This window comes from Ranitomeya variabilis, chromosome 2, assembly GCF_051348905.1.
Source record: "Ranitomeya variabilis isolate aRanVar5 chromosome 2, aRanVar5.hap1, whole genome shotgun sequence".
Taxonomy (NCBI): Eukaryota; Metazoa; Chordata; class Amphibia; order Anura; family Dendrobatidae; genus Ranitomeya; species Ranitomeya variabilis.
The window spans coordinates 375633562-375777740 of record NC_135233.1 but is presented as its reverse complement, the minus strand read 5'-3'; the positions used below and the strand labels follow the sequence as shown (position 1 = coordinate 375777740).

The 144179-nt window shown below is 46.1% G+C and overlaps 3 protein-coding genes across 4 annotated transcripts; 2 read left to right on the top strand and 1 right to left on the bottom strand.

Annotated features, from left to right (window-relative positions):
* The first annotated feature begins 52760 nt into the window (after nucleotides 1-52760).
* Nucleotides 52761-53696, top strand: LOC143803795 (olfactory receptor 6C74-like). Its single transcript, XM_077281562.1, has one exon. The coding sequence runs from the start codon at nucleotides 52761-52763 to the stop codon at nucleotides 53694-53696; it is 936 nt and encodes a 311-aa protein (XP_077137677.1).
* A 2045-nt stretch (nucleotides 53697-55741) lies between these two features.
* On the bottom strand, nucleotides 55742-134106 carry WDR62 (WD repeat domain 62). 2 transcript variants are annotated; one of them, XM_077286031.1, is made up of 31 exons: nucleotides 133910-134105; nucleotides 122517-122608; nucleotides 121155-121217; nucleotides 110142-110199; nucleotides 109472-109642; nucleotides 108929-109066; nucleotides 108672-108854; nucleotides 108426-108586; nucleotides 107819-108008; nucleotides 107507-107641; nucleotides 106917-107083; nucleotides 106742-106833; nucleotides 102894-103019; nucleotides 102640-102710; nucleotides 102275-102396; nucleotides 101938-102010; nucleotides 101329-101440; nucleotides 101090-101153; nucleotides 100355-100477; nucleotides 100140-100264; nucleotides 99514-99566; nucleotides 81660-81887; nucleotides 80735-80883; nucleotides 79313-79392; nucleotides 77248-77379; nucleotides 66095-66206; nucleotides 65917-66013; nucleotides 61377-61434; nucleotides 60077-60835; nucleotides 59277-59362; nucleotides 55742-56465 (listed from the first exon to the last, which is right to left on the bottom strand). In XM_077286031.1, the coding sequence occupies exons 1-31, from the start codon at nucleotides 134036-134038 to the stop codon at nucleotides 56232-56234; spliced, it is 4383 nt and encodes a 1460-aa protein (XP_077142146.1). In that variant the 5' UTR covers nucleotides 134039-134105; the 3' UTR covers nucleotides 55742-56231. The 2 variants fall into 2 exon arrangements, with proteins under 2 accessions (XP_077142146.1, XP_077142145.1); XM_077286030.1 differs by having other exon boundaries at nucleotides 55743-56465; nucleotides 77206-77379; nucleotides 133910-134106.
* A 329-nt stretch (nucleotides 134107-134435) lies between these two features.
* LOC143806090 (uncharacterized) lies at nucleotides 134436-143798 on the top strand. Its single transcript, XM_077286032.1, has 6 exons — nucleotides 134436-134480; nucleotides 138016-138138; nucleotides 138881-138940; nucleotides 140208-140382; nucleotides 140543-140677; nucleotides 141939-143798. Exons 2-6 carry the CDS (start codon nucleotides 138028-138030, stop codon nucleotides 142460-142462), a joined length of 1005 nt encoding a protein of 334 aa, XP_077142147.1. The 5' UTR covers nucleotides 134436-134480; nucleotides 138016-138027; the 3' UTR covers nucleotides 142463-143798.
* Nucleotides 143799-144179: the final 381 nt, after the last annotated feature.

Genomic DNA, 144179 nt, shown 5'->3' with positions numbered 1-144179 from the left:
CTGGTTCAGACCCAACGTTTTTATTTTATCTTTTACTTTTCTGAAAATTTTTTATTTTTAAATTAGCGGAGTGAAGGGGGCGACAGATCCTTTCAAGGTTCCAATCTCCCCCGAATCATTAACAGGCGAGAACGCAGAGAGTTCCTCCCCGTACCCTCTCCTGCGACGTGGGAAGCCATGCCTGAGCTCACTTCAGGGGCGACGGTTCCTTCGAGTCTCGATCTCCCCACACCAGCAGCAGGCGACCACATGGAGTGTCGCCTCCATGTATCCTCTCCTGGAGCCAGGCCTATAGCCGGACAACTGTCCCTGTCCACCCGAGTGCTTGAACTCCATGGATGTACAGAGGCCCCTCTCTATGGCGTCCGAGCAGCCCCCACTGTCCCACCACGGTTAAAGCGGATGGCACAAGGAGGCGGACGGTTCCTCTCCACCTCCCTAACAAAGGGATCGTGGATTGAGGTTTATCCCTCTATCCCTGCACCTGCAGCAGAACAGCAGAGTGCGCGCGTTTTCCTTGGCCCTGATACCCAGTCATCGCGGCAGCTCCATGCCGGGATGCGCACCGATGGTGAGTGGATCCAGTCAGCGATGGGCCTCTGCAGTGGGATATTCACATGCTGACAGGCAGCCTCAGCTTCCCTGTGGCCCACCTCCCTGAGGTAAAGCTCCGGCCGGCTGCAAAAATTTAGCCCACAGCTTCGGCCAATGTGTAGGCCGCATCCCGGAAGCTGCGCCCGCACTATGGCGCGCCAAGGTGGCTCCACCCACCTTTTCTGGTGCTTCTTCCCTGGCACGGGAGCGATCGCTTTCCTTGGCAACTCTGGCATTGCTCACGCCGGTTGCAGAAAATTTAGGCCCCGGCTTGGGCCTATTCATGGAAGTCACAACCGAGTAAGGAAGTACTGCATAAAGGTACAGTACAGACCAAAAGTTTGGACACACCTTCTCATTTAAAGATTTTTCTGTATTTTCATGACTATGAAAATTGTACATTCACAGTGAAGGCATCAAAACTATGAATTAACACATGTGGAATTATATACTTAACAAAAAAGTGTGAAACAACTGAAATTATGTCTTATATTCTAGGTTCTTCAAAGTAGCCACCTTTTGCTTTGATGACTGCTTTGCACACTCTTGGCATTCTCTTGATGAGCTTCAAGAGGTAGTCACCGGGAATGGTCTTCCAACAATCTTGAAGGAGTTCCCAGAGATGCTTAGCACTTGTTGGCCCTTTTGCCTTGTCCATCTCGATTGGGTTCAGGTCTGGTGACTGTGGAGGTCAGGTCATCTGGCGCAGCACTCCATCACTCACCTTCTTGGTCAAATAGCCCTTACAAAGCCTGGAGGTGTGTTTGGGGTCATTATCCTGTTGAAAAATAAATGATGGTCCAACTAAACGCAAACCGGATGGAATAGCATGCCACTGCAAGATGCTGTGGTAGCCATGCTGGTTTAGTATGCCTTCAATTTTGAATAAATCCCCAACAGTGTTACCAGCAAAGCACCCCCGCACCATCACACCTCCTCCTCCATGCTTCACAGTGGGAACCAGGCATGTAGAGTCCATCCGTTCACCTTTTCTGCATCGCACAAAGACGCGGTGGTTGGAACCAAATATCTTAAATTTGTACTCATCAGACCAAAGTGTTATGGTTCTCAATGGCAAGAGAACATAGCCCAGCAAACATATGAACTAGCTCTTGGAAGGATGGAAACTTAAACTGACCATGAACTAAACCTGCCGCACAACTAACAGTAGCCGGGTAGCGTGCCTACGTTTTATCCCTAGACGCTCAGCGCCAGCCGGAGGACTAACTAATCCTGGCAGAGGAAAATACAGTCCTGGCTCACCTCTAGAGAAATTTCCCCGAAAGGCAGACAGAGGCCCCCACATATATTGGCGGTGATCTTAGATGAAAATGACAAACGTAGTATGAAAATAGGTTTAGCAAAATCGAGGTCCGCTTACTAGATAGCAGGAAGACAGAAAGGGCACTTTCATGGTCAGCTGAAAACCCTATCAAAATACCATCCTGAAATTACTTTAAGACTCTAGTATTAACTCATAACATCAGAGTGGCAATTTCAGATCACAAGAGCTTTCCAGACACAGAAACGAAACTGCAGCTGTGAACTGGAACAAAATGCAAAAAACAAACAAGGACAAAAGTCCGACTTAGCTGGGAGTTGTCTAGAAGCAGGAACATGCACAGAAAGGCTTCTGATTACAATGTTGACCGGCATGGAAGTGACAGAGGAGCAAGGTTAAATAGCGACTCCCACATCCTGATGGGAACAGGTGAACAGAGGGGATGATGCACACAAGTTCAATTCCACCAGTGGCCACCGGGGGAGCCCAAAATCCAATTTCACAACAGTACCCCCCCTCAAGGAGGGGGCACCGAACCCTCACCAGAACCACCAGGGCGATCAGGATGAGCCCTATGAAAGGCACGGACCAGATCGGAGGCATGAACATCAGAGGCAGTCACCCAAGAATTATCCTCCTGACCGTATCCCTTCCATTTGACCAGATACTGGAGTTTCCGTCTGGAAACACGAGAGTCCAAGATTTTTTCCACAACGTACTCCAACTCGCCCTCAACCAACACCGGAGCAGGAGGCTCAACGGAAGGCACAACCGGTACCTCATACCTGCGCAATAATGACCGATGAAAAACATTATGAATAGAAAAAGATGCAGGGAGGTCCAAACGGAAGGACACAGGGTTAAGAATCTCCAATATCTTGTACGGGCCGATGAACCGAGGCTTAAACTTAGGAGAAGAAACCCTCATAGGGACAAAACGAGAAGACAACCACACCAAGTCCCCGACACAAAGCCGAGGACCAACCCGACGCCGGCGGTTGGCAAAAAGCTGAGTCTTCTCCTGGGACAACTTCAAATTGTCCACTACCTGCCCCCAAATCTGATGCAACCTCTCCACCACAGCATCCACTCCAGGACAATCCGAAGATTCCACCTGACCGGAGGAAAATCGAGGATGAAACCCCGAATTACAGAAAAAAGGAGACACCAAGGTGGCAGAGCTGGCCCGATTATTGAGGGCAAACTCCGCTAAAGGCAAAAAAGCAACCCAATCATCCTGATCTGCAGACACAAAACACCTCAAATATGTCTCCAAAGTCTGATTCGTCCGCTCGGTCTGGCCATTAGTCTGAGGATGGAAAGCAGACGAGAAAGACAAATCTATGCCCATCCTAGCACAGAATGCCCGCCAAAATCTAGACACGAATTGGGTTCCTCTGTCAGAAACGATATTCTCCGGAATACCATGCAAACGAACCACATTTTGAAAAAACAGAGGAACCAACTCGGAAGAAGAAGGCAACTTAGGCAGGGGAACCAAATGGACCATCTTAGAGAAACGGTCACACACCACCCAGATGACAGACATCTTCTGAGAAACAGGAAGATCCGAAATAAAATCCATCGAGATGTGCGTCCAAGGCCTCTTCGGGATAGGCAAGGGCAACAACAATCCACTAGCCCGAGAACAACAAGGCTTGGCCCGAGCACAAACGTCACAAGACTGCACAAAGCCTCGTACATCTCGTGACAGGGAAGGCCACCAGAAGGACCTTGCCACCAAATCCCTGGTACCAAAGATTCCAGGATGACCTGCCAACGCAGAAGAATGAACCTCAGAAATGACTTTACTGGTCCAATCATCAGGAACAAACAGTCTACCAGGTGGGCAACGATCAGGTCTATCCGCCTGAAACTCCTGCAAGGCCCGCCGCAGGTCTGGAGAAACGGCAGACAATATCACTCCATCCTTAAGGATACCTGTAGGTTCAGAATTACCAGGGGAGTCAGGCTCAAAACTCCTAGAAAGGGCATCCGCCTTAACATTCTTAGAACCCGGTAGGTATGACACCACAAAATTAAACCGAGAGAAAAACAACGACCAGCGCGCCTGTCTAGGATTCAGGCGTCTGGCGGACTCAAGATAAATTAAATTTTTGTGGTCGGTCAATACCACCACCTGATGTCTAGCCCCCTCAAGCCAATGACGCCACTCCTCAAAAGCCCACTTCATGGCCAAAAGCTCCCGATTCCCAATATCATAATTCCGCTCGGCGGGCGAAAATTTACGAGAAAAAAAAGCACAAGGTTTCATCACGGAGCAGTCGGAACTTCTCTGCGACAAAACCGCCCCAGCTCCGATTTCAGAAGCGTCGACCTCAACCTGAAAAGGAAGAGCAACATCAGGCTGACGCAACACAGGGGCGGAAGAAAAGCGGCGCTTAAGCTCCCGAAAGGCCTCCACAGCAGCAGGGGACCAATCAGCAACATCAGCACCCTTCTTAGTCAAATCAGTCAATGGTTTAACAACATCAGAAAAACCAGCAATAAATCGACGATAAAAGTTAGCAAAGCCCAAAAATTTCTGAAGACTCTTAAGAGAAGAGGGTTGCGTCCAATCACAAATAGCCTGAACCTTGACAGGATCCATCTCGATGGAAGAGGGGGAAAAAATGTATCCCAAGAAGGAAATCTTTTGAACCCCAAAAACGCACTTAGAACCCTTCACACACAAGGAATTAGACCGCAAAACCTGAAAAACCCTCCTGACCTGCTGGACATGAGAGTCCCAGTCATCCGAAAAAATCAGAATATCATCCAGATACACAATCATAAATTTATCCAAATAATCACGGAAAATGTCATGCATAAAGGACTGAAAGACTGAAGGGGCATTTGAAAGGCCAAAAGGCATCACCAAATACTCAAAGTGGCCCTCGGGCGTATTAAATGCGGTTTTCCACTCATCCCCCTGCTTAATTCGCACCAAATTATACGCCCCACGGAGATCTATCTTAGAGAACCACTTGGCCCCCTTTATGCGAGCAAACAAATCAGTCAGCAGTGGCAACGGATATTGATATTTAACCGTGATTTTATTCAAAAGCCGATAATCAATACACGGCCTCAAAGAGCCATCTTTCTTAGACACAAAGAAAAAACCGGCTCCTAAGGGAGATGACGAAGGACGAATATGTCCCTTTTCCAAGGACTCCTTTATATATTCTCGCATAGCAGCATGTTCAGGCACAGACAGATTAAATAAACGACCCTTAGGGTATTTACTACCCGGAATCAAATCTATGGCACAATCGCACTCCCGGTGCGGAGGTAATGAACCAAGCTTAGGTTCTTCAAAAACGTCACGATAGTCAGACAAGAATTCAGGAATCTCAGAGGGAATAGATGATGAAATGGAAACCAAAGGTACGTCCCCATGCATCCCCTTACATCCCCAGCTTAACACAGACATAGCTTTCCAGTCGAGGACTGGGTTATGAGATTGCAGCCATGGCAATCCAAGCACCAACACATCATGTAGATTATACAGCACAAGAAAGCGAATAATCTCCTGATGATCCGGATTAATTCGCATAGTTACTTGTGTCCAGTATTGTGGTTTATTACTAGCCAATGGGGTGGAGTCAATCCCCTTCAGAGGTATAGGAGTTTCAAGAGGCTCTAAATCATACCCACAGCGTTTGGCAAAGGACCAATCCATAAGACTCAAAGCGGCGCCAGAGTCGACATAGGCGTCCGCGGTAATAGATGATAAAGAACAAATCAGGGTCACAGATAGAATAAACTTAGACTGAAAAGTGCCAATTGAAACTGACTTATCAAGCTTCTTAGTGCGCTTAGAGCATGCTGATATAACATGAGTTGAATCACCACAATAAAAGCACAACCCATTTTTTCGTCTAAAATTCTGCCGTTCGCTTCTGGACAGAATTCTATCACATTGCATATTCTCTGGCGTCTTCTCAGTAGACACCGCCAAATGGTGCACAGGTTTGCGCTCCCGCAGACGTCTATCGATCTGGATAGCCATTGTCATGGACTCATTCAGACCCACAGGCACAGGGAACCCCACCATAACATCCTTAATGGCATCAGAGAGACCCTCTCTGAAATTCGCCGCCAGGGCGCACTCATTCCACTGAGTAAGCACAGACCATTTACGGAATTTTTGGCAGTATATTTCAACTTCATCTTGCCCCTGAGATAGGGACATCAAGGCTTTTTCCGCCTGAAGCTCTAAATGAGGTTCCTCATAAAGCAACCCCAAGGCCAGAAAAAACGCATCCACATTGAGCAACGCAGGATCCCCTGGAGCCAATGCAAAAGCCCAATCTTGAGGGTCGCCCCGGAGCAAGGAAATCACAATCCTGACCTGCTGTGCAGGATCTCCAGCAGAGCGAGATTTCAGGGACAAAAACAACTTGCAATTATTTTTGAAATTTTGAAAGCAAGATCTATTCCCCGAGAAAAATTCAGGCAAAGGAATTCTAGGTTCAGATATAGGAACATGAACAACAAAATCTTGTAAATTTTGAACTTTCGTGGTGAGATTATTCAAACCTGCAGCTAAACTCTGAATATCCATTTTAAACAGGTGAACACAGAGCCATTCCAGGATTAGAAGGAGAGAGAGAGAGGAAGGCTGCAATATAGGCAGACTTGCAAGTGATTCAATTGAAAGCACACTCAGAACTGTAGGAAAAAAAAAAAAAAACAATTTTCAGCAGACTTCTTTTTTCTCTCCTTTCTCTGCCAATTAATTTAACCCTTTGTAGGCCGGTCAAACTGTTATGGTTCTCAATGGCAAGAGAACATAGCCCAGCAAACATATGAACTAGCTCTTGGAAGGATGGAAACTTAAACTGACCATGAACTAAACCTGCCGCACAACTAACAGTAGCCGGGTAGCGTGCCTACGTTTTATCCCTAGACGCTCAGCGCCAGCCGGAGGACTAACTAATCCTGGCAGAGGAAAATACAGTCCTGGCTCACCTCTAGAGAAATTTCCCCGAAAGGCAGACAGAGGCCCCCACATATATTGGCGGTGATCTTAGATGAAAATGACAAACGTAGTATGAAAATAGGTTTAGCAAAATCGAGGTCCGCTTACTAGATAGCAGGAAGACAGAAAGGGCACTTTCATGGTCAGCTGAAAACCCTATCAAAATACCATCCTGAAATTACTTTAAGACTCTAGTATTAACTCATAACATCAGAGTGGCAATTTCAGATCACAAGAGCTTTCCAGACACAGAAACGAAACTGCAGCTGTGAACTGGAACAAAATGCAAAAAACAAACAAGGACAAAAGTCCGACTTAGCTGGGAGTTGTCTAGAAGCAGGAACATGCACAGAAAGGCTTCTGATTACAATGTTGACCGGCATGGAAGTGACAGAGGAGCAAGGTTAAATAGCGACTCCCACATCCTGATGGGAACAGGTGAACAGAGGGGATGATGCACACAAGTTCAATTCCACCAGTGGCCACCGGGGGAGCCCAAAATCCAATTTCACAACACCAAAGCACAGATTTCCACTGGTTTATTGTCCATTCCTTGTGTTCTTTAGCCCAAACAAGTCTCTTCTGCTTGTTGCATGTCCTTAGCAGTAGTTTCCTAGCAGCTATTTTACCATGAAGGCCTGCTGCACAAAGTCTCCTCTTATCAGTTGTTGTAGAGATGTGTCTGCTGCTAGAACTCTGTGTGGCATTCACCTGGTCTATAATTTGAGCTACTGTTAACCTGCGATTTCTGAGGCTGGTGACTCGGATAAATTTATCCTCAGAAGCAGAGGTGACTCTTGGTCTTCCTTTCCTGGGGCGGTCCTCATGTGAGCCAGTTTCTTTGTAGCACTTGATGGTTTTTCCACTGCACTCAGGGACACTTTCAAAGTTTTCCCAATTTTTCGGACTGACTGACCTTCATTTCTTAAAGTAATGATGGCCACTCGTTTTTCTTTACTTAGCTGCTTTTTTCTTGCCATAATACAAATTCTAACAGTCTATTCAGTAGGACTATCAGCTGTGCATCCACCAGACTTCTGCACAACACAACTGATGGTCCCAACCCCATTAATAATGCAATAAATCCCACTTATTAAACCTGACAGGGCACACCTGTGAAGTGAAAACCATTCCTGGTGACTATCTCTTGAAGCTCATCAAGAGAATGCCAAGAGTGTGCAAAGCAGTCATCAAAGCAAAAGGTGGCTACTTTGAAGAACCTAGAATATAAGACATATTTTCAGTTGCTTCACAATTTTTTGTTAAGTATATAATTCCACATGTGTTAATTCATAGTTTTGATGCCTTCAGTTTGAATGTACAATATTCATAGTCATGAAAACACAGAAAACTCTTTAAATGAGAAGGTGTGTCTAAACTTTTGGTCTGTACTGTACATGACCAGTATTCCCTGGTCTTAAAGGCAGATGACCCATATTCCCTGGTCTTAAAGGCACATGACCAGTATTCCCTGGTCTTAAAGGCACATGACCAGTATTACCTTTTCTTAGGGGCGCATGACCAATATTTCCTGGTCTTAAAGGCACATGACCAATATTTCCTGGTCTTAAAGGCGCATGACCAGTATTCCCTGGTCTTAAAGGCACATGACCAGTATTCCCTGGTCTTAACCCCTTCACCCCGAAGCCTGTTTTCAACTTCCTGACCAGGCCATTTTTTTCAATTCTGACCACTGTCACTTTATGAGGTCATAGCTCTAAAACGCTTCAACGGATCCTGGTGATTCTGAGACTGTTTTCTCATGACATATTGTACTTTATGATAGTGGTAAAATTTCTACGATTTGACTTGCGTTTATTTGTGAAAAAAACAGAAATTTGGCGAAAATTTTGAATATTTTGCAATTTTTAAACTTTTAGTTTTTATGTCCTTAAATTAGAGAGTCATATCATAAAACATAATTAATAAATAACATTACTCACATGTCTGCTTTACATCAGCACAATTTTGGAAACATAATTTTTTTTGTTAGGAAGTTATAAGGGTTAAAAGTTGACCAGCGATTTCTCATTTTTACAACAAAATTTAATTTGCAAAACCATTTTTTTAGGGACCACCTCACACTTGAAGTCACTTTGAGGGGTCTATATGACAGAAAATGCCCAAAAGTGACACCATTCTAAAAACTGCACCACTCAAGGTACTCAAAACCACATTCAAAAAGTTTATTCCTGCTTCACAGGAATTTTTGGAATGTTTCAAAAAAAATTTAACATTTAATTTTTTTTCACGGGGTCCAAGAAGCGTCGTTTCTCCTTGCAGAGAGTGACATGATAAGCATGTCGAGGTAAGAAGACTTAAAGTCGCAATGCTCCTCTGGGAAATATGCAAATTGTCTCTTCAGAGAGGAAGAGGACTAGAACTCTAGTGCCACCTATTAGAGGTAGCAATCCTAGCAGTCGGGTCGACATTGACTGCTAGGATTGCTCCCTCCAATAGGTGGCACTAGAGTTCTAGTCCTCTTCCTCTCTGAAGAGACAATTTGCATATTTCCCAGAGGAGCATTGCGGCTTTAAGTCTCCTCACCTCGACATGCTTATCATGTCACTCTCCGCAAGGAGAGACGATACTTCTTGGATACCGGTCAGACGCCTCTCAATCAGCCAAACCAGATCTCCACTTTGCACTGATGAGGGGCAGTACCCGGAAACACAGTGTCTGCAAATTGAGATTCTGGTTTGGCTATTATCCTAAGTCATGTGACAAGGCTCGTTAAAGGGTCGACATTGACTGTTAGGATTGCTACCTCCAATAGGTGGCACTAGAGTTCTAGTCCTCTTAATCTCTGAATAGACAATTTGCAACTTTTTTTCACAAAATTTTTACTTCAGATCCAATTTGTTTTATTTTACCAAGGGTAACAGAAGAAATTGGACCACAAAAGTTGTTCTACAATTTGTCCTGAGTACATCGATACCCCATATGTGGGGGTAAACCACTGTTTGGGCACATGGCAGAGCTCGGAAGGGAAGGAGCGCCATTTGACTTTTCAATGCAAAATTTGCTGGAATTGAGATCGGACTCCATGTCGCCTTTGGGGAGCCCCTGATGTGCCTAAACAGTGGAAACCCCCCACAAGTGACACCATTTTGGAAAGTAGACCCCCTAAGGAACTAGTCTAGATGTGTGGTGAGCACTTTGAACCCCCAAGTGCTTCACAGAAGTTTATAATGTAGAGCCGTAAAAAAAAATCATATTTTTTTCCACAAAAAATGATATTTTCGCCCCAAGTTTTTTATTTTCCCAAGGGTAACAGGACAAATTAGACCCTAAAAGTTGTTGTGCAATTTGTCCTGAGTATGCTGATACCCCGTGTGTGGGGGTAAACCACTGTTTGGGCTCATGGCAGAGCTCGGAATGGAAGGAGCGCCGTTTGACTTTTCAATGCAAAATTGACTGGAATTGAGATCGGACACCATGTCGTGTTTGGAGAGCCCCTGATGTGCCTAAACAGTGGAAACCCCCCACAAGTGACACCATTTTGGAAAGTAGACACCCTAAGGAACTAATCTAGGTGTGTGGTGAGCACTTTGAACCCCCAAGTGCTTCACAGAAGTTTATAATGTAGAGCTGTAAAAAAAAATCATATTTTTTTCACAAAAATGATTTTTTTTGCCCCAAATTTTTTATTTACCCAAGGGTAACAGGACAAATTGGACCACAACCTAACCCTAACTTTACCCCCAACCCTAACCCAAACTTTAGCCCCAACCCTAACCCTAACTTTAGCCCCAACCCTAACCCTAATGGGAAAATGGAAATAAATACATTTTTAAAAATTGTATTGTTTTCCCTAACTAAGGGGGTGATGAAGGGGGGTTTGATTTACTTTTATAGCTTTTTTTTGGCTGATTTTTATGATTAGCAGCCGTCACACACTAAAAGACGCTTTTTATTGCAAAAAATAGTTTTTGCATCACCTCATTATGAGAGTTATAATTTATCCATATTTTGGCCCACAAAGTCATGTGAGGCCTTGTTTTTTGCGGGACGAGTTGACGTTTTTATTGGTACCTTTTTCGGGCACATGACATTTTTTGATCGCTTTTTATTCTGATTTTTGGGAGGCAGAATGAACAAAAAACAGCAATTCCTGAATTTTTATTAGGGGGGGCGTTTATACCGTTCCGTGTGTGGTAAAATTGATAAAGCAGCTTTATTCTTCGAGTTAGTACAATTACAGCTATACCTTACCTTACCTTTACACAAAAAAAACTATTTTATATAAAAAATAATTTTTTTTTGCATCGCTTTATTCAGAGAGCTATAACTTTTTAATTTTTCTGCTGATGATGCTGTATGGCGGCTTTTTTTTTGTGGGACAAGATGACGTTTTCAGCGGTACCATGGTTATTTATATGTCTTTTTGATCGCATTTTATTGCACTTTTTGTTTGGCGGTATGATAATAAAGCGTTGTTTTTTGCTGTGTTCACTGAAGGGGTTAACTAGTGGGACAGTTTTATAGAGCGGGTCGTTACGGACGTGGCGATACCAAATATGTGTACTTTTATTGTTTTTGTTTTTTTATTTACATAAATAAATGGATTTATTAGAAAATATTTATTTATTTATTTTTTTCTTTATTTGGGGATTTTTTTTTTTATACATTCTAATTATTTTTTTTACACTTTATAACATTGTCCCAGGGTGGGACATCACTATATTTTATCAGATCGCTGATCTGACAGGCAGTGCAGGAGGCTTTCCGGAGCCTGCTCTGAGCAGGCGCCAGCAAGCCACCTCAGCGAAGGACCCAGAAGGAGCCCTGCGGCCATTTTGGATCCGGGGACTCCTTCCAGAACACTGCATTGCATCGCGTTGTTCCGGTGGGAGGGTGCAGGGACTGTGAGACCGCGCGATCGTTCCGCCGTACTAGTACTGCCGTTTGCGGGAACTCAGTTCCCGCAGAGCAGTATAGTATGGCGCATGTCGGGAAGGGGTTAAAGGCACATGACCAGTATTCCCTGGTCTTAAGGGCACATGACCAGTATTCCCTGGTCTTAAGGGCACATGACCAGTATTCCCTGGTCTTAAGGGCACATGACCAGTATTCCCTGGTCTTAAGGGCACATGACCAGTATTCCCTGGTCTTAAGGGCACATGACCAATATTCCCTTGTCTTAAGGGCACATGACCAGTCCAAAGCCAGTGACCCTAAATGAGCTCAGGAGCCCTTCGCCTCCGATCCCAGCTTATCCCAGAGTACCTAGTTCCCTGAGTGGGCTTTGTCACTGCCGCAACCCACGGACTCTCTGACAAGAGATTGAGTCCCTCCATGAACTCTCTGTGGCTCGGAGTGCTCGCAGGACCAATATAGATGTCCCTTTCCTTCATGCGAGCTGTCGGCTAGCAGGAGCCGCAAGTTTTCTAGAAATGTACAGGTGTCTAGAAACGTACACCTAGAAAACAGAAGTTTCATTTCCTGATCCCTCACCAATAATTTGCTGAGAACAAGTCTCTGAATATGGATCGGATATTGCCTTGGTTCTGGACTCACCAGAACTTCAGAAAAGGATGGATTCGTCTATTTATATCATCAACCAATCTCTAGATTGACGAGGACTTCGGTTCTACTCTAGATCACGCAGCGTCCCTCATGAGGAAACTAAACTCCCTGGCAGAGCATTTGCCATTCACCGGAGAGTTAGCATCCGGATAAGCGATCCACTGGACAGAACCCTCTGCAAGCACTGTATCCTTTTTTCAGCCAATATGCAAACACGCGGGGTGTCCACTCCACGTATACCCACCTAAGACATGAGATACCTTGCTTGGTCTGATTCTTAAGGGCCACTAGTCCTTTTAAAGGGCATCGATCTCCCCACACCATTGATAGACGAGCACATGGAGTGTAGCCTCCATGTATCCTCTTCTACAGCCAGGCCTAACGCCGGACAACCAGCACTGTCCACCCAGGGACCTTAACTCTGTGGATGTACAGAGGCTCTCTTTTTGGCATCCAAACACACCCTCTGCATCTCCACTATTTAGCAGATGATGCAAGAAGGCGGACGATCCCTCTCCACTTCCCTGTTAAGAGGATGGTGGATCGAGGGTTCACCATTTTATCTCCGCACCGTCAAAAGAGAGCAGCGATAGTAAGAGGCGGTTTTTCCTCCTTCTGCATGCAGCCGCGCATTCTGCCACTTGGCATATTAACCGAGTAGAATCTCCTGTGGTATACCTACCAGTATCCCTACCCGATGGGTCATCAATTAAAAATACAACGGACTGTCAGATAGCAAATCTAGTTCATTCCGTCTTGCGGCCTCCAGTTCAGTGCTCTACCCTTCCTTAGCCGCCGCATGTGTTGCTAGAGCAATGGTCTCTTGGTCAGAGACCTTAACTATTTTGATTTCCTATAGACTCAACCAGCAGTGGATCAGTTGTCCAGGACGGTCTGGATCTAAGGGATATTGGTTCCAAAATGGGGACCGAAAAGTAAGACCGACCCTAAACCTCAAACTTCTACCAAGCTTGACAAGGTCCCCCTTCTTCGGATGGAGTTTGTCTGCTCAGCCATTACTTCAACGGAAAAAGGTGGAGTTTCTGGCATCCACCGACATTCGGGATGCTTACCTTCACATTCCTATGTTTTCCCCTCTTCAAAAATTCCTTCGCTTTCCCTTTCCCGAACAGCATTTTCAAATCACGACCTTGTCCTTCGGCCTTGCTATCGCACCCAGAGTGTTCGCAGGGGTTATGGCGGCTGTAACGTTCCTCTTTCAGCTTAGAGGCATGGTCGTCCTGCCCTATCTGGTCGACTTTCTAGCCACTCTTCCAGCCCTGCTCTGAGTCGTCTATATCTCTTGCCATACCCTCTCTCTCCTGGGCTGGCAGGTAAACTTAGACAAGTTTTTTTTTTTTCCTCATTTCCAGTCCAGCAGATATCCTTTTTTGAGGATGATCCTGGAATCTTCCAGAAGGTTGGTGATTCTCCCTTGAGACAAGGCCGTGGCCCTTCAACAGGGAGCTTGCGCACTTGTTCACTCATCCCCTCATTCCATTCGATTTGCTAGTAGGGTTCTGAGGAAAATTGGTGACGACAATGGAAGCGTTTTCCTTCGCTCCTCTCATTTTCTGCAGGTCAATCAGGCTTTTAGAGGGTAGGCTCTGAGCTCCTTCCTCATCCAGGGGAGATCCTTTCTCCAGGTTCAATGGTTATTAGTGACTACCGATGCCTGTCCTCTTCTCCTGATCATTGTTCTGGGGATCCGAACTGTATGGCTAGTTCTACAGCAGGTCCACTGCCTTCTGGCGGGTCACCCCATCCATTTCAATCGGACAATCCCACATCTGTCCCATACGTCAGTCATCTAGCAGGTACCCACAGTCAGGTGTCATGGCCGAGGTACCTCACATTCTCTGCTGGGCCACGATCTATCATTTGGTGATCTCAGCACTACACATCTCAGGAGTAGAACTCTGGGCGGCGGACGCTGTCAGGGTCCCGCCTCATGTGAGTGGGAACTTCACCCGGAAGTCTTCCATCAGATCTGTCTTCTCTGGAGCACTCCAGATGTAGGTCGGATGGCGTCCAGACTGAACGTCAATGTACTCTAAGTTCATGGTTCAGCCTCCAAGTCCAAAAGCCATCGCAGTGCATGCTCTGGTCCTTCCATGGTACCAGTTTCCTTCACCCCTCTTCCACTACTTCCGAGATCTTTTCGGAAGCAGGAAGGGCCCCAGTGATCCTGGGAGATCCACACTGACCATGTCAGGTTTTTTCTCGTTTGCAGAACTAGTATTTTTCCTTCTTATTGCAACAAAACTGCAAATATGGACTTCCTTGCAGGGAGTTTTCACATGTGGTTCTTCCCTATCGCATACCGTTAGATCTTTGGGACCTTAATGATCCTGGGAGTCTTACAGTAGAATACTTTTGATCCGAACAGACTTTACTATGAGGGAAGGTCGCCCCTTTTTTCTCTGCGATCTCCTCATCCTGATGAGTCTTCGGAGCTAGCAGCTCTGTTCTTTCAGACCTTTTTCCCTTATTACCATCAAGGCAAGGTTGCCCTCAGGCCATCCCCGTCCCTTGTTACCAAGGTGGTATTGTATTCCCACAGTTCTGAGGGCATCGTTCTTCCCTCAGCTTTTTCCGCACCAGTCCACATAATGGAATGGGTTCCCCATATTCTGAACGTGGTGAATGCTCTGAGTAGGTACGTCTCGAGGACGGCGTCCTTCAGAAGGTTGGACACTTGATTTGGGCTACCTCACTGTAAGAGGATGGCTTCCTGATGGTTACAGGAAGGGTTTAGCCATTTCGTCGGCCATGTTAGCTTGGTGGATTTGTCACACCATCCAGGAGTCCTTCCGTGTTAGATGTCATCCTATCTCCCTGTCTTATCGAGGTTTCTTGGATTCTAGGCACCAGGCATCAGCACAGCACACCTGCAAGCTTGCGAGGCCGTCCAGTCCACATGCAGTCTTGAAGCACTATAATTCCCAGACTTCCACAGATGTGAGTCTGGACAGGCGGACTCTGCAGGCCGCGGTGTCGCACTTGTAAGTAGCGGTTACACAGGGCCTGATCTGATGTTGTCCCCAAAAAGGGACTGCTTTGGGGCATCCCACGGTCTGTGTCCCCCAATGAGGCGTCGGAGAAATAGGGATTTTTGTGTACTTACCGTAAAATCCTTTTCTCTGAGCCATTCATTGGGGGACACAGCTCCCACCCTATTATTAGCTTTGCTTGTTTCATACCATAATTTGACATGCTATACTCTCATATATAATGTGACATGTTATAAGCTCATATATTGTTTATTGATCTCCTACTGCTTTTGCACTGAACTGGTTAGCTGAGAGCAGGCAGGAGGGTGTATACTGCAGGGGAGGAGCTAACTTTCTTTGTATCACTTAGTGTCAGACTCCTAGTGGCAGCAGCATGCACCCACGGTAAAGAACACACACGTGAATGGCTCGGAGAAAAGGATTTTACGGTGAGTACACAAAAATCCCTATTTTGTAGTGAATCTGGAAAATGAGTGGACATCACAGCTGACCAATAGCAATAAGAGAAAACTGAAATACTGAATGAATATTACAAATAGCGTGTGTGACAGTCCAACAATGATAAACATTTACCCATATCCATACACTGTATGTTGAGGTCACTTAGACATTACTAAGGCTGTGTTTGAGTTAAAGAGCTTGAAAACTGTTCAATACAGTCCTAGGAGACCCCACAAGGTTACACGTGTTTTCATGGCAATTGAACCTAGTTTTGCTGCTCATGGAGTTTTTGGGAAAATGTTTACATTGCTGGTGAATTTAAATTTCAAAAGATTCGCCCATATCTAAAGGCAGCCTTATGTTTGCCCAAATTTTCAACTCAAGGCCAGTAAGAAGTAGCAAACCGGTGGAAAAAAGATTATAGTCCAAATGTTACAGTGGGGGAAATAATTATTTGATCTCTTGCTGATTTTGTAAGTTTGCCCACTAACAAAGACATGAACAGTCTATAATTTTAAGTGTAGGTTAATTTTAACATTGAGAGATAGAATATCAAAAATAAAATCCAGAAAATCACATTGTATAAATTATATAAATTTATTTGCATTTTGCAGTGAGAAATAAGTATTTGATCAGTCTGGCAAACAAGACTTAATACTTGGTGGCAAAACCCTTGTTGGCAAGCACAGCAGTCAGATGTTTTTTTGTAGTTGATGATAAGGTTTGCCCACATGTCATGAGGAATTTTGGTCCACTCCTCTTTTCAGATCATCTCTAATACATTAAGATTTTGAGACTGTCACTTGGCATCTTGGAGCTTCAACTCTCTCCATACATTTTCTATGGGATTAAAGTATGAAGACTGGCTACTCCACTCCATGACCTTAGTGTGCTTCTTTTTGAGCCTCTACTTTGTTGCCTTGGCTGTATGTTTCGGGTCATTGTCTTGCTGGAAGACCCAGCCACGACCCATTTTTAATATTCTAGCAGAGTGAATTAGGTTGTCACTCAGGATTTTACAGTACATGGCTCCATCCATTCTCCCATTGATTCAGTGAAGTAGTCCTGTGCCCTTAGCAGAGAAGCACCCCACAAAAGCAGTGTTTCCACCTCCATGCTTGACAGTGGGGATGGTGTTCTTTGGGTCATAGGCAACATTTCTCTTCCTCCAAACACGGCGAGTTGTGTTAATGCCAAAGACCTGAATTTTTGTCTCATCTGACCACAGCACCTTCTCCCAATCACTCACAGAATCATCCAGGTGTTCATTGGAAAACTTCCCAGGTGTTCATTGGCAAACTTCAGACGGGCCTGCACATGTGTCTTCTTGAGCAGGGGGACCTTGCAGGCACTGCAGGATTTTAAACCTTTACGGCGTAATGTGTTACCAATGGTTTTCTTGGTGACTGTGGTCCCAGCTGCCTTGAGATCATTAATAAGTTACCCCTCGTGTAGTTTTAGGCTGATGTCTCACCTTCCTCCTAATCAAGGATACCCCAAGAGGTGAGATTTTGCATGGTTCCCCAGATCGATGTTGATTGACAGTCATTTTGTATTTCTTCCATTTTCTTACTAATGCACCAACAGTTGTCTCCTTCTCACCCAGCATCTTACTTATGGCTTTGTAGCCCATTCCAGCTTTGTGCAGCTCTATGATCTTGTCCCCGACATCCTTATAAAGCTGTTTGGTATTGCCCATGTTGTAGAGGTTAGGGTCTGACTGATTAACTGAGTCTGTGGACAGGAGTCTTTTATAAAGGTGACTATGTTAGACAGCTGTCTTTAATGCAGTTAATGAGTTGATTAGGAGCGTCTAACTGGTCTGTAGGAGCCAGAACTCTTAATGGTTGGTAGGGTATAAAATAATTATTTCTCACTGCAAAATGCAAATAAATTTATATAAATTTATACAATGTGATTTTCTGAATTTTATTTTTGATATTCTATCTCTCAATGTTAAAATTAAAGGGAACCTGTCACCCCGTTTTTTCGGTATGAGATAAAAATACTGTTAAATAGGGCCTGAGCTGTGCATTACAATAGTGTAGTTTGTGGACCCCGATTCCCCACCTATGCTGCTGAAATACGTTACCAAAGTAGTAGTTTTCGCCTGTCAATCAGGCTGGTCAGGTCGGATGGGCGTGGTGTCTTCCCCCAGATCTTGCGTAGTTTTCCGTTGGTGGCGTAGTGGTGTGCGCATGTCCAAGGTCCCGAATCCTGCACAGGGGTGTGAAAATAGCAGCGATGTCCGTTATTCCATTGGTGGTCGGTGGGCGCGGCCATCTTGCTTTGGCCGCGCGTGCGCAGAAGCGGCGCTCTGCTGGCCGCGGCTTCAGGAAAATGGCCGCGGGCATCCGCGCGTGCGCAGAAGGCTAGCGCGGCGGCAATTTTCGTGAAGCAGAGTTCACATCTCGGCTTCACGAAAATGGCCGCCGCGATAGCCATCTGCGCACGCGCGGATGCCCACGGCCATTTTCCTGAAGCCGCGGCCAGCAGAGCGCCGCTTCTGTGCACGCGCGGCCAAAGCAAGATGGCCGCGCCCACCGATCACCAATGGAATAACGGACATCGCTGCTATTTTCACTCCCCTGTGCAGGATTCGGGACCTTGGACATGCGCACACCACTACGCCACCAACGGAAAACTACGCAAGATCTGGGGGAAGACACCACGCCCATCCGACCTGACCAGCCTGATTGACAGGCGAAAACGACTACTTTGGTAACGTATTTCGGCAGCATAGGTGGGGAATCGGGGTCCACAAACTACACTATTGTAATGCACAGCTCAGGCCCTATTTAACAGTATTTTTATCTCATACCGAAAAAATGAGGTGACAGGTTCCCTTTAACCTACCCTTAACCCCTTTACTCCCAAGGGTGGTTTGCACGTTAATGACCGAGCCAATTTTTACAATTCTGACCACTGTCCCTTTATGAGGTTATAACTCTGGAATGCTTCAATGGATCCCAGTGATTCTGGCATTGTTTTCTCGTGATATTGTACTTCATGAAAGTGGTAAAATTTCTTGGATAAGACTTGCGTTTGTGAAAAAAACGGAAATTTTGAGAAAATTTTGCAATTTTTCAAATTTGAATTTTCATGCCTTTAAATCACACAGATATGTCACACAAAATAGTTAATAAGCAACATTTCCCACATGTCTGCTTTACATCAGCACAATTTTGGAACCAAAATTTTTTTTGTTAGGGAGTTATAAGGGTTAAAAGTTGACCAGCGATTTCTCATTTTTACAACACCATTTTTTTTTTAGGGACCACATCACATTTTAAGTCACTTTGAGGGGTCTATATGATAGAAAATACCCAAAAGTGACAGCATAAATCTGCACCACCCAAGGTGCGCAAAACCACATTCAAGAAGTTTATTAACCCTTCTGGTGCTTCACAGGAACTTTTAGAATGTTTAAAAAAAAAAATGAACATTTAACTTTTTTTCATTAAAAAATTACTTCAGATCAAATTTTTTTTATTTTCCAAGGGTAACAGGTGAAATTGGACCCCAAAAGTTATTGTGTAATTTGTCCTGAGTATGCCGATACCCCATATGTGGGGGGAAACCACTATTTTGGCGCATGGCAGAACTTGGAAGGGAAGGAGCGCCGTTTGACTTTTTCAATCCAAAATTGGCTGGAATTGAGATCGGACACCATGTCGCGTTCGGAGAGCCCCTGATGTGCCTAAACAGTGGAAACCCCCCACAAGTGACAACATTTTGGAAACTAGACCCCCAAGGAACTTAACTAGATGTGTGGTGAGTAGTGTTGAGCATTCCGATACTGCAAATATCGGGTATCGGCCGATATTCGCTGTATCGGAATTCCGATACCGAGTTCCTATAAGCTCCCAGGCGTGTGCGGTGCGTATGGTTCCCAGGGTCTGGAGGAGAGGAGACTCTCCTTCAGGCCCTGGGATCCATATTCATGTAAAAAATAAAGAATAAAAATAAAAAATATGGATATACTCACCCTCGGACGGCCCCTGGACTTCAGCGGTGCAACCGGCAGCCTCCGTTCCTAAGAATGCAGTGAGTGTAGGACCTGCGATGATGTCGCGGCTTGTGATTGGTCGCGTGAGCAGTCACATGAGCGGTCACGCGACCAATCACAAGCCGCGACGTCATCTAAGGTCCTTCACTCTGCATTCTTAGGAACGGAGGCAGACGCTTGCAGCGGTGACAGCCAGGGCTCGTCCGAGGGTGAGTATATCCATATTTTTTATTTTTATTCTTTATTTTTTACATGAATATGGATCCCAGGGCCTGAAGGAGAGTTTCCTCTCCTTCAGACCCTAGGAACCATCCAGGATCACTTCCGATATTTGTGTCCCATTGACTTGTATTGGTATCGGATATCGGTATCGGCAATATCCGATATTTTTTGGATATCGGCCGATCCAATCCGATACCGATAATTTCAAATATCGGAAGGTATCGCTCAACACTAGTGGTGAGCACTTTGAACCCCAAGGGCTTCACAGAAGTTTATAACGTAGAGCCTTAAAATTAAAAAATCATATTTTTTCCACAAAATGATTTTTTTCACCCCAATTTTAATTTTCCCAAGGGTAGCAGGAGAAATTGGAACCCATAAGTTGTTGTACAATTTGTCCTGAGTACGCTGATACCCCATATGGTAGCGCTCAAGTACAGCTTCCACTTGTTGCGGTAAGAGTCCCTTCAATTCGGCCCGCATCTGCTCCAAGGTTCGATAACCCTACTTCATGCTCCCAGGCAGGGCCGGACTGGGACTAAAATTCAGCCCTGGCATTTGAAGTTACACAGGCCCACTTGTCGCATGGTGACTGTATAATATCTTTGTACACTTGTAGGTTACAAGAAGTGAGGGGAGTGTAACACGACTATATGACATATAATCACAGCTGTATCCAGCATTACAGCTCAGTCCCCATAGAATGTAATACAGCACAGCCCCCATAGAATGTAACACAGCACAGCCCCCATAGAATGTAATACAGCACAGCCCCCATAGAATGTAATGCAGCCAGCCCCCATAGAATGTAATGCAGCCAGCCCTCATATAATGTAATACAGCCAGCCCCCATAGAATGTAATACAGCCAGCCCCCCTAGAATGTAATGCAGCACAGCCCCATAGAATGTAATGCAGCACAGCCCCCATAGAATGTAATGCAGCACAGCCCCATAGAATGTAATGCAGCACAGCCCCATAGAATGTAATGCAGCACAGCCCCATTGAATGTAATGCAGCACAGCCCCATAGAATGTAATGCAGCACAGCCCCATAGAATGTAATGCAGCACAGCCCCATAGAATGTAATGCAGCCCCCCAATAGCCCCACAATCCAGTTATCACTCATTGTGATATATATATATATATATATATATATATATATATATATATATATATATATTAAAAACACTCTACTCACCTTTCCTCTTGCCCCACGCTGCTCCTGGCTCTGGTCTCAGCAGCTGCAGTCTGCCCGGCCACACAGCAGGTGCGCGATGATATGATGTCATTGCGCATCTGTAGTGTCAGAGGCAGAGCGGGGAATTATGGGAGAGGGAGCGTCAGCAAATGCTCTCTCCTCCATCATTGCATTCAACTGTCACGGCGTCTACGACGCCGGTATAGTTGAATGCAGGGCGGGGAGTGTGCCAACAGCGGGGGGAGTGCGCCGACAGCGGCACACTCGAGCGGCCCACTACTGCCACCGGCCCTTCTGGCATTTGCCACAACTGCCCGATGGCCAGTCCGGCCCTGCTCCCAGGCGTATGTTCCGATGTCATTGTAATGGCTAGGGTCCATGGATCTCCTTGCATTACTGCCAACTGCACGGCCTCTTGTTGCATCAACTTTTCGGGCACTACCAGGACCTGAGCCACTTCACTTTTTGGTCGGAGGGTGAGGTTATCTTGGGCATCGCACCACAACTTTACCATCCTGGACTGTGGCTAATGTCCAAGCGATGAGGAGTCCTGGGGGTATCTGATCCACCGATGCCAGCTCTATCTGCACTTCTACCCTCTCGAGGGGCATAAAGGCTCGTACTGGCATCATGAGCACAGTCTGGCCAGGCGGTAGAATGAATTTAGCATCTGCAGGAACCATCACCTTTCCTAGAACTTTCCTTTTGCTTGAAGTTTCCTGGGCCTGGGCAGCCCCTATCAATTGCTGAAATACCTTTCTCTAGGGGGTTCACGGGCTCTAATGGTCCAAAAAGGTCTCTTGCGGCTCACTGATTAGAAGAGATCTGATTTCTTTCACTACATTCATCCTGAGAGTTACTGCAGGCCTGCTGCCGACATCTCCAGTGACCAACATGACCCCTTTTCTGCCTACATTCTTTTCACACACTCCAAGCCACCCCTGCGACCGGGATGGGCAACTGGTTGGCTGCCGTCAGTCTGATCACTGGGCCGCGACACTTCTGGAAAATGGCATCTAAAGTATGCTTCCGGCATGGTAGTCACTCCGGTATCAATTAAGCAATGGACGCCTTGCCCATTCACTTCAGCCCAGACAGTAGGGCTTGTAGAGATTAAACCTTCGGGACTCCCGTCTCTCCTCCTTGGTCTTTCAGGCTCTGGGCTGCATCCCCCCACCACGGAGCCCACTAGTTTAACAGCTGCCAGGGTAGGGACCATTCCCATCTTGCACACCCTCGGGCGTAGTGTCTGGTGTTCCCACACTTGAAACAAGTGAGATTCCACTCAGCACAGGGCTGTCTTGTTCCTTGACGAGGCTTGACAAATAAACGGGACTCTGACTCGCTCTTTTCTCTTGAGGTGTTTTGGGCTGAAGCGGGCACTCTTCTAAGGCTGGACCACTCTTCTTGCATTTCCCGTATTTCCTTCCATATTTCTCGGGCTAACTCTGGTTCAGCTGCGGGCGGTGTGGGTACCTCATTGCTCTGGACCATCCCTGCCAAGGCCACCGTCCCCTGTTCCTGCTCTCTCACACACGCTTCCGCCCCAATTTCTAGGAAGGTCATACGTGTTTTAGTACGCAGGCGCTCTCGCAAAGCTGGTTTTAGCGACGCATCCCTGAGGCCCTCCACAAACTGGTCCCTCAGTATCACATCAGGGGGTCACACTCCTATAGCCCCCACATCATCCTGTTTAGCAATATACGCATTCACCTCCTGCAGCGCATTAATGTACTGAGTCACTGACTCCCCCTCCCTCTGGATGCGGTGAAACAGTCACATCCGTAATTCCCCAACATTGATGGGATCCCCATGCAGCTCTTCCAGAATCTGCATCACTTTATCCAGAGTATCCCGTTCATGGGGGGGCAAAACATCACAGAACACTGAGTCAAGCCATCCAGGGCCATCACAGCAATCTCTGCTTGCATAGCAGGGGTCATAGGGTGCATCCTCAACACGCTTTTAACCAGCTCGGACCAGTCCCACAGCATTAGATTATTCCCCATGAATTTTGGGAGATTGCTGAACATGGCCCCCAGCGGCAAGCTAGACCTCAGTTCTCTCTTGATAGATTAGTCTGCTGCCTCCGTCTTCATTGACTGCATCCTGCCAACTACACCAAATGTAAACAGGTAAATGGATGCAGTAACGCGGAGATGCAGAGCAAGGGTTAACAAGAGTGCGGTTTAATTTACAGTAATAAGCTCCTCGCAGGAAGATAACAGGGAGATAACACGGAGAGGGAAAGCAGGTGAAAACAGTGTAATTGCGATACAACGCAACAGTCTTATCAAATTTAGCTTATCGTGACTCCGCTGTCCTTTAATCGCTTGCAGTCCAATGGATGATGGAATGCCAGAGGAGGCCGACACTGCATCCTCAGGCTTCCCCACCCAACACGGTCCCGCTTCTGGCGACAACGGGTGATCGTCAGTTTTGCCCGTTGAGCCCCCAGTCCAATAAACTGCAGAGCAGAAGTGTGGCGCTCTGCACAAATCTCTGCTCGGTGAGTGCACCACTGCGCACCCGCCAATAGCTGGATACACACCTCACGGTATTTCTCCTGATGCTCGTTCCTCAAAGCACCCGTGGATACCTGCTCGCCTGCACCAGGCTGCTTCCCTCTGCCCCGCCTCTCTGTATGTGGAGTGCCCCCACGTAAGGGCAATGGGGTACTCGGTACCGGGTCCTTCTCAGTTCTGGGGATGTCACGGTGGCCCGACCCGGCCCGTGGCCCTATGAGGGGCGTCCAATGAAAGGGGAAGTTTGTATAATGTTCGTGACGCCACCTGTGGTACTCGGTCAGGGTGACTGACGCTGCTTAGGGGTCCGCTGGGGTGATGTTATGGCAGCTAGATGGTATACCTTCCCACAGGTGAAGTGTATCCCCAGGGCTTCCGAGAAGTGTAAATGGAGATGGTGGAAATTGTCAGGTGCAGTGAATAACGAGGACATAAGGTTGCAGTCTCTTTACCTTTTACTGGAAGTTTCAACATCCACAGTCCAGGGTACAGACCACAGGGTAGGCAGAGTCCGGCCGGTCCAAAGGCAAATCCAGAGTCCCCTTATCCAGGTGGAAATCAGTAGCCTTCCTACTAGCGCCTATGTGTTGTAGTACCTCCCTGCTGAGCAACTCGGTAAGGTCCTCACAACTCTTGCCGATGTTCTAGATATCTTCCTCTCCGTCCCCCAGATGGTATGGATAGGACGAACCCGTATGACTGATGGCCTGAGGCTTGTTTATAGGGACCCTAGAGACGCCCCGACCCCCACAATTTGCCACCGTGTCTTCTTAGGTATTAAGGTCGGGCAGCCAACTTGGAATTGACTGTCCTGCCGGTCTCTGAAGTAAAGCTTAGAGTCAATTACTCCCTCAGTGTTCCGGCCACCGGCTACGCGCCTCAGAAAAAAGCAGCCTATTTCAGGGCAGAACTCCTCCTGGTGTTTTCTCCTTGTGCTGTGACTTCATTTCTCACCCTCTACAACACAGTTCTCTTCGCGTCCTTTCTTAGGATGCTGCCGCACGTGTGGCAGGCGCAGCTCCATAGCTTTCTATCCCGCTAGGCCTCTGTCAGGATCCCACCCCTGACAGGGACCCTCTGTCTGCAGCTCCGATGTTCCTCCTTTCCCCCTGTCTGCCTGACAGGTACTCACTGGGTCAAACCCAGGCAGCGTCTGACTAACTTTCTATCCAAACCACCAGTTTTACCCTTCTGTGAGGAGTGCCCTACTAGATAGGAGCGTAGCTCCCCCTGGTGGATTGGAGTGTGAAGTGTGGTGTATGGTTTGTGATACCTGGAAAGATGAACTCCTTTATTACCTTCAGACATAATATCACTCCCCTGGTGGAAGAATGACATTACTGCAACGACGAGGACTCTGGGATGCTGCACTTGCTCAGTGGTACCCGGGAGCCGTCACTGAACCCCTCCCGGGTCTCTGCTCCACGCTTCAACTCACTTCGCAGAGTGCAGCCTGCCCCTGCCTTCTCTTTCCTTCAGTGGGAACTCTCTGGCTTTTCCCGCGCTACACTCTCTCTCATCCTCCTGCTTGCCACGCCCGTTCTCTCCAGGTCATGGGTCCTGTCCAGCTCCCATTTCCTTCACCCCTACAAGACTGGATGCAGCCTCGGCAGTTCTGGACCCGGTATTGCACAGACAACCACACCTGGTCTTCCTCCTTAACCCCTTATTGACCGCCTTTAACGGCGGTAGTTAAGGGTACTTAAACCACAGAGCCGTTAAATAACGGTGCTGTGGAAAAAATGTATAGCGCCCCCCATAGTCGGATTTTCTCTGGGGTATCAGTTGCTGGGGGTAGCCGAGACCCCAGAGAACAAGATTTGGGTCGTTTTTTACCGACCCCCGGGATGCGATCGCCTGTAATTAACCGTTTACCGACAACAGCAAAAAAAAACACGATTTGCCATTTAATTTTTCTGTCCTCTGATGTGATCGCCATCTTCTTCCAGCAAAAAAATGGCGGGAGCATGCGCAGTGCGCCTGCCGGCCGGCACCCGGCAGATCTTTGGGGTCTCGGCTGCCGGGGGTAGCCAAGACCCCAAAGAACATGATCGGGATTGGTTTTTACTGACCCCTGTTTTGCGATCGCCAGTAATTAACCGTTTACCGGTGACCGCAAAAAAAAAGAGATGTGTCTGTCATTCTCTATCCTCTGATGTGATCGCATATCAGAGGACAGAGAAATAGGGGGATAGAGGACCCTGTCATACTTACCGGTGTCCCTGGGTCCTCCTGCGTCCCCTCCTTGCCGCTGGCTTCTTAAGAAAGAAAATGGCGGGCGCATGCGCAGTGCGCCCGCCGTGATCTGCCGACCGGCAGAGAAGATTCTTCCTCTTGTTTCATTTTGGTCACTGTGATAGATCCTATCACAGTGATCAAAATAACAAAAAATTTGTAAATAACCCCCCTCTTTATCACCCCCTTAGTTAGGAAAAAATAAAAAAATAAAAAAAGTATGTATTTCCATTTTCCAATTAGGGTTACAGTTGAGCTAAACTGAGTTGGGCTAAAGTTAGGGTTGGGGCTAAAGTTAGGGTTGGGGCTAAAGTTAGGGTTAGAATTGGGATTAGGGTTAGGGTTGGTATTAGGGTTTGGATTAGGGTTAGGGTTGGCATTAGGATTAGGGTTGGCATTAGGGTTAGGTTTGGGATTAGGGTTAGGTTTGGGATTAGGGTTAAGGTTAGGGTTGGGATTAGGGTTAGGGGTGTATTGGGATTAGGTTTGGGATTAGGGTTAGGTTTTGATTAGGGTTATGGTTAGGGTTGGGATTAGGGTTAGGGGTGTTTTGCGGTTAGGGTTGTAATTAGGGTTGTGATTAGTATTATGGATCGGGTTGGGATTAGGGTTAGGGGTGTGTTGGGGTTAGGGTTGGAGTTAGAATTGGGGGGTTTCCACTGTTTAGGTACATCAGGGTGTCTCCAAACGCGACAGACAATTTTGCGCACAAAAAGTCAAATGGTGCTCCCTCCCTTCTGAGCTCTGCCGTGCGCCCAAACAGTGGTTTACACCCACATATGGGGCATCAGCGTACTCAGGACTAATTGGACAACAACTTTTGGGGTCCAGTTTCTCCTGTTACCCTTGCGAAAATAAAAAAAATTGGGGGCTAAAAAATCATTTTTATGGAAAAAAAATGATTTTTTATTTTCACAGCTCTGCATCAAACTTCTGTGAAGCACTTGGGGGATCAAAGTGCTCACCACACATGGGGTCACTTGTGGGGGATTTCTACTGTTTAGGTACATCAGGGGCTCTGCAAACGCAACATAACGCCTGCAGATCATTCTATCAAAGTCTGGATTCCAAAACGGTGCACCCCCCACATATGGCGTATCAGAGTACTCAGGATAAATTACACAATAAATTTTGGGGTCCAATTTCTCCTGTTACCCTTGTGAAAGTAAAAGTTTGGGGGTGAAAATATCATTTTTGTGGAAAAAATATGATTTTTTAATTTCATGGCTCTACATTATAAACTTCTGTGAAGCAGTTGGGGGTTCATAGTGCTCACCACACATCTAGATAAGCTCTTAGGGGGGTCTAGTTTCCAAAATGGGGTCACTTGTTGGGGGTTTCTACTGTTTAGGTACATCAGGAGCTCTGCAAATGCAACATGATGCCCGCAGACCATTCCATCAAAGTCTGAATTTTAAATCGTCACTACTTCCCTTCCGAGATCCGATGTGTGCCCAAACAGTGGTCCCCCCCACATATGGGGTATCAGCGTACTCAGGACAATCTGGACAACAAATTTTGGGGTCCAATTTCTCCTATTACAATTGAGAAAATAAAAAATTGCGGGCTACAAAAATAATTTTTGAGGGAAAAAAAAGGATTTTTTATTTTCACGGCTCTACGTTATAAATTTCTGTGAAGCACTTGGGGATTCAAAGTGCTCATCACACATCTAGATAAGTTCCTTAATGGGTCTAGTTTCCAAAATGTTGTCACTTGTTGGGGGTTTCCACTGTTTAGGCACATCAGGGGCTCTCCAAACGTGACATAGCGTCCGATCTCAATTCCAGACAATTCTGCATTGTAAAAGTCAAACGGAACTCCTTCTCTTCCAAGCTCTGCCATGCGCCCAAACTGTGGTTTACCCGAACATACGGGGTATCAGCGTACTCAGAAGAAATTGCACAACAACTGTTGTGGTCTAATTTCTCCTGTTACCCTTGTTAAAATAAGAATTTGGGGGTGAAAATATTATTTTTGTGTAAAAAATAAGATTTTTTTATTTTCACGATTTTATGTTATAAACTTCTGTGAAGCACTTGGGGGTTCAAAGTGCTCACCACACATCTAGATAAGTTCCTTAAGGGGTCAAGTATCCAAAATGGTGTCACTTGTGGGGGTTTTCCACTGTTTAGGCACATCAGGGGCTCTCCAAACACGACATGGTGTCCGATCTCAATTCCAGCCAATTCTGCATTGAAAAAGTCAAACGGAGCTCCTTCTCTTCCAAGCCATGCCGTGTGCCCAAACAGCGGTTTAAACCCACATATGGGGTATCGACGTACTCAGGAGAAATTGCACAAAACATTGCAAGGTTCATTTTCTCTTTTTACACTTGCAAAAATGAAAAAAATTGGTTGGTTTTGAAGTAAAATGTTTGCATGTTTGTTTCCTTCCACATTGTTTCAGTTCCTGTGAAGCATGTAAAGGGTTAATAAATTTTTGAATGTGGTTTTGAGCACCTTGAGGGGTGTAGTTTTTAGAATGGTGTCAAGTTTGGGTATTTTCTGTCATGTACACCCCTCAAAGTGATTTTAAATGTGAGATGGTCCCTAAAAAAAAATGGTTTTGTAAATTTTGCTGTAAAAATGAGAAATCGCTGGTCAATTTTAACCCTTATAACTTCTTAACTTGTGCTGATATAAAGTAGACATGTGGGAAATGTTATTTATTAACTATTTTGTGTGACATATCTCTCTGATTTAAGGGCATAAAAATTCAAAGTTTAAAAAATTGCAAAATTTAAAAACTTTTCACCATATTTCCGTTTTTTTCATAAATAATCGCAAGTAATAGTAAAGAAATGTTACGACTAACATGAAGTACAATATGTCACGAAAAAACATTCTCAGAAACAGCGGGATCCGTTAAAGCGTTCCAGAGTTATAACCTCATAAAGTGACAGTGGTCAGAATTGTAAAAATTGGCTCGGGGTTTAAGTACCAAATTGGATGCGTCACTAAGGGGTTAAACGGCTATGACAGAGGACTGGATGCCATAACAGGACAGCACAAATCAAATTGCTTATCTTGAGTATGAATTCATACAGATGTGTTGAATATGGGTATTTATATATTTACAGGAAAGAAAACCAAGACCATCAATGAGTTCCATAAACCAGACAATGATAGAAGGCTTTATACTTAAAGGAGTCGCAGATGTTCCTGAGCTACAAGTTTTCCTATTCCTTCTGGTTCTTCTGATCTATCTCATGTCTCTTATTGGAAATTTGACCATTATACTACTGGTCTGCTTTGATCTCCACCTTCACACGCCCATGTACTTCTTCCTGTTCAACTTGTCTGTGATCGATATATCTAACTCCACTACAACGCTACACAACATTTTTGTTGTCTTCATAACACAAAACCACATGGTTTCTACCTTTGCCTGTATGAGCCAGGCATATATTTCTGCTCATTAACCAGTAACGAGATCTCCATTTTGGCCGCCATGAGTTTTGATCGCTACGTAGCCATCTGTAGACCTCTACATTACCACTCAGTCATGAGTTGGAGAGACTGTGCCCTGCTGGCGTCAATCAGTTGGGGTTTTGGGTTCGTAGAGATGGTTCCTATTCTTGTGTTCATTTCAAGATTCGCTTGTTACATTTCCAAGGAAATCAATCATTATTTTTGTGACGTTTTGCCCATCCGGGACATCACGTGTAGTGACACTTCTTCTTTGGACCTTTACATTCTTATTCTTGCCAATGTTAACATTTTTATATTACTCTTCCTGACTATAACTTCCTATGTTTTTATCATCGCATGCATTTTAAGAATAAGCTCAAGTACCGGCAGATGTAAAGCTTTGTATACATGTTCCTCGCACATCACGGTGGTTGTGACCTTCTATTCTTCTATCGTCTTACAGTTACAGTACATTGTAACGGTTTCCGGGAAGAACATGGGTTCCAACTTAATCTTGTCCCTGTTTAACACGGCCATTGTCCTCATGATGAACCCACTGATCTACAGCTTAAAAAATAAAGACGTAAAATCAGCCCTACGACGAAAGTTGAAAATGTGTGAAAGAAAATAAACAGTAATTGTAGAAATTTTATTTAAACTTTTTGAATCTTATGGTCGAAGCAATGATGCAGGATCGTTCCACCAGGTCATCGTAAAATAATATTAGTGAGATTTATTATGAAGACTGTTGGTTTTAGTAGGATCACGAATCACATTATGAGTCTTTGCTTTTGGTGGCATAAGTCCAATAAAATCTTGGTTTTATTTTGTGAATAAAAGCTGAAGTCCAAGGTTAAGAATTAGAGAAGAGTCAATTTGCCAAAATTTGAATTAGGCAGATTTGCTCAAATTCGGCTGGAAAATTTGATCTGCATCAAAATTATGTGATGGTAATCAAGTGCCGCAATTTCCTGAAAAAATAGTTTTTGATGCTGAGGTTTCCTGACCCCTAGGGTTAAAAACAAAAATATGAAACTCGCATCGTCTCTTACCTGTCAATATCACAGATACCCATTAATCATAGTAATGTATGGGTAAGGGCGCACAACAAAAATTAGGAAAATATAGGAACAAAAATATAAATATGGAAGTGCTACATCAGGTCGTGTACATGAATTGTAAAAGGGGAAGAGGATTCTGGGAACCCCTATAGCATCCCATCTATGTGAGTTGTATAATAATATAGTCAAAAGTGGTCATCTCCCGGATCGGTTTAACGAAGCGGTCATCATTGTTCTTCCAAAACCGGGCAAAGACCACATGCAAGTTGAGGGATACAGACCAATTTCATTCATTCTGATTTCAAATTTTGGCCAATCGAATTAAAAAAATAATTCCAAATTTGATTACACCCCAGCAAACTGGATTTGTACATGGGAAACCTATTACATATAAAATTAGAACGGCATTGGGAGCCATATCTTACAGTAGACTACATAGACATATGAAGACCATTGTGGTCAGCTTGGATGCCGATAAGGCATTTGATAGGGTAGCCTGGGACTATCTGCATGATTTACTAACATTCAGAAATTTTGGCCCATGGTTTTACAATGCTGTTAAAGCAATTTATAAAGACCTGGTGTCCAGGTTGTCCATAAATAATACCATGGCGAGGCCTTTTGAAATTCAGCGGGGTACACGTCAAGGCTGCCCACTGTCTCCCCTACTGTTTGATTTGGCGCTGGACCCACTCCTGAGAACTTTACAGAATGCGACGGCATTCGAGGGCATAAAGGTCGGGGCTACCTCAATAAAAATTTCAGCTTTTGCTGATGACATACTTTTATTCATTGCTAACCCAGCCCAGGCAGTTCCAGCCATAATGAAGGTTCTGAAAGATTTTGGCAAGTGTTCAGGCTTCAAAATCAATTGCAGCAAATCTGAAGCCTTAGCACTCTTCAGATCGGGGAGATTGCATGATCCCTTATTCCCATTTCATTGGAGCCAAGAGTCTATTAAATACTTGGGTATACAGCTCCCAGCAGACCCGTCCATTTTATATAGAATCAATTATAGACCATTAATATCATCAATAACCAGTCTCCTAAACTCTTGGAAGCATTTCACATTATCCTTTTCAGGTCGAGCCACCTGACTAAAATGATAGCGTTTCCTAAACTGATGTATGCTTTTCAGACTCTTCCTCTACCATTATCCCGAGCAGATCTCAAACTGTTTAACACAGCTTTTCGAAATTTATCTGGGGTGATATGGGTAGGACAAGCATAGGACTAGTAAAATTGCAGGCATCAAAGGCAGAGGGCAGAATTAACTTCCCAGATATAGGCAAGTATAACTTGGCAGCTAATTTTAGATACGCCATAGACTGGATAGTCTCTCATTTCGCTAATATCAGTCTAGAACAACAACTATGTCCACACATCTCATTGTCAGCTATATTGCATTGGGCGGGGAGGAACTTCCGGCCGTGGTCCAGGAACATCCAACACTGTGGCAAACAATACTGACTTGGAGACGATGTAGAAGGCTTTGCAAACTACGTACCGGGCTATCCCCATTCCAACCATTTTTAGGTCATCCTGGTTTCTTAAAAAGCATTCCACCATCGTCTTACAGACTTCTCGCAGATCAGGGATGCACACAAGCAATAGATTTAACCCCTTCATGACCTTGGGATTTTCCATTTTTCCGTGTTCGTTTTTCGCTCCCCTCCTTCACACAGCTATACCTTTTGTATTTTTCCGTCAATATGGTCATGTGAGGGCTTATTTTTTGTGGGACGACTTGTACTTTTGAACGACACCATTGGTTTTACCATGTCATGTACTAGAAAACGGGAAAAAAAAATTCCAAGTGCGGTGAAATTGCAAAAAAAGTGCAATCCCACGCGTGTTTTTTGTTTGGCTTTTTTGCTAAGTTCACTAAATGCTAAAAATGACCTGCCATTATGATTCTCCAGGTCATTAAGAGTTCATAGACACCAAACATGTCTAGGTTCTTTTTTTTTTATCTAAGTGGTGAAAAAAAATTCCAAATTTTGAATGGGGCGAAACTTTTATATATATATATATTTTTTTTTTTAAGCATTTTTTTTTTTATACTTTTGCCGTGCTTCAATAGCCTCCATGGGAAGCTGTCACAACTCAATCAGCTCAGCTACATAGGAGCGATGCTCAGATTGCTCCTATGTAGCTGAATTACAGGCTTGCTATGAGCGCCGACCACAGCGTGGCGCTCACAGCGAGCCAGCATCAACAACCATAGAGGTCTCAAGGAGACCTCTGGTTGTCATGCCGACGCATCGCTGACCCCCGATCACGTGACGGGGGTCAGCGATGAGCGCATTTCTGGCCGGATGGCCGGAAGCGGTAGTTAAATGCTGCTGTCAGCGGCATTTAACTAGTTAATAGCGGCGGGTGGATCGCGATTCCACTCGCCGCTATTGCACGCTGTTTTGTACAGCTGACATGTCCCGGCTTTGCAGAGGCTCACTGCCGGAGCCCCCATTAAAGCAGGGGATCTGACCTCAGACGTACTATCCCGCTGTTTAATAACAATCCTTTTCTCTTCCTTCAGGTGCGTCGTTTGGTACAAAAATGCCTGTCGGGTGGAGGTGTGGTGGATGGGAGGAAAAGCATGGATGGTTTTCTCAGAAATGCAAGATCACAGTCGGCATCCACAAGTAGCATTTAGTCTTTACGATGCAAAAAGGGTTCCCTGAAAAATGCCCACAGGAAAATTGCCCACGGAAAAATGCCCACACGGAAAATTGCCCACACGGAAAATTGCCAATTGCAGCATCACAAAGTTTCAGATCTATATTTGAGGTGAAAGGTGAGGATGTTCACATAATGTGATCAACTCTTGATTTACAGCTGACCTAGTGCAAAACTGCAAACATGCTGAAGATCTGTGGTTTGTAGCAGTCTGTCATTCTCAGCAATAGATTGGTCTAGTCTGCTCTCCTCTCTCACTGATTCTGCCTTAGGCTACTTTCACAATAGCGTTAACTGCAAACCGTCTCAAAACGTCTTTTTTCAGAAAAAACGCATCCTGCAAAAGTGTTTGCAGGATGCGTTTTTTCCCCATAGACTTGTATTGGTGACGTATTGCGACGGATTGGCATACGTCGTGGACGTTGTACAACGGATGCGTCGAAATTTGGCGACACGTCGTCGGCAAAAAACGTTGATTGTAACGTTTTTTGTCTCCGCCTAAAAAACGTGTCGCGACGCATCCTGCGGCATGCGTCGTTGGCTACAATGGAAGCCTATGAGCGACGGATGCGTCGGGACACGTCGTACGACGCAACATGTCGTACGACGCAATGCAGCGCTGCAATACGTTTTTTTACACTGAGCATGCTCAGAAGAAGGATTTTGTTGCCAATTGGCCAGACACCCCCAAATCTATATAAACCTGGCCTGGGCCTTCAACCCCACATATATGGCCACGTATATAAGTGACACGTATTTAAGTGCCACGATATTTCAGTGGCCACGTATATAAGTGCCACGTACATAAGTGCCACGTATTTAAGTGCCACGTATATAAGTGCCATGTACATAAGTGCCACGTATATAAGTGCCACGTATTTTAAGTGCCACGTATTTCACGTAAATGCCACGATATTTCAGTGCCACATATTTCAGTGCCACGCATTTAAGTGCCACGCATTTACGTGCCACGATATTTCAGTGCCACGTATAACCACGTAGTTATAGTATTTATAGTACGTGGCACTTAAATACGTGGCACTGAAATACGTGGCACTATGACTGTCAGAAAATGTTCATTAAACGGTTAGGGGTGAGGTTAGGGGTAGGGTTAGGGTTTAGATCCCTTTATCATCATCCGTAGTTCATTTATCGGATGTATCCAGAGCCGCCTCCGTCTCCGTTGCTGCAGAAGCATCCTACGTTTTTCCGCTGCCGCCTCCTTCTCCCGCACTATGATATCCAGGCGATTCGTCTCAAAGATAACGTCGGTAGCCAAACTCGCAATCCTCACAAGAACACCTTCCATCGCTGCCGCAAAACTAAAACCCTCAAAGATGGGCTGTAAAAACAGTAACTATATAGTTTTCCATATTTTCCAGTAGCCAATCAAATTTGGGAGCCTCCCATTTTAAAAACAGATCCGTCGGAAAAACGGATGCAACGGATGGTAAAAACGTATGCAACGTATGCAACGCATCCAGTATTTTCGACGGAAACATTTAGCGGATTTGCGACGGATCCGTCGAAATGCTGTATGCGTGGCATACGTTTGTCACCGTTTTTCACTTTTTTTACGCATCCGTTTTTTCGGCAAAAAAGACGTTTTGAGACGGTTTGCAGTTAACGCTAGTGTGAAAGTAGCCTTACTCCTCCCACCAGCCCAGAGCAGCAGCACATGCAGAACCAGCAGCAGTGTGATCCAGAGGAGCCATCACTGCCATCAGTACTCACAAAAGAATCACTATTATTTGTGGAGTTACATGGGACTGCAGGTCAGATCTAATACATTATCATCTCAGTGGGTGCCCACCAAAAGCAGGGTGCTGCTGGCTGAGATAGATGGTCCTGGAAGCCCAGAAGGCACCGCAGAAAGGTGTGATTGTGTCAGAGGAGCTGAAGTGCCATAGCAGCTCCACTCTCCCATTGACTTCAGTGGCAGTGAGTCTGGGGTCTGCACTTCCTTCCCTGTCCACTTATGACTACCAAGAGTAAGAGTGAACAGACCCTACCTAGTTATGTATCATACACATATACTACAGGTGCAGGCATAGGATGGAAGGAAATGCAGAGTGGATTTGAATAAGGGTATGTGCACACGTAGAATGGTCGTCTGCGCGTTTTTCCTGCGGATTTACCGTGGTTTTTGTGCGGATTCCACTGCGGTTTTACTCCTGCGGTTTTCTATTATGGAGCAGGTATACAACCGCTGCGGATTCCGCACAAAGAATTGACATGCTGCGGAATGTAAACTGCTGCGTTTCCGCGCGTTTTTTTCCACAGCATGTGCATTGTACAGTACATTGTACTGTAAACGCATGGGAAACCGCTGCGGACCCGCAGCTGCGGAAACGCTGCGGATCCGCAGCAAAATCCGCAGCGTGTGAACATAGCCTAAGGGTCTCTAGGCCCAGACACACCACAATGAGAGTAGAATTATTGTTAGCACAGTGGAATGACAACTCCTAAGAACAGAATCCGTACTCTGGAACTAGGGATGAGTGAACCGAACCTGGAGAACCTGCATTTTCTTTGCTGCCTGTGTTGTGCTGTATTGTATTTCAATGGAGCCCATGGAAGTCAAGGACAATCACCCGGCAGCTAATTATTTGCAGGTGTGCAATGACTTAAGTTATTGTTGTTATTAGAACTCCTTTAATAAACTGTTCTTAATAAACTTGTTCGTAGTTTTTTTATGTGGGCAATTTTTGCCGACATTCTTCTGTGCTACATAGCATCTCACCTATAATTCTATACTATTCTCTGTTCTGTTCTCACATATACCTGCATACTATCCCCCTGTCCTGCAGAGCATTTAACCTATAGATCTTTGCTATTCTCTGTCCTGCAGAGCATCTCACCTATAAGTCTATATTATTCTTCTGCTCTGCAGAGCATCTCACGTATACCTGCATACTATCCCCCTGTCCTGCAGAGCATTTAACCTATATGTCTTTGCTATTCTCTGTCCTGCAGAGCATCTCACCTATAATTCTATATTATTCTTCTGCCCTGCAGAGCATCTCATGTATACATGCATATACTATCCCCCTGTCCTACAGAGCATTTAACCTATAATTCAGCCTGTGGGCAATTTTCTGTGGGCATTCTTCACCTTGCACCTCAAATATCATGGATCTGAAACTTTGTGATGATGCAATTGGCAATTTTCCATGTGGGCAATTTTCCGTGTGGGGAATTTTCCATATGGGCAATTTTCCGTGTGGGCAATTTTCTGTGTGGGCAATTTTCTGGTCACCAGATCTTGGCATACAGTAGCTATACGGATATGGCTCTATTAATATTACACAGGGTCTATATTACCCCATATTTCCAATCTAAAATGTCTCCTTCAACTCTTTATTCAAGCTCTAAATGTTAAACATGAAACACTGATATATATCATCATTTGTTCAAAAATACAAGAGATGTGGGGCATCATACATGCGGAGCTACAGAAGATGTGTGGGATCACCTTCTCACTCACACCACAGTGGGCTATCTTTAATATTCTGGAAGAAACCCAACGTAAATTACCCAAACATATTAAAGCTACTCTCACGATGTGGGCCTCGGCAACTAGGAAAAGCATATTGCACCACTGGATGAATCCAACTATACCACCACAATCCATTATACACACTAAGATTATGTTCCTTTTCAAAATGGATTGGTTGGATGCGTTGACCAGTAAGGAAAGATTGTCCGGGAAATTTCTAAATACATGGTCTCGCTTTATTCCATCTCTTCCTTTAGGGATTAAAAGCAAAACTACGAGCTCAATTTGAGAATACCGAATGGTATCTAATGCAGCGAATAGGTGGTCATACACCAATTCCATAATACAATTCAAATAATAGGTGCACGCAGAGAAGGGTAGGGTGGGCTTGGAGAGGGTTAGGGTAATTGGGCATTGGTATTGTTATATGATTTGCCTAAATGTACTGTTTATATGTTCTGTTATATTACATTTAATAAAAAGAATTTAAAAAAAAAAAAAAAAAAGGGAAGAGGAAAAGGCTACCTGTAGAAACGTGCACACTCCAGTGTGTAAAAAGCATATAATTTTTATTAGACAAGAAAACAATAAGCAAAAAATATAAAAACAATTAAAAATATATACTCAGGGTTCCCCGACCTAAATACCAATTTTTTTTTTTATATATGGACAGATATGTAACAGCATAATAATGTAATAGAATAATGATCTAATGCAGAAATATCGATCAAAAATAACACACATACCCATGGGTAATGAAGTCGAAAATACTAGGCAGAGCTCCAAGTCAAGGAAGGAAGGTTTACCTCCTGACAATGTAAACGCCAAGATGAAAGGCCAAGATAGTATGGAGGTGAAGCCTATACATCAGAGGCTGCCATTATAAAACAAGGAGTCAATGTAAACAGAGGCATCCCAAAAAAGAAAAAACATAGCCAGCCCATGCAAGGAGGAAAGTGGGCATAGGAATGGAGAGGGCTGTATGAGGAAATAAGATAAATCCATGTACACTATGTGCAGCAGCCAGAAAGGGATACCTACATGGAGAGCAGGGCCGGCCCGAACGTATAGGCGAATTAGGCGGCCGCCTAGGGCGCCGACCCTAAGGGGGCGCCAGAGAAAAAAATAGAAAAAAATTATAAAAAAATCTTTTCAAAAGGAAAAAAGTTTTAGGGATGGAAAGAAAAGTGTACATACATTTTTTTACCATAAATTTAAAAGAAAAACCATTGAGCTTCAATTTACACACAGAAAGGAGGCGCTAAACTACGGACGTGAGTCGTTTGCATCGTCTGCTGACAGGTGTTTGATCCCGCGCGTTTATTTTGCTCCTAAGTTTTCAAATGTTGGCAAAGCAAAGCAAACAACCAAAAATGCACACTTAGCACACACTACACTAAGGGGGCGCCCGAGAGAAAAAAATACGTATACTTAACCCTCCGTCAGGAACAATGGATCTGACAGGCGCAGCTCTTCTACTTTCATTTCTCCCTTCTCACCAGATTTTCAGGAAAGCCCCTCCCTCTAGATAGTCTCCTGGCTCTTATATCCCAAGTTTTCATCTACTGCCAAGAATAGTAGGGGCACAACAAAATAGTTTCGCCTAGGGCGCCGTAATCTCTTGGGCCGGCCCTGATGGAGAGGTGGTAGATCATTCATAGGTAAGAAAGATTCCAAGGCCACAGGAGATAAAGAGGTAGGGGCGGAGGTGGAAAAGCCGCCCAGCAGGTCTGGGAGCCGACCCTACGTCTATCGGCTTGGAGCTCTGCCTAATATTTTCTACTTCAATACCCATTGGTATGTGTGTGTTATTTTTTATTGATATTTCTGCATTATATCATTATTGTGCTAAATAATTATGCTGTTATATATCTGGTCACATATAAAAAAAATTGGGGGGGTATTCTGGTTTGGGAACCCTCTGTGTATATTTCTAATTGTTTTTATATTTATTGATTTATTGATTGTTTTCTTGTCTAATAAAATTATACACGTTTCTACAGGTAGCCTTTTCCTCTTCCCCTTTTTCAGATACCCATTAATCCTCTAATCCAGACCTGGGCAAATTGCGGCCCGCAGCCCACATTTGGCCCTCTGGCTGTCTCAATCCAGTCCGCAGACCGAGACAGTCAAGGGGCTGGAAAACAGAGGCCTATGGGATGCACCATGCCCGTCCGCCCGCTGTCTCAATTTGCACTGACTTCTTTGGTGGAGGAGGAGCCTCCGGCCACTTCCTCCACCAATCAGCATGTGAAACAGCGGATGCGATGTCATTTCATTGTGTCACCTGTGTACTGCGGAGAGTCAGCGCACTGGAGGCAGGAACAGAAGCAGAGCGCCAGGGAACAGGACCGAGGTATGTGGTGATCTTTTTTACCATGTGTATGGGATGTTTGCGTGGATATGGTGAGGCTATGGGGGCCTCATCCAGGACATGGGCAGGCTATGGGACTCATGCAGTATATAGAGAGGCTGTGTGGTGCCCATGCTGAACATGGGGAGGCTGTGTAGGGCCCATGCTGGTCATGGGGAGGCTGTGTGGGTTTCATACAGTATATTGGGAGGCTATAGGAGGCTCATGCAGTATATAGGGAGGCTGTGTGGGGCTCATGCAGTATATGGGGAGACTGTGGGGGGCCATGCTGTACATGGGGAGGCTGTGTGGGGCTCATGCAGTATATAGGGAGGCTGTGAGGGGCTCATGCCGTATATAGGGAGGCTGTGTGGGGGCCATGCTGTACATGGGGAGGCTGTGTGGGGCTCATGCAGTATATAGGGAGGCTGTGAGGGGCTCATGCCGTATATAGGGAGGCTGTGTGGGGGCCATGCTGTACATGGGGAGGCTGTGTGGGGCTCATGCAGTATATAGGGAGGCTGTGAGGGGCTCATGCCGTATATAGGGAGGCTGTGTGGGGCTCATGCCGTATATAGGGAGGCTGTGTGGGGCTCATGCAGTATATAGGGAGGCTGTGTGGGGGCCATGCTGTACATGGGGAGGCTGTGTGGGGCTCATGCAGTATATAGGGAGGCTGTGAGGGGCTCATGCCGTATACAGGTCCTTCTCAAAAAATTAGCATATAGTGTTAAATTTCATTATTTACCATAATGTAATGATTACAATTGAACTTTCATATATTATAGATTCATTATCCACCAACTGAAATTTGTCAGGTCTTTTATTGTTTTAATACTGATGATTTTGGCCTACAACTTCTGATAACCCAAAAAACCTGTCTCAATAAATTAGCATATTTCACCCGTCCAATCAAATAAAAGTGTTTTTTAATAACAAACAAAAAAACCATCAAATAATAATGTTCAGTTATGCACTCAATACTTGGTCGGGAATCCTTTGGCAGAAATGACTGCTTCAATGCGGCGTGGCATGGAGGCAATCAGCCTGTGACACTGCTGAGATGTTATGGAGGCCCAGGATGCTTCAATAGCGGCCTTAAGCTCATCCAGAGTGTTGGGTCTTGCGTCTCTCAACTTTCTCTTCACAATATCCCACAGATTCTCTATGGGGTTCAGGTCAGGAGAGTTGGCAGGCCAATTGAGCACAGTAATACCATGGTCAGTAAACCATTTACCAGTGGTTTTGGCACTGTGAGCAGGTGCCAGGTCGTGCTGAAAAATGAAATCTTCATCTCCATAAAGCATTTCAGCCGATGGAAGCATGAAGTGCTCCAAAATCTCCTGATAGCTAGCTGCATTGACCCTGCCCTTGATGAAACACAGTGGACCAACACCAGCAGCTGACATGGCACCCCACACCATCACTGACTGTGGGTACTTGACACTGGACTTCAGGCATTTTGGCATTTCCTTCTCCCCAGTCTTCCTCCAGACTCTGGCACCTTGATTTCCGAATGACATGCAAAATTTGCTTTCATCAGAAAAAAGTACTTGGGACCACTTAGCAACAGTCCAGTGCTGCTTCTCTGTAGCCCAGGTCAGGCGCTTCTGCCGCTGTTTATGGTTCAAAAGTGGCTTTACCTGGGGAATGCGGCACCTGTAGCCCATTTCCTGCACACGCCTGTGCACGGTGGATCTGGATGTTTCCACACCAGACTCAGTCCACTGCTTCCTCAGGTTCCCCAAGGTCTGGAATCGGTCCTTCTCCACAATCTTCCTTAGGGTCCGGTCACCTCTTCTCGTTGTACAGCGTTTTCTGCCACATTGTTTCCTTCCAACAGACTTACCATTGAGGTGCCTTGATACAGCACTCTGGGAACAGCCTATTTGTTGAGAAATTTCTTTCTGGGTCTTACCCTCTTGCTTGAGGGTGTCAATGATGGCCTTCTTGACATCTGTCAGGTCGCTAGTCTTACCCATGATGGGCGTTTTGAGTAATGAACCAGGCAGGGAGTTTTTAAAAGCCTCAGGTATCTTTTGCATGTGTTTAGAGTTAATTAGTTGATTCAGAAGATTAGGGTAATAGGTCATTTAGAGAACCTTTTCTTGATATACTAATTTATTGAGACAGGTTTTTTGGGTTATCAGGAGTTGTAGGCCAAAATCATCAGTATTAAAACAATCAAAGACCTGACAAATTTCAGTTGGTGGATAATGAATCTATAATATATGAAAGTTTAATTGTAATCATTACATTATGGTAAATAATGAAATTTAACACTATATGCTAATTTTTTGAGAAGGACCTGTATAGGGAGGCTGTGTGGGGCTCATGCCGTATATAGGGAGGCTGTGTGGGGCTCATGCAGTGTGTAGAAGGAGGCTGTGTGGGGATCATGCAGTATATAGGGAGGCTGTGTGGGGGCCATGCTGTATATGGGGGAGGCTCTGTGGGGCTCATGCAGTATATGCGGAGGCTATATGAGGCTCATGCAGTATATAGGGAGGCTCTGTGGGGCTCATGCAGTATATAGGGAGGCTGTGTGGGGATCATGCAGTATATAGGGAGGCTGTGTGGGGCTCATGCAGTATATAGGGAGGCTGTGTGGGGATCATGCCGTATATATGGAGGCTGTGTGGGGCTCATGCTGTATATGGGTTTGACTGTGTGGGGACCATGCTGTATATAGGGAAGCTGTGTGGGGGCCATGCTGTATATGGGGAGGCTGTGTGGGAGCCATGCTGTATATAGGGAGGCTATGTGGGGCTCATGCTGTATACAGGGAGGCTGTGTGGGGCTCATGCAGTGTGTAGAAGGAGGCTGTGTGGGGGCCATGCTGTATATGGGGAGGCTGTGTGGGGCTCATGCTGCATATAGGGAGGCTGTGTGGGGGCCATGCTGTATATGGGGAGGCTGTTTGGGGGCCATGCTGTATATGGGGAGGCTGTGTGGGGCTCATGCTGCATATAGGGAGGCTGTGTGGGGGCCATGCTGTATATGGGGAGGCTGTGTGGGGCTCATGCAGTATATAGGGAGGCTGTGTGGGGCTCATGCTGTATATGGGGAGGCTGTGTGGGGCTCATGCTGTATATGGGGAGGCTGTGTGGGGCTCATGCAGTATATGGGGAGGCTGTGTGGGGCTCATGCTGTATATAGGGAGGCTGTGTGGGGCTCATGCTGTATATAGGGAGGGTGTGTGGGGCTCATGCTGTATATGGGGAGGCTGTGTGGGGGCCGTGTGGGGCTCATGCTGTATATAGGGAGGGTGTGTGGGGCTCATGCTGTATATAGGGAGGCTGTGTGGGGGCCATGCTGTATACAGGGAGGCTGTGTGGGGCTCATGCAGTATATAGGGAGGCTGTGTGGGAGCCATGCTGTATATGGGGAGGCTGTGTGGGGCTCATGCTGCATATAGGGAGGCTGTGTGGGGGCCATGCTGCATATGGGGAGGCTGTGTGGGGGCCATGCTGTATATGGGTTTGGCTGTGTGGGGCTCATGCAGTATATAGGGAGGCTGTGTGGGGGCCATGCTGTACATGGGGAGGCTGTGTGGGGCTCATGCTGTATATAGGGAGGCTGTGTGGGGCTCATGCTGTATATAGGGAGGCTGTGTGGGGCTCATGCTGTATATGGGGAGGCTGTGTGGGGCTCATGCTGTATATAGGGAGGCTGTGTGGGGCTCATGCTGTATATAGGGAGGCTGTGTGGGGCTCATGCTGTATATGGGGAGGCTGTGTGGGGCTCATGCTGTATACAGGGAGGCTGTGTGGGGCTCATGCAGTATATAGGGAGGCTGTGTGGGGGCCATGCTGTACTGTATATGGGGAGGCTGTGTGGGGCTCATGCAGTATATAGGGAGGCTGTGTGGGGGCCATGCTGTATATGGGGAGACTGTGTGGGGCTCATGCTGTATATAGGGAGGCTGTGTGGGGGCCATGCTGTATATGGGGAGGCTGTGTGGGGCTCATGCAGTATATAGGGAGGTTGTGTGGGGGCCATGCTGTATATGGGGAGGCTGTGTGGGGCTCATGCAGTATATAGGGAGGCTGTGTGGGGGCCATGCTGTATATGGGGAGGCTGTGTGGGGCTCATGCAGTGTGTATAAGGAGGCTGTGTGGGGGCCATGCTGTACATGGGGAGACTGTGTGGGGCTCATGCAGTATATGGGGAGGCTGTGTGGGGGCCATGCTGTATATGGGGAGGCTGTGTGGGGCTCATGTTGTATATAGGGAGGCTGTGTGGGGGCCATGCTGTATATGGGGAGGCTGTGTGGGGCTAATGCAGTATATAGGGAGGCTGTGTGGGGGCCATGCTGTATATGGGGAGGCTGTGTGGGGCTCATGCAGTATATAGGGGAGGTTGTTTGGGGCTCATGCCGTATATAGGGGAGGTTGTGTGGGGCTCTTACAGTATATAAGGGGCTGTTGGGGGGCTCATACAATGTACAGAAGGGGCTGTACTTGGGTTCAAACGATACATAGGGGGATGTCAGCATACTTAATTCTGCTCAATATTAAGTTATACAATTAATTTTAATACAATTATCAATAATATATTAAAATATATTGATATTAATATTGAGCAGAATAAATTCCAGCCTATTGGTTTGACCCTCCACAATAGTCACGGTCTCATGTGGCCCCGTGGGAACATTAATTGCCCACACCTGCTCTAATCGATCCTTAAGCTCCATTCTTCTTTTATCAGGGGCTTCCATTACCAACAAGACCCTTGATACACATTATGACGTCAAAACCTACATCTCCTAACATGGTCACGTTGCTCCACATGAGGCAATGATGATCTCATTATGAATCAAGGTCTAGTTGTTGCCTGAAGCCCCGATGAGGAGGGATGGGAGCAGCTGGTTAAGGAGCATTTGCATAAAATTTCATATATAGAAATACTTTTGCCCTTCACACAATATAGGCTCTGTGGGAATGGCTGTCTGCAACCAAAGAGGTTTCCAATCATGGATGGTCTTAAAACAATAAAAGGAGGCATCCTCACCTTCTAGCGCCCTGAGGACCCAGCACTGGCCGGCTGAAGGTCTATTCAATTTGTAAATCAACATAATTGCTGCAGCCTGTGATTGGGAGTTGGCGACAACATGTCTGCCTGGGTCCCCGGGATATTTGTGAGGTGCATCGTTTGAGGTCAGAAGGATAATTGCAGGCAAAAGAAGCCCAAAATAGTAAGTTAGCAAGAAGAGGGGTAACACGTGTCAACTGATGCACATGGCCGCAAGTTGGTCAGAGTCTTGGAACCTTGAGGGTATGTACACATGTTCAGTAATTGGCAGCGCTTTGGACGCAGCACATCTTTGCTGCATCCAAAACGCTGACAGCTATTGAATGCAGGTGAATCCACATGTGTTCACTGAATCGTGCAGATTCACCATGTCAAATACATTGCACGGGTCTCCTCAAGATAAATAGACATGCTGTGGTCTGGAAAGACGTGCCGCATGTGCGTCTCCTCAGGTGAGCCGCGGGCATCTGCACGCATAGTGGACATGGGATTCATTGAAATCCCATCCACTCTGCTGTAACATCTCAACCTGAAGCGTTTACTGACCCTGTGCACCTACCCTGAGGCAAACAGCCCCTACCCCGAACTTAGAGTCATCCACTGCCACGATTAATGGTTTCTGGAGATCAGGTTGGATTAAAACTGGAGCGGACATGAAACACATTCAATTTAGTAAAGGATCGAATAGCATCCAGCAACCAAACTTTAACCCCATTACGATCTATAGGTACATCATTGGTTGCCTCTCCCTCTTTGATGCAGGCTCTGACTCTGAGCCTGCAATTTTCAGATACATGACAGCGGCCGGTGGAATTGCTATCCATCTGTAGCTGTTAAAATGTTAATTGTCGCTGTCAATCTCTGACAATGCCATCTAAATGTCCCGCTGAAAGCACAACACTAGCTCCGCCCATAGGCACCACTGTCACATTATCGCAGGGCGCTGATAGGTTGGCATGACAACCTGGGGTCTGCATGAGACACCTGTGAAAAAAACAAAGAAAAATTGAGCTGTCTTTTAAGTTGGTATACATGCAGCACATAAATGCATGTTCATAGGGTTCTTAGTAAACACATTATACACGAAGTAATCTCTGACACATGGTAAGATGTGGAGAAAAGGGGGTCAGTGGGTACTCTAGTCTGCTAGTGGAAGCCGCATGGACCAGGAATCATCCCACTGAACACCAGCTTTTCTTTTACCGTAGGCGTAATACTACTCAGACAACACAGGGTGAGGGTTAAACAGCGTGGCAATATTTTTTTGAACCACAAACAGGCAAATAACACATAGAATGGTCCCAGTAAATCACCCAAGATGATGCATATTAGAAAGTTCCACCCTTCCACCCACTACCTCACCTGTAGCACACACAGAGAGGAGGTATCAACAAGCATAGGAAGATCACATTCCATTGAGATACAAGGCCAGTTTACCGGAGGGTCCCAACCTGGCTTCTCCGAACAGCTCTATGGAGCCAGGTGCCCGGTGAGTCCAAATCCTGATTACCCCAAATGTATCTATGATTCAGTGATGGTCAATGGGGCAGATCTGTATTCTTTTGGCCGGGGTCCTCTTAGCTGGCATCCTGTAGAATGACAAATCTGTGTCCCTCGTGATGGAGCCATGATGTCTTGGCTGCTGTCTTGTAAAGAGTCTCTGGATGTCTTGGCTGAACCATGTTACAAAGAACCAGAGGCGCATATCCTCTTTTTATAGTTAACAACTGTCCTTCAAGTCGGCATCCAGAGGAAAGGAGAAGAAAGGAGACGAGAATAACTTGCATTGTTTAATTTAATCTATTTATCCTCCTCTATTTTACAAGTCAACAAACTGGCTGGCCTGGACAAAATGTAATCAACATATCAGCAAACATCATTGTTCTATGACAGCTGACAATACATTGTGGGAGCGGATATAAGATGCAAAGATTAGCCATTTAGAAATATCAATTTAACCAGCAAGAAGAGTCAAGCAAATACAATAATTCTTGGCACTCAGGAGAAATTTGTTGAAAGATTCAAAAAGTAGATTTTTATTTTAGTGCATCCAGATCAACATATAAACGTTTTCGGTCTCGACAACTGAGACCTTCATCAGATACGGTTGTCAATGCTGGAGAACACAGGTAGTGTGTGCAGGTCACACACTGCGTGTATAGCCAAGGAGCGGGAACGCAAGGCGCCTGGGATAATGGACGGCAGTATACGGCGCTTGTGATGAAGCGAGGTGCTCGCAGGGTGAGGAGCGCTGGATGGTACCGCTGCCAGGGGTGGAGAAGACGCTGCGCTGCTGTGCAAGGAGGCGCTCCCGGGGCTGCCGTATACTGCCGTCCATTATCCCAGGCGCCTTGCGTTCCCGCTCCTTGGCTATACACGCAGTGTGTGACCTGCACACACTACCTGTGTTCTCCAGCATTGACAACCGTATCTGATGAAGGTCTCAGTTGTCGAGACCGAAAACGTTTATATGTTGATCTGGATGCACTAAAATAAAAATCTACTTTTTGAATCTTTCAACAAATTTCTCCTGAGTGCCAAGAATTATTGTATTTGCTACCTACGGGTTGGATCCCCTACTTGAGCACCTCCCAAGAATCCCTGAGTGCCGTGGTCACTACTTCCCAGCAAGAAGAGTCATTTCAGACTGTTGACCAACAAGAACAACACATACATTCAAAAGTCAACATATAGATAACAGTCTATTCCTCCTGGCTTACTGAAAATAGACGTCTGGTTAATTAAGATAAGATGCTGTGTTATGTGGTTTAATATTAGACAGTGTAGGACTATCCCGAGCAGGGTCACCTATCTGATGGTGGGAGGGCTTAATGCCTTTTTTGATCAAAAACAGTGTTTACTAAGAACCCCATGTTATTTAAATGCACTTTTGCTTTTTGTCTTTTTTTTTTTTTTTTTTTTTTTTTTTTTTTTACTTAGGAGACTCATGTGGTTGTCTTTGTCGATCTACTATGAGCGCTGCCCAGTGGCCGGCGTTCATAACAGATGAGCATTCCTGCTGTGTGTAGCACAGGCACTCGGAAGATCACAACTTCAAGTCTCCTACGGAGACTATGGAAGCAAGTTAAAAAAAATTAATAAAATAATTTAAAAATATATATAAAAATATATATATATATATAAAAGTTTAAATCACCCCTTTTTGCCACATTCAAAATAAAACAGTAAAACCCCCCACATATATTTGGTATTGCTGCTTTCAGAAAGGCCCAGTCAGAATACAAAAATGATTAACCCGATCTGTAAATGGCGTAACTAGAAAAAAAAAAAATCAAAAACGCCAGAATTAAGTCTTTTTGGTCTCCACAAGATTGCAATAAAATACAATAACAGGCAATCAACCCCCAAATGGTATCAATAAAACATCAGCTTGGCACACAATAAGCCCTCACCCAGCCCCAGATCCCGAAAAATGTTGCTTTTTTATTTTTTTTTTCCTTACACCACTTGACTAAAAATAAACCTAGACATGTTTGGTATCTGCAAACTTGCAAAGACCTGGAGAATCATAATGGCAGGTCAGTTTTAGTATTTAGAGAACATGGTAAAAAAAATAAAATAAAAAACCTATTGTGGAATTGCACTTTTTTTGCAATTTCACTGAACTTTGATTTTTTTTTCTCGTTTTCCAGTACACTATGTGGTCAAATCAATAGACAAGCTGGGTATGTGATCCAAGAAAAATCAAGTGAACAATAGCAATTGGTTACTATAAAACTTAACCTTTAATAGGTTCATTAAAAAATATCATATGCAATTAGAACAGAATACAAAATAGAAAAGGAGCCCCAGTGAATAGCTGTGCCCTAAAAAACCCAACACAGAAAAGGAAAACAATTTACAAAAACAGCACAAGAAACGTATAAAATGACAGCGCTGTGATCTCTGAGTATGGGATACAATCAGAGATTTAGAGTAAACTGATCGATATTCTGCAAAACTGACCACTATGGAATGCTCATAGATAGAATTTGGTGAGGAAGCGTGGTTCCCTACATATATGTGGTTTCTTCTGGTTTTGCGGTTATGAATTTTTGCTGGTTCTGAAGCCTCTATGATACTTTGCTGCATTTTTACTGACAGTAACTATGGTTCATGATAGACAAATGAACTGACTAATTATGGTTTAAATGAACTTAGAAGCAGTATTGTGGTGACATTGCAATAGGAGGGAAAAGCAACATAGCTTATCAAGATCCTATGTTTCTCTATGACAAGATAACTCATAGTTGTATTCAATAAGCCACACGGATTTGTCTGCATGACAACAATACGATATTGACCCACACAGTGTGGCATTCTGCACATTAAGCTTGGCCAGTGTTTATACGGTAATTGGTATTCCAATTTATGGTTTTTTCCAAATATGCTCCTTCTTAAATGTTTTCATAAAGTTATCCTTTCGCCACCTAGATGGATATCTGCTTCACATCTCTGATTGTATCCCATACTCAGAGATCACAGCGCTGTCATTTTATACATGTTTCTTGTGCTGTTTTTGTAAATTGTTTTCCTTTTCTGTGTTGGGTTTTTTAGGGCACAGCTATTCACTGGGGCTCCTTTTCTATTTTGTATTCTGTTCTAATTGCATATGATATTTTTTAATGAACCTATTAAAGGTTAAGTTTTATAGTATCCAATTGCTATTGTTCACGTGGTAAAATCAATGGTGTCATTGAAAAGTACAACTCGTCCAGCAAAAACAGGCCCTCACATGGCCATACTGAGAGAAAAAAAAATGATGGCTCTGGGAAGCAGGGGAGCAAAAACAAAACATCTCAATGTAGTAAAGGGGTTGATATCAGGCCCCTTACGTGTGAGATCAGTAAGAAATTGAACCCAATCAATTTCCAGTTTCCATCTTTAACCCCTTTCTGCCAGCTGACGGAATAGTACGTCAGCTGGCAGAACCCCCGCTTTGAGGTGGGCTCCGGCGGTGAGCCCACCTCAAAGCCACGACATGTCAGCTGTTTTGTACAGCTGACATGTGTGTGCAATGAGCGCGAGCAGAATCGCGATCCGCCCGCGCCAATTAACTAGTTAAATGCCGCTGTCAAACGCCGACAGCGGCATTTAACTAGCATTCCACTGCTGACCCCCGTCACATGATCGGGGGTCATCGGTGCATTGCCATAACAACCAGGGGTCTCCTTGAGACCTCTATGGTTGTTGATGGCCGATTGCTTTGAGCGCCACCCTGTGGTCGGCGTTCAAAGCAACCCTGCATTTCTGCTACATAGAGGTGATCTGTGCTTCACCTCTATGTAGCAGAGGCGATCGTGTAGTGCATGCTTCTAGCCTACTATGGAGGCTATTGAAGCATGTCAAAATTTTTTTTTTAAAAAAGTAGTGTTTAAAAATATAAAAAAAATATATAAAAGTTCAAATCACCCCCCTTTTGCCCCAATCAAAAAACAATAAAGAAAAAAATCAAACCTACACATATTTGGTATCGCCGCGTTCAGAATCGCCCGATCTATCAATAAAAACAAAGGATTAACCTGATCGCTAAATGGCGTAGCGAGAAAAAAAAAGTCAAAACGCCAAAATTACCTTTTTTTGGTTGCTGCAACATTGCATTAAAATGCAATAACGGGCGATCAAAAGAACATATCTGCACCAAAATGGTATAATTAAAAACGCCAGCTCGGCGTGCAAAAAATAAGCCCTCACCCGACCACAGATCATGAAAATTGGAGACGCTACGGGTATCGGAAAATGGCTCAATTTTTTTTTTTTTTAGCAAACTTTGGAATTTTTTTTTTGCCACTTACTGTAGATAAAAGAGAACCTAGACATGTTTGGTGTCTATGAACTCGTAATGACCTGGAGAATCATAATGGCAGGTCAGTTTTAGCATTTAGTGAACCTAGCAAAAAAGTCAAACAAAAAACAAGTGTGAGATTGCACTTTTTTTGCAATTTCATCGCATTTGGAATTTTTTTCCGTTTTCTGTTACACGGCATGGTAAAACCAATGGTATCGTTCAAAAGTACATCTCGTCCCGCAAAAAATAAGCCCTCACATGGCCATATTGACGGAAAAATAAAAAAGTTAGGGCTCTGGGAATGAGGGGAGCGAAAAACAAAAAAATGAAAAAAGCTCCGGGGTGAAGGGGTTAAACCCTTCAGCAGATACAGTGAACCCCGGGAATGATAGTACATTTAGCCAATTTAGCAAACAAAGAAATTTTCCCTGAGCTTATGCAAAACAAAAAGGACATGCTCATAGTGTGAATCCAAACCAGGTGAAAACAAAATTAGAATCTCATCAAGGTATACTACAATAAAGCTTCCAATAATATAATTCATAAAGATCTGAAAAATTGCTGGCTCATTGGTTCAACCAAAAGGCTTAAAGAGATTTTCAAATAGACCCTCATACGTTAAAAGCTCTGTTTTCCATTCATCACCCTCCTGGAAGTGTATCAAATTGTAAGCCCCTCTATGATCAAGCTTAGAACACTATTTCACCCCCATAAGCAGATTATATAGGTGGGGGATGAATGGAAGTGGGTAAGTATTCTTAACCGTAATTTTGTTTAATTGACGGAAATCGAGGATGGAGGCCCCCCATCTTTCTTTTTAACAAAGAAAAGCCCAGCCTCACAGGCGAGGAGGACGGACGAATATAACACCTGCATAAACTTTTGCTAACATATTCTTTCATGGCGGTACGTTCACGACCCAATAAATTATACAGGTGAGCTTTAGCTAATTTGGCATTAGGGATGAGATTAATAGTGCAGTCATATGGAAGATGTGGAGGTAGTATCTCTGCCTCGGAGAACACATCTCCATAGTTTTTCATGTACCCAGGCAGACTTCCAGACTAGCGGAGTAAATTTTAACAGACTTAAGATACTTCTAATGAAAATTGGGGCCATCCCTCGATCCCATAGGGCAGCAGAGCTGTAACTCACATCGTCCTTAGGACCCTGTCAGTGGTGGAATCGGGACACTTACCTTGTGTCAAAAATGAATTCAATGTGAATAAGGGTATATGTGGCCTCCATTTATTTGAACTGGACATTATGTTTATATAGCTTCCCCGCTGCTGCTCGGTCCTTATTCACATTGAAGTAATTTTTAACACATTGTAAGGTATTCGTACTAGAGATTAGCACCATCCCGATTAGGCTACTTTCACATTTCCGTCGGTACGGGGCCGTCGCAAACCGTCGGCCCGATGTACGTTGTGCTAAATTTGGCACAACGTGGGCAGCGGATGCAGTTTTACAACACATCCGCTGCCCATTGTGATGAGCGAGGAGGAGGGGGCGGAGTTCCGGCCGCGCATGCGCGGTCGGAAATGGCAGACACGTCGCACAAAAAAAAGGTTACATTGAACGTTTTTTTGTGCGTCACGTCCGCCAAAACACGACCCATCCGGAGCACGACGGATACGACGTATGCCCGTCCGTCGTGTATACAAGTCTATGGGCAAAAAACGCATCCTGCAAGCACATTTGCAGGATCCGTTTTTTTAACATAACGACGGATTGCAACGGTGAACAAAAGACGGAAGTGTGAAAGTAGCCTCAGGCACATCTTGTCGCTAGTTGGATGACTTTTTTAATCAAAAAACGTGTTTACTAAGTACCCCAAGTTATTTATATGCACTATTGCTTTTTACTTACTTATAGCTGGGTATATGTTCATTTTGTTTCTGTTTAATGGTCAGTGTGAACACGCTCCTACACGTTGCATTTATAACAACTTATATTCCAGTTCATTTCCTTTGGCTTACTTACTCTACAAGTTTACTTCTTACTTTGTTTCACTTCTTGTTCGGAGCCCTTGAGATTTCATCGCTGCTCAGGAAAAGGTATAAGTGTTGGAATACAGTGAGAAAGAAGCATCTGCCGTGAATAATGCACCAGGGACGACCCGTGTACATCTTAACCTCATATTACTTCTTGTTCACGTCTTACATTATTATGGTGTGATGGTGTTATATTATTTTACTTCATCCTGTACAATATTACAGAAGGTAAGTGACTACTTTGAATTATCCAGTAGCCGACATGTCACGCATTATACATGTTTATTATAGTCTTCTAGGATTTTACACATTCTTGAAATTAAATATTTCTTTTGAGTTACGACGGTAAGGGCGCAGTCAGTTCTGGGGAAAATTTTTAGATCGCTGGCAAATTTAAATATCAAAAGATTCACCCATCTCTAACGGCAATCTTATGTCTGTCCAAACATTCAACTCAAGGCCAGGAAGAAGTAGCAAAGCTGTGGAAAAAAAAGATAATAGTCCAAATGTTATATTGCTATTAGAGATGAGCAATTTGATCCTGCTGGCCTGGTCCTTCGTCTAGTCCAAACATCTGTGGCAGCAGGTTTTCATCTCACTTCTGCGCTAAACCTCAATGGCTATCATCTTGGCTGCCTCCTACACTTACTAGGTCCTGTGAATAAATAATGTCGTGTGAGGTTAGTCCCATCATGATGTCGCAGGACCTAGTAACTGCTAAAGGATCTGAAGGACAGAGTTCGAGGATGCCGGGTGCAAAAGTGAAGACCGGCTGTGACAAAGGACTGGACGCCAGAACAGGACAGCGCAAATCAAATTGCTTATCTTGACTATGAATTCATACAGATGTGTTGAACATGGGTATTTATACATTTACAGTAAAGAAAACCCAAGACCATCAATGAGTTCCATAAACCAGACAACGATAGAAGGCTTTATACTTAAAGGAGTCTCAGATGTTCCTGAACTACAAGTTTTCCTCTTCCTTCTGGTTCTTCTGATCTATCTCATGTCTCTTATTGGAAATTTGACCATTATACTACTGGTCTGCTTTGATCTCCACCTTCACACGCCCATGTACTTCTTCCTGTTCAACTTGTCTGTGATCGATATATCCAACTCCACTACAACGCTACACAACATTTTTGTCGCCTTCACAACACAAAACCACATGGTTTCTAACTTTGCCTGTATGAGCCAGGCATATATTTTCTGCTCATTAACCAGTAACGAGATCTCTATTTTGGCCGCCATGAGTTTTGATCGTTATGTAGCCATCTGTAGACCTCTACATTACCACACAGTCATGAATTGGAGACTCTGTGGTTTGCTGGCGTCGATCAGTTGGGGTTTTGGGTTCATAGAGATGGTTCCTACTCTTGTGTTCATTTCAAGGTTCACTTGTTACATTTCCAAGGAAATCGATCATTATTTTTGTGACGTTTTGCCCATCCGCGACATCACGTGTAGTGACACTTCTACTTTGGACCTTTACATTCTTATTCTTGGCAATGTAAATATTTTTATATTACTCTTCCTGACTATAACTTCCTATGTTTTTATTATCACATGCATTTTAAGAATAAGCTCAAGTGCCGGCAGACGTAAAGCTTTCTACACATGTTCCTCGCATATCACGGTAGTTGTGACCTTCTATTCTTCTATCGTCTTACAATATATCGTAACAGTTTCCGGGAAGAACATGGGTTCCAACTTAGTCTTCTCTCTGTTTAACACGGCCATTGCCCCCATGATGAACCCACTGATCTACAGCTTAAAAAATAAAGATGTAAAATCAGCCCTACAACGAAAGTTAAAATTCTCTGAAAGAAAATAAATAGTAATCGGAGAAATTTTATGGTCGAAGCGAGTATGCAGGATCATTCCACCAGGTCATCGTAAAATAACTGATTAATGAGGTTCAAAATGAAGACTGTTTGTTTTAGTAGGATCACATATCACTGTATACGTCTTTGTTTTTGAAGGCATAAGTCCAAAAATATCTAGGTATCATTTTATGAAAAATAGCTCCTGTGTGAGGTTACGGGTTAGAGAGGAGTTAACTTGTCGAAAGTTGAATTAGGCAGAATTGGTCAAATTCGGCTGAAAAATGTTATTTGCATCAAAATAATGTGATAGAAGTTAAGTGCCTCAATTTCCTAAAAAATAGTTTTTGATGCTGAGGTTTCCTGACCCCTAGGGTTAAAAATAAAAAGATATGGAACTCACATTGCTTCTTACCTGCCAATATCACAGATACCCATTAATCCTCTAACTGATCCTTAAGCTCCATTCTTCTTTTCACTGGGGCTTCCATTACCAACAAGACCCTTGATACATATTATGACGTCAAGATCTGCATCTCCAAACATGGTCACGTTGCTCCACATGAGGCAATGATGATATCCTTATGAATCAAGGTCTAGTTGGTACCTGAAGCCCCGGTGAAGAGAAGACGGAAGCAGCAGCTTAAGGAGCAAGCGGAAGACTGGCAGGGACCTGCAGTGACAGGGACAGGTGAGAATATTTTGTTTTACAACTCTTTCGCTGTCCATATGGTGCCAACTGGTGATGGTTTTAAAATTTACATTCAATTTCATATATAGAAATACTTTGGTCCATCACAAGATCTCAAAAATATAGGCCCACTGGAAATGGCCATCTCACGAAAAAATTATGTCAAATCATGGATGGTCTTAAAACAAGATTCCGAGGCATCCTCATCTTCTAGCACCCCTGAGGATCCAGCACTGGCCGGCTGGAGGTCTATTCAATTCAATGTCTGCCTGGGTCCCCTGGATGTTTGCGGAGTGTATCGTTTGATCTCAGAAAGTTAATTGCAGGCAGAAGAAGCCTAAATAGTAGAGGGGTAACACTTGTCAATTGATGTTCCACCCCAAAGGACTATGGAAGAGCACACAAGCAGCTCCATCCTGCATCACAGTTGCTGTTGTGTACAAGAGATAAGCCCTCCTGGATAAGAGGAACCGCCATTTCAGAGAGAGACAGATAGAAGCCTAGTGCTGTAAGTGAAGACTGCATCCACCTACATGATGTAACGTTAGTCTGCTAGAAAAGCTGCAGTCAAACAGAGACCGGAGCAGCGGTGGACCAGAAGAGGGCAAGTAAAGTATAGTTTGTTATTTGGGCACATAGCTGTCCCTGTGGTGAGAAGTTTGATAAAAGTGTATCACCCCATTAGAAAGGTTCTTCCCATAGCCTATATGTTATCTACATAAGAGAATGGGGCCACGTTAGGTGGCTGCATGTACTTAGCCCTTTCCATCCATTTGTATGGAAGTTGCAAAAACTACGAGCTTGTGATATAGGGACTTGAGATAGTTTTGGGTCGAAAGTGGAGGCATATTCTGTTTTTTGGGGGATATATCTGACTAAAATACATCTTTTTCTCTTTTCTATTGTTTTAATTTTGTGTATTACATTGCAGCAAATTTCTATAGATTAACTTTCAGAATTGCATTGTAGTTAATTGTGGGTATACAAATGTGCACATACATACTGAGTTATCATTCCTTGGTAATATTCTGCATTTTGGTGGCTACCCTTTGTATTGTCTTATTGTCAGTATTTTGTGTCGCTCATCGGCCTCACCTAGCTTTCATTGCTTCGTGAGTCTTTTAATTTTTATTGTGTTCCTCAACAAAACAATTATTGTTTATATACATATGTTTGATTTCTGAATATTATGAGGCAACACTAATTTGATATTTTAGATTTAGGTCAGAGCCTGCAGGCAGAAGTTTGTTGAAAGAGGACAATCCCTTCAAAAACACCTCTCAAACTCCAAAGTGCCCAGCAGGTTCTGCGAACGTCTGCCATCCAGGAATAAGAAATTACTGAAGGAAAATTCAGCTTTTTTTTAACCTGTGATTTATTATTAACAGCACAACAAACACGGATACAAACAAGAGGAGAAAATACAAAATTCTCGCACAATAACAAAAAGTTCTCGTCTGTTCCTCTGGGGTGGAAGCTATAAAACATTTATACTAGAATCTTTTTTTTTTTTTTACATGGTTATAAAAGCCGTCATATATTACACACATACAGAAAGACATTACGATAGGAAGGAACGAGCCACCGTTATAGAACATGTAGGGGCCTGTTGTAAGGATTATCCACGGCTCAGAAGACAACCGTCAATCTGCTTAAGCAATGTCTTGGTAGGTCAGAACCTTCAACCTCACGGAGGACAAACCTGAGCTTGCGTTTCTTCTTCGTATTAGGTTTGTCGTCCAGTACAATATATACAGAACCAAAAGTGCAAAAGTACCAAATACTGTTAAACTCTGCAAAAATGTGCAACCCCATGACGGGATGGATGAGGGGCTTCTGCCCTCCAGACGCTGATTCACTGGCCGCTGATCTTCTCCCTCATGAGCTCCAGCATCATGTCCGAGTAGTGCTCCAGTAACTGCAGGGTTGGGGTGGAGAAGCTCCTCTCGTGGCTCGAGGACTCACTTGTAGAAGGGTTTCTCTGCCCGACTCCCACCAAGTCCATTTCACTTTGAATGTAATTGAAGGCATCAAAGAACAAAGATCTTAGACGAGACTTCTCTTCATGGCAACCACCACAGCCTTCAACCTGGATGAATAAAATTGGATAAAAATACAGTTGTGGCTAAAGCAGGTATGTCCCCAAATTTCACAATATAACCTGCATACATTATTTAGCTCCTAGATTTTCAGAGTAAATACCCCAGCCTCACCAGGTCCAAGTCAGAATGGCTGTATAACTTATAATTCAGATATCAAGTCCTTATATTACATAATCCTTTAAAAAAAAAAAGTTTATACGCAGTCTCAACCCACTTAACCTGGCAGCTCCTCAGAGTCCGTCCTCCCTGCCGTCACCAATATCTCGCACTGCTCTGTACAAGCTGCAGCTTGTGGATCTTTTGAGTTCTCATCATAAAATCCTATTCTCATTATTGTAAAAGAGCCCACTGTCATGCCTACCAGGCTATACCATTCCCGCAGGCACCAAGTTAAATCACTATGCATTGGAGGAATAGGAGAAAAAGAAACCTACTGAGAGTCTGAAGGAAAATCATCAATCATTAGGAAACATGAAAGATAAGGCAGGCTTGGAAAGAGGAGAAGGATAAGGAAGGCGGGCTTGGGAAGAGGAGACAGAAGGGTTGGGAAGAGAAAAAGGAGGAGGAAGGTTTGGGAAGAGAAGGAGGAAGAGAAGAAGGAGGAAGGGAAAGAAAATCGAAGAAAAAAGGTGTAGGAAGAGAAGAAGGAGGAAGGAGTTAAGAGCAGAAGGATGAAGGGATGAAGGTGGGGGGGAAGAGGAAGAGAACAATTAAGGATGTCTAAGCCACTTTGGCGTGCAACCGTCACCTTGCACACTTGGAGAACAGAGCCTGAATAACGCATAGCACAGGAAGCCTGCAACGGTCTGGTACAACGTGCCGTGATACAGACTGGGGGCTTTCCGCTAGGATGTTGGTAAACGTCAACAATCAAACCAAATAAATCTTCAAAGGCTTGGTCTTGGAGGCCAGCAAGACTATTTCACAAACCTTTAGGAACAACGAAGAGTAAGTCCAAAGGGATGGTATAAGGAATGTTCAAAAGGATGAGATGGGCAGAAAAAGGGCAAGACTAACCTCATTTAAGTAGAAGAGGAAAAATCACAATAGAAAGTAAGCATGGAGGTTGGACTAAGTACCACCTTATCTTGGTGGGGGACCAGGAAGAGAAAAAAAAAAGATCTGTGGCCAGTTAAAAAAACATAAATCCTTGGACTGTTGGTAAGGGAATAATCACCTTTTCATGTATGGATGGGAGAGGAAAATACTTGACTGAGGGTTTGCAAAGCTGTCAAAAGACTAGAAGAGGAGCCTGTTTTATCCCGGAAGGGCCAAAGAAACTGGTCCTGGTCTGGGGCAAATAACTCTAGCTTGAGGCTTCAGATATAATTCTCATTCACATGGGCCAGAAAAGAACGGAACCTTCAAAAAGATCCAGCTGTTAAAGAGCTCTGCTAAGCTTGGACTGCTGAGAGGAGTTTGACGAAGGCAGATCTGCAGATGGAAACCACAGTAGACGAGGAGCAGGAGATAAGTTGCACAAAAGGGCAACTTGTCAGTATAAAGCCCCCGTCTCACATAGCGAGATCGCTAGCGAGATCGCTGCTGAGTCACTAGTTTTGTGACGCAACAGCGACCTCCATAGCGATCTCGCTATGTGTGACACGTACCAGCGATCAGGCCCCTGCTGCGAGATCGCTGGTCGTGTCGGAATGGCCTGGACCTTTTTTTGGTCGTTGAGGCCCCGCTGACATCGCTGAATCGGTGTGTGTGACACCGATCCAGCGATGTCTTCACTGGTAACCAGGGTAAACATCGGGTTACTAAGCGCAGGGCCGCGCTTAGTAACCCGATGTTTACCCTGGTTACCAGCGTAAATGTAAAAAAAAACAAACAGTACATACTCGCCTTTCGGTGTCCAGGTCCCTTGCCGTCTGCTTCCTGCTCTCACTGACTCCCGGCCGTACAGTGAGAAGTGAGAGCACAGCAGTGACGTCACCGCTGCGCTCTGCTCTCGCTGTACGGCGGCTCAGTCAGAGAGCAGGAAGCAGACGGCCAGGGACCTGGACACCGAAAGGCGAGTATGTACTGTTTGTTTTTTTTGGTAACCAGGGTAAACATCGGGTTACTAAGCGCGGCCCTGCGCTTAGTAACCCGATGTTTACCCTGGTTACCGGGTGCTGCAGGGGGACTTCGGCATCGTTGAAGACAGTTTCAACGATGCCGAAGTCGTTCCCCTGATCGTTGGTCGCTGGGGAGAGCGGTCTGTGTGACAGCTCCCCAGCGACCACACAACGACTTACCAACGATCACGGCCAGGTCATATCGCTGGTCGTGATCGTTGGTAAATCGCTATGTGAGACGGGGCCTTAAGAGAACCGATCTTCAGTCTTTTTGTGTGTTGTGACAGAAAGGCCCCCCCTGGTGGAGTTGACAGAAGCATTCTGCCCAAGAGCCAAGAATGTTGTCTCAAAGAAAGACCTGGCAAAGGATTCAATGCCGTGACAGCTTAGGTTTTCAACTGAAAGCTGCATCCACCATGGGATTAGTAGCCATCTTGGACAGATGAAACACTAGGAAGGAAATCCAAGAGGAACCACTGCTGGGGGACTTGGAAACACTTGGAAATAATCTCTTCCTGAAGGTGATGCAGTGGATATGAATGCTTAGCACAAGAGAAGAAGGTCTTGTCTGGGTGCTTCCATTCTTTTTGGATGACATCCTCAAACTCAGAATGGGAAGCAAATGTATATGGATGTACAAGACACAGCAAACCTCCGAGACGACCTTCCACATGCAGTGAGAAATGGGCTTTTAGATGAGGCGGTCTTCCCATAGAAACACATTCTAGTACTTACCTCTTTGTAGGTCTGTAGGGTCTTTTGGAAGACACCGTGAAGCTCCTCCACTACCTGCTCACACCGACTCGCCAGGACCTCCACATCTGACAAAGGCCAGAGGCAAATTATTATTTAGGAATCTGAATGGCATGTATCAACTTGTATAAACCAAAGTTCAAGCCCTGATTAAAGGGGTTCTACGGGTGCAAATCGTATGTATTATTCATTTAAAGGGGTTTCTAGGAGCATAAAACTCCTCCACAGTTTCAGAGCAGCGCTTACAAACGCGAGCTTCTTGCCTAGAAAACTGTCCACCACTAAAACCTCGGAGGTGGCCTATAACCTAGGCAGCAATCCGTAAGCTACGAAATAAAAAAATCCTTCTATTCTTAGGAACGATAGGTAGAATGCAACGTTCCTAGTTTTCACAAGCGCTTTGCAATTTTACCCAGATGAAACCGGGGATAAAAAACAATGAGGGAATAGCCTGCTGTAAATAGTAATAGCACATGTAGACAACATAGGCCTGCCCCAGTCAGGATGGCCCCTAACTCTAGTATCCCACCTCACTATGTTCCACACTTTTGAGTTTTGCATCTTGTCGATATAGCTTTCCATTGGCTGGTGTGAGACAGTCAGGCCCAGGTCCATCTTTTTTGAGGCCTGCTGGCACATAGCGTGGTGACTAACTAGAGTTGGGAACCATCTCGATTGGGCACACCTTGTCGCAGTGGTATGGCTTTTTACACTCGCAGTTTGACAAGGGGAACAGAAGAGGAAAGATCCTAAAGTTTTTAGCTGGAGTCGTGCTTCTTTACCTTGTTCTCCAGGACAGCAACATGAAGCCGCTTCTGGAGAAGATGGGCCACTTCTTGTGTCGTTGGCCTCTCCAATGACCAGGCTGCTTGTATGGAGACTGGCACTTCCATGGCTTGGAAGTTCTGCTATGGACGCTCTTCTAGGGAAGTCCTGGATCTCCGGTGGCTGATCGACCGATGAGGAGCTTCTTCTTTTCTGCATTTCGAGGTTAGGAACGTTCTTTCGGACATCTCCACCTTTTGGCCTCATCTCCTCTCTTTTTGATGCCTTCGATAGGTTATTGACAGATTTGGCCTTTTTCTTCAGGCGAGGGATAAATCCGCAGGTGGACGGCGGCGGCATTAGCAGCTTATCAATTACCAGGTTGTTGGAGAGGACAGAAGACTTTACTCTCTCTTGGTGTAAGGAGGGGATCTGCTCGTAAGAAGAAGCGGAGGAAAGAGGCTTATGGGGGTTTTCCTCCGCGGGAAGAAACTTGTTCTGCTCTAGGGAGTGTAAGTCGTTACTAGACAGCGGCCGGGACATGTGAGACAGCTGCCGATGCTCTTCTGCTTGACCTCCACTGAGGTTTTCTCCCATCGATACGCTACGAAATATTTTCGCCTTGAAACTAGCAGTGGCCTCCATGTAAGATCGGCTTCTGCTGGATTTCTGCTTATTCGGCCAACAGCCGGGGAACGAGGATCTGGAGGAGGACGCCTTCTCGCTTACTTGATTGTTTTGCACATTGGTCATGGAATTTGTTATTTCTGGACAAACTGTAAATCGAAAAAAAAAGTAAACAAGCGCAAATTAAAAGCAGGTGAAACATTGAAAATCAGAAGAAAAAAAGTGCAAATATAAAAAGAAAAGAATATAATCCCAACATTATTTTTAGAATTTTGCCCTTTTTCTTTAATCTCTCTAAAAAAAATTTGTAACAAAACTAGAAGTGTCCCCAGAAGATCAGCTACTTTCTGTCCTGTCCATCTTGGTGTAAGGCAATACTCTGCAGCAGGAGCCTCCCCCCACCAGTGTTTAATGAGAACATGAACACCAAACATCGCAACCTCTGTTCTCAACTCTCAAAAATGGAAAATACGAGGAGGGAATCATCATAATTTTATGTGTAAAATTTGTATTCTCGCTCGAGGTCTGCTGGTCTATGTATCCTAGTCCCGATTCGAGTCAACACTGCAGCCGGTGCATGTCGGACATTACCGGTACATGTTGACCTGCAAGGATCATCCGACAATTGCGACGTCCGAACAAAGAAATCTGATCTAAGGAAGCGGTGGATATACCCACAGAGGGACCTACCGGCATCTTTTTCAGACTTTCTCCTTTCTGTTCTCTCTGGTGTCTTTTCTTCAGGTCTCTTCCATAAAAGATTTAAAAAAAAGGTATAATTTAAAACAAAAAAACCCCCACAAATTTATTTCTTATTAAAGGGGTTGTCGCTTTCACCAGTCTGCTGCCCACAGGCTGTTTGGTGTTAAAAGTAATAATAATAAAAAAAAAACCAAAAAAAAACCCATATGAGCATTCCTTACTGAGTCTCTGATATTTGACTGCAGCGGTGACCTCACATGGACAGTCTTGAAGTCAATCACTGTGCTGGAGAGACTATAGCAACACTCAACCCACTCATGTTCTGCTGCTGTCCGGTGAGGCCAGTCACAGAATCATGTGACCGCTGCAGGCAATCACTGGTTGCAGCGCTGCACCCACTAAGATGTGCATCACCCCCCTACAATATTTTAGAAAAAAAAGGAGATTTTTGTGTACTCACCGTAAAATCTCTTTCTCTTAGCCTCTAATTGGGGGACACAGGACCATGGGTGTTATGCTGCTGTCCACTAGGAGGCGACACTATGCATAATCTGAAAAAGATTAACTGTGGCTCCTCCTATGCAGTATACACCCCTGGACGGCATCAGCCTTCTCCAGTTTTGTGCAAAAGCAGTAGGAGGAACGTAACATGAATGACAGACATGCCTATAAGAAGGCCACTATGTACGAGCTCAAAGAACAATATGAGAACTCAACAGTAACAACAGCCCGAAAAAGGGCAACAGGGTGGGAGCTGTGTCCCCCAATTAGAGGCTAAGAGAAAGATTTTACGGTGAGTACACAAAAATCTCCTTTACTCTGTCGCCTCATTGGGGGACACAGGACCATGGGACGTCCTAAAGCAGTCCCTGGGTGGAAAGCAATGGATGAATATTGTGCAGACAGGCCCCTATACTTAGGGCACCGCCGCCTGCAGAACACATCTACCCAGGTTCGCGTCCAAGAGGACTGGGTATGAACCCTGTAGTGTTTAGTAAACGTGTATAGGCTAGTCCAAGTGGCCGCCTTACACACTTGTTGTGCCGAAGCCTGGTGACGAATGGCCTAGGAGGCCCCTACCGCCCGTGTAGAGTGTGCCGTAATACCGGCTGGAAGAGGAGAATTCTTAAGGCGGTAGGCCTCTTGTATGGTGGATTTGATCCACCTGGCAAGGGTAGTTTTGGAAGCTGGTAGACCCTTGTGGCCGCCTTCCGGAAGGAGGAAAAGAGAATCAGACCTCCGGAAGGACGCAGTCCTAGACACGTATATACGCAATGCCCTGACAAGGTCAAGCGTATGCAGAGCCTTCTCCACTATGAACCGGAACCAGACAAAGGGATGGTAGTGAAATTTCCTCATTGAGATGGAAGTTGGACACAACCTTCGGAAGGAAGGATGGGACCGTACGAAGAACTACCTTGTCCTGGTGAAAGGCCAGGAAGGGCCGTCTGCAGGAGAGTGCTGTCAGTTCAGACACCCTGCGTAGCGAGGTGATTGCCACCAGGAAAACCACCTTCTGGTAGAGAAGGCGGAGCAGGACCTCATTAAGGGGTTCGAAGGGTGGTTCCTGCAATGCTGCCAGGACCAGGTTGAGGTCCCACGTTTCTAGTGGTCGTCTGCAGGGGGGAACCAATCGAGAAACCCCCTGAAGGAAAGTCCTTACTTGCGGCTTGGGAGCAATGCGCCTTTGAAAAAGCACTGAGAGGGCGGACACCTGGCTCTTAAGCGAGCCTAATGACAGCCTGGCCTCCAGACCCGATTGGAGAAAACCAAGTACTTTGGGTAGGGAATAAGGGAGTGGGGTCTGGCCAGGAGATTCGCACCAGGTAAAGAAGGCTTTCCAGGTACGGTAATAAATCTTGGCAGAGGCTGGCTTCCGTGCCCTGATCATGGTTCCAATGTCGTCCGGCGAGAGCCCTGTCTGGGTTAGAACCCAGGTCTCAAGGGCCACGCCCTCAAATTGAGAGCCCGAGTTCTGGTGGTAGAACGGGCCTTGTGATAGAAGATCGTGGCGGTCGGGGAGACGCCAGGGGGAGTCTGCTGTAAGTTGTACGATGTCGGCGTACCATGTACGTCTGGGCCAGTCCGGTGCAATTAGGATGGTTGGAACTCCCCCTTGTTTGATCTTCCTCAACACTCTGGATGTCAGGGGGAGAGGTGGAAAAATGTACAGAAGCTGGAACAGGGTCCAGTCCTGAACCAGAGCGTCTGCTCCGAGGGACCGCGGATCGTGTGTTCTGGCCATGAAGTTGGAGACCTTGGCATTGAAGTGGGATGCCATTAGGTCCACATCCGGGGTCCCCCAGCGGTGACAGATCTGGCGGAAAATTTCGGGATGGAGAGACCACTCTCCTGAGTCTATTCCTTGTCGGCTGAGGAAGTCTGCTTCCCAGTTGTCCACACCCGGAATGTGGACCGCTGAAAGAACCGACCCTGTGTCCTCCGCCCAGCGGAGGATGTGTGACACTTCTCGCATCGCCTGGGTACTGCGGGTCCCCCCTTGGTGATTCAAATATGCCACGGCCATGGCATTGTCCGACTGTATTCTGATGTGAGAGGCTGCCAGTAAGTGATGGAAGGCCCTCAATGCCAGGAGGATGGCACGAATTTCCAGGATGTTGATGGGCATGGTCGCTTCCACCGGGGACCACTTGTCCTGTGCCCTGTGGTGTAGGTGCACCGCACCCCAACCCGTCAGGCTCGCGTCAGTGGTCAGAACCTTCCATTGACCTGTGAGAAAGGATTTCCCCTTTGCTAGCGAGGTTGGCTTGAGCCACCAGTGCAGGGACCTCCTGGTTGACGACGTCAGCTGGAACTCCCTGTCGAGAGAAAAAGGATTCCTGTCCCAGGACTTGAGAATGGCTAGTTGGAGAGGCTTGAGGTGAAACTGGGCAAATGGGACCGCTTCTATTGCTGCCCCCATCTTGCCGAGGACTCTCATGGCAAACCGGAGAGATCGAGGGGGTTTGCGGAGGAGGGTGCGGAGAGCCAGTGCCTTGTCCTTGGGAAGGAGCACTAGACCCCGGGAGGTGTTGAATAGCATTCCCAGGAAGGTCAGGGACTGACTTGGGGTTGGTGATGACTTTTGTAGGTTGATTAACCAGCCCATGTGACTGAGTATCGGTTGTGATTGAGACGCTGAGCTCGCAGTCCTTGAAGGTGGGAGCCTTGATGAGTAGATCGTCCAGGTATGGAACGACTACTATGCCTCTGGAGTGCAGGACGTCCATGGTGGCTGCCATGACCTTGGTGAACACTCTGGGAGCCGTGGCGAGTTCGAAAGGGAGAGCCACAAATTGGTAGTGGTCCTGGCCTATTGCGAACCTGAGAAACCTCTGATGGGCAGGTGCAATGAGTATATGCAGGTATGCGTCTTGTATGTCTATGGAGGCGAGAAATTCCCCTTTCCCCATGGACGCAATGATGGACCGAAGGGACTCTATGCGGAAGTGACGGACCCGTACATATTTGTTGAGCTGTTTTAGGTCTAGTATGGGCCGTACGCTGCCTCCTTTCTTGGGAACTACGAACAAATTGGAGTAGAACCCTCGGAAGCGGTCGATCGTGGGGACCGGTACTATGAGTCCTGCTTGAAAAAGCGAGGAGACCGCTTGGTGGTAGGCACGAGCCTTGGCTGGCGGTTTTGGGGGGACAGAGAGGAAGAATCGGCCCGGTGGTTTGGAGGTGAAGTCTATTTTGTATCCGGAAGACACTAGTTCCCTGACCCACCTGTCTTCTGTACTAGGCAGCCAGACTTGATGAAAGAGCAAAAGTCGGCCGCCTACTGGTGTGGTGTCTTCCGGAGTCCCTGAGTCAGGAGGAGGAGAAAGTCTGAGATTTTCCTCCTCTGGGCTTAGGCTGGCCTGCTTTTGACTGCCAGGTCTTGTCTGACCTTTGCGTAGATTGTGAGTTGTCCCTGCGTGGGGAACGGTTACGATTTTGTGCTGGACGCGAAACGGACCAGCCCAAGGAATTCCGAAAGGATCGGAATAGAGTTTGGTTTCGCTTCTTGTAAGTGCGTTTAGGTTTGAGTTGGGGAAGAGAACTCGAGGGACTGGGAAAGGAGCAACATGGGGAATAACCATCTTCACTTCAACCGGGCACCCCATAATAGGGGGCCGAGGAAGGAGCCATGCCGGGAGTCTCGCAGGAGACCCTCTTTACTTCATCTGTAATCCCGTCGGAAAAAACGGAGTAAAAAAAAAAAAAATCTTTAGGTGTGCCTCCTATGCGACACTAAGCAAAAACTGGAGAAGGCTGATGCCGTCCAGGGGTGTATACTGCACAGGAGGAGCCACAGTTAATCTTTTTCAGATTATGCATAGTGTCGCCTCCTAGTGGACAGCAGCATAACACCCATGGTCCTGTGTCCCCCAATGAGGCGACAGAGTAAATATCCCTACCCAGACAACCCTTTTAAATATCTAACTGTGAAGGTAAAAATAAATAATAAAAAAAAACAACAAAAACACAGACGTGGACTCATCCGTAATAATATCAATATTATGACTCCAATTCATCCTCTTACATCCGGTGTCGGCTGAGATCGCTCCAGGTCGTCTTTGGTTTCAGAGCCCACTGCTGTCGCCATCTGGGGGCTGCCGGGTGCAAGGCTAAATCCAGTCCTGTAGAATAAAAGGAGAACGCCATCAAGAGATGCCGTAACCTGAAGCAGCTGCTGTGACCGGCAGAATCGGATGCCTTACTGGTTCATCCTGAGGCCCCGGGATAAGAATCGAGAAGAGAAGCTCAGGCGCGGGTTCAGCGTCTCATCGTCCTCATCCGGCTGCAGATCTTTCAGCGAGTTGTCGAACTTCTCTGCACATGTGAATTGTTGAAGTGAGAAAATAACCAGCACCAAGAAACGCTTTCCAAACCTTAGAAGGCTCGATCAGCGGACCGGCAGATTCTAGGCATCACGATCACAGGTGCTGCACCGGAATCGAGCCGCATCGTAGAAATCCAACTGTGAAGAATGAAAAGGATGGCACTGCGAGATCAAATTAAAAAATGGATGCAGCAGGTACGTGGACCGATGAAGAGTCAGATCGACGCGAAACGGCCGTCGTCCGCTGCTGTACCTGCTCCCCTGCATCCATGGACTAATTACCCTTAATAAAGAAGAATTTTCTATTTGATCACGCAGTGTCACCTTTTCCATTCTTCACGGTTGAACTTCTCTGCACAGAAGACGCAGGATTATTATGTTAAAGAATCTTAAGTCCCTCCAAGAACAAGGAGCTGCAGGGCCACCATCTTGTGTGGAGCAGTGGTGAGAATGCTCGACCTCCGCTCTGTTCATTCCCTATGGGACTGATGGACAAAGAGTGCAGCACTCCGCATGCTCGACCTCCGCTCCATTCATTCTCTATGAGACTGACTGACAAAGCGGAGTGCAGCGCTCCGCATGCCCGACCTCCGCTCCATTCATTCCCTATGGGACTGACGGACAAAGCAGAGTGCAGCACTCCACATGCCCGACCTCCGCTCCATTCATTCTCTATGGGACTGACAGACAAAGCAGAGTGCAGCGCTCCGCATGCCCGACCTCCGCTCTGTTCATTCCCTATGGGACTGACGGACAAAGCAGAGTGCAGCACTCCACATGCCCGACCTCCGCTCCATTCATTCTCTATGGGACTGACAGACAAAGCAGAGTGCAGCGCTCCGCATGCCCGACCTCCGCTCTGTTCATTCCCTATGGGACTGATGGACAAAGAGTGCAGCACTCCGCATGCTCGACCTCCACTCTGTTCATTCTCTATGGGACTGACAGACAAAGCAGAGTGCAGCGTTCCGCATGCCCGACCTCAGCTCCATTCATTCCCTATGGGACTGACGGACAAAGCAGAGTGTAGCGCTCCGCATGCCCGACCTCCACTCTGTTCATTCCCTATGGGACTGATGGACAAAGCAGAGTGCAGCACTCCGCATGCCCAACCTCCGCTCCATTCATTCTCTATGGGACTGACAGACAAAGCAGAGTGCAGCGCTCCGCATGCCCGACCTCCGCTCTGTTCATTCCCTATGGGACTGATGGACAAAGAGTGCAGCACTCCGCATGCTCGACCTCCACTCTGTTCATTCTCTATGGGACTGACAGACAAAGCAGAGTGCAGCGCTCCACATGCCCGACCTCCGCTCTGTTCATTCCCTATGGGACTGATGGACAAAGCAGAGTGCAGCGCTCCGCATGCTCGACCTCCGCTCTGTTCATTCCCTATGGGACTGATGGACAAAGCAGAGTGCAGCGTTCCGCATGCCCGACCTCCGCTCTGCTCATTCCCTATGGGACTGATGGACAAAGAGTGCAGCACTCCGCATGCTCGACCTCCACTGTTCATGCTCTATGGGACTGACGGACAAAGCAGAGTGCAGCGCTCTGCATGCTCGACCTCTGCTGTTCATTCCCCATGGGACTGACGGACAAAGCAGAGTGCAGCGCTCTGCATGCTCGACCTCCGCTCTGTTCATTCCCTATGGGACAGACGGACAAAGTAGAGTGCAGCGCTCCGCATGCTCGACCTCCGCTCTGTTCATTCCCTATGGGACTGACAAAGCAGAGTGCAGCACTCCGCATGCCCGACCTCCGCTCCATTCATTCTCTATGGGCTGATGGACAAAGAGTGCAGCGCACTGCATGCCAGACCTCAAGTTAGGGCTCTGTAGTACCTTGTTCCCTGGTTTGATGGGGTCCCTTAGATTTAAATAACTTACAGAAAAACAAAAACCCTACACAGATGAGGTGTCACAGAGTGAAAAAGAAAAAATAAAATACAAAAATACCCCCCAAACGCACTCCGTTACCGCTGCTATTAACCCTGTGTGACCAACTTTTTACTATTGAGGCTGCCTATGCAGCATCAAAAGTTAAAAGACCTAATGTTAAAAATAATTTAAAAAATTAAAAATCGTTATATACTCACCGTCCGTCGGCCCCCGGATCAGGAACAGGCCTTCCCCGCTCCTCGCAACGCTCCGGTGACCGCTACATACATTGCGGTCTCGCGAGATGATGACGTAGCGGTCTCACGAGATCCCTACGTCATCATCTCACGAGACCGCAATGCACTCTTGGGACCGAAGGGCGCGAGGAGCATCGGTAACCGCTTCGCTTGGATCCGGGGCCAACGGAAGTGAGTATATAACTTTTCTTTTCTCTTCGCCACGACAGCACCCACTGAGAGAGGGGATCCGCCCCTAGGAACAGGAAACCCTATGGAGAGATAAAAAGGGGGCGGTCCCCTCGCTCCCACAGTTTGGTTTCCTGTTCCTACGGGAATCCATGGAGAGAAGAGGATACCCAGCCTGGATGCCGCCTGCGCGGTTTACCTTAGAGGACGGCAGGGGCTCCAGGGCTGGAAGCAGCGTCGGGGGTCCTGGCTCAGTTTCCCCCCTCTGCTGGCAGACGCCGTGAGGCCAGGACGGGTGGTTGCTGGCTCTCGGGATACCAGCCGGTTTCGTCTGCGGGAGCAACGCTGTGATGCGGTCAGCGTCGCGCCGTTCTCAGCGGACGCCTACACAGCATGGAGCCCCAGTGTATTCCCCCGGAAATACAGGTAAACTTCCGGGGTGATGGAGGAGGAGGACAGCGCCTGCGCTGACACCGGCGGCAGCGCAGGCCCATACAGTGTGGCCGCGACCCGGAAGTGACTAGCGCTTCCGGGTACAACCGGAAGAAGATGGCGGCCCCCATATGAAAGGACGCCGGCGATATCGCTCCGGCGTCCACTATGGATTCTGCGCAGGACGCTGTGATGTCTTCGTTAGAAGCCACTGCATCCACTCCACGCAGCCATGCCAGCACCAGCCGCTCTAAGCAGAGCGGATCTTCTAGGAAAAGCAAGTCGGATCGTGCTATTCCTCAACCCGTGCCTCAGTCTCCTCCCCATCAGCCGGTACCTTCACAAACAGCTTCACTGGGTGAGTGTATATCTACCCTATTTAGGCTGATTACTGTTCCCTCTCCCTCACACCCTAGGCCAAAAGGACTGAAAAAACGAAACACAGACAGTGTGCGTTATGTCTCCAGCCCCTTCCGGATAGTCATAAAAAGAGGCTGTGTAAACCGTGTATTGACTCTACCCTACGGGAAGAAACCTCGGTTAGATCTGAGGATATTAGGGTCATGATCAGGGAAGAATTACGAGCCTTACATGGTTCTGACAAAGAGCCACGTACTAAAGTGAAAAAAGGATACGTTTCCCCTATATCTGACCAGTCGTCTGACAGAGAAAATGCAGACTCGGACATTTCCCGTGAATACGTTTCCTCTGATGAGGATCAAGATACATGCTTTCCCACCAATAGCATTGATAACCTGGTAAAATCAGTCTGCAACACCATGGGTATTGAAGATTCTAAGGTCCCTAAAACGCAGCAGGATATCATGTTCGCTGGTCTGTCAGAAAAGAAAAGGCCCTCCTTTCCTGTAATATCAGCGGTAAAAGATCTAATCAAGAAAGAGTGGGAAAGCCAGGGGCAAAGGGGTTTACCACCAACCTCAAAAAGACGTTATCCCTTCAATGATGACGAGTTCTTATTATGGTCAAAAGCCCCGAAGGTGGATGCGGCAGTGGCATCCACATCCAAAAAATCCTCACTGCCCGTGGAGGATTCGGGTTCATTACAAGACCCATTGGACCGCAAAACCGACTCTCTTTTAAAAAGAGCTTGGGAGTCATGTACGGGAGCCTTTAGGCCGGCAATATCGGCTACATGCACCGCTAGGTCCATGCTAGTCTGGCTAAATGATTTGGAGGAGGGACTAAAAAGCGGTCTCTCTAGAGACAAATTAATGTCCTCTATACCCCTGATCAGAGGGGCTACAGCCTTCCTGGCGGACTCATCTGCTGACTCCATACGCTTAGCGGCTAAGTCAGCGGGACTCACGAATGCAGCACGTAGAGCCCTGTGGCTTAAAGGATGGAAGGGTGATCCCCAAACAAAATCTAAATTGTGTGGCCTCCCGTGTCAGGGTGAGTACCTGTTTGGTACTAAACTAGACGAAATTTTAACTAAAGCGGGAGAGAGGAAGAAGGGCTTCCCTAACGTTAATTACCTTCCATCCTATAGGAGAGCATTCCGGAAGCCCGTGTTTAATAAAAGGAAAGATTTTAAGAACCAAGACCGCTGGGCCACTAGAGACACCAAACAAAGGGGTGCATTCTTTGGGAAGCGCCCTTTCAAACCTGAGGACAAACCCCGTTAGAGCGGATCTACCTGTGGGAGGTAGATTATCCTCCTTCTCAGATAAATGGCGGCTGATAACATCAAATAGTTGGGCAAATGATCTTGTCACCTCCGGCTTAAAATTAAGATTTTCCCGAGTCCCTCCGGACTCATTTCTATTGACTTCATTAAAATCTCAATCACAACAGGAGGCATTGGAGCAGGAAGTAATGAGTCTTCTGTCCAAGGGGGTTCTGGTGGAAGTTCCACTTCCTCAGGAGGGCAAAGGGTTTTACTCCCCTTTATTTCTAATACCAAAACCAGATGGATCATTCAGAACCATTATAAACCTTAAGAAATTAAACACCTTCTTAGAAAATCAAACCTTTAAAATGGAGTCTATCCGATCCACCATAAAACTCCTGTTTCCCCATTGCTTTATGACGGTTCTGGACTTGAAAGATGCGTATTACCATCTCCCAATCTTTAAAAAACATCAACAATATCTCCGCGTGGCGGTTGTCATAAAAGGATATATACGGCACTTTCAGTATACAGCAATGCCCTTTGGACTATCAATTGCTCCAAGGGTATTCACTAAACTAATGTCAGAGGTCATGTCATTTCTAAGATTAAAAGACACCCTCATAATCCCATACCTAGACGACCTTTTAGTGGTAGGAAAATCCCCCTCACAATGTCAACAAAGGTTAAGTCACATGATTTCATCCTTGCAGAACTTAGGATGGATAATAAATTGGGAAAAATCTAGGCTGATCCCAACGACTCGGCAAGTATTTTTGGGGATTATATTAGATTCTATAAGTCAAAGATGTTTTCTCCCAGAATCTAAACAAATAACGGTGAGGAATAAAGTTCAGTCTATACTAGATAAACCCATAATTTCCCTTCGGGAAGGTATGTCCTTACTTGGCTCCTTCACGTCATGTATCCCGGCGGTTCCATGGGCCCAATTCCACTCGAGGTGCTTACAGTATGCAATTTTACATGAGGAGATAAAATTACAAGGGCGGTTAGACGGTAAAATATCCCTTTCTAATGACGTAATCCAATCTCTAACCTGGTGGCTACAACCAGATCATCTAATTAGCGGGGTTCCCTGGGAAATTAAACCCTCAAACATAATATTTACGGATGCCAGCCCTCATGGTTGGGGGGCACACTTGGGGGACCAGGTTGTCCAAGGGTTATGGTCGGTTACGGAGTTAGACGACTCGTCTAATAAAAAAGAACTAAAAGCCATCTATTATGCCCTATGTGAATTCCTCCCACAGTTGCACGGAACACATACCAGGGTACTCTCAGACCACATGACATCAGTGGCTTACGTCAACCATCAAGGCGGAACGAGATCAGGCACTCTCATGTCTATAGCCGAAAACATCTTGACTATAGCCGAAAATCATCTTCTGTCCTTATCAGCACTACATGTCCGAGGGATAGACAACGCAAAAGCAGACTTTCTCAGTCGTCATACCCTCCATCAAGGGGAGTGGGTGTTAAATCGTCGGATATTCAATATGATAACTATAAAATGGGGTATACCCGACATAGATCTCTTCGCTACAAGGGACAACAGGCAAGTGAAAACATTCGCCTCAATGTTCCGGACAGACAACCCCGATGTTCTCGACGCCCTCCGGATTCCGTGGACATTTCAGAAAGCGTATGCCTTTCCCCCGATGATTCTTCTTCCAACAGTAATCAGGAAGATAAGGGAGGACAGAGCGAATGTGATCTTAATTGCCCCGTTCTGGCCAAAGAGACCATGGTTTTCTCTGCTCAGAGCCATGTCTATCTCGGATCCATGGATTCTCACAGAGAATCAAGATCTGCTTTTCCAGGGGCCCTTCAACCACCCTCATGTGAAGGGTCTGCGGTTGACAGCCTGGGATTTGAGAGGCAGCTATTGAAACTAAGGGGCTTCTCTGATAGAGTAATTGATACCCTACTGCTGAGTAGGAAAAGATCCACTACATCGATCTATGTAAAAGTATGGAAGAAATTTTTAAGCCTCTATCCCTCAGCCCTGTCAAAGGAAATTCCAGTCTCCTTTATTCTCGAATTTCTCCAGAAAGGACGGGACTTAGGCCTTTCAGTTAATACCTTAAGAGTGCAAGTTTCTGCGCTAGGGGCTCTGTATAGTCACAACGTTGCGGGAGATAGGTGGATATCCAGATTCATTTCAGCCTGCCAGAGAGCAGAACCGGTCCAAATTCCCCATTCACCTCCTTGGGATGTTAATCTGGTCCTTGAAGCCTTGACAGATCACCCATTTGAGCCTCTACATTCTGCTCACATTAAACATGTCTCCCTCAAGACTGCTCTTCTTGTCGCCTTAGTATCGGCAAGAAGGGTGAGTGACATACAGGCACTGTCAGTAGATCCTCCCTTTATGTCAATATTGCCAGATAGGATTGTCCTAAAAACAGACCCTTCCTACTTACCTAAAATGTGTACTAAATTCCATAGATCTCAAGAAATTCTTCTTCCTACCTTCTATAATAACCCTACTAATCAGGATGAAGAAAAGTACCATACTTTAGATGTGAGAAGGGCTGTGATAACCTATCTAGACAGGACTAGTCCCTGGAGGAAGAGCAGGGCTCTCTTTGTTTCCTTCCAGGGTCAAAGGAAAGGAGCTGGGGTTACTAAAGGCACATTATCCCGATGGATTCGGGAGGCGATATACCTGGCCTATTCATCTAAAGGGGAAAATCCACTTGAGACTGTGAAGGCACATTCCACCCGGGCGATAGCATCATCCTGGGCAGAGCGAGCAGAGGTTCCGATAGAACTCATATGTAAGGCCGCAACCTGGTCGCCCCCTACTACCTTCTATAGTCACTATAGACTAGATTTATCTGCCTCCACTGACCTGTGTTTCGGTAGATCAGTTCTTAACACGATAATCCCCCCCAAATGACTATCTCTGAAAGTCTCTCAGTGGGTGCTGTCGTGGCGAAGAGAAAACACCGGATTACGTACCGGTAATGCTCTTTTATAGAGCCACGACAGCACCCCTTCACTTCCCTCCCTTATATATTAGCACGGATAAGGGTGATTGGTTCTTGTAAATATTAGTAGTCTAAGATAAAATGATAATAAAATTGCCTACTAATACTAGTGGGCGGTTCCTCGCAATCTCTGTAACCCAAAACTGTGGGAGCGAGGGGACCGCCCCCTTTTTATCTCTCCATAGGGTTTCCTGTTCCTAGGGGCGGATCCCCTCTCTCAGTGGGTGCTGTCGTGGCTCTATAAAAGAGCATTACCGGTACGTAATCCGGTGTTTTTTAATTCTTTTTTTTTTTTAACAGGGATATGATGCCCACATTGCAATGTACTGCGTGGGCTGGGCAATGTACTGCGTGGGCTGGGCAATGTACTGCGTGGGCTATGTTATACACCACGTGGCCTGTGTTATATACTGCGTGCGTGGGCTGTTATAAACTACGCGGCTGTGTTATATGCTATGTGGGCTGTTAAACACTCCGTGGGCTGGGCTATATACTACATGGTTACACACACACATATACACACACACACATACTTACATATACATAAATAATATACACACACATATATAACTTGCTGCAGATGGTGTCACTGTGCATCGGTCAACTATACAACGCACTTTGCACAAAGAGAAGCTGTATGGGAGAGTGATGCGAAAGAAGCCGTTTCTGCAAGCACGCCACAATCGAGTTGACCGATGCACAGTGACACCATCTGCAGCAAGTTGATGCTGCAGCTCTCTAGAGATGGTCTTAGGATTGACCTTGACTGATCTCACCATTCTTCTTCTCTGCCTTTCTGATGTTTTTCTTGGCCTGCCACTTCTGGCCTTAACAAGAACTGTACCTGTGTTTTTCCATTTCCTTACTATGTTCCTCACAGTGGAAATTGACAGGTTAAATCTCTTGAGACAGCTTTTTGTATCCTTCCCCTGAACAACTATGTTGAATAATCTTTGTTTTCAGATCATTTGACAGTTGTTTTGAGGAGCCCATGATGCCACTCTTCAGAGGAGATTCAAACAGGAGAACAACTTGCAAGTGGCCACTTTAAGTAGCTTTTCTCATGATTGCATACACCTAGCTATGAAGTTCAAAGCTCAATGAGGTTACAAAACCAAAAAAAGTGCTTTAGTAAGTCAGTAAAAAGTAGGTAGGAGTATTTAAAACAAGAAAATGATAAGGGTGCCCATACTTATGCACCTGTCAAATTTTGTTTGAATGCAGATTGCACATTTTCTGTTAGTACAATAAACCTCATTTCAAGGCAGAAACATTACTGTGTCCAACAGTTATTAGATATATGAAACTGAAATAGCTGTTGCAAAATAAACCATTTTTATTAAACATTAAGCTTAAGATTAATAGGGGTGCCCAAACTTTTTCATATGACTGCATATACATATATACACACACACATACATATATACATACTTACATATACATACTATTACACATATATGTGTGGTGTGTATAAAATATATATATATATATATATATAAATAAAAACTGGAACAGCACAATGCTCACCAATGGTGGGTGCCTGGCCCCCTGGATAGAATGGTCCACATATCTATCCAACATGTATACCAAGTAGCAAAAAAGGAAGGCAGCACTCCAAGGATTCAAAGTGAAAAAACGGTGTGTGTATGTATATACATATATATACATACACACGCCGACCCGAGTATAAGCCGACCCGAGTATAAGCCGACCCGAGTATAAGCCGACCCCCCTAATTTTGCCACAAAAAACTGGGAAAACTTATTGACTCGAGTATAAGCCTAGGGTGGAAAATGCAGCAGCTGCCGGTGAATTTCAAAAATAAAAATAGATGCTCCATACCGTTCATTATGGCCCCATAGCTGTGCCATAGAAAGCTGTGCCATATAGTGCTCTGCACCGTTCATTATTGCCCCATAGCTGTGCCATAGAAAGCTGTGCCATATAGTGCTCTGCACCGTTCATTATTGCCCCATAGCTGTACCATAGAAAGCTGTGCCATATAGTGCTCTGCACCGTTCATTATTGCCCCATAGCTGTACCATATAGTGCTCTGCACCGTTCATTATTGCCCCATAGCTGTGCCATATAGTGCTCTGCACCGTTCATTATTGCCCCATAGCTGTACCATAGAAAGCTGTGCCATACAGTGCTCTGCACCGTTCATTATTGCCCCATAGCTGTACCATATAGTGCTCTGCACCGTTCATTATTGCGCCATAGCTGTGCCATATAGTGCTCTGCACCGTTCATTATTGCCCCATAGCTGTACCATAGAAAGCTGTGCCATACAGTGCTCTGCACCGTTCATTATTGCCCCATAGCTGTACCATATAGTGCTCTGCACCGTTCATTATTGCGCCATAGCTGTGCCATATAGTGCTCTGCACCGTTCATTATTGCCCCATAGCTGTACCATATAGTGCTCTGCACCGTTCATTATTGCCCCATAGCTGTGCCATATAGTGCTCTGCACCATTATTGCCCCATAGCTGTGCCATATAGTGCTCTGCACCATTATTGCCCCATAGCTGTGCCATATAGTGCTCTGCACCGTTCATTATTGCCCCATAGCTGTGCCATATAGTGCTCTGCACCGTTCATTATTGCCCCATAGCTGTGCCATATAGTGCTCTGCACCGTTCATTATTGCCCCATAGCTGTGCCATATAGTGCTCTGCACCGTTCATTATTGCCCCATAGCTGTGCCATATAGTGCTCTGCACCGTTCATTATTGCCCCATAGCTGTGCCATATAGTGCTCTGCACCGTTCATTATTGCCCCATAGCTGTGCCATATAGTGCTCTGCACCGTTCATTATTGCCCCATAGCTGTGCCATATAGTGCTCTGCACCGTTCATTATCGCCCCATAGATGTACCATAGAAAGCTGTGCCATTGCAACAAAAAAAAAAAAAAAAATGACATACTCACCTCTCTTGCTTGCAGCTCCTCAGCGTCCCGTCCCGGCGTCTCTCTGCACTGACTGATCAGGCAGAGGGCTGAAAATCTCGGCTTATACTCAAGTATATATATATATATATATATATATATATACACATACATACATATACACACACACACACATATATATGCACATACATATATACACACAGACATCCATTCACACAAATCTTCGGGTTGTGTGTGAGGTTGCTAGGTACTAAGCAAGTGGAAAAAATAAAATGTTTTCTACTGTGACATTGACATCCATAGGAGCCCCAGTTACAGGGGAAAGCGGCCGACAGCAGAAGTCACCACCATCAGAGCCGATGTGGGGAATGTGAGGACCCAGAGTCTCCTTTATGCCGGGAAGACACCCAGCCATCATGTGATCGCTAGGTCCAACAGAAACATTGATGATGCTGCCCTGAAATCATCCAAAAGAGGGAGAGGACAGCCGTGATTTCTGCAAAAATCAAGTTTGTGTGGCCATGTGTGTGCCGGACCCCACAAACCACAGCAGAAATGCCAGCTGTCCCGTCACACTTTCACCAGGTTTCTATACTCTGAAATGACACCCTGTCAGGGCATGATGAGAGTTTTAGTTTTTTTTTTTCAAGCCACAGCACGAGGACCCTGGTGAAAATAAATGGTCAAACACTGGCCTGATAAACTACAGATTTGTTGCTTCTGGACGCCATGGTCACCTGCAGCCAGATCATCAGCCAACGTGTCGAAGTGCATCTGCAGAAACCTCTGCTGTTCTGGGGTCTCTGAGCAGAGGTTCTCCTCAGGATTGTTAGAATCTAGCTCCGCTTCTGACATCTGCGAATCTTCATCTGCAAAGATCAATTACATAATCCAAGTTATGGAAAATCCGGACAATGCGAGAGTGTGGGGGGAATCCAGGGGACGGGCACCGGACCGCTAATGACACATACTAACAGATGGGAGACAATGCCTGTGAAGGTATTGTCGGAAGGTCTAGAAAAAGATGTAACCAATAGGGAGAGACAAAATGGAGAGCCAAAACGCAACTTTGATAGTCCACTTTTAGCAGTTAGTTCAGGGACTATTCATCTGATCGGAGGATGACTTGCCCTTATATTGGAATCTGATTTTATCAGACACTACAACCAGCCAGCCAACTACTGCTGCAGCTCTATACCAGGTTAAAGGGAACCCGCCAGCAGGACTGTGCTCAGTAACTACAAACAGTGTCAGGTCGGCGCAGTTATACTGATTACAATGATACCTGGTGATGAAATCCGTCTTGTGGTTCTTGTGTAATCTCTATTTTCAGTTCTGAGTTAATGACATGCCCGTGCTCCGGGGTGGCCTGTGGGGGGTCTTCATGTGGTGGTCTGATAAGGAATTCACCAGTATGGCTTCTGACCGCCGCCTAGTTTACATAATGAATATTATATATTCATAATCACAGAAAAGGATGTATAAAAACATAGTCGCATTTCTACAGTGTTAATAAATGTGGTTCTGGTTATCCTGATATTAAAAAAAAATCCATTTGAAAATGGCACCCGCCGTTCCTGTGCAGTAGCTGCTATCTTTGTATATAGAGGTGATCTGACAGCCGCTACTGCGCAGTCACCGGCAGCGCCATCCTGCTAGAGAAAAAATAAATACATTTCCTCCTCCTAGATGGCACTGCTAATAGCTGCTATTGTACAGGCACCAGCAGTGCCTTTTTTTTTTCTCTAGCAAGATGGCGCTGCGGGCGACTGTGCAGTAGCAGCTGTCAGATCACCTCTATATACACCGATAGCTGCTACTGCATAGGCACGGTTGGCGCTATTTTCAAATGGATTTTTTCTGGAATATCAGGATAACCTCAAACATATTAATTATAAAGCACATTACACATGCGATTATGCTGCAGCACAGGTGCCACGGCTGGCGCCTGCCTGCAGAAGGGGATTTTTTTTTTTTTCAGTATGTACATATAATATTCATTATGTAAACGAGGGGGCAGGTCAATGAGGGATCAGTCTGAAGCCATACAGATACCTAATCAGAGCACCACATACAGACCCCCCACAGGCCGCCACGGAGCATGGGCATATCATTAACTAAAAACTGAAAATAAAGATTAAACAACAACCACAAGACAGATTCCATCACCAGGTATCAGTGTAATCAGTATAACGGTGCCGACCTGACACTGTCTGTAGGTTACTGAGCACAATCCTGCTGACGGGTTCCCTTTAAAGGGGCTGTCCACTACTAGGACAACCCCTTCTTAAACTAAAGGTTTGGCCCTGATAAAAACAAAGCTTATACTCCCCTCCTGTTCCAGCGGTGTCGGCACTCACTCTCCCCGGGGCGGTGATGCGGTGGAATGACACGTGATGCCCGGCACCCAATCAGCGCCGGCGTCACTGTCTCACCCTTCTGATAAACTGAACATGAAGAGGCAGTCTGGGAGCAGCCGATCTCCGACTTCCTCTTCATGTTCAGTTCGTACAAATTCGGAGACCGTGACGCCGATTGGGAGCCGGGTATCATGTGTCACAACACCACATCACAGCCCTGGGGACAGCGAGTGCCGATGGCACAAGAGGAGAGTATAGGCTTTATTAATTTTATAGGGGGTCGAATATTCCGTTTAAGAAGGGATTGTCCTGGTAGTGGACAATCCCTTTAATAACACAATATGAATACACATGTACCCTGTATATACTGTGCAATAACTACAGAAATAGTGTAAGATAGGAGACAAGAAGAGGGGCAACTGTTATTAGTGGCGACAGTTACCTGGGTCACAGCCGGATAACAGCCCATCGATGAGAGCAGCATTTCCCTTGTCAAAAGTCCTTTCTTCAATAGAAAAATAACTGAAAAATAGCACAAAAAAACCCCATATTATACAACATTAAAGCACCTGTCCATTCACGTAACTGATCAGATTACAGCACACACAGACATGAGAAATTCCTGCTCCACTGCCTCTAATTAGCACATGGAGGAGATTGGTAATGTAGCACTGAGCAATGTAGCTGTGACTCCAGCACTGGGGTTAGAAATCCTTACCTTCCATCAGAGGTCCCCAATGTTTCTGACCTTGAGAGCCACATTCAGCTCTTAGAGAGGGTCGGGAGCCACATCCAGCCTTGAGAGAGGGTCGCGAGCCACATTCAGCTGCCGCCCCCCTCACAATAGTGGCAACCAAAGCCCCCATTACAGGCATAATGGTTAACCAAAGCTTTTCCACAAAAATCACTCCAGAGCAGTATACTAAGATCCAGGAGTTCCCACAATACCCCATTCAGTATTCTCCTATAAAGCACTCCCAAGACACTGTCACATCCAGCTTCAAACATCTCCTCTGACAGGTGGTATCATCTTGTCTCCAGCGTACCATACTTAAATCATCTCAAAACCCCTAAGACCAGTATATGTGCGTCCAGATCTGCTCTTCTGTGCAGGGCTGCTCACAGAATTCACCATTTTCAGATTTGCTCTTCATACCTGTTTGCTAGACCTGGAGCTAATTCACCAAGCTGGCAGACAGCCGTGAGCCACAATTCATGGGACCGCGAGCTACATGTGGCTCCCGAGCTACAGGTTGGGGACCCCTGCCTTACATGATGCAGTATTTTGTAGTATTTCTCACACCAGTGCTGAATTCCCAGCTACTCTGCTAAGTACTGCGGTATGATACTACAAAATAGCAACATGAAAGGTAACATTCAGCAGTACTGAGCAATGTAGCTGTGAATATATTGCTTGGCTGAGCTAAACACTTACTAGGAATCAACAATTTTTGTAGGTCTCTGTCACTTCTCACTTTGTCCCCCCCCCTCCCCATAGACTTCATTTGGCAGATGTAATCTGATACTTCAGTTGTCTGCAAGTGCTCCATTTGAAAAAGATGAAGAGTTCAGCAGGCAGGGAGAAGTCGCTTATAAGTGGAGAAAGAAGCAGATTCTTTTGATAAAGATGGATTACATTTCTTATAATATGGATTTTTGAAATATTTCTTGAAACGACAAAGAGCCCAATATAATTACCGAGAGATAGAATATGGAGCATGTGACTCTGGAGAAAGGGGCAGAGGGTTCCTGTTGTGCCTGCACGTAGTAGGGTAAACGCAGGGGGAAGCGGATGGTCACAAGGGGAAGCGGACAAACTGCTTTGACTACTGGGTAGGTGGGGGACAATTTTTTTTTTTGTTACCTTTCTTCTTGCTGGGACACTTGTAGGGATGACGGGTAGTAGATACCGCTGGACTCTGATGACTGGGACTGAACGTCTGTGTCATCTAATGCAGACGCAGTCTCTGTGATGAACGTCCTATCGTCCAAGAAGTTGTTTCCGTCCTCGGACTGAAGAGAGCAGAAAAGTTCTGAGTGTCAAAGCCGGATTAGAGTATTCAGTGGTCACAGTCCGATGGAGAGGTGGGAACCGGAAGTTCGGCTGTGATCACGTGAACAATTGGAGGTTGCTACAATGAACGGAGCGGTGGTCCAGCACGCACACTACCAGGCCATAGGAGTGAACGGAGCGGTCGTCCAGCTCGCACACTACCAGGCCATAGGAGTGAACGGAGCGGTCGTCCAGCTCGCACACTACCAGGCCATAGGAGTGAACGGAGCGGTCGTCCAGCTCGCACACTACCAGGCCACAGGAGTGAACGGAGCGTTGGTTCAGCTCACACACTACGGTTACATTCACACAAGAGACTTTGGGTTCCTAAGCCCTTATTTGTCACTTATGCAAAGGTAATTAACATTTTTAGGTAAACCCATTTAAGGTAGTCTATAAGTGAACCGGTTAAAGCCTTGTTGGGCCGAGGGTCCAATCCACATTAATGAAAAGCATGCTCATGGCCAATTGAAGTGGTCAAAATGGAGAAGTAAGCACCTTATTTTCAAAGAGGCGCGTGCACCACCATGATTGGGATGTGGATTTGCAGGGAAAAGCCTCAGACCCATAAAGACATAACAGGATGGGCCACGCGCCCCTCAGTCACCCCAGCAGGAACTTCTGGGGAGGAGAGTTCCCCGATGCCAGGACTGCAACGTAGCATCTGCCACGAGCATCCAACATGTTCTACTGCCCTGGAGCATCTCACTGACATCAGTGGGGTAACATTCCTCACCTCCAGCAGATCCTGAAGACTTCTGGGTTCAATTACTTCCAGGTCTGTGGTCTCGTCCAAGAAGGAGTGTGCTCCGGGCTCGTGGTCCGGGGTACAGCAGTAGCTACAATCATTGTCGTTCAAGAAGTTTCGAATCAGAATGGCGCCGCTGTCACTTTGGGCCCAACGTCCCAGAGGCTGGTACTTATTTTGGGAGAGGACGACCAGGGGTTTATTCTTCTCTTTATCCTGTAACACCAGAGAACAGGTAGAACCAATACTTATATTTACCTCCTAGTACATCAACCCAGGCATCTTGTCTGTCAGCTTGCAAAGTGAAAGTAAAAATGTGCTCCAGCTGCAAACACAGTGAGCAGGAACTTCATGTTTATTTATTTATTTTTTTTACAATGCATTATGGCACTAACAGTATTGCTGGAGACAGAAGCTCATGCACTTAGAAACAGTAGTAAATAGTAAATAGTAGTTGGTGCAATATGTACAGTAATAAGCATTACTCTAACACTCAACAACTACTTATCCTAAATCACTGTCGGTTGAGTTGATGGCTTACCAAGATTGCCTAATAATTGGTTAAACCAAATGACCTCTTGACTAGTGTGGGCTGCACACACATACTCCGCTTCTGTGGATGACAAGGCTACAGACAACCATTTTCTGCTACACCGAGAAATTTAACTTACTCAAAGCTTGAACAAATAGCCGCTAGCCAATTTACGGTCACTTCAGTTAGGAGTCCAGTCTGCATCCACATAGCCTGTGAGTTTTAGATCTACTGTTGAAGAGTTGAAGAGATCCTTAAATTTGAGTCTTGAGAGTTTTACAAATATCGTTGAAATCTCTTAATGGAATCTCAGTCCTTTTGGCGCTGTTTTTCTACATATCTGTGGAGAATTCCAATTGTCGCTGTAATATCCGGTGGAGTCACAGTTGCTATATATAGAAGTTCCCCCACTGCTCATCTGTATTTCTTATTGTAAGGCAACAGATCACCTTCTTCGAACTTTAAGTAGGATGCTTCCATTAGGATTTATATACTTTTGACTGACATTCCAAACTGATTCAGAATGAAGGTGATCTTTGCACTTTGTTTAGAAGAAAGCTTCCATTTTCTTCTCTTTGGAACTGGACTCGTATAGAGTGTCACATTTCCAAGGTCTTTAGTTTCAAAATTCTGATTCAAAACTTATGTCATCTTTGCAGTTTCGGCTTCCTCTTGATGAACCATAATCACATCATCCTCACTTTCAGTCTGTACATTTTTAGTATTTAATGGCTTATTCCAATAAGACTTTGTTCATTTTTGGTGTTCCATGCTCTTGCCGATTACTTAAGACCATAGAGAAATTTTTGTGGTTTACAAACGAGACTTCACCCTCTTTGATAGAACCCTCAGGTGGGGTCATTTACGAGTCCTCTCCATGGTCACCATTTAAAAAGGCAGTTTTGGAGGTTTGTCAGATATTTGGACACGTTTTGTAAAGCGGCTATAACCATTAGAGTCCTGTATGTAGTCTGCTTAGCAACTGGAGAAAATGTGGCATCATAATCTTCACCATATTTCTGAGAATAACCTTTCACGACTAATCTTGCTTTCAATCTGTGAACATTGCCTTTAAGCCAAGTTCACACTTTCAGTATTTTACATGAGTATTTGGAAGCCAAAATCAGGAGTGGAACAATCAGAGGAAAGGATAATAGAGACACCTACACCACTTCAGCATTTTTCAATCTTGTGCTTTGCGGTTTCTATGCGATACATTCCGCATTTAGTTTATGGATTGTTGCTGAAACATGTAGAGTGGCTGAATACAGCCTCTAGGCGGGGTTTAGGGCTTTGCAGTCTGGTCCTAAAATAAATAGCTGATGAGGGTGACCATTTTATTCTTTTGGTGACAAAATTGACTTGTCATCCATAGAGTTTAACGTGCTGTGTGTGAAATTATGGTGGTTTAAAACAAAATTTTAAAAACCGCTTGGCCTGCTACAGGTAACCACATTTTAAGTAAAAATTTTTTCCTTTCTATTAATCAAGGAAACTTGGTTTCAAGAGACTAGCAATTACAAAATACATAAGGCATGCATTAAGGGACAAGGAAGTGTAAGTGCTGATGATGGCGCACGCACATGCAAAAGACGTGGGGCAAGTCCGGCTATGCCTGTTCATGGAGCACAAGAAACACATCCATCCACGACACATGGGTTCCTGTTCCACTTAGAGAGGCACAGTACACCACTACTGAAGCCACACCAGTGCGTACAGGTGGTCGGTTGGATAGCAGATAATGCTTCCAGCATGCTTGGCAGTACAATCCAGTCTTCCATGCGGTCCAGTCACTAGCCAAGAGTCTGGATCACTTAATCCTCACCTTGATCCTCCTTCCTCCCACCATGTTGAGTCCCACGAGACCAGTGATCGCTCACTGGGACACTCCGAGGAGCTCTTCACATTTTTTGATTGTGGCCTCTCACCCTGCTCGTTCCAAGAGAGAGGAGAACATGCTTTTTAGTGATGCACAAAACTTAGAGCAGCCACGGTCACAAGAAAATGACGGTGGGGAACGGCAAGTTTTGTCTATAGAGGTAGATGATGAGGAGTTAGCTGCCGATAAGTCAGGTTTTTGGTAAGTCACAAGTCAGGAGGACCAGAGTGCGGCAGCGGAAGATTACGTGGTGGATGATGAAGTCACAGATCTAACCTTGGAATCTGGCATGCAGAGCGAGCCCAGCAGTGCTGAGGGAGCGGGATCAGCAGCACTTAAACAGGTAGGTAGAGGCAGTGGGATGACAAGAGGGAGAAGGTGGGCAACTGTTCCGCAGAGTACCAACACTTGTGAATTTCTCCATAAAAGAGTCAGGTGTTCAAATTGGGGACTTTTTGTTTTTAAAAAGAGTTCTTAACAGACAGGCGCTTTTACCTATCAACAGAAAACACCTATGTGGTGAAACATGTGTATATATCTATATGTGTGTAGTGACATATGTCTAGGGTTATATGTGTGACTAGTGATAATGTAACATCTGTCCTGAAGGCAAGCCGCACCTAGGTGTTAATAGGTACTTCCTTGGGACTAGTAGAAATTGTGTCTCCATATCTCACCAGGAGGTCTAGCTAGGGCCAAGAAGAAAGTAACATTTGGCACCTCCTAGGACTTGGAGGGGAGGTGTTAATTGCGGCCTGAGGGTATCTATTCCTGAGAACCTTTTCACAAGTATCTCAAGAGAAAAATAATATATTCATTAGTAGTGCAGCCGTGGCCAATCAAAAAGCCAGCAATTATGATATTAACCTGAGGGGCCGGTCTAGAAACCTGACCTCCAGACCAAAGTTATAAATTTAGGCTGCAGACAGAGAATTGTGTTCACATGATGGGGGCAGCCCGAGAAGCTGGTGTGATCCAATCTACATTCGTCCTACCCCAGGGAGCAGAAAGCAACTACCAGTTAGATAATTTCTGTAAGTTTCTCCTATTTACTTTATACTGTTTTGCATAAGTTGTATGTCTTTATCATATTTTTATACCTTTTTCTTATTGTAAGCATTGAAACTTTTGTTATTAAAGTATAAAACTTTAACAAGTTGAATCTTGAATGTTCTAAAAGAATCCATAACCTAAGGTGTGTGAGCCTTATGAGTGATAGACATTATTAGTATTAGTTCCGGGACTCATCGCCTGTGTATTCGATGAGTGGTGGCAGCGTGTATGAGTGGGTGTGTGGCCTGGGTCAGTGTGTGATTTATGCTCCCATTACAGCATAGGACAGAGGCTGAATGCTGGACTGAGAGTGGGGAGATAGATTAACCCTTGCAGGCACAACCCCAAGTCACGTGTGAGAGCAGGCACGTGAAAAATAAGTGACACCACGGAGAAGGGATCCGTGACAGCCTACATGCTCACTTTGGTAAAAATGAACAAAACCTGGATTAGCCCTGACTTCCACACCACCAGATGACAGCAGCACATAAAGCGTTTTTAATCTTCAATATTTGACGGAGTCCGCCAGTTGTTGCCTTCAAGGGTGTATGGATGACCGGCTTCATAATGTTTTTTAGCTTTGCAATGTGTGCAGAGCCTTTATGAGTGTAGAAGTAACAAGTACACTTTGCTCACATTATTTGAATGAGGTACAATTGGTGCCTTCAAGGGAGTAAGGATGACCTGGCTTCTAATTTTTTGCAAACTTTGCACTTAGTGCATAGCCTTTATGAGTCTAGGAGTACCACTACATGACAATGTGAGCAGAATATGTATGAGGCCCTCTTTTGTGTCTAATACAGGGTATATCTGAGTCCATCTTGAAATCAAATTTTTGGAAGTTCTTGCTTTCTGCAAAAATTACAATTTTTTTTCCATTTTTTAATAAAACTTTCTATTTTTTTTTTAAATCTTTTTTTAAATTTTGCCTTACTTACAAGTCATTATACAGGAAAGAACGTTTAACTTTTTTTCCCTGTAAACTCCAATTTGACGTTGATTTTGAAAGCTTTGTCAGTTCTTAAAGTGGATTAAAAGTGTGACCAAATTGTTCTCCTTCCATTCAGCACTTTTTCCATCCATTTCAACATTTTCACTGCCCTGTGAATCAAAATGAGCATTAGGAATTGCTCGATTAGAGTAACAAACATCCGAGCATTTTAGTACTCACTCATTCCTAGTAGTTTGGAGAGTTTCTAATTTTGAAGTTGATGAAGGGACTTAATTTCCTCATTAGCAGCATTAATCCTCTTCAGTTTTTCATGGACAGGATAGTTGCTGCATCTCATCCCATGACTCCGGCTCTGACTGACACTTGGCTGGTATACCACTGTTTGATCTTGACAATCTCCTGACTTCAGGTTCTCCTGACTTTTCTGTTGCTTCTTCAATGGGTCAATGGGTGAAGAACGTAATCACACTTCTACATCCCGTTTTTTGTTATTTTGATATTGTGAAGGAGATTGTTGTTGCTTCAAGCTGGCATGATATCATGAAACTTGAGAGACACAAAGTTCTCATCAATCATTACATCTCTGCTTATTGTGATCTTGTTCATTTCTGGGTGCAGGATTCTATATCCTTTCTGGGTTTCACTGTTGCCCACCAGGATACCTTCTTTTGCATGAGATTCCGATTTGGTATATTTTTCTTTGGGAATACTTAACTCCCGAATATTCTTGTGTTGTAGTTCTGGCTTCTTGCTGTTCCATTGCTCAAATGGAGTTCTCACATGATTGCTTCACACCAATATGTTGTTGGCAAATTTGTACCAGAATTCTTCCACTCTCACAAGTGTCCGCTTCCTTTTTTCCACTACACTATTTCGTTCAGAGTTGTTTGGTACAGCGGTCTGAAACGAGATTCAATTTTTCCCCTTAAGAACTTTGCGTCTCATTACCTGTGTATTCAGTTCCATTGTCTGCATGCAGAATTTGTGGCATTCTCGAAAATTTGCCATATATTTCAAGCTTCTCTGGAACTTCATCTTTGCTGTGAAGCAGATATTCAAGATACGCAGTTGTCTAATCAATAAATGTGAGTATATATATATATATATATATATATATATATTAGAAAAAATGGAACAGCACACTCCACTACTTATCTTCGGGTGCAAAGCCCAGACAACCCGTCCTCGGTTGTTTCCAATTCATGCACTTCGCAAAAACAGGCAGCACTCCATAGTCTTTAGGTCAATATGCAGGTGTTTATTGTGCCCACATCTCCATGCAACGTTTAGGGTCTAACTGAGCCTTTCTCAAGCAGTGCACAAACCTCTTTACAGCGTATATATAGGGACAAAACCCCATCATCCCCTAAATCCAGCCAATTAGTGAATTCCATTAATTTACAAGTGATAACATTTCATTTACATGTGCATTGGTGCCAGCGGTGTACTATTTAAAAATACATAAAACAACTCCTTCATACAATTAGCTACCATACCTTAGGAGAGACATATTAATCATGGAGGAAGCAGCGTGTTAACAGCGTTCTCAAAGCGCTACTGCGCATGTCAGAGCGCTTCTATGTGCATACTGGTCACATGTTAGGTGGGGGGCCAATAGGAGCTCTGGTGTCTATATGACGTCACGCGCGTGCGCAGTAGCGCTTAGGCTCTCCATCTTAGATAAGGAATAGGCTGGCTTCATTAGCCCACTGCGCATGCACCGTAGCGCCAGTAACTAGATCTCATTAGAGATCATGCAATGACCTCCACAGCGTTACTTTAGGAGCGGTGTGGATAGGTGCCTATGGACATTTGCTAGTAACAGCAAAGTATTAAGAAAACATTTTTGGCAGCAAATTATCTCATAGTATTTCAAGGGTCACATTTATTATATCAAAATTTGCAAAGCATTCCACTCTTCTTAAAGAACATATGGTATTATTAAGATTTAAGGAAAAATTCCATACTTTATTAAAACACATTTGGTATTGTAAATTAACCACCTATGCGTTCACAGGAGCAACCCCGCTCCTTATATGCCATATGGACTCATATATACTGTGTCCAATCCTGCTATGAGTTATCAGGGAGTGTCTTAATTCAGACCCCCACCTGGCACTCATACAGTGTCTGGAGGGTGCCCCTCACCCCTCCGGACAAGGCGCCTCCACTCATGACCTCTGTATTGCAGTAGCACAGTAGTCCTGGCTATTATGAACAAACTGTGGTTTCATCTACTAGAATTGACCAATGTATATATTGCACCTAACCCTTTATGGCCATAGCATCAATCATGCCTAGAAAATTATAAGAGACAAACAAGGAAATTTTAATAATTTATTAATTGACCTCCCACCATCCACGTATATATTACAGAATGTTTTCAAAGAAGAATTATATAAATATCTAGTATAAATATGTGTATTTTCTTAGACAAATTATTCCTCCAGTGTATATGTCTCTCCAAACAGGGTCTTCCATTACATTAGACAACAACAGTACCTGGACAAAACATATACAGAATAAAATTAGGAACATACTAGTACAAATAAAGTATTCCCAAAGATAAAAAATACCAAACTTTCAATTACACAATGCTAATGTAGGAACGTTTTCTTATATAATTGCATGTAATTTAAAATCTACATTAAGGCCCATTGGCCTAAGTGTGTTCAATTTATAGATCCACATCATTTCTCTTTTGCGGAGGATCAGCTCCCTATCACCCCCCCTCCTATTAAGTGGTACCCTATCAATTATTTTAAATTTTAAGTCCTTTTCCAAATGATTACATTCCACAAAATGTTTAGGGACCGGAAGGTCGGTCCTCTTTTTCCTAATAGAATATCGGTGCTGGTTCATTCGTACTTTGAACTCACACGTCGTTTCCCCGACGTACCACAACTTACAAGGGCACATCAAGAGATACACTACATAATCTGAGCTGCATGTCAAATAATGTCTAATGTCATATTTTTTCTTTGTTTTTGGATTTTCAAACGTTGCTCCTTTCACCATAAAGGTGCAGTTCACACAGTTTAAACGATACCCCTTAGACCCCAGTCCAGAGCCTCTCACCTAGCCAAATCAGTTCTCATGCTTTGCACTGACGAGGGCCAACAGCCCAAAACACCGTGTCTGCGAATTGAGATACTGATTTGGCTTTTATCCTAAGTCATATTGCACGACTCGTTAGAGGGTTGATTGTGACTTGTAGGATCGCTACTTCCAACAGGTGGCGCTACAGAGTTAAGTCCTCTTTTTCTCAGAAGAGGCAATTTGCATATTTCCTTGTCTTGTGAGTTTCTTCACAGATAACAGATTGCTTTCAAGACTAGGGACGTAGAACATGTCCTTTACTGGGATCTTTCTACTTTGTGTTGGGAGGAATTGACAATTAATGTAACCATCTCCTATTCCTTCTGAATTCACAAACTGACCATTAGCCAAGATTACTTTCTCCGACTTACTTTTGTCAAGGTTAGAGAAGAAGATTCTGTCATTAGTCATATGACTAGTTGCGTCAGGGTCTATACTCCATGCACGGTTTAATGTACTTGCATTAACAGTAAACACAGACCCAGTAGTTGAAGTGTCATATTCTTCAGTATTTGCACTTTAATCCCTTTGATGATTGTTTTGCTTTTTCAGCGTATTCATTCTCGCCTTCCAGACTCTGCAGACAGCCCTTACGTGCCCTCATTTCTTGCAGGCAAAACACTCAAATGTTTCCTTCAAATTACTTATTTTTGGGTAGATCTTGGGTTTTTAAGGAGGATTCCGCTTTGGATACCTCACTGCTGCTTACACTTTTTGTCGTTCGCTTATACTCATCTACTAGCTTTACTCTAACATATTCCAATGTAAGGTCATAAACTGGGCGTGAATCTAGAACGGTTACAAGTGTGTCATAGCCATCTGGTAGACCGCTTAGCAGTGCAGCAAGATGCTCCACAATTTCTAGATTATTTCTTATATAATCCTGCATATCTTCGCCCTTAATTAGCTTAGACTGATACAGCTTTCTCATTAAATAGAGCCCATTGCTGAGATTTATCCTTTCATGCACTTTCTACGGCTGTTTCCAGATTCCTTTTGCAGGTTCACATGTACATATGTGCACAATATGATCATCATCTATACTGAGGGAGATTTGTGCTTTTTGATTTGTCTCTACCCAGTCTTCTGGTAGTGTGTCAGGTCTAGACTCTGGTGTGTATTTCCACGGACCTTCTCTTAGCAGCACCTTTACCTTGAATTTCCGGGATTGGTAGTTTTGGTTACTCAGATTCGACACTGAACTGCTCAGTGTTGCTGCTGGCAGCCATCTTTGCTTCTTCTTAGTACACTGTTGCTCTCTCCTTTGGGCTGTTCGCTGTGTCTTTGGGTTTCCGGGCCCATAACCTGTTGGCAGCGGATTAATCTCTGTACTCTCCAGCCGTTCAACAGTCAATATGTGTTTATTCAGGAACAAAGATAACACCGCTTACAACTGGTATTTCTTGTAGCTTAGGATCTTAGCATCTGTTCTGTCAGCTTCCAAAGTGAAACTAAAAGTGAAAGTGCTCCAGCTACACCGTGAACAGGAACTTACTGGTTTGTTTTTCTTTTAACAATGCGTGATTGGCGATATGATACTATTGCAGGAGACAGAAACCCATGCACTATTAAACAGTAGTAAATAGTAATTGTTGCACTTTATACCATAATATGCATAATTCCAACAATGACCAAGTATCGATTCTCTTTGTGGAGACAAGGCTGGTGTGTGGGGGCTTAGAAGCATGAAAATTAGCCCTCTGCCAGAAGGAAGAAACTGTCTCCAAAGCCACCTATTGGCTGATATCCTGTAAGATAGCACCAGACCCATTATGGAGCCTTGAATAATGATGATGAGACATCACTCAAACCCATTCATCGTCAGCACTGTGCCTGGGGTTTTGCGCCTCATCAGCACAGAGGTGATAGAGAAGTCATTAACCCCTTGGAGGCGGATTCATTTTTCTTTTTTTACCCCTGCCTTTCAAGATCCATAATAGTATTTCCCTCTGGAGGAGAGCCAATTTGCATACTTTTCCCAGGAAGCATTGCCTCTTCTGCGTGTTATTACAGAAGACTCGTATCCTCATGAGTCTTTCCTCTGTCAAGGTGAAAATATATTTCCTTATATACTTTTTGTACTTTTATATCTTATACTGTAAAACAATAAGTTTTTCCTATCTGCTAGCTAATGCATATGTAATTGTATCTAAAGATGGCTGCCAGTGTTCATTCTTCACCTCAGTTTAGAATTTGAAGGGTTAAGTATATTTCTCCTGAAAAGATAACTCTGGAATGTGAAGAAAGAAGTAACCACCAGAAGACGTCCAGCGAATCAGGAGGAGATTGAGCACTAGACGTATGCTGCTGAAACCCCGCCTATTGCATTCCCTTTTAGTATTGTGTATTTTAGAATAAAGTTCAGTTGCTGTGACGGTTACACACATGTGTGTGTGGATCCACGAGCATGCACTAAGATTGAACCAGCTACCTGTCTGACTCATTCTTACCCGGTACCACATGCTTATAGTTTAATTTGGAATGACTGGTGAAGGAAGGATGTATTTGTCGTTACGACCCCGACAATTGGCAGCCCAACGGGGGGCGTGGCCAGCGATCCGAGACCCCCTGGACCCATGCCTGGATGTCTGTGGATGATACCCGTAGTGGCTGACCTCGAGGACTGATCACCCTCCGCACACGGTAAGTGGCGATCATATACATTGTATGTGTCACACTTGCTAGTGTCTCAGCCGTTATTGGTTTGTCTGTGGTCTCTTTGGGTCTGGGGAGTGACCGGTCGAGTGGTGAGATCGAACGTGATCCTGTGCCACGCTCTGAACCAGCAACTGAGAGACGTTGCATTCTGTGCGTTCTCTGTACACCACACCTCCTCCACCGGTCATTGTACTCCGTTCAACCACCCTACCCGTGACTATTGTCTAGTAGTGAAGTGGAGTGATAAATTGAGCCAGTTGTAGATTGTGGGGCAGCTTAGAGAAAGGGATAGGAGACGCAGCCTCTGTGATATTGTACTAACAGGTAATTAAGACGTCCCGAGTGGGGGACCACCAGAATTTTGAGTACAAACAGGTAATTAAGACGCCCTGTACGGAGCCACCAGAAATAGGTAATTAAGACGTCCCGGAACGGGACCACCAGAAACAGGTAATTAAGACGCTCCGTACGGGACCACCAGAATTTTTGTGGAGGGCTCTCACTAGGAGACCGCCTCCCAACGGTTTGGGATATCGTGGCAGGATAGTCTGTTAATCACTGTTGTTCAGGTTAGGGACGGAAACGTTGAGCGAGAGGCTCCGTGTTTTTTAGAATATCAGTGTTGAAGATCGCTGCCAGTGGTTTTACTGCAGAAAATCACAGTATCCTGGGAGCCAAGCTGCGTATCTTAAAGCAAAGGAAGTCCGTGCCCCACAAGTTAGATGAGGATGCTGTGGAAGTCAAGACAATGGTCACGGGAGGGCAAGAAGGCAGTCAGGAATGTTGAGAGATTGTATAAGCATGTAGGATTGCCCTCGTCAGGGAGATTGCAGCCAGCTATGTGGCCCAATCTCATAGAAAATAAAAGGGGCATGTTGAAAGATAAAGGATTGTTAGAACAAGCGCAAGCTTATCTGCGAGTTGTGCGAGGCTTAAAGAACAAAGGATGAAAATAGGTTGATGGAGAGGAAGGATCAGACAATGTAGAGCCCGTGTTTGGTTATAAAATGCCTTAGAATTGTGATCTTACAGATTGAAAAAATGGCCGCCGTGCCACTGATGATGAAAATGCAGTCTCAGCCAGCGCCCTGTAATGGCGACGGGATGAGCTCTCCAGAAGCGTAGGTGTGTCCTGTTTGTGTTGTGCAGAATCCAACCTGGGTGGAAACCTGCCGTGTGTGTGCGTACGGGCCGTCCTTGGGGCTCCGCCCAGACCACGGAGGATCATAGGAAAGTTTTGTAGAAATTAAGTCTGAAAACTGCTGCAATTTGTTACTTTGTAGAAGATACGGAACTTTTATCAGTGCTGTGTAGGGGAGGGGGGGAGCGGACCGCTGCGAGATTTCTTTGTCAGTTCTCCTGTTTTCTCCTTATCTACGCTACGTGCCAGAGAAAGAGGGGGGCAAACAGCTGGGCTTTTGTATTCTCCCTTGTGCGCTGTGGAATGCAGTGATTTTCTTATCTCCGTGTTACTAGATGGGAGGGGGTGCGTGAATCCCTGCGCGACCTGCTTGTAATTTTTCCCTTCGGTGCTGTGGGCTAGAGGGAAGGGGAACCATGTATTGCATTCCAAAGTTTTTTTCTGTCCTTGGTTTAGTACAGGCTGAGAGATTTGTGTTTAAAGCAATAAGTACTGTATGAAATTGGAAGTGAAATAGATCTGTGTCTAGTCTTAGAGGAAAACTTGTAAGTAATTGAAAGATTGGTAATTACCTGTATCAAGTTGAGTGATTGATATATATAGCAAATTGAAGATAAACAGGGGGTCTCCCTGTTAGATAATATGGTCCCTCCCCAGGAAATTAAGCCTCTACTCCCGACTGTAAACCCTGTGCCCCTTACAGTTAAGGCAGCAATATATACTGGATTGCCAAGAAGTTCTATGGGCGTCTTATGGTAGTGTTTAAAGATCTGGGATTCCCATTGTAATAAAAAGCCCATTCATACCTTTTTGTAGTAGACCCGATATTGAGATTTCCACTAAAGAGTTTTCAAAAGAATTTAGCCCAGCAGGAAAGACAAGGGTTAAATCACTAGCCGTAGTGATTCTTGCTCGCTCACTGGCCCCCACCACTGCAGCTGCGAGATCAGTGTTTCTTATCTCCATGTAACAGACTCCAATTTCTACCCCCTCCTTTGTACACGTGAGTCCAGCTTCACACTCCAATACGCCTTTAACCCTGTATAGGAATCTAACTCCCTCCCAGCTTCCTTATGTCAATTTTCAGACCAAGAGCTTGTTTTAATCGATGTAGATGGCAGACCCCCCCAGCCCGGAAAGGCCCCTACATCTCCTCTTCCCGTGAAACCTTCACACTTACAAGGCTAGATTTTCCAGGAATCTGAAGTTTGGTTCCCTGTCATTCACGTTACTACATCACACCTCAGGGCTCCCAGGTTCTTTTCTCAGTAGGGTATGGGGACATAAATACCCACCAGATAGGAGCCATAGTGAACCCAGCGGCCGCCTGGATACGGTGGCAAGAGGAAGTCCCTTATGTGTTTGGGCCGTGTTGTCTGTCCAGTTGTTGCTACACAAATCTTCAGAGATTGTTTTCAGTCACCCACTGACGGTCCATACCCCACACGATGTACATAGTATCCTTAACCAAGTACAAACTAGCCACATGTCCATGGCTGGACAGCTGCGACTTCGGTGTGCTATTCTCATGCCTACTAATGTGATTTTGAAAAGGTGCGCTGTCCTGAACCCCGCTACTCTTCTCCTAGTTCCTATGGATCCAAAGGGGGGAGGAGTAGGTGATATGAAGGTGACATGAAAAAGGACACTCCTTTTCTTTCTAGAATGGATCCAGAGGAACAAGATTAGGTTTCCAAACCACATGATTGTCCGGAATTGATGTCTCAGGAAACGGCTGGTCTCTAGTGTGCCTATTCTAATGCTGATTTTGAGCTTTTTGTAGATGGATCCCGTCACCAAGATGACCAAGGACGCTACTGTACCAGATATGCTGTGGTCTCAGAACATGAGGTAATCAAGGCAGAGTCAATGCCAGCTCATATGTCTGCACAAGAAGCGTGCAAACTAGCAGAAGGTAAGACTGTAAATATCTACACTGATTCCAGGTATGCTTTTGGCATTGCACACGATTATGGGCCTATCTGGAGAGCCAGGGCTTTCCTGATAGCAAATGGCCACCACATTAAACATGCTGAGGCAGTCCAGCAACTTATGAATGCACTACAGCTTCCCACCCAAGCAGGCATCATAAAGGTAAAGGCACATACCAAAGGCACTGATGGACGGACAAAGGGTAACGCACTGGCAGACCAGGCTGCCAAGAAAGCAGCAAGCACTCCTGTAGCCTCTCAAGTACATCACCTAGACACCCCACCATCTCCACTTGTGTTGAAAGACATCTTAGCCCGGTTACAAGAACAGGCAAGTAAGGAGGAGAAAAATAGGTGGCAAAAGATAGGGGCTTGCTCTGATACCGTCACTGGACTATGGGGGAGGGGTGAAAAGGTCTGCCTGCCACAGGTACTGTACCCAATGATGGCACAGGTTCTGCACGGGAATGTGCACCACTCGAAGACGGCCATGTGTGACACCCTACAGAAACAATGGATTGCCCCCGGGTTTTCCACCTGCGCAAAAAGGCAGGTACAGAGCTGCATGATATGTGCCACACATAATCAGGGTAGGACAGTGAAAACTCCATCCAAACACACTCCCCGGCCCCTTTAACCAATTCCAGAGACTGCAGATTGATTAAATTCAGTTACCTAGGGTAGGGACGTATGAGAATGTGTTGGTCTGCATTGATTTATTTTCAGGTTGGCCAGAAGCCTACCCAGTTGCCAAAGCTACGGCTAAGACAACGGCGAAGAAACTGATGGCTGACATCATATGCAGGTATGGAGTTCCTGAAGTCATTGAAAGCGATCGGAGTTCCCATTTTACTGGAGAGATCATGTCAGAGGTAATGGCAGCTCTGGGGGGTAAGTCAAGCATTGCAAACTCCATCCGTAGAGCAGTGGAAAAGTGGGGAGACTAAATGGAACTCTTAAGCTTAAAATCCAGAAGGCAATGACAGAGACTGGTAAACCATGAACAGAATGCCTTCCTCTAGCTTTGTTTTCAGTAAGATATACCCCAAACAGGAAGACAGGACTGTCACCGTATGAGATTCTGTTTGGCAGGAGCCCCAATTTTGAATGTTTCTTTCCATAACAGTTGCAGCTCAAGTACCAGGACTTGACTAGCTATGTGCAGGCCTTACATGGACACTTTGCCAAAGTGCATTTAACCGTTTTCAGTTCTTTTCCAGACCCAGACAAGGTTCCTGGACACCATCCCTTTGTGCCAGGAGACCTGGTGTATGTGAAAAAGTTTGTGCGCAGAGATTGTCTCCAGATGAGATTTGAAGGACCCCACACAGTGATCCTGGTCACCCCCACTGCAGTAAAACTTGAAGGAAGGAGCACTTGGATCCACGCCTCATATTGTAAAAGAGATCGAACCAGTGTTTAGTCACAGTAGTGACTGAAGGGAAATGTTGCTGTTGTTTTTGATCCTGGAACTGAGGGCTATCCTCGCCCCTACTTCTTCGGCCCCTATTGCAAAAATAAGAATTCTGGTCCCACTATTCTCTGGGTAAATCTGACAGCCCCGGTGAATATCTGGCGATTTGATTTCTGTGATGTAGTCAAGTACCTCGAGACTGAACGGGTGGTAGAGGGAATCATCCAGTTTTATATGTGTGTTACCAGAAATGACAACAATAATTGTTATTATTGGACAGATGCTGCCTGGAATACAGGAGATGATTGGGGATATAAACCTAGCGAAGCCATGTTCCCTAAGGATAGGACGGGTAGGAGTCTTCGTGGGAGAATGCATCTAACAGCCCTTCTGCAACCACTTAGGGGCTGTAAATGGGGTAAAAGTTGTCACCCCCTCCTCCTGAATCTTGAAAATCCCCAATCTGCTGATCTGCAGACGTTCGTATTAGGAAGGCATTATAATTATGTATTTAGTGCTGGACCCTATGCGTATTTAGGCCATATACAGCTCCAGGATATTAGCTCTAGACCAACCAAGGCCCCTGTTACCAGTACACCTAAAACAGGCCCAGGTGAGCGTTTGCAAAATGTAGTTAATGAAGTGATACCCATTCCAGGTCTCAGTTAGCAAGAGGTTTTCTCCATAGAAACACAAACAGCCCCAAGGAAAAACCTATGGTTAGAATGGGTGAGATACAATGTAAGAGTCCAGAATATCTCTGTAGGATGTATTGCTTGTGCTGCTGCGAATACACACCTCTACACACATGCATTGCTTTTTCCTGATGACAACACCACTGCCCGTGTCATGAATTTGTTGAAAGGTTTGAAGCCCACTGATTGCCCAGATTATGTCCCACTAATTCATGAGAAACCTAGACTAAAGGTCCCAGGAGAAGTAACCGTATTAGCTGACAATTACACCTGCTATAATTCGCACGACACCACAGGTACACCAGTAGGGATCTTCGAGATAGGTTTCTGCAAAGAGAACAGTTCTTTAGATACTGATTTGCTAATTAAACATAACCAATAAATGTCGTACATATAATGTGTATGTGGAGACGGTAAGCTCCGTCCTAGGTTGCCTAATGCCTGGATAAGCCAATGCACCCCTGTTAAACTAGCTATGCAGTTCAAGATTTTATTTTTGGGATCCAAAGATACCTGATGAACCTACCAGAAAGAGGAGAAGTTTTGATCAGCTCCACATGAGTTATGAAGAAGATCCACTAGTATATATTGATACCATTGGAGTGCCAAGGGGGGTGCCTGACCAGTTTAAAGCCCAGAACCAGATTTATGCCGGCATTGCTTCTATTATCCCACAGGTGCAGATTAATAAAAATGTTGAATGGATCAAATATATATATTACAGTGAACAAAGGTTTGTCAATTATAGCTGTGATGCCTTCCAGGATATAGTTGAGGATTTGGGCCCTAACACTTGTATGACCCGTGCTGCAACCCGACCTAAGAGAATTACACTGAATCCTGTCCAGACAAGATCACATGCAGTGATATAAGAAGCTGACACAGGATTGTGGTTGGTGGATAGTGGGGACATTAACTTTTGGAAGTAGGCTGACAGTAATCCTTTTGGGAAGGAGCTGTAGACCAGCATGTCATGTCACGTCCCCACCACCAGAGAACCAACCACATCAGGTAGGGTAAGACAGATACAGGAGTATTATCCCTGGAGGCCCTCTGACTAGCTAGCTATGCAAAAACAATTGGCTGACCCTGAACCAAACTTTCCCATTTTTTCAGATAAAGACAATATGATAGATGTATAAGTGCACCTGGGCAGGCCTAGGTAGTTAGTGAGCACAAAAACAGGTGACGTGCTAGGACGCAAATTTAGACTTTTTATAGATGTGACAAAAGGAGAGAGTGTAGAGCTATACTTTGGACGGTTACAGCTGAAATGGGAAGACATGGAGTACAGTCCCATAAACCCACTTGATGTTAGAGTATTGGTAAATGCATTCATTGACGGTATGACCAAAGACTTACGATACGAAATATAGACAGCCAGAATGGAAAAATGTAGATCCAAGAGACCTGAAGGTTTCTAAAGAAGTTGAACGAATTAGGACAATAAGACGATGTGTCATGTATGCTGGAGTAGACACATCTTTCTTCTCCAGTTGGTTAGGTGGGATCAAGGGATTCCTTCAATAAGTTTGTTTGGTACTAATTGCCCTCCTTATAATTGGATCGATAATTTTCTGTTGTGTTATTCCCTTGTATAAAAAGGTTATTGCCAAAGCAACTCCGACTGGCGCCTTCCTCAATCAAGAAGTAGACCCACCAGAGTACGATGGTACTGATCCAAGGGAGATCCCTAAGTATATTCCCCTCAAGAGAGTAGACAAAATCCCCCTTCTTAGATGATGCTAAGAGATTTAGTTTAGGGACAGTGGGAGAACTCCATGTGAGGTTAGTGAAGGGTTCAGCTGCCTGGAGGCCTCTCGCTAGGGGAGAGTTTCTGAGGTGTCTGGATGAAGAAATCCACCTCCCCTTTTCCCATCACATGGACAGTCTCGAAGGATCTTTCTTTAAGGGAAAAACTTAGTGTTTAGGGGGGATTGTCAAGGTGAAAATATATTTCCTTATATACTTTTTGTACTTTTATATCTTATACTGTAAAACAATAAGTTTTTCCTATCTGCTAGCTAATGCATATGTAATTGTATCTAAAGATGGCTGCCAGTGTTCATTCTTCACCTCAGTTTAGAATTTGAAGGGTTAAGTATATTTCTCCTGAAAAGATAACTCTGGAATGTGAAGAAAGAAGTAACCACCAGAAGACGTCCAGCGAATCAGGAGTAGATTGAGCACTAGACGTATGCTGCTGAAACCCCGCCTATTGCATTCCCTTTTAGTATTGTGTATTTTAGAATAAAGTTCAGTTGCTGTGACGGTTACACACATGTGTGTGGATCCACGAGCATGCACTAAGATTGAACCAGCTACCTGTCTGACTCATTCTTACCCGGTACCACATGCTTATAGTTTAATTTGGAATGACTGGTGAAGGAAGGATGTATTTGTCGTTACGACCCCGACACCTCCATATTATATATAACGCTGTAGACCTGAAACGAGGCACATATCATCAGCCGATCGCCCGACTTACCAGCTTCCTCAGCCACATTGGGCGTTTCCCATTAGTCTGCAGAAAGGTGGGATCTAGAATAAAATAAAAAAGGGTCGTATTAGTGACTCTCACCCAGAAGACCCCATATCACATGAGCAGAACAGCAGCTATGAGGCCACCGCCAGTCATACAGCCAAGAAGACACCATGCCAAGTGGGACTTCACTGTCCACTCGCCCATGAGCTAGACAGGAAAGTAGATACAGATCTGGTATATAATGCTAGAGCCGCTTTCTTCTTCATATATGGGTCATCGATGAGCGCGACACGAGAAGGTCAACGCAAAGAGTACCGGTCGCGAGACCAAGCGCTGGCAAACATACGGGAACTACAGAGATTGGGTCCTTCCCTCCTGAGTGGTAAATAAGCAGAGGGAGAAGCTGCAGCTGCGTCTCCCTCCTCTGCCTTCTTACCTGTTTTATACTAGAAGGATACTTATGAGAACTTGGGGATTCTCTGAACAGTTACCAAGATAAAAACATATACTTGGAGTGTGAGTGTGTGTGGGTGTGCATGCATTATATATACCACCACCCACTATACATATCAAAAATGGTTACCGTCAGATCCACAGCGGATGAAGGCAGCTGACTATGAAATCATTACCTGCTTCAAAGCCGTCATTTATTGGGGTATCTGGCGAGGGCTCATCATCATCATCACTGTTTCTATCCCAGAATAGGTCATCTTGGGAGCTCTCGTCCAGGGGGCTGACCACAAAGGTCTCTCTCCTGGAAGTGACAGAACAGGTCACCAATGGCCGTACATCACGTAAAGTACAGACGTTTCTACAAGGCGCGAGACTGCTGCCCTCATCTCACCTGGTATTAACAGGACATGTCGCTTCTCCGGCTGCGTTGCTCTTCCCCTCCGCATTCATCTCCGCCAGCTGGTGCCTCATACAGGTGGTCATGACGGGGTCCAGCTTCCAGACGAAGATGCAGCTGCTCATAATTTAAAAGAAAAAATAAAAATATTACAAAAAGTTGAGTATTAATGCCAAAACTATCAGCAGGCACCAAAAAGGAACCAGAAAATATGTCTTCTCTGCCTAGCATGACTGCCCAGTCGCAGGATGTGATTGCAGACACAGATGCTGCAGCTACATACCCCCCTCCTCTCTCTACTTTTATTTAAAAAAAATTAAAACATTTTTTTGGGACCAGCGGCTTTATAGAGATATAATAAAGAAGACAAACTGAGACACTGGATGGTTGTACAGTTTCAGCTTTGCAGGACCAAAATACAAAAAAAAAACTTCCTACTACCTGCAGAATTCCCAGCGCTTCTTCTGATTGGCAGGCCCCACGATATCATTATGCTACGGCACAATAATCAGAATAGGCATGCGAGAGGCTGCGGGATCCAGGAGGGTCTCATGGCTTTGGTCCAACAGCTACGGACTACCAATAAGACCCCAATACCAGGGTCGCGGGAATCCTTGTGCTAAACTCTATAGCTATGCTATGGGCCCCACTCTCGGAGTCTTTCCACCCCCCAATGCCAGATCAGGAAGGAGAAAGGCTTCTGATGACCCCTTTAAAACGGCAGCAGACCTGTCTCCAGACACAGTGATCAGTCTTCTACAGTCGCGGGTAAACTTCATGTCAGTGACGATATCTGGAAGAGAAGACAATGGTCACTTCCCACAGTCGCTGATGTCATTAATGGGAACATTAAACTCCTCGCCATTGCATTGTGAATCCGTCAGCAGAAAACACACGGCGGCCAGTACTCTGTATACGGAGTGGGGGATACAGACCGGGCAATGGACCATGTGACATGTAACACTGACCTGAGTGACCGTACATCGTGGCGACACATTCCCCGGTTTGCAAATCGAAGATGGAGATGTTCTTGTTGGAGCAGCTCGTAGCGAAGAATCTCCCAGACGGATCCATTTGTACCTGGAAAATTAAAGTCGGCACAGATAGAAATGATCAGCAGTATCCAGAAATGCACAGAAAGGAGGGAGCGGCATCAAATTGTCCAGAAGTGCTGGATTTTTCCTTTATGCCAATTTGCTAATTAGGTGCTCGGTGCACCTTGGGTGTGGCCAAGCAGTTCAGAGCATCTTCTCCTGTACATGTCTCCACCCATCTTGCTTGATTGACAAGCTCTGTCTGCACTGAAGTCTTGCTCTGTACATAACAGTACCAACAGGCCTCCAGGTGAACAGACTGTGTGCGTGGTGCCGACACTTCTGAAAGAAGCAAGATTTCAGTGGAGACGGCTATGATGGGAAGATGTCCTAAACCGCACCCATAGTGCACTGAACCCCCAATTAGCATATTGGAAGAAAGGAAGGTTGTGAAAACGGGGAAAATATGATTTTTTTTTTATCAGGGCAGAGTCACCTTGTGTAGGTTGACTTCCAAGGCAATGATGGAGGACGACCGCCTACCTTCAGCAAGGCTCCTCCACTGGGTGAACTCTTCAGAGCCTTCTCCTGCTTCCCTGACGAGATATTGTACAACCTGGAAGTAACACCATTACGGTCATACATAGGTGCGGCATGTGAGCGGCATCACAGGGGAAGACAGACTAAACACTCAGAGGGCCTTTCCGGTGCCCATCATTTCACACACCAGGAATCGAGAGACGCCGGTGGTTTAGCGCCAAGAAAAAAAAAAAAGTCATCAGCGCCTCTCACCTCCAGATGGGGAAGCGAGAGGTCAGAGATCCCCTTTATAAAAAAAAAAAAAAGCAGAGGAGGAAGACACTCCCCAGATGACACTTACCGGACACTTTTATCCTGACAGGCGACCGCGGCAGTCTTCTGGGTGACGTCCACGTCCAGGTCGTATAAGGTGGTCTTTTCCACAACGTGATGCAGACGAACAAAACTGACCCCATCGGGAAGCTAAAAACGGGAGGATTCAGAGGAAACTCAATGATCAACAAGATACAGCTCCTTGTCTGCCCCTGGATCATGAAAGGGTTAAAGCAGAAGTGCAAATTATCAAGTATCCGCAGGATCATTGGGACATCCCTCAATCCTGAGGACAAGAACAAAGTGATGGTCCCGGACCACCGCCCATGTGTAACGAGTCCAGTGCACATTGTTATCTACCTGCTGCAGGTCATGATGAAGATTATTAATTACCATATGAGCAGGACGGAAATAAATGCTCTTATCGGCTCCGCAGCTTATCATGTGCAGCTGGTCCCCGTCACCTGGAAGACACAAGGAGGAGGAAAGAGACGTTAGAGGGAAATGGCCCAAAATGTGGCAGGAAAATCACAGCACAAAACGTCAGAATAAATTGTACTATTACCGGGTATAATCTGAAGATAAGGCTAATGGGGGTCTTACCAAAGCCCCATCACACACACACACAGGGGGGAGAAGGAGCGCACCTGAAAACTTCACTGCGGTTATGGAGGAAGAGTGGTCATCCAGAGTCTGCAGCAACGTGTAGTCACGGTCCACATGAAGGATATGGATTAAACGATCTCTACTGGCCGAAGCCAAAAGTGTCACTCCTAACAGAGAAAAGCAGTATAACCGTTATATTCTTGTACATAGGAGCAGTATTATAGTAGTTATATTCTTGTACATAGGAGCAGTATTATAGGAGTTATATTCTTGTACATAGGAGCAGTATTATAGTAGTTATATTCTTGTACATAGGGGCAGTATTATAGGAGTTATATTCTTGTACATAGGGGCAGTATTATAGGAGTTATATTCTTGTACATAGGAGCAGTATTATAGTAGTTATATTCTTGTACATAGGAGCAGTATTATAGTAGTTATATTCTTGTACATAGGGGCAGTATTATAGGAGTTATATTCTTGTACATAGGGGCAGTATTATAGGAGTTATATTCTTGTACATAGGAGCAGTATTATAGTAGTTCTATTCTTGTACATAGAAGGCAGTATTATAGTAGTTATATTCTTGTACATAGGGACAGTATTATAGTAGTTCTATTCTTGTACATAGGGGCAGTATTATAGTAGTTATATTCTTGTACATGGGGACAGTATTATAGTAGTTATATTCTTGTACATAGGAGCAGTATTATAGTAGTTCTATTCTTGTACATAGGGGCAGTATTATAGTATTTATATTCTTGTACATAGGGACAGTATTATAGTAGTTATATTCTTGTACATAGGGACAGTATTATAGTAGTTCTATTCTTGTACATAGGGGCAGTATTATAGTAGTTATATTCTTGTACATAGGAGCAGTATTACAGTAGTTCTATTCTTGTACATAGGGGCAGTATTATAGTATTTATATTCTTGTACATAGGGGCAGTATTATAGTATTTATATTCTTGTACATAGGAGCAGTATTATAGTAGTTATATTCTTGTACATAGGGACAGTATTATAGTAGTTCTATTCTTGTACATAGGGGCAGTATTATAGTAGTTATATTCTTGTACATAGGGGACAGTATTATAGTAGTTATATTCTTGTACATAGGGGACAGTATTATAGTAGTTTTATTCTTGTACATAGGGGCAGTATTATAGTATTTATATTCTTGTATATAGAGGCAGTATTATAGTAGTTATATTCTTGTACATAGGAGCAGTATTATAGTAGTTATATTCTTGTACATAGGGGGCAGTATTATAGTAGTGATTTGGAGCGCCCCTACGCTAAGGGCAATGGGGTACTCGGTACCGGGTCCCTCGGTTCGGTGGATGTCACGGTGGCCCGACCCGGCCCGTGGCCCTTTGAGGGGCGTCCAGTAATGACAGGACAAGAGTTTATAGAATGAATGTTCGTGACGCCACCTGTGGTATTCGGTCAGGGTGACCGACGCTGCTTAGGGGTCCGCTGGGGTGATGTTATGGCAGCTAGATGGTATACCTTCCCACAGGTGAAGTGTATCCCCAGGGCTTCCCAGAAGTGTAGATGGTGGATGGTGTAAGGCGCGGTGAATAACGAGGACACAAGGTTGCAGTCTCTTTACCTTTTACTGAAGGCTTCAGTGTCCACAGTCCAGGGCACCGGATCACAGGGTAGGCAGAGTCCGGCTGGTCTGAAGGCAAATCCAGAGTCTCCTTGTCCAGGTGGAATGCAATAGCCTTCCTATGCGCACAGCAACACAGTAGGTCCTCACTTGCTTAAGCTCTAATGAGATCATCACTGTTACTCTTCTCTCTCTGTTCCCCGTGGTCAGATAGAACAAAACCCGTATGACTGATGGCCTGAGGCTTGTTTATAGGGACCCTAGAGACGCCCCGACCCCCACAAGTTGCCACCGTCTCTTCTTAGTTATTTTAGGTCGGGCAGCCAACTTGGAATTGACTGTCCTGCCAGTCTCTGAAGTAATGGCGTAGAGCACTTTACTCCCTCAGTATCCTGGCTACCGGAACGCGCACCGGAAGGAGGCAGCTCCTCTCGTCTACTATCCTCTCTGGTATCCACTTGTTGCTATGCCTTCGTTTCTCACTCACTAAGGCTACGTTCACATTTGCGTTGTGCGATGTTGCGTCGGAGACGCAACGCACAACGCAAACAAAAACGCAACAAAACGCACGCAAAAACGCTGCGTTTTGCGACGCATGCATCCTTTTTTGCCGAAATTTGTACGCAAAAAAAATGCAACATGCTGCGTTTTCTGCGCCCAACGCTTGCGGCCAAAAAAACGCATGCGTCGCAAAACGCAGCACAACGCATGTCCATGCGCCCCCATGTTAAATATAGGGGTGCATGACGCATGCGGCGACGCAGCGGCGCCCGACGCTGCGTCGCACAACGCTAATGTGAACGTAGCCTAAAACACGCTTCCTTTCAATGTCTCTTTCTTAGGATGCTGCCGCACGTGGGGCAGGCGCAGCTCCGTGTCCCCTCGTCCTCCTCAGACCGAAGTCTGGATCTGCTGGAGATCACTCCAGACGGCTCGGCCTGGAGACCTTTCTCTCTCAGTCTCCAGCCAGGAACCTTCTCTCTCACTTTCCCTCCAACTACCAGTTTTACCTAACTGTGAGGAGTGGCCTAACAGATAGAACCTTTGCTCCCCCTAGTGGACTGGAGTGTGAAGTGTGTGGTGTGTTTGTGATAACTGGACAGCAGATCTCCTTTATTGCCTCCAGACGTAATATCACTCCCCCTGGTGGAGGAATAACATTACTGCAGCAACCAGGACTCTGGGGCGCTGCACTTATTCTTGTACATAGGGGGCAGTATTATAGCAGTTATATTCTTGTACATAGGGAGCAGTATTATAGTAGTTATATTATTGTACATAGGAGCAGTATTATAGTAGTTATATTCTTTTACATAGGAGCAGTATTATAATAGTTATATTCTTGTACATAGGAGCAGTATTATAGTAGTTATATTCTTATACATAGGGGGCAGTATTATAGTAGTTATATTCCTATACATACGGAGCAGTATTATAGTACTTATATTCTTGTACATAGGGAGCAGTATTATAGCAGTTATATTCTTGTACATAGGAGCAGTATTATAGTAGTTATATTCTTGTACATATGGAGCAGTATTATAGTAGCTATTTTCTTGTACATAGGAGCAGTATTATAGTAGTTATATTCTTGTACATAGGGGCAGTATTATAGTAGTTATATTCTTGTACATAGGGAGCAGTATTATAGTAGTTATATTCTTGTACATAGTGGGCAGTATTATAGTAGTTATATTCTTGTACATAGGGAGCAGTATTATAGTAGTTATATTCTTGTACATAGTGGGCAGTATTATAGTAGTTATATTCTTGTACATAGGAGCAGCATTATAGTAGATATATTCTTGTACATAGGGGGCAATATTATAGTAGTTATATTCTTGTACATAGGAGCAGTATTATAGTAGTTATATTCTTGTATATAGGAGCAGTATTATAGTAGTTATATTCTTGTATATAGGAGCAGTATTATAGTAGTTATATTCTTGTACATAGGAGCAGCATTATAGTAGATATATTCTTGTACATAGGGGCAGTATTATAGCAGTTATATTCTTGTACATAGGGAGCAGTATTATAGCAGTTATATTCTTGTACATAGGGGGCAGTATTATAGTAGTTATATTCTTGTATATAGGGGCAGTGTTATAGCAGTTATATTCTTGTATATAGGGCAGTATTATAGTAGTTATATTCTTGTACAAAGGGGGCAGTATTATAGTGGTTATATTCTTGCATTTCTCAAGTTTGAGGCTTCAGAAAACCACCAGCAGCTTATGGATCTGATGAGACAATTATACGGTCACATACCGGTCCAGGGCCTGGAGTATTCGAGGCAGAGAACTTCGCCATCATGTGCTTCAATTGTTATCATCTCCTCGAAGCTTTCTAAATTATAGATTCTACAGAGGAAGAAATGGAAACAACACTTGATGTAAACTCTCCCCATCTTCATCTTTTACTCGATACCACAGTAGAGAATTACCGTATGTTTCCAGTCCGGTCACCAGACGCCAAGTGACGTCCATCATGACGTATTTTCAGGACACGAATTCCGCTTTTTGAGTCTTTGTGCTCAGGTTTCTCAGAGGTGCTGGAGGTGTCCTTCAAGTGTGCCACATTGTCACTGACGTAAATCACTTTATACAAATCCTAAATAAGACAAACAACTAATTAAAAGAAAAAAAAAAAAAACTACTGTAAGAACATTTAATATACAGATACAATGTGGTGAGGAAGTCGCTAGTCCTGATAGTGCTGTGGTATTTAGCTCTAATGCATCAAAATTACCGTAACTACAAGAAGAAACTTTACCAAAAATCTAAGAAAAATGTCCTACCGTTTTGAGTACTCAGCACCCATGCAGATTTGTGTGTTTCCATGATTACAAGCTACACACAAACTTTGCGTAGTTAGATTCTGCAGTGCTGCAATTTATTCATTTGATCAGGTGCAACCGTTCAGACACAGGTGTGTTTAGGGGTCGTAGACATGAAACGGTAGAATATTATGCAGGCGGGGCGGCTTTATTTTGTAGGGAGCCCATCCACAGACGGTACAATGTCAGATACTCACATGGCTGTAGATATTCCTTTTCATCCCCAGCTCGGAGCTTCTCTCCAAGTTCCATAAGCGGATGGTGTTGTCAGAAGAGCAGGTGAAAAACGAGCCCGGGGCAAAACCCGGCTTCAGCCTGTGCTCCGGGTACACCTACACAACAAGGGAGAATAAATACCATAGAATGAGCTGCTGACAATGGAGTCTGGCAGCGGATCGCCCATAGAGAGCACGGCACAGCCGGACGCTCCAGTGTATGGAGAAGCCGGACGGACCTTCTATTGAGAATGGGGCCCCTTACAATTTCATTTAGTCATTGTGTCCGCTCACCTCTATATTCCAGACGTAGGAGCTGTGGTACAGGGCTGAATAGACCTTCCCCACCTTGCAGGTGTTACTGACGTCCCAGACGTAGATGCTGTGGTCATTGTACACGCCGCACAGCCACTGGTTTCCTCGGTCGTACACCAGGGCGGACGTGTCAGGGTGGCCGCCATGGCCTTGTTTCGCAAAGAGCGAGCTTAAAAGAAAGAAGCAAAAATTATATTGAGACCACATGTAAATGTACAAAGTCTAGTGTATGGGGTAGATGGGGGGTGTTGAGGAAATTAGCTGTATTTGAAAAGTTTATTGAAAGAGTCGTCTCTTTCTAATCTCCTCTGTGCCGATTTATGACCACACCAAAGTTCGGCTCAACTTTGGTGCGATTATAAGTCAGCCGAGAGGAGCTCAGAAAGACATAAAAGAGTGACAAATTCTCCATGAGAATGAGCTCACTGATGGTACTCTAGTTAACTCATTCTGTAGCCAGTAAATGTGCAGGACAACAAAAACCTCAGTAAAATCCAACACGGTACAACTGGAAAAAGGATTTGGAGCCAATGCTGTAATGATGGTCTGTGAAGGCGTCCACACCCTTTGTAGCTGCTCAGCGTACCTCGCGTTGAGGCCCAGGGCGACTTCCACACCCAGGTTGTGAGGTCGGGGTAGATCAGTCACATATTGGAGGTTGTGGGCCTTGAACATCCTGATGACTCCTTCCTCGCAGCCACAAAATACGAACTCCTCGGTGACGCACAGGCAGTTGGATGACGACGTCTGGATGTAAAAATGACACCGTGGACGGTGAACCAAAGCAGCCGCCGCAACAAGGGGAACCCGCAGGTATCTGCCACTCTCCCACCTTCAGCTTCAGCCATTTCTCCAGGACTCGCTTCTCGTTGAATTGACACAGGACCCCGGAGTAGGACACGCAGTATGTGCTCCTCGCGTTCTGCCCCTTGCCACACGCTACTCCGCCAAACACATTGTTGTGGAGGTCGCCCAGCAGCCCCGACCGGCCCACCAGAGGAACGGTCCCGTTCACCTGCAGGAATCCAGACGAGGAGGGTTTTACCAAAGCCACTGTACGGAAACCTAAACTTACAAGTGGGTCCGTACCTGGGACTGTCGGGAGCTCTCCAGGTACCAGAACTTCACGTGCCGATGGCCGGCGGTCACAAAGTAGCTGCTGTCTTCGGAGAAGGACACGGTGCTGACCTTACTGGAGACTTTGTTCTTCGCCACTATATTATTATTCTGCGGAGACCAGGGGGGGAAAAGATTTTAGGTGAGAAATAAGACGAAAGGTGATAATTCATAACTGCTCCAATAAACACATGATGGCAGGGGGCATCCGAGACCTAGAAAAGCCGCAAAACCAGTATAATAGTCCGACAGGTTCAGACAAACTGTATGTAAATGTATTTGCAGGAGGAATAACAGAGGAACAGAACAGTTGCAAGGAAAGATGAGTGAGAATTGTGTCCTTCATCGTGACGCAGAATGGAGGAGGAACCCGGGACAATTAACATTTATGGCAGAGTTCCTGGACATGACAGATGGAAAAAGAGCAAAAAAACATAATAAAAACAAAAAGATAAAAAGGAAAAAAGCAAAAAGAAACCCCCAAAACACCCACCAGAAAAAAAAAAAACCCTTTACCTTCCAGTCCCACACATTGACCACCATGTCATGCTGATACCCCACAGAGACGACGTACTTCATGTTGGGAGAGAAGCAAACGCAGGAGATGCCATATTTGTGACCGAGCATCTCGGAGACCTGCACCTTCTCGGCCACATCCCAGACTCGGACTGCCGGTTTGTGACCGCTCTGAAAACAGAAGACAATTAAAGGGATTTTTTTTTGTTTCGGCAAAAACAGAAGAGTACGTGACCGCTGCAGCCAATCAGTGATCTCCCAGGTCATGTCGTCCATGCTGCGATTATTACTGAAGCCAATAGGCAGGGTTCAATTGGAAAGTCATATAGACAAGTAGGACCGAAAGAGACGAGGATGACTCACGCAGTTCAAGTTGGGGGATTTTTTTTTATTATTTAAATAAAATTGTTTTGCGGCCATTTATAAAACTAAATAGTGAATAACCCCCCTTTATAAAAAAATAAATAAATAAATTATCCCCTGAAAAAAGATGCATCAGCCCTCCTCAGATTCGCTGGGATCCCCCCGATCACTAGCAGTCGGGGACGAATCCAAAGGAGAAAGACTGGAAAATGGTCACAGACGCACGAAACGGGACTGTTGTAATGATCGAGGGGATCCCAGGGTTCATACAAGGTGTAGCCCAAGGAAACGGGAAGACTCCACTCACCTCTCCACTGACGATAAGTTTCCCATCGGGGGAGAATGACAGCGCGCTCAGCTGTTTGCTACAGAGGAAGGAATCACATGATTAAAACTGGGACACTATTCATGGCTACAAAAACCCCCCAACAAAATCTGGTAAACAGGCACAGTACTGCTCCTGCTAAAACAGTAGGACCTCAGAGGCGGAGTATAAGACATGGATTTCCATTTATGGTCATCAAGGGGGTGTGGTCACAGGGAAAAAGTGTATGGCAATCATGAACAATAATGCACATCCACTATATGAGCTATTCATGAGACAGAAGAGCACCTTCAGTAACCGGCTAATACTTCTGAGGTGTAAGAAGGAAAAATTTAGGAAATCGTTTGTGCCAACTGCTATGGGGATGTACAACAATAACATTAGGGTTAAATCATAAAGGGGATTGTCTACTTTATTTCTTCTACTTTTCAGTTCACCCGCTGTGTTTGTCCTATTCTAATGTATAATGTCCTTCTGTCAACAAACTGTCATGTCAATTATGTAATTCATTTTATGATTCTTATGATGTAAGTTGTGCTGCTGTGATACCATAATTTCCCACGGGATCAATAAAGTGTATCGTATCGTATTTAAACACACACCCATGAGAATCCTGTGAGAACTCAAATAAAAAGTCAAAGTGTGTCATAACTCAAAATCTGCATGGGAGGATAAAAATCAAAACAAACTGGATATTTAAGGGAGCAAAAATACAATAAAAGCAAAAACTGGACTCTTTTAAACTAAATGTCAGGACCCCTCTAAATGAAGAATTAGGAGATTCTGTATTATCGAATTTTAGTCCTTAAAGTTTTTTTTGCCCACACAAGCAAGATATATGAACGGATCCGTGGCCTCCTGATAAAGTGAAAGAGGGATTTTTCATACTCAACGTAAAATCTCTTTCTTGGAGCCTTCATTGGGGGACACAGGTAACCATGGGTGTATGCTGCTGTCGCTAGGAGGCTGACACTATGCAACAAAGGAAGATAGCTCCTCCTCCGCAGTATACACCCACCGACAGGCACAAAGTACCTCAGTTAGTGTTAGAGCAGTAGGAGAACCAACCAAAAAACTCAACATATGTACCAATACAACAACGAAGGCACAGACCAAATAATGGTACAACATATGTACCCAAATAATGGTAAAAATAGTTAGGGAGGGTGCTGTGTCCCCCAATCAAGGCTCCAAGAAAGATTTTACGGTGAGTACCAAAAATCCCTCTTTAATCGCTTCATTGGGGAACACAGGTAACCATGGGATGTCCCAAAGCAGTCCCTAGGGTGGGAAACAGGAAGATTCAAGGAATAAATGGACTCAGGTCAGCCGATGCAAAACTGCCGCCTGCAGCACCTTGCTTCCCAGGCCTGCATCAGACGAGGCATGTGTATGAACCCCGTAAAAACTAGCAAAGGAGTGCAAAGATGACCAGGTTGCGGCCTTACAATCTGGAAAGCCAAATCCTGGTAAAGAACAGCCCAGGAGGCCCCCACCGCAGAGCGGAGTGAGCCTTCGCTCCCGGAAGAGCCTTCACCTCCAGAAGAGGCTGTTTGTCCTGAACACGGAATGCCTCCACGGCAACAGTGAACTTAGAAGCTAGGAGCCCATTAAGAAAACCCTCAGATGACGAACAGGGCATCAGATTGACGAAAGGGAGCAGTCCTTGAAAGGTAGACTTGGATAGCTGTGACGGGATCCAGCTTGTAGAGGGACTACTCCAGGAGATGGACCGGAGAGACACAGAAGGAAGGGCAAGGTCTTCATTAATGAGCAATGACAAGACCACCTTGGGTAGAAAGGAAGGAACAGGCCTGAGAACTACCTTGTCCTGATATAGAATCAGGAGCGGGGAACGGCAGGACAGTGCCGCTAACTGAGAAACTCTCCTGATGGACGTAATTTATCTAAGGCTACGTTCACATTTGCGTTGTTGGGCGCAGCGTAGTCGACGCATACCGACGCATGCGTCATGCGCCCCTATCTTTAACATTGGGGGGGGCGCATGGACATGCGTCGGTATGCGTTTTCTAGCGTTTTACGACGCATGCGTCATATTGACGCACAAGACAGGGCGCAGGGGACGCTACATGTTGCAGTTTTCCTGCGTCCTAATTTTTTTAAAAAAACGCATGCGTCGCACTTGCGTCGTAAATGCGCCAAAAAAAAACCATTAGTGTCTATTGAAAACGCATAGGGTGCAAGTGCCTGCGTCGTCCTGCGTTGTTCGGCGCATGCGTCTTTTGAAAAAAAAAACTGAAGCGTCAATTTTTGTAACGTTGGACGCATGCGTCACAAAACACTGCGTTGTGCATGTGTTTTGCGTTGTGCATGCGTTTTCGACGCTGCGCCCAACAACGCAAATGTGAACGTAGCCTAAGACAACAACTGTCCAAGACAGGAGAAAAAACGTCATGTCTTGAATGGAAGACGATAAGGAGGTACCAGGTGGGCGACTCCTTGAAGAAAGGTCCTTTACCTGGGAACGAGAAGCCAGACTTCGTTGGAAAAGAATTGACAGAAACGATAGAGCCAAGTCAAGACCCGCTTGTAGAAAACCAAGAATGGAAGGAAGAGAAAAAAAGAACATAGGGACCAAACCCTTGTCCACACTCCACCGGGGGGGGGGGGGGGGGGGGGGGGAGAGAGGGAAGAGAGGGAAGAGAGGGAAGAGAGGGAAGAGAGGGAAGAGAGGGAAGAGAGGGAAGAGAGGGAAGAGAGGGAAGAGGGGGGGAAGAGGGGGGAAGAGGGGGGAAGAGGGGGGAAGAGGGGGGAAGAGGGGGGAAGAGGGGGGAAGAGGGGGAATCTGGACAGCCTGGAAGCTTCCAAGGGGCGTCCATGAACATGTTTACCGGGCCCTTCTTGGCCAGTCCTGAGCTATCAGGATTATAGGGATTCCTTCTTCCTTTATCCTTTTCACGACACTCAGACTAGGGGAGAGACGGAAAAAGATAAGGCAGTTGGAATTGTGACCATGATAATACTAGAGCATCTCAATAGCTGGCTAGCGGATCCCGGAACCAAGGAATCTTGTGGTTTATCCGAGACGCCATGAGGACGGCGTCCCAGGAGCCCCATTTCTCTGGATTAAGACGACGGGGCTGAGCAATCACCCGCCCGAAGCGAGACCTTGATGGCTCAGAAAATTGGCTGCCCGACTTTCTACCCGCGGAATGTGCACGGCTGACATGGCGGAAATTGAACGTTCTGCCCATTGCAGAATCCTTGTTACCGCTAGCATAACTGGTTTATGTAAGCCTCAGCCGTGGAGTTGTCCGACTGTATGCAGACCGGCTGGCTTGGAAAGAGAGAATGCCAGTGGCGACGAGCAAAGAAAAAATTTGCCCTGATCTCCAGGAGATTGACGGGGAAAGAGGCCTTTTAGGCATTCCAGTGGCCCTGCGCTGTGTGACAAAGAAAAAAGCGGTTCCCCAAATGAAAAAAACTGGCGTAGGTGGTGAAGAACTGCCACCAGAGAGGAAGGAAGGACTTCCTTCATAGGACTGATGCCAACAGTGTCACCAAGTGAGGGACTGCCTCACCCTGAGAGGTAGAAGCACGGAATCATCCAGGAAGATGACCAGCTGAAGAGGATGGGCATGGGACTGGGCAAAAGAAACAGCTTCCATGGCGACAATCTCTTTCCCCTAGAACTCTCATGCAGGACCGTATGAAGAGAGTAGAGTACGGATCCCCAGGAAGAGGGAAGAAAAACCTCTCCTTTGGAAAGAAAACACAGGCTTGGGTCGTGTCGAACCTTATACCTAGAAACACCAGCTGCTGAGCAAAGGTGAGGGAGAACTTCTCTCTGTTATAATCTAGCAGAGATGGACCAGAGTATCCAGAGTAAACTGAAGACTCTGGTTGCAGTCTTGGCGGGATGGCTCCTTGATAGAAGATCGTCCAAGTAGGGAAATATGAAAAAAAACCCTGGGGAGAAGGATGTCCATGAACGCTGCCATGACGTGACTAGTCTGGGAGCAGAGGCCAGGTCGAAAGGAAGGGCCGTGAACTGATAAAGACCCTCCTGGATCGCACACCATAGGAACTTCTGATGCTGAACACAAACAGGAATGTGAAGAATTCTCCCGAGTCCATGGAAGTGATAACCGAATGTAGGGACTCGGTCCTGAAGAGAACCGAAAGCGACAGGTAAACCGCTCGAGGTCCAAAAAGAGGGATTTTTGGTACTCACCGTAAAATCTCTTTCTTGGAGCCTTCATTGGGGGACACAGATAACCGTGGGTGTATGCTGCTGCTGCTGCTGCTAGGAGGCTGACACTATGCAAAAAAGGAAAAGAACAATAGCCCCTCCCCGGCAGTATACACCCACCGACAGGCACTGAGCACCTCAGTTGGTGAAAAAAGCAGTAGGAGAAACAACCATAACTGAGAACACATGAGTACCAACTCAATCAGGAGTTGTAGGCCCAAACACGGTACCAAGAACAAATAACCAGGGGGGGTGCTGTGTCCCCCAATGAAGGCTCCAAGAAAGATTTTACGGTGAGTACCAAAAATCTTTCTTTATCGCTTCATTGGGGGACACAACCGTAGGACGTCCAAAAGCAGTCCCAGAAAAGGGTGGGTAGAAAGGAAGCGAGAAAAGGGCTCAGGTCGGCCGGTGTGCGACAACCGCCTGCAGTACCTTTCTACCAAAACCTGCATCTGACGAGGTCTGGGTATGAACCCTGTAGAACCTCGTGAACGTATGTAAAGACGACCAGGTGGCAGCCTTGCAAACCTGCAAAGCGGAGGCCTGGTGACAAACAGCCCAGGAAGCACCGACGGCTCTGGTGGAGTGGGCCCGTACCCCAGGAGGGGGCTGCGTCTCTCGAGCACGGTAGGATTCCGTTATAGCAGAACGAATCCAATGAGAAATAGTGGATTTGGATGCTTGAAGGCCTTTCCGGCGACCCTCGGCAATGACACACAGTCGGATTTGCGAAAATGGGCAGTTCTAGAAAGATAGATCCGAATGGCTCTGACAACGTCAAGCTTGTGAAGAGACTTCTCCAAGGGGTGAACAGGAGAAGGGCAAAAAGAAGGAAGAAGGATATCCTCATTGATGTGGAAAGTGGAAACCACCTTGGGAAGAAATTCGGGGACAGGTCTTAGAACGACCTTGTCCTGATGAAGAATCAGGAAGGGGAAGAAGCAGGATAATGCTGCCAACTAGGAAACTCTTCTAATTGAAGTGATGGCAATGAGGAAGGCCACCTTCCAGGAAAGAAAGGAAAAAGACGTCCTGAAGCGGTTCAAAAGGAACGGTCTGAAGGGCACCGAGAACTAAATTGAGGTTCCAGCGGAGGACGAAAAGGAGGAGCAAGATGAGCAACTCCTTGCAGAAAAGTCTTCACTTGAGACGGAAGCCAAGTCCCTTTGGAAAAGAATGGACAAGGCAGGAAAATTGACCCTTTAGGGTACTGAGGGACAAACCTGAGTCGAGACCCGACTGCAGGAAGCCCAGAAGGGAAACAGTCATCGGAAAGACGTCGTGTGTCTCGCACCACCGGAAGAAAGCCTTCCAGTACCTGTGGTAAATGCGAGAAGAAGCTGGCTTCCTGGCTCTGATCATGGTCTGTATGACCTGATGAGAAAAACCAGACTCCCTCAGAACCGCAGCCTCAACAGCCATGCCGTTAAATGCAGGGACTGAGAACTCTGGTGGAAGAGTGGGCCCTGTGCGGTCTGGGAGTCTCCAAGGGGTATCCGCGAGCATGTTGACCAGCTCCGCGTACCAGGGGCGCCTTGGCCAGTCTGGAGCTATGAGTATGATATAGAAAATGTTCAGCACAGCCTAAAAGAGGAGGTGCATAGATATAGGTTCCCAAACCTTAATACGTGGAATAGTTACAACTATAGTTACTAGTTGCACACTCCAATGTGATGAAAAAAGGAGGCAGCCAAAACGTATTTGCCCGCGTGGCCAATCTGGTTGCCAAATCAGCCAGTTCCTGTGGGGAAGCTGAAGCCAAAATGCCTCGTCGAAGATTCTTGGCCCAGGCGGAAATGGCCTTTGCCACCCAGGTGGAGGCGGAACTGGGGCAGAGGGAAGCTCCTGATGCCTCGAGAGCTGATTTGGCTAGAGTCTCAATCTGTCTGTCCGTAGCGTCTTTAAGCGACGCACCGTGAGGTAAGGACGAGACTGTCTTGGATGAAAGACGGGAAACCGGCGTGTCCACCTTTGGAGATTCTGCCCATTTGGCAAGAAGGTCCGCACTAAACGGGTATAATACGTCCAGGTGTTTTCTACCTGGGAAGCGCTTCTCAGGATGTTCCCAGTGCTTAGACAAGGTAGACTCAAATTCCTCGTGATTGGGAAAGGAGCGAAAAGGACGCTTGACCCGTTTGAAGGAGACAGAAGGATCCTGTGAGCAGATTTTTTGTTTGGTATATTAAAGCCATTTCTCCTGGATGAGTCCTGTTTAAGCTTAAGAGTTTAGGAGATAGCCAAGATGAGACTATCCACAATAGCCTGTATGCCAGACGTCTGGTCTGAGTCAGAGTCAGACCCAGACTGGGAATCTATGTCCGACCCAAGGTCCTCCTCCGAAGAGGGGAATTGGGAAGAGGTGAGCAGCTTGGGAACTGCTGAGGGACCAGGAGAGCTGGAAGAGGAGCCAGACAGGGACCTCTTTCTAGAATGGCTGGCGCGTTCTTCTGAGGGTCGATAACAGGTGCATGCGACTCGCCATGAGAGACAGTCGGAGCACTGGTGGCTGTAGCTAGATGCGGAAGTCGTTCAAGCGCCTGGACCAGAGATTGGGATACTTTAGTCAAGTCAGAGACTGACTGAGTCATAGCAACTGCCCACTCTGGGGGAGGGGGAGTGCACTCATCCAGAGATTCGGAAGCTTCCTGCGGAGCAGACATGGTAGGCGGACTGCAGGATTGACAAAAGGGTGACGACTGACCTGCTGACCACTTTTTCTTGCAGCGTGAGCAAGCGTAATGAATGATGGTGGGTTTGGAAACAGAAGCCCCAATAGAGTTGGACATATGTAGGCTGTGAGCTTATAGTAAGAAAAAAAAAAAAAAGGGTTGGAAAGCTCTGCCTGTGTAAGTCTAAACTACTGCAGCGCTGCCTCCGGAGTATGATATACTGCAGGGGAGGGTTGCTAGGGTACGGATGAAAGCCCCCCGAGTGGAGTAGTGTCCGGATAGGAAGGAGAATCCAAGATGGAGGAGGAATAGAGGCCTTGTGGGGAAGAGGGGAGTGGTTAAGCGCACAGCAAATGACCGAGAAGAGAGAAACCCCTGATAGGTCCAGCTGGCAGAAGGGGGCGTGCGAGCTCTATTAAAATATCGCTGGGCGCCAAGAAAGCACGGGCGATTAGGAGGCGCGGCCGACTGGCCCGAACGGAGGGAAAGTGAAAGTAAAAAAGGGGAGCCGCAGCGCTGAATGGACAACGCATGGAATAGACGGCAGGGCAGCGCTGACAGGTCCAGGGGAGGGAAGGGAGCCAGCGTGTAATACAAACAACAAGCCCCTTCCCCCCCGATATATCTTCATTACCTTGATCTTCAGCGCTGTATGAGGGTCGTCTAGGGGCCCAAGGGAAGGCAGGGACGCTGGAGAGAAGAACCCTCTTCCAGGAGACGGCATCGACCCCCTCAGGGAAGAAGGGGGGGGGGTCACCGCTGGTGACTACCGTCTCCCTCTCAGCCCAGGGGTGAGGAGGAAATTCGGCAAGGATCAGCCACCAAACTCACCCTGAGGCACCAATGAAGGCACAGGGGAGAAATGTCCTGCCATGCCAGCAGGCCTGAGCGTTGCGATGTGGGTGACACCACACTGCTCGCTCAGCCGCTAATAATGGGAAGGCAGAGTGAATTAACACCCTGATTCCCTAGAAGTTGAATCTGAAAAACAAAATAAATAGTAAAACACAACAAACCTGCAAAAGCAAAAAATGATTAGCTGCGGATCTGGGAGATCCAGGTCCGCCTCCTACAGACACTAAGCACAAACTGAGATGCTCAGTGCCTGTGTATACTGCCAGGGAGGGGCTATGGTTCTTTTCCTTTTTTGCATAGTGTCAGCCTCCTAGCAGCAGCATACACCCACGGTTATCTGTGTCCCCCAATGAAGCGATAAAGAAAAGGAGGGAGAGGTCCGTCTTCCTTTGTGACGAAAAGAATAGAGTAGAACCCAAAAAAAACGTACGTTTCAGGGGACAGGTACGATCACTCCTGCACCTGCCTGAAGAACTCCTGGGGCCTACGACGTATGACTTGGCGGGCGAAACGGAAGGAAACTTCTTCCTGGGGAAGAAGAAAAGTCGGTTTTGCAGCCGGAAGTCGCTATCTCTCGAGAGTGAAACAACCTTTTCCTATTAAAAGGACATTTAGACTTGGACCGGGAAAGAAGGGTGCTTTTCCCGCAGTTGGCATCCGAAATTATTTGATCCAGCTTGGATCCAAAAGGTCTAGAGCCTTGGAGTGTAGAGCAGCAATGTTGCTGGTAGCTGTGGCGGAACAGCCAGCCGCATCAAAAGGGAGAGGTGACGAGATATTTGCCGGCATTGGCAATCTGATATGTCAGATCTGGCATCCCATCTGGAGAAGCTGCCACTAAAATACCCAGAGTAATCATTCTTGCCCCAGCAGACATGGATTTTGACACCCAAATGTAGGCAAATATGGGACAGAGAGGCGCCAACTGCTTCAAAGGCTGACTTAGCAAAAGGATTCAGTCTATCTGTAGAATCCTTAAGCGATGCACTGATCGGTAGAGCCAAGGCTGTCGTGGAAGACAGGCGAGAAGCTAGCGGATCCACATTAGGGATTCTGCCCTTTTATCAAGCAGCTGGGCTAAAGGAAGGAGTAGAGGTTGTAGCCTCTTCCTACCTGGGAATCGCTTTTTAGGGTGTTCCCAGTGTTTAGAAATAATCATGACAACTTCCCTGAGATTAGGGAAAACTCCGGGAAGGACATTTTACCCCTTAGAAAGCAACGGAGTGCTCCTGAGCAGGTGCCTCGTCGAATTTTGGAAATTTGCCAAGATGAGGCTATTGAGCATATCTTGCATCTTTCAGGTCTGGTCCGTATCAGACTCAGAATCCATATTCGACCCCAAAAACCGCGTCCGAGGAGGGGGCATGGGATGAGGAATGCATCCAGGAGAAAGAAGAGGAACCCGCAGCTTCCTTTGTACCCGATTTGTCCCTGTGAAGGTTGCGGTCAGGTGCGTGCGAATCACCGTGAGAGGTGTTCGGAGCACTAGTGGCAGAAAACAAAACGTGGAGGTCGCTCCAGAACCTGGACCAGGGACTGCGGGACTTTAGTCAGATCTGAGACCGACTGTGATATGGCAACAGCCCACTCCGGAGGGAGGGAAGTGCTCTCATCCCGGGCATTATAGGGTTTCTCTGAATGCCACTTTTCTTTTACAGATGGCACAGGCGTCACGGATTATAGGGACAGGAATGGGCCTCCCTGAGATTGGGCATAAGTGATAGACTAGGGCTACAGCTGGGGAGATGTAAACCCTTGTGAAGAGAGAAATTAACCAGTCTGGGCTGGTCCTCCCTGATAACAAAGATGGCGCTGTCACTGCTCAGGCTGCAGTGTCCCCCAGATCCAGTGCAGGTTAGTGATGGACGCCTGTTGTGCACGTTAGACAATATTGACTGCACGATTCTTCATACGCTTTCGAATCTTCACACACTTTGAAGGCACAGATACACTAATTCCCCCCTGCGGGGGGCTTCTCGGGAGAGAGAACACACACTCTCTTATTTGGCCAGGAGACGGAGCCTCAGCATACGATGGGCCCTAATAAGCCGAGAGTCCAGCAAGGGGGCATGGCTAAGCGGATGGCGATCACTTATTGGCCGGGGCCCGGTAAGCGGGCCCAAAGCCAGGGGCTAAATTAATAGAGGACATGCAATTATGAGATGCCTCGGCACCTGCAAGGACAGGACCGGAAAATGGCATTAAGGTCCTAGTCCGGTATGGACACGTCTGACGGTATAAGGGGGTAGGGGCCCTCCTATTGGCTGTGCCGCCGTAAGACTGCACCGGGCAGTGAGAGGAGGCCCCTTGATAGGGAAAAAAAAAAAAAAGAGAGCGATAATTACGCGCGCTTAATGCGGGGGAAAGAGAAAAAGTACATGCACATAAATGTAGGATCACCACACAACTGGGCACAATTACAAAAAGTTAATGCGGGGGGTGTTAACGAAGCACTAGCATGAAGAAAAAGATGGCCGCTGTCGTTCAGAGACACCATGCTCTGTGCGCAGTTCTGTCACGGGTAAACAGTAAGGCAGGCTGGTAGCTGCCGGGGTCAGAGTGGCGGACATACCTATAAAAGGAAAGTCCGGAATCCCTCTTCACTGACGAGGATCACATCAGGAGCCCTCAGGGTGGGTGAGGGTCGCTGAAAACCGGGATCCTCCTTCCCGCACCATCTCCGGACGGTGCAGAAGACGGCATCAACCCCTTACAAGAAGGGGGGAGGTCACCGCTGGTGACCACCGTCTTCCTCTCAGAGGGGTGAGGAGGGGAAAAGGCAAGGACTGGCCACCAGTAATCACCCTGAAACACCAGTAAAGGTGACAGGGGATAAAGTCCTGCCTGCGGGTCCGAGAGTGGGCGATGTGGGTGACACCACACTGCTCTCTCGGTCGCATAAGTGTGGGAAAACAGGGTGAGACATTACACCCCATTACCCTGAAGCTGAAGAACCTGAAAGACAAAGGAAAAAGATTAATCGAACACAACAGGTGACCTGAAAAGGAAAAGACGGATCTGGGATCAGATCCAGGTCTGCCTCCTACAGACACCAAGCTTAAACTGAGGTACTTTGTGCCTGTCGGAGGGTGTACACTGCAGAGGCGCTATCTTCCTCCTTTGCCTAGTGTCAGCCTCCTAGCGAAAGCAGCATACATCCATGGTTACCTGTGTCTCCCAATGAAGCCATAAAGAAATATCTATTATTCCACCAGAAATATTAATGTATGACCGATAGATATTCCCAAAACTCACCTGGACGTATTAAAAATGTGAAATTGTTTGTTTTTCTTGGGACATAAGAGAACAATGACGCATCTGGGAAAGAAGAGGAGAAAATCCATGAACGGCGGATAAAATATGAGACTCGTTAACACTAGTGATGAGCGAATATACTCGTTACTCGAGATTTCCTGAGCACGCTCGGGGGCCCTCCGAGTATTTGTTAGTGCTCGGAGATTTAGTTTTCATCTCCTCAGCTGAATGATTTACATCTGTTAGCCAGCATAAGTACATGTGGGGGTTGCCTGGTTGCTAGGAAATCTCCACATGTAATCAAGCTGGCGAAGAGATGTAAATCATTCCACTGCGGTGAGGAAAACTGAATCTCCAAGCACTAATAAATACTCGGAGGTCACCTGAGCGTGCTAGACAAATCTCGAGTAATGAGTATAATCGCTCATCACTAGTTAACACCTGAATAAACATGAATACCTAAAAACAGGCACCACTCATTTATGATATAAAAAACTCTTTATTCAACATGAGAAAACACCAAACATGGTGAAAATAGCCCACAGTGGGCAGCAGATGAGAAACAACAGATACAGAACAAAAAAAGGGTAGACACCTGGCGACAAAAATCATAAGAGGATAACCTATGAATTACTGATGTACAATGCTCACTTAAAGTGTTTTTATATGTAAACAGAGGTAGTACATAGTAGCGTATATTGTTATGTATATTATTATCTCTGCAGAGTTAGTCACAATGCAACGTTGCATACCAAAACCACATATGCTCCCAATATGAGGACAGACTAATGCACCTTATGTGCTATATAATGAAAAAGTATACAGAGACTAATACTGACCCTACATAAACAGTACAACATCAGTTCATATTTACCAGATAAAGTGAATAGCCAGGCGTCCACCACACCCGACGCGCGTTTCGCACAAGTTGCTTCGTCCAGGGCATATGTGGTTTTGGTATGCAACGTTGCATTGTGACTAACTCTGCAGAGATAATAATATACATAACAATATACGCTACTATGTACTACCTCTGTTTACATATAAAAACACTTTAAGTGAGCATTGTACATCAGTAATTCATAGGTTATCCTCTTATGATTTTTGTCGCCGGGTGTCTACCCTTTTTTTGTTCTGTATCTGTTGTTTCTCATCTGCTGCCCACTGTGGGCTATTTTCACCATGTTTGGTGTTTTCTCATGTTGAATAAAGAGTTTTTTATATCATAAATGAGTGGTGCCTGTTTTTAGGTATTCATATTATGTGCGGCTAACCACCGTGGGTTTCATAATTGGTGTTGTGACCTGAATAAACATTCAACCACACAGAAGACATCCACACAGGACAGAGAAACGGACTTACCCTGCTGGGTAAGCAACCAGCCCAGTGCCGGGGTCACACGTCAGACTGCTGCTGCTGGACACCGTGACCCCCAGAACCTTCTCCAGCTCCATCTACAAATAGGATAGGCGTTATATATCTCACATCACTCGGGGTAGTATTATAGTAGTTATTATTCTTGTACATAGGGCCGTATTATAGTAGTTATATTCTTGTACATAGGGAGCAGTATTATAGTAGTTATATTCTTGTACATAGGGAGCAGTATTATAGTAGTTATATTCTTGTACATAGGGGCAGTATTATAGTAGTTATATTCTTGTACGTGGGGCAGTATTATAGTAGTTATATTCTTGTACATGGGGCAGTATTATAGTAGTTATATTCTTGTACATAGGGAGCAGTATTATAGTAGTTATATTCTTGTACATAGGGAGCAGTATTATAGTAGTTATATTCTTGTACGTGGGGCAGTATTATAGTAGTTTTATTCTTGTACATAGGGGCAGTATTATAGTAGTTATATTCTTGTACATAGGGAGCAGTATTATAGTAGTTATATTCTTGTACATAGGGATATTCTTATCATGACTCCCAATACAATTTCGTGCCCACCTCAAAATTATCATTATATCCAAAAAATCCCTCGTGCGTATATAGGGAAATAACGGAGGCATAAGCTATGGATTCAAATTTCATTAAAAACATTGCTTTAATAAATTACTTAAAATATAACATGTGTCCAACAGGGAAATGCTCAAAGTACATATAGCTGGGAACAGAAAATCCAAACCAAATGGAGCCACAATAATAATAGTAGTCCTGGCTAATAGCAGCAAACAATCAGCACTATAAGATGAAATAACAAATAGCAACAGCTATTAAAAAAGTATTGCAACAGGTATGTTCATCCAGCTCTCCTACATGAAGTGCACATAATACATCACCCAGCTTTGCACACAGACTTCCCTCTGCTCTTTGCTTTCATATGGTATGTTCATCCAGCTCTCCTACATGAAGTGCACATAATACATCACCCAGCTTTGCACACAGACTTCCCTCTGCTCTTTGCTTTCATATGGTATGTTCATCCAGCTCTCCTACATGAAGTGCACATAATACATCACCCAGCTTTGCACACAGACTTCCCTCTGCTCTTTGCTTTCATATGGTATGCCTTTCAGCTAACCCCCGCTTGCCCTGTGTTATTTATGACATTGTTTACTTAGGCTTGATTGTATGCATCTGGTCCACCCTTAATTCTCTGACCAAGATGAGCAGAGACCACTCCTCTCTGCTCCACACCTGAACGCACTTAGTTTTCCATATATTGCATAGCACAAGTCTGCTAGACTTCAGTCTGCAGTGTGTTTTCTAGAAGTGTGGATTACATTAGAATTAAAACCTGAATTGAACCTGAAGGGAACTGAAGGTAACTGGCCTGACACTGCAAACAATGTTTCTGTTTGTTGTCACTTTTACCCCTATAATCTTTCACTTTCTGCTACCTCCCCCAATCCCCACACCAAGAAAGGAACTGTTCATCTCCTCTTCAATCCTCCCCATCCATCTCACTTCCTCCTCAGAACTGTTCCTTAACATACAATCCTCTGTCTCAAAACACAGGCAGCCCCCTCATGCCCTCTCCTGCTCCCACCTGCTAACACTATCTCTGCTCCTTCTCACTGCTGGTGATATCTCTCCAAATCCTGGTCCTCCTCACCACATTCCCACAGTCATTTCTACCTCCCATCCATGCTCCATCACAAACTTCCGTAACCTCTCTAACCTTATACCCATTCGCCCAGCCCCCGCTTCCCCAGTCCCACTAACAGGAGCTCTGTGGAACGCTCGCTCTGTCTGTAACAAGCTTTCCTACATCCATGATCTCTTTGTTACTACCAAACTTTCCTTCCTCGCCATCACCGAAACCTGGCTCACCCCTTCTGACACAGCCTCTCCTGCTGCACTCTCTTACGGTGGCTTCCACCTTTCTCACACACCCCGCCCCAGCAGCAAGCATGGCGGAGGAGTTGGTTTTCTCCTGTCAGATAACTGCTCCTTCACCCCAATCCCACTGCCACCCTCTGTTACCCTCCCTTCCTTTGAGGTGCACGCTGTGCGCATCTACTCCCCCTCCAACCTCCAACTGGCTGTCATTTACCGCCCCCCAGGGCCAGCCACCATCTTCTTTGACCACTTCACCACCTGGCTACTTCATTTCCTTTCTGCAGACATCCCCACTATCATCATGGGCGATTTTAACATCTCCATTGACACTTCCCTCTCAGCTGCCACTAAACTTCTATCTCTCTCTTCCTCCTTCGGCCTCACTCAATGGTCTTCTGCAGCCACTCACAAAGATGGTCACACACTGGACCTCATCTTCACCCGCCTCTGCTCCCTATCTAACCTCTCTAACTCACCTCTTCCTCTCTCTGACCACAACCTTCTCACATTCTCATCTCTCTCCACTCCATGTCTAGAGTCCCCACCCCACAAACTTTCACACCCTCGCAGAAATCTTAAACATCTTGACCTACATTCATTCTCTGAATCCCTCCTACCTCTCACTGACATAAGTTCCATACACAATGCGGATGACGCTGCCGCTCTATATAACACCACAATAGCTGTAGCTTTGGAATCTGCTGCCCCACTTACACATACCAAAGCTCGCAAAATCAACAGACAGCCCTGGCACACCAGCCTGACCAAGGAACTGAGGCGAGCTTCCAGGGCTGCTGAGCGCAGATGGAAAAGATCCCACTCCAACGACCACTTAATCGCATTCAAACAGTCCCTCACTACTTTCAAGACCGCACTCGCCACAGCTAAACAAACCTACTTCTCATCTCTCATATCCTCCCTGTCTCACAACCCTAAACAGTTATTCAACACCTTCAATTCTCTCCTCCGTCCCCCAGCACCTCCTCTGTCCCCACTTATCTCTGCTGAAGACTTTGCCTCATTCTTCAAGCAGAAGATTGATATCAGAGACAGTTTTGGTCAACAAGCCCCAGAGCCCTTCCTCACAACTTCCCTACCCTCCACCTCCAAAACCAACTACTCCACCATTACAGAAGATCAACTCGCCACTCTACTCTCAAGATCGCATCTCACCACCTGTGCACTTGACCCGCTCCCATCCCACCTCATCCCAAACCTCACCACAATCTTCATCCCAACCCTAACCCATCTCTTCAACCTATCACTAACAACTGGTGTTTTCCCCTCAAGCTTTAAACATGCCTCCATCACACCTATCCTCAAAAAGCCCTCTCTTGACCCATCCTCTGTATCTAGCTATCGCCCTATATCACTTCTCCCCTATGCCTCAAAACTACTGGAACAACACGTCTACCTTGAACTGTCCTCCCATCTCTCTTCTTGCTCCCTCTTTGACCGCTTACAATCTGGCTTCCGGTCACACCACTCCACTGAAACTGCCCTAACTAAGGTCACCAATGACCTCTTAACCGCCAAGAGCAAGCGACACTACTCTGTCCTCCTCCTCCTCGACCTGTCGGCTGCCTTTGACACAGTAGACCATTCCCTATTATTACAGACCCTCTCATCCCTTGGCATCACAGACTTGGCCCTATCCTGGATCTCATCATACCTAACAGACCGGACATTCAGCGTCTCCCACTCACACACCACCTCCTCACCTCACCCCCTATCTGTCGGAGTCCCACAAGGTTCAGTCCTTGGGCCCCTGCTCTTCTCCATTTACACCTTTGGCCTGGGACAGCTCATAGAATCTCATGGCTTTCAGTATCACCTCTATGCTGATGACACACAGATCTACATCTCTGGACCAGATATCACCTCCCTACTAACCAGAATCCCTCAATGTCTGTCCACTATTTCATCCTTCTTCTCCGCTAGATTTCTGAAACTTAACATGGACAAAACAGAATTCATCATCTTTCCCCCATCTCACGTGACCCCCCCAACGAACCTATCCATTACAGTAAATGGCTGCCCACTCTCCCCAGTCCCACAAGCTCGCTGCCTCGGGGTAATCCTTGATGCTGATCTCTCCTTCAAACCACATATCCAAGCCCTTTCCACTTCCTGCCGACTTCAACTCAAAAATATTGCACGAATCCGTTCATTCCTCAACCAAGAATCTGCAAAAACCCTAGTCCATGCCCTCATCATCTCTCGCCTTGACTACTGCAACCTTCTGCTCTGTGGCCTCCCCTCAAACACTCTCGCACCCCTCCAATCTATTCTAAACTCTGCTGCCCGACTAATCCACCTGTCCCCCCGCTATTCTCCGGCCTCTCCCCTCTGTCAATCCCTTCACTGGCTCCCCATTGCCCAGAGACTCCAGTACAAAACCCTAACCATGACGTACAAAGCCATCCACAACCTGTCTCCTCCTTACATCTGCGACCTCATCTCCCGGTACTTTCCTACACGCAACCTCCGATCCTCACAAGATCTCCTTCTCTACTCCCCTCTTATCTCCTCTTCCCACAATCGCATACAAGATTTCTCTCGCGTATCACCCCTACTCTGGAACCCTCTACCACAACACATCAGACTCTCGCCCACCATCGAAACCTTCAAAAAGAATCTGAAGACCCACCTCTTCCGACAAGCCTACAACCTGCAGTAACCACCGATCGACCAAACCGCTGTATGACCAGCTCTACCCTCACCTACTGTATTCTCACCCATCCCTTGTAGATTGTGAGCCTTCGCGGGCAGGGTCCTCTCTCCTACTGTACCAGTTATGACTTGTATTGTTCAAGATTATTGTACTTGTTATTATGTATACCCCTCCTCACTTGTAAAGCGCCATGGAATAAATGGCGCTATAACAATAAATAATAATAATAATAATATTCAATTGTCATGGAACTCAGTTCCTACGATCCTATTATAAGCAGTCTAATCTGATGGCAGGAACCAACCTGCAGTATAAAGCGCAACTAAATAAAAAGCATATTGCATATACTCAATTACCATGGAACTCAATTCTTAAGGTGCTAAACATCATCTAAGTTGAATAGTCTGCTCTCTTTCAAAGTGCTTTGTGCATACATAAACGCTGATGTCTACAGTGCAAGTACGATTAAGTAAACTTACATGACTACTTCTCCTGGAGTGAACTGTCCCACAGCGACCCCAACAGCGCCGTTTCGCCTGACTGGCTTCCTCAATAGGGGGCATATGTGCCTATACTTCATTGTTCTATCCTTAAATACGCTAACCCCAGCTGAAATAAAGCGTCGGCGTGATTAGTATTGTGCAGCGCATGCGCCGATCCACAGACTTCCTAATCAATGTGCGACTTCCGCCACTCCGCGCCTGGAACGCAAGCGTGAAACGCTTTGCCCTCCCATATGCGCAGGGCCGGAAGTTGTCACTGACCGGCGCATGCGCAGACCAAACCACCGAGGCTGAAGCAATCTGTACGCCTACAGATGCGGCGTGGGTGTGGAAATACGATGGAACTAAGGATAAACACCTATCTGTGAATAAAGAGAGGTGTGTGTATGTATGTATGTATGTATGTATGTATGTATGTATGTATGTATGTATGTATGTATGTATGTATGTATGTATGGTATATAAAACGGGGGGAAAAAGGCAATAGCAGACAACTACCTATCCACTAACGGATTAATTACCTCTACCAACACAGTCGCACATTGATTAGGAAGTCTGTGGATCGGTGCATGCGCTGCACAATACTAATCACGCCGATGCTTTATTTCAGCTGGGGTTAGCGTATTTAAGGATAGAACAATGAAGTATAGGCACATATGCCCCCTATTGAGGAAGCCAGTCAGGCGAAACGGCGCTGTTGGGGTCGCTGTGGGACAGTTCACTCCAGGAGAAGTAGTCATGTAAGTTTACTTAATCGTACTTGCACTGTAGACATCAGCGTTTATGTATGCACAAAGCACTTTGAAAGAGAGCAGACTATTCAACTTAGATGATGTTTAGCACCTTAGGAATTGAGTTCCATGGTAATTGAGTATATGCAATATGCTTTTTATTTAGTTGCGCTTTATACTGCAGGTTGGTTCCTGCCATCAGATTAGACTGCTTATAATAGGATCGTAGGAACTGAGTTCCATGACAATTGAATATGTGCAATACTTTTTTAATAGCTGTTGCTATTTGTTATTTCATCTTATAGTGCTGATTGTTTGCTGCTATTAGCCAGGACTACTATTATTATTGTGGCTCCATTTGGTTTGGATTTTCTGTTCCCAGCTATATGTACTTTGAGCATTTCCCTGTTGTAGATAGGGAGCAGTATTATAGTAGTTATATTCTTGTACATAGGGGGCAGTATTATAGTAGTTATATTCTTGTACATAGGAGCAGTATTATAGTAGTTATATTCTTGTACATAGAGGCAGTATTATAGTAGTTATATTCTTGTACATAGTGGCAGTATTATAGTAGCTATATTATTTTACATAGAGGCAGTATTATAGTAGTTATATTCTTGTATATAGGGGCAGTATTATAGTAGTTATATTCTTGTATATAGGGGCAGTATTATAGTAGCTATATTATTTTACATAGAGGCAGTATTATAGTAGTTATATTCTTTTACATAGGGGCAGTATTATAGTAGTTATATTCTTGTATATAGGGGCAGTATTATAGTAGCTATATTATTGTACATAGAGGCAGTATTATAGTAGTTATATTCTTTTACATAGGGGCAGTATTATAGTAGTTATATTCTTTTACATAGGGGCAGTATTATAGTAGTTATATTCTTGTACATAGAGGCAGTATTATAGTAGTTATGTTCTTGCATATAGGAGCAGTATTATAGTAGTTATATTCTTGTACATAGAGGCAGTATTATAGTAGTTATATTCTTGTACATAGGGGCAGTATTATAGTAGTTATATTCTTGTACATAGGGGCAGTATTATAGTAGTTACCGTATATTCTTGTACATAGGAGCAGTATTATAGTAGTTATATTCTTGTACATAGGAGCAGTATTATAGTAGTTATATTCTTGTACATAGGGGCAGTATTATAGTAGTTTTATTCTTGTACATAGGGGCCAGTATTGTAGTAGTTATATTCTTGTACATAGGGGGCAGTATTATAGTAGTTATATTCTTGTACATAGGGGCAGTATTATAGTAGTTATATTCTTGTACATAGGGGCAGTATTATAGTAGTTATATTCTTGTACATAGAGCAGTATTATAGTAGTTATATTCTTGTATATAGGGGGCAGTATTATAGTAGTTATATTCTTGTACATAGGGGCAGTATTATAGTAGTTATATTCTTGTACATAGGGGGCAGTATTATAGTAGTTATATTCTTGTATATAGGGGGCAGTATTATAGTAGTTATATTCTTGTACATAGGGGCAGTATTATAGTAGTTATATTCTTGTACATAGGAGGAGTATTATAGTAGTTATATTCTCGTACATAGAGCAGTATTATAGTAGTTATATTCTCGTACATAGAGCAGTATTATAGTAGTTATATTTAGTGATGGGCGGACAGCTGGATGTTTGGGTCCAGCCAGTTTAAAAAACCACGACCACTTTGGCTACTTTCACACTTCCGTCTTTATAAAGACGTTGCAATGCGACGTTCTGTGCAAAAAACGCATCCTGCAAAGTTGCCCGCAGGTTGCGTTTTTTTGCACATAGACTTGTATTACCGACGCATCGCGACGTATGGACACATGTTTCATACGTCGTGCACTGGATGTGTCGGTAATTGGCGGACCGTCGTCACAAAAAAAGTTCAATGTAGCTTTTTTTGTGCGACGGGTCCGCCATTTTTGACTGCGCATGCGCGGCTGAAACTCCGCCTCCTCCTTCCCGAAACTCATAATGGACAGCGGATGCGTCTGAAAACTGCATCCGCTGCCCACGTTGTGCACAATTGTGCATAACGTCCGTCGGTACATCGGCCCGATGCATTGCGACAAGCCCGTACCGACGGATGTGTGAAAGAGGCCTTTCACTTAAATGTGGAGACTGAACATCCAGTAAGTGCCACGCTGTCATGCACATGACAGAACGGTAAACACCGCCTCTGATCGGTGGTAAAATCATTACTGCCAGTCTGGGGGCGGTGGTTCCCACACTGTGGAGTTTAAGGGTATGTGTCCATGTTCAGGATTGCATCAGGATTTGGTCAGGATTTTCCATCAGTATTTGTAAGCCAAAACCAGGATTGTAACGATTAGAGGAAAAGTATAACAGAAACATATGCTCCACTTCTGTATTTATCACCCACTCCTGGTTTTGGCTTACAAATACTGATGAAAAATCCTGACCAAATCCTGATGCAATCCTGAACGTGGACACATACCCTAACTGTGTTTGTTATTTTTAAATAAAAAAGTAAAACTATTTAGTCTTATTTCTAATAAAAGTCTTCATTCTGGCTGTGTCTTTATTTACCACATAACTATAGGATTAGTAATGGGTAGGCGTCTTATAGACGTTTCTCCATTACTAAGCTTTTACGGAGCTTGATGTCACCGGACAATACAAAGGTGACATCAACCCCACAAATATGAACCCCACCTGCCACCACTACAGGGCAAATGGAGAAAGGCGGGCAAAGTGCTGGAACTGGTGCATCTAATATATGTGCCTTTTCTGGGAGGCTGCTAGTTTTAGGCTTGGGGAAGGGGGGCGGCAGCACTACAGCGGTGTCACACACACGGGAGCAGAACTATAGGGGGTTCACACACACACACACCCGGGGGCAGCACTATAGGGGGTTCAAACACACACACACACCCGGGGGCAGCACTATAGGGGGTTCACACACACACCCGGGGGCAGCACTATAGGGGGTTCACACACACACACACACACACCCGGGGGCAGCACTATAGGGGGTTCTCACACACACACACACACACCCGGGGGCAGCACTATAGGGGGTTCACACACACACACACACACACACACACACACCCGGGGGCAGCACTATAGGGGGTTCACACACACACCCGGGGGCAGCACTATAGGGGGTTCACACACACACACCCGGGGGCAGCACTATAGGGGGTTCACACACACACACCCGGGGGCAGCACTATAGGGGGTTCACACACACACACACACCCGGGGGCAGCACTATAGGGGGTTCACACACACACACACACCCGGGGGCAGCACTATAGGGGGTTCACACACACACCCGGGGGCAGCACTATAGGGGGTTCACACACACACACCCGGGGGCAGCACTATAGGGGGTTCACACACACACACCCGGGGGCAGCACTATAGGGGGTTCACACACACACACCCGGGGGCAGCACTATAGGGGGTTCACACACACACACACCCGGGGGCAGCACTATAGGGGGTTCACACACACACACACCCGGGGGCAGCACTATAGGGGGTTCACACACACACACACCCGGGGGCAGCACTATAGGGGGTTCACACACACCCGGGGGCAGCACTATAGGGGGTTCACACACACACACCCGGGGGCAGCACTATAGGGGGTTCACACACACACCCGGGGGCAGCACTATAGGGGGTTCACACACACACACACACACACCCGGGGGCAGCACTATAGGGGGTTCACACACACACCCGGGGGCAGCACTATAGGGGGTTCACACACACACACACACACACCCGGGGGCAGCACTATAGGGGGTTCACACACACACACACACACACACACCCGGGGGCAGCACTATAGGGGGTTCACACACACACACACACACACACACACACACACACACACACACACCCGGGGGCAGCACTATAGGGGGTTCACACACACACACACACACCCGGGGGCAGCACTATAGGGGGTTCACACACACACCCGGGGGCAGCACTATAGGTGGGGGGTCACACACACACACACCCGGGGGCAGCACTATAGGGGGTTCACACACACACACACCCAGGGGCAGCACTATAGGTGGGGGGTCACACACGGGTGCAACACTATAGCGGGGTCACACACACGGGGGGGAGCAGCACTATAGCGGGGTCACACACACCCGGGGGGCAGCACTATAGGGGGTTCACACACACACACACACACACACCCGGGGGCAGCACTATAGGGGGTTCACACACACACACACACCCGGGGGCAGCACTATAGGGGGTTCACACACACACACACACACACACACGGGGGCAGCACTATAGGGGGTTCACACACACACACACACACCCGGGGGCAGCACTATAGGGGGTTCACACACACACACACACCCGGGGGCAGCACTATAGGGGGTTCACACACACACACACACACACACACACACACACACACACACACACACACACACCCCCGGGGGCAGCACTATAGGGGGTTCACACACACACACACACACACACACACACACACACACACACACACACACGGGGGCAGCACTATAGGGGGTTCACACACACACACACACACACCCGGGGGCAGCACTATAGGGGGTTCACACACACACACACACCCGGGGGCAGCACTATAGGGGGTTCACACACACACACACACCCGGGGGCAGCACTATAGGGGGTTCACACACACACACCCAGGGGCAGCACTATAGGTGGGGGGTCACACACACGGGTACAACACTATAGGGGGGTCACACGGGGGGGGGGGGGGGCAGCACTATAGCGGGGTCACACACACACACGGGGGCAGCACTATAGGGGTTCACACACACACACACACACACCCGGGGGCAGCACTATAGGTGGGGGGTCACACACACGGGTACAACACTATAGGGGGGTCACACGGGGGGGGGGGGCAGCACTATAGCGGGGTCACACACACACGGGGGCAGCACTATAGGGGGTTCACACACACACCCGGGGGCAGCACTATAGGGGGTTCACACACACACACCCGGGGGCAGCACTATAGGGGGTTCACACACACACACCCGGGGGCAGCACTATAGGGGGTTCACACACACACACACACACACGCGGGCAGCACTATAGGTGGGGGGTCACACACACGGGTGCAACAGTATAGGGGGGGCAGCACTACAGCGGGGTCACACACACGGGGGGGCAGCACTATAGCAGGGTCACACACCTGGGGGCAGCGCTATAGCGGGGTCACACACACACACGGGGGGCAGCGCTATAGCGGGGTCACACACACGGGGGGCAGCACTATAGCGGGGTCACACACACGGGGGGGGGGGGGCAGCACTATAGCAGGGTCACACACCCGGGGGCAGCACTATAGCGGGGTCACACACACGGGGGGCAGCACTATAGCGGGGTCACACACACGGGGGGGGGCAGCACTATAGCGGGGTCACACACACGGGGGGGGGGGCAGCACTATAGCGGGGTCACACACACGGGGGGGGGGGGCAGCACTATAGCGGGGTCACACACAGTATAAGCGGTTTCCTCGTCGCCTCTCGGCCGCTGACCTGTCTGCTCCCCTTCCCAGTGCCGGCTGTTCCCATGGTCACTCTGGAGGAGCGGCGCCGTCCCGGGGGAGAGCTCGCAGGCAGGAGTACGGGCTGTAACCGCTGAGCAGCGCTGCTGCCCTCAAACATCCCCCGTTCAAATCTGCCGCTGCTCCCGGCATCAACTGCCAGGTCGCTGATTGGCCAAAATACACGGTGGGCGTGGTTACGGTAATATCACTCTCCTTTTGCTTTCTACGCCTCTTAGTGCTGATTGGTGACAAGATGGGGGCGGAGACCCGACGTTCCTTACTTAGCGTTGCTGCAGTGATTGGACAGCACTCCAAAAGTGGGCGGTACTGCCATGAATACTACCCCTCTTTCTGCACTCATTGGCTGGCGCATAGAAGGCGTCAATCCACTTAAAACTACAATTCCCGACGATCATTGCTGGGTAGTACACGTGACACGGAAGTAGCCAATCATATCCGAGGCTGTTTCCAAGGAAGGTAAGGACACTCTTTATGTGTTGTCAGTGAGGGAGTGATACCTCTTGTGTTGCGTGCACGAGACTCATCGTGCAGAGGGCGAGGTGAACTACTAATCACAGTATGCCTCCTTACACATCGAAACAACCAGCTCCAGCTCTTCGTTGTTGCAAAAATGTTTTTTGCTCTGCGGCAGCCAATCAGGCACTTGCGTTCATGCTGGAGATTGTATGCAGCAGATGTAAGCTGATCGCTGATTGGCTGCCGGGACTCAGTGGCCATATTGTGCTGTGTGCGCCCTGCAGGTGAGCTGTGTGTGTGTCTCCTGCAGGTGAGGTGTGTGTGTGTGTGTCTCCTGCAGGTGAGGTGTGTGTGTCTCCTGCAGGTGAGGTGTGTGTGTCTCCTGCAGGTGAGGTGTGTGTGTGTGTGTGTGTGTGTGTCTCCTGCAGGTGAGGTGTGTGTGTGTGTGTGTCTCCTGCAGGTGAGGTGTGTGTGTGTGTGTGTCTCCTGCAGGTGAGGTGTGTGTGTGTGTGTGTGTCTCCTGCAGGTGAGGTGTGTGTGTGTGTCTCCTGCAGGTGAGGTGTGTGTGTGTGTGTGTGTCTCCTGCAGGTGAGGTGTGTGTGTGTGTGTGTGTCTCCTGCAGGTGAGGTGTGTGTGTGTGTGTGTGTCTCCTGCAGGTGAGGTGTGTGTGTGTGTGTGTGTCTCCTGCAGGTGAGGTGTGTGTGTGTGTGTGTGTCTCCTGCAGGTGAGGTGTGTGTGTGTGTGTGTGTCTCCTGCAGGTGAGGTGTGTGTGTGTGTGTGTGTGTCTCCTGCAGGTGAGGTGTGTGTGTGTGTGTGTCTCCTGCAGGTGAGCTGTGTGTGTGTGTGTCTCCTGCAGGTGAGGTGTGTGTGTGTGTGTCTCCTGCAGGTGAGGTGTGTGTGTGTGTGTCTCCTGCAGGTGAGGTGTGTGTGTCTCCTGCAGGTGAGGTGTGTGTGTGTGTGTCTCCTGCAGGTGAGGTGTGTGTGTGTGTCTCCTGCAGGTGAGGTGTGTGTGTGTGTGTGTGTCTCCTGCAGGTGAGGTGTGTGTGTGTGTGTGTGTGTCTCCTGCAGGTGAGGTGTGTGTGTGTGTGTGTGTGTGTGTCTCCTGCAGGTGAGGTGTGTGTGTGTGTGTGTGTCTCCTGCAGGTGAGGTGTGTGTGTGTGTGTGTCTCCTGCAGGTGAGGTGTGTGTGTGTGTGTCTCCTGCAGGTGAGGTGTGTGTGTGTGTGTCTCCTGCAGGTGAGGTGTGTGTGTGTGTGTGTCTCCTGCAGGTGAGGTGTGTGTGTGTGTGTGTCTCCTGCAGGTGAGGTGTGTGTGTGTGTGTGTCTCCTGCAGGTGAGGTGTGTGTGTGTGTGTGTGTGTCTCCTGCAGGTGAGGTGTGTGTGTGTGTGTGTCTCCTGCAGGTGAGGTGTGTGTGTGTGTGTGTGTCTCCTGCAGGTGAGGTGTGTGTGTGTGTGTGTGTCTCCTGCAGGTGAGGTGTGTGTGTGTGTGTGTGTCTCCTGCAGGTGAGGTGTGTGTGTGTGTGTGTCTCCTGCAGGTGAGGTGTGTGTGTGTGTGTGTCTCCTGCAGGTGAGGTGTGTGTGTGTGTGTGTCTCCTGCAGGTGAGGTGTGTGTGTGTGTGTGTCTCCTGCAGGTGAGGTGTGTGTGTGTGTGTGTCTCCTGCAGGTGAGGTGTGTGTGTGTGTGTGTCTCCTGCAGGTGAGGTGTGTGTGTGTGTGTGTCTCCTGCAGGTGAGGTAGGTGTGTGTGTGTGTGTGTGTGTGTGTCTCCTGCAGGTGAGGTGTGTGTGTCTCCTGCAGGTGAGGTGTGTGTGTGTGTGTGTGTGTGTCTCCTGCAGGTGAGGTGTGTGTGTGTGTCTCCTGCAGGTGAGGTGAGGTGTGTGTGTGTCTCCTGCAGGTGAGGTGTGTGTGTGTGTGTCTCCTGCAGGTGAGGTGTGTGTGTGTGTGTGTGTCTCCTGCAGGTGAGGTGTGTGTGTCTCCTGCAGGTGAGGTGTGTGTGTGTGTGTCTCCTGCAGGTGAGGTGTGTGTGTGTGTGTGTCTCCTGCAGGTGAGGTGTGTGTGTGTGTGTGTCTCCTGCAGGTGAGGTGTGTGTGTGTGTGTCTCCTGCAGGTGAGGTGTGTGTGTGTGTGTGTGTGTCTCCTGCAGGTGAGGTGTGTGTGTCTCCTGCAGGTGAGGTGTGTGTGTGTGTGTGTGTGTCTCCTGCAGGTGAGGTGTGTGTGTGTGTGTGTGTGTGTGTCTCCTGCAGGTGAGGTGTGTGTGTGTGTCTCCTGCAGGTGAGGTGTGTGTGTGTGTGTGTGTGTGTCTCCTGCAGGTGAGGTGTGTGTGTGTGTGTGTGTGTGTGTCTCCTGCAGGTGAGGTGTGTGTGTGTGTCTCCTGCAGGTGAGGTAGGTGTGTGTGTGTGTGTGTGTGTGTGTCCTGCAGGTGAGGTAGGTGTGTGTGTGTGTGTGCGCGCGTGTGTGTGTGTCTGTGCCCTGCAGGTGGGGGGGTCACACTATCAGTATCTGTTCAGTATTCTACATCAGTATTTGTAGTCAGAACCAGGAGTGGAACAAATGGAGGAGAAGTATAATAGACACATGTCACCACTTTTGCATTTATCACCCACTCCTGGTTTTGGCTATAAATACTGAGGTAAAATCCTGACTGTGTGCACGCTGCACACCCTGCACATCCATCTATTCTGCATGAATAATTGTCGTCATCGCCACTGACTGTTGCGTGCATCTGTGACAATCGGATATTCCCAACAATGCAAATCAAAATAAAGCTTTTAGAATAAAAGGTTCTTTTCCGGCTCTGTCTGCTGTCGGTGAGTGGAGTGTCTGTAGATCCGGAGGCGCTGAGCGGACGCTTCTCACAGCTGAGGGTTTGTTACTGGTCGCAGCCACGTGTTCTGGACTGTTCTCCCTCATCTGACGGTGAGCGTCCGTCTGGCTGAGTCTTCGCAGTGCACGGGCTCCTGTCTGCGTCTGTGATGGACGCCGTGCACTTTATGGGAGTCTGAGTCACGACTCCACCAGTGATTTCACTATGAGCTAGAATATGCATGTCCCCGTAGTATATGGACAATGATGATTCCAGAATTTGCGGCAGACTGTGCCCATCACTGATTGGTTGAGGCAACCTTTATGACATCATCGTCGCCATGGCAACCATTATGACATCTACGTCGATACTGTGCCCGTCGCTGATTGGTCGAGGCAAATTCGCGGCAGACTGTGCCCGTCGCTGATTGGTCGAGGCAACCTTTATGACATCATCGTCGCCATGGCAACCATTATGACATCTACGTCGATACTGTGCCCGGCGCTGATTGGTCGAGGCAAATTCGCGGCAGACTGTGCCCGTCGCTGATTGGTCGAGGCAACCTTTATGACATCATCGTCGCCATGGCAACCATTATGACATCTACGTCGATACTGTGCCCGTCGCTGATTGGTCAAGGCAACCTTTATGACATCATCGTCGCCATGCTGTGCCCGTCGCTGATTGGTCGAGGCCTGGTGGCCTCGACCAATCAGAGACGCGGGATTTCCAGGACAGACAGACAGAAAAACCCTTAGACAATTATATATATAGATAGATATGGGATATACACCGCCTCATGTGTAATGTCTTCTCCACAGTCCTACACAGCGATGCTGGAGCACGTTGCTTCCTCAGTGACGAATATGACCGTCTCCAAGGAGAAGATATCTGAGAAGATCCTCAATCACGCGCTGGAGATTATCTACCTGCTGACAGGAGAGGTGAGGTATATACTGTATACACTGAGCAGCCATATTGCCTGTTCTGATCTCCGGCCTCAGGACATTACAGCAGATCCTACAAGTCCTGGTTGTTCCACGGTGCGGCCCCCTCAGATCCATCATATCCCACAAATGATCAATCAGATCAGGATCTGTGAAATTTGGAGACAAGTCGTCTCCTTGATCTTTCCCATTATTTGCTGGACGATGCGCGGCCATTATGGATCCCGCTGGGTCTGTACAGTGATAGGTGGGCGTCACATCCACAAGATGCCAGAACACAAGGTTTCCCGCAGAATGTTGCCCCCTCACACTGCCCATCTCTGGTACCATCTCTTCCCCCAAATAAGTGATGGACGCACCCGGCCGTCTACATCATGGGGAAGAAAACGAGACTGATCAGACCAGATGTCATCTTCCATCGCTCCTTGGTCTAGTTCTGACCTGCCGTAAACCCCCCACATCACTCGCCTCGTTGGCGTTGATATGAGCCCGCCGCCTACATGAGGTGATGTGTCCCATCACAATTGCTTTCTTTTTTTTCTGCTTTCAACACATCAATTTGTAGAAGAGACCGGTGGCATCCGGCTCGTTATCTCCCCCTGACGGACACCACTGGCAGCCGGTTATCTGCTCAGTGGTTTCAATGTTATGGCTGATCAGTGTATAATGATATTTCCTGGCTTATTCTTCCATCATCACTCCTGACGTACCTGAACTCTCTGCTTCTTCTGTGTTGTAGAAATATGTCCTCGTGAAGAAGAGGTCGCCTCACTGCTGCATCCACCCGCAGTCTGGGACGGTGAGCACCCGCTATATTACATATAACCCAGACTGCCTGTCCGTCACGTGCCTGGTCGTCTGGACCACCCGTCTGTCGTGCAAAGGGTCACCTCCCGGATGCCTGTCATGTGACAGGTCACCCCTTCCCCCCCTCTGTTGTGTGACAAGTCGCCCATGTCCTTGTCCCCCCACCCCGTTTGTTTTGTGACACCTGTCCCCTCTCACAACTCCGTCCCTCCTGCGACAGGTCACACCTTTCCCCCTGCCCGTTGTATGACAGATTAATCCCCTACCCTCCATTTATCGCGTGACAGGGACAGGTCACCCCCACCTCCGTTTGTCATGTGACAGGTCGCCTAGGCCGTCGTGTGACAGGTCACCCGGCCGTCGTGTGACAGGTCGCCGTTTCCCCCCCCCCACATCCGTCGCGTGACAGGTCGCCCTGTTTCCCCCCCCCACATCCGTCGTGTGACAGGTCGCCCTGTTTCCCCCCACATCCGTCGTGTGACAGGTCACCCTGTTAAACCCCCCCCCCCCCACATCCGTCGCCTGACGGGTCGCCCTGTTTCCCCCCCACATCCGTCGTGTGACAGGTCACCCTGTTTACCCCCCCCATCCGTCGTGTGACAGATCGCCCTCTTCCCCCCACATCTATCGTGTGACAGGTCACCTTGTTTCCCCCCCATCTGTTGTGTGACAGGTCGCCCTGTTTCTCCCCCCCCCCCCCCCCACGTCCGTCGTGTGACAATTCACCCTGTTTCCCCAGCCACATCTGTCACGTGACAGGTCGCCCTATCTACCCCCCCCCCCCCCCACATCTATCGTGTGACAGGTCACCTTGTTTCCCCCCCCCCCCCACATCTGTTGTGTGACAGGTCGCCCTGTTCCCCCCCCCCCCACGTCCGTCGTGTGACAAGTCACCCTGTTTCCCCCCCACATCCGTCATGACAGGTTGCCCGTCCCCCCTGACTTATGGAGAATGGCTTCATTCACATGTCACTTTGTGCTGCAGATTTCGCCCTCTCACGGTTCTGAAGGCTGCGCTCGCACATTCAGGATGAATAAGTTATCTGGGTTTTCATAACCTCATGCACATGTAGCTGAAAAATTTGCACAAAAATGTCCTTCTGCCTGTTTTCCTCATCTATTTCATCGGTCGTTGCCGTGTTGTGCAATGTGGTAGAATCAGCAGCACAATCAGCATGTTCCGCGCAGATTTTGACGCTGATTTTTGGCCAGATACACAGCAGCAAAGCTTTCACGTCAGACCATCGCTTCTGTTCCAGGTGCCGGTGAAGTGTGATGACGTAGCCGTCTACTTCTCTATGGAGGAGTGGGACTACGTGAAAGGACACAAGCAGCAATACCAAAGCGTCATAACGGAGACTGAACCGGGCAGTGACAGGATGGACTCCATGGACTCGGGCGTGACAGAGGATGTCCAGGAAAGCAGCTCTCCAGGTACCGCAGCACATGGCGCACAGCCCACTTGTAGCTCTGTGGATGCCGGGGGGCCGCGCTCCTCCTCTGCCCCCTGAACACAATATTGTGGGAGGGATGATGGGGTCTTCTGCCTGCGCTGGGGTCATCTATATGTATTGTAAGCTCGGTGTTTATTCAGAATTATCGGACCTACATGTGGAAGAAATAGAGTACGAGTCCACGAGCGGGAAGGAGGATGACGACGACTATGAGGAGGAAGACCAGGAAAAAAGCAAACATGAGACGAGTAGTGAATCCCCGGGAACCTCTGCGGGTAAGTAACAAGCAAATAGCGCAACATTACCTATCCTGTATTATACCCCAGAGCTGCACTCACTATTCTGCTGGTGCAGTCACTGTGTACATACATTACATTACTGATCCTGAGTTACATCCGGTATTATACTCCAGAGCTGCACTCACTATTCTGCTGCTGCAGTTACTGTGTACATACATTACTGATCCTGAGTTACCTCCTGTATTATACTTCAGAGCTGCGCTCACTACTCTGCTGGTGCAGTCGCTGTGTACATACATTACATTACTGATCCTGAGTCCTGTATTATACCCCAGAGCTGCGCTCACTATTCTGCTGCTGCAGTCACTGTGTACATACATTACTGATCCTGAGTTACCTCCTGTATTATACCCCAGAGCTGCACTCACTTTTCTGCTGGTGCAGTCACTGTGTACATACATTACTGATCCTGAGTTACATCCTGTATTATACCCCAGAGCTGCACTCACTATTCTGCTGGTGCAGTCACTGTGTACATACATTACATTACTGATCCTGAGTTACATCCTGTATTATACCCCAGAGCTGCACTCACTATTCTGCTGGTGCAGTCACTGTGTACATACATTACATTACTGATCCTGAGTTACATCCTGTATTATACCCCAGAGCTGCACTCACTATTCTGCTGGTGCAGTCACTGTGTACAGACATTACATTACTGATCCTGAGTTACATTCTGTATTATACCCCAGAGCTGCACTCACTATTCTGCTGGTGCAGTCACTGTGTACATACATTATATTACTAATCCTGAGTTACATCCTGTATTATACCCCAGAGCTGCACTCACTATTCTGCTGGTGCAGTCACTGTGTACGTACATTACTGATCCTGAGTTACATCCTGTATTATACCCCAGTACTGCACTCACTTTTCTGCTGGTGCAGTTGCTGTGTACACACATTACATTACTGATCCTGAGTTACATCCTGTATTATACCCCAGAGCTGCACTCACTATTCTGCTGGTGCAGTCACTGTGTACATACATTACATTACTGATCCTGAGTTACATCCTGTATTATACCCCGGAGCTGCACTCACTATTTTGCTGGTGCAGTCACTGTGTACACACATTACATTACTGATCCTGAGTTACATCCTGTATTATACCCCAGAGCTGCACTCACTATTCTGCTGGTGCAGTGTATTTCAGTTTCATATATCTAGGTTACACAGCAGGCAGTAGCGGTGATTTCTGCTCTGAAGGCTGCCTTTCTTTGTCTTCTCCCCAGCTGGGCCATTTCGCTCTGGTGTGGACGGCTCTTATCCTCGTCCTCCTGTATTGGATGAAAGTGAGATCAAGGTGGAGATGACGGAGGAGATAAAGGAGGACGGGACGTACGAGAGTCTCGCCAACAAGACGTCCTCCCCAGACACAGTGGGCACCCCCCATTATCGCTGGCACCCAAACATCTGGAGCATCAGCGAGAGGTTCATCTGCTCCAGCAGCAGTCGGCCCTACGACCTGTACCCGCCCATAAAACCCGCCACCGAGGAAAAGCCCCCCGATCCCGCCCGACTGCAGTTCCTGAACCAGATCGCCTTGGAGGAGAAGCCATTCCGCTGCATCGCTTGTGGACAGATGTTCAAACACAAATCCAGCGCGGTCAGACACTACAGCGTGGTGCACGGGGTGAAGCCGCACCAGTGCAACGACTGCGGGCGCCGCTTCTCCACCAAATTCAAAGCCGTCGTTCACAAGTGCAACCCCCGCAAACACGCCAAGGACTTCTGGGATGATCAAGGGGGGGTTTAGTGTTTAGAAATAAGCATTTTCCTCTCTGTCCTCAGTAAATTTAAGTCCTTGTCTAATATTTCCAGGAACCATCTTCATTCTCACAATCTGTAACTTGGCATGTTTTTTTTTCTATTGGCGGTTTCTCTTAGTCAGCATTCTGCCAGCACTATGGGTGCTGGAACTATATCCCACTTGCTGTAAAGAGACAATGACCCACCTCTATTCCTGTAATCAATCACGGGGGTCCGTGATCATTATCCTGTACATACATCAATAATTTAATCTTCCATTGCACACCCCGCTTTCCTAGAGTCTTGGAAAAGCTGGGTGGGAGCTGTAACTTTAATTTTAAAATTAATTTTCCATAATCACGAACTCACTCAAGGACTCATATTTACTGTTCTTTTTATTTAAAGGAAATGCTTTCGTTATGATAAACTCTGAACGGTCTGCAGGAAGAGAAGTGAGCCGCCCTTAAAGGGGTTGTCCCACGATTACAGCTTCTCACCCACCTCCCTGTAGATAAGTGTGCGATTGCATTGGGCTTCCTTTTCTGGGGCTCATGAGAAAAGAGGGTCCCATTCATCATCTATGGGCAGAGTGCAGTGCTCGCTACCTGAAGGGGCAGAATAGAGGGCAGCGCTCGCTACCTGAAGGGGTAGAATAGAGTGCAGCGCTCGCTACCTAAAGGGGCGGAATAGAGGGCAGCTCTCGCTACCTGAGGGGGTGGAATAGAGGGCAGCGCTCGCTACCTGAAGGGGCGGAATAGAGGGCAGCACTCCAAACACAGGGTTATGGCACCCCGGTTCTTGCAGTCAATAAGAACTTTGTAAATTGTAATTTAGAGACAGCCCCTTTAATGGAGACTTTTTTGCATTTGCTGTTGGGAACAAAATGAATTTAAAATAGGACTAAAAAAAAAAAAAACCATCAAAACTTATGTTTTATGTAAAAAGTTGAAAATCGAACTTTGTCCATGACTCGGATATGGAGAAACAATCCTTACGGTAGGTCATTAATATCAGATTGGAGGGCATGCGAGAGTCGGATTTTTCCACCAATCAGCTTGTGCAGAACAGCACGACTCCATACTCTGTCTAGTGGTCGTTCCTGTGTACTGTAGCTCCGAGCACATTCACTCCAGCAGGCAATGAGCTGCAGTACCGATAATGGTGACAGTGAACAGGACTGTGCATTTCCAGCAGTCATGAGGAGTCCAGATAACAGCTGATCAATAGAGGTCCGATACCTGCCCCCCACCACCCATCTGATATGATGGTTATCAATATCAAAGCCCTGGACGGCCTCTATAACGATGGATAATGGTAATATGAGCTGAAAGTTAAAAAATAAAGTCTCAGATCTGGAATAAAGCTACAATGTTTGCAATAGTGTTAAACCTTTAAAACCACCATGTAGAAACATAAAAAAAAACATTTTGCAATTCCTCCAGTTCTCACACTGACCACTAGAGGGCACTTGCAATGCAATGTTATAATGGGAGTGGAGAGGGTGTACTTATAATTGCTGCATTTTATTTTGGGGGTTTTCTGCATCTCCTTTCCCTGCTCCGGGCAGTAGCCACATGATGTAGTGTGGATCATATTTCGTTTTTTAAATATTATGTTTGAACAGTTTATAACCTGTGCTGATCATTGCCAGAATATTTTTTTTTATAACAATTTTTTTTTCAAAAAAATCTTAGAACAGAAAAAACTTTTTTACACAATTATAT

What these genes read in the sequence shown, in the direction of transcription:
- LOC143803795 (XM_077281562.1), top strand. Translation starts at nt 52,761, where the DNA reads ATGAGTTCCATAAACCAGACAACGATAGAAGGCTTTATACTTAAAGGA.
- WDR62 (XM_077286030.1), bottom strand. Translation starts at nt 134,038, where the DNA reads ATGTTTGAGGGCAGCAGCGCTGCTCAGCGGTTACAGCCCGTACTCCTG. An exon ending in GACCGGACTGGAAACATACG is followed by an intron (nt 106,834 to 106,916) that starts GTAATTCTCTAC and finishes CTTCCTCTGTAG; the next exon opens with AATCTATAATTTAGAAAGCT. An exon ending in GTGGAGGAGCCTTGCTGAAG is followed by an intron (nt 101,441 to 101,937) that starts GTAGGCGGTCGT and finishes TTAATTTTCCAG; the next exon opens with GTACAAATGGATCCGTCTGG.
- LOC143806090 (XM_077286032.1), top strand. Translation starts at nt 138,028, where the DNA reads ATGCTGGAGCACGTTGCTTCCTCAGTGACGAATATGACCGTCTCCAAG. An exon ending in TCTACCTGCTGACAGGAGAG is followed by an intron (nt 138,139 to 138,880) that starts GTGAGGTATATA and finishes TCTGTGTTGTAG; the next exon opens with AAATATGTCCTCGTGAAGAA. An exon ending in CCAGGAAAGCAGCTCTCCAG is followed by an intron (nt 140,383 to 140,542) that starts GTACCGCAGCAC and finishes GTGTTTATTCAG; the next exon opens with AATTATCGGACCTACATGTG.